General features: G+C 38.7%; 1 protein-coding gene across 2 annotated transcripts; it reads right to left on the bottom strand.

Annotated features, from left to right (window-relative positions):
• Positions 1-44,216: 44,216 nt before the first annotated feature.
• On the bottom strand, positions 44,217-130,740 carry zfpm1 (zinc finger protein, FOG family member 1). Of its 2 annotated transcripts, XM_004913612.4 has the most exons (12): positions 129,974-130,740; positions 87,015-87,155; positions 85,963-86,073; positions 82,281-82,376; positions 57,878-58,017; positions 51,427-51,526; positions 50,441-50,650; positions 50,104-50,328; positions 49,755-49,793; positions 49,308-49,403; positions 48,469-48,618; positions 44,217-48,126 (listed from the first exon to the last, which is right to left on the bottom strand). In XM_004913612.4, the coding sequence occupies exons 1-12, from the start codon at positions 130,095-130,097 to the stop codon at positions 45,875-45,877; spliced, it is 3,684 nt and encodes a 1,227-aa protein (XP_004913669.2). In that variant the 5' UTR covers positions 130,098-130,740; the 3' UTR covers positions 44,217-45,874. The 2 variants fall into 2 exon arrangements, with proteins under 2 accessions (XP_004913669.2, XP_002936146.3); XM_002936100.5 differs by lacking the exon at positions 49,755-49,793 and having other exon boundaries at positions 129,974-130,738.
• Positions 130,741-144,179: the final 13,439 nt, after the last annotated feature.

Genomic DNA, 144,179 nt, shown 5'->3' with positions numbered 1-144,179 from the left:
GACCAAATAAAGATTCTTTTCAAATCTTACCCTAATAGGCCTTCAGACATGGACCCCCAGCCAGTGCTCTGCCCCAACCTCCTTTTTACACATGACTGGAAATGAGGCCAGCCACATCCTGATATTGAAACAAATTTGTTGCCACACTGATTTTTTTTGTGGGAGTCAATACCAATATATACATTTATGACCTTTGACATTAACAGATGAGCTCATTTTTCTGTGTCGCCTTGATAGGTGCCCCATAGCATGAAATCATCACAGCAACATCATTACAGATGTGGAATATGAAGAACTAGGGAAGCCCCTAAGGAAAATTATATGCTTAAAAATTTAATATCCACAACAATGAAATATTGAACAGTAACACTTAATTTTCCTTTTCTGGCTGTCCATAACAGCATTTACTCATGGATTTTTCTGCTTGCAAATATTTTATAGGACACCTTTCCATCAAGAGCATCTTTGTATTTTAGTAGCTAAACAAATAAAAAATTAGGGTGGGCATGCATAAATGATGCCATGGATAGCTATGTTGTATATACATATATATATATATATATGTTTGTTTTTCACTCCAGATGAAGGTTTCTGTGTGAGACCGAAACGTTGAGTAATAAACCTTTCTATTTTTGCATTTACATTTTGCTCACAATTTTTTAAATCCTAGGAGTGCTGTCCTTGTTCCAGTATATATATATATATATATAGTAGAAACTTCTACTATGTTGCAATAATTTTTATACTGCACCCAGGCATACTTTTGATCTGAGTAGATGTGAGTGCCTGCTTTCTACCATCATTTTATGTAATATATATATATGTGTGTGTGTGTGTATTTGTGCATGAAGCCCTCGTCATCTGCCAACTCTCTATAAGAATGTATAGGTCAAATGCATAAATCTCAGTACAAGAAAAAACATGCTCACTGCGTAAGAGGCTTCATTTTGTTGTACCTACATATGAGTTATTTGCTTTGTAAACAGTGTAATTTAGAAATAAAATGTACCATAAAAATCATGACAGTATCCCTTAAAGAGATACTGACACCAGAAAGCAAATCTTTTTTTTTTACATCTATCATAACATTGTCTTTGCAAGAACTTTTTTGCCATAAAAATATTTGCCTGATGTGTTTACTTTACCTGTCTGATCCCCTGTGTTCCTCTATGAGGGGGCAGCCATATTTGTCTGTTAGCATCAGAAGCTATAACTGACAGGTTGGGAAGGGACAGTCAGGTTGGCAAAACAGTCAGGTTTAGGAACTTCAAGTAACAATTACTTACAAAACCAAACCTGTCAGTGAAAAACCGTCAACACGACCTATAGGTAGTGTAACCCTTTCTTGGCTGTAACAAGCCAACAGCATGGCTAGATAGGCCTTGAGCATGGGGTACACGTGACTCAGTCCTTCAGGATGGGCCTTCGCTATGTGGAAGTAACCAAACGGAGCTATGGTGTAGTGCAACTACAACCCACTGTAGCTGTGTGCAGTGCAGAATAACAAATGGGCGCCAGAAGGTTCTTGCAGTTTAACAGTAGAACTGGTTTATTTTCAGCAACAAGCAACTTGCAGGGTTATGCAATATACTCACACATCAGTTAGCATAGCTTTCTCTGAGGACAGCACAGAGAGGGTGCACACCCGCTCCTCCCAACTCCCCTTGAGCCAGGCAGGATCAGTGCCACCGGTTCAGTTGCTCACTCTGTGGAACAGCTAGCTGGATACCACACTCCTCAGGCCCCACGGCAACTTTGGATCAGGGTTCAATCTACCTGCCTCCTAGGTCTAAACCGTGGCCCTACACTAAGGCACAGTGCCTGTCTGGAAGGGTACTCCCACAGCTACTTTCCTCTGAGCCAAACTGCTCGTGCTCTCTTCCCTCACTATCTCACTTTCCTACAAAGTGCTCCACAAAACTTGCTATCTAACTGGTCCTCATTCACGGGGTCCCTGTCCCCGACTTCACCAGAGTGGCTGACCACACTCTGGGGCACATGGCTTTACTGGAGGCCTAGTTCCTTTGCCTCCAGCACAGTGCTCCTTCCCCTGTGAACACAGGCAGCCAAAGAGGCAGACCCACCCCCCTGCTAAACACTATATCAGAGTGCCAAGGGAGTGGTCTCCCTGTGAACCAATAATCACACATCTGAACTCAAAACTGATACAGGGGTCTTTGCCCAGTAACAGCACAAAACCAGGAAGCTGCAGGGTTTAAAGCCATAGGGACTAGTTAACCCTATGGATCCCTACAGTAGCTTTTTATGTATATTCATGTTTTGAAAAGTAGTTTTTTTTGTGTCAGTATCACTTTAAGGGTAATAAATTAACCAACAATACTATAAGGATTTCTCCTTCCTGCTGCTAGTATCAGCAACTGCCATTATTAGACTCTTGGCCTCAAGGTATTAGGAAAGGAATGAATGGCATTGACAGAATGTAACTGATCCCCATATCTAGCACTCTTTAATGAACATGCTTAACAAAAGGCTTACCCACAACCTCAGTTTGGTATCATTTGGTAGCATCACCTAGTTAAATGGGACAGAAGAAAATCAGCAAAACAGCTTATAAGAAACATATATTAAAACACACCCAGTATCCCTTTTAAAAAGGGCAAGTGCCTTGCCATAAAAACCATAAGGCATACAGGTATGGGACCTATTATCCAGAATGCTCGGGACCTGGGGCTTTCTGGATAAGGGATCTTTCCATAATTTGGATCTCTGTGCCTTGAGTCTACTAAAAAATCATTTTAAGATTAATTAAACCCAATACGGATGAATTATACCTTAGTTTGGATCAAGTACAAGATAATGTTTTATTATTACAAATGCAAATGGAATATTTAAGTCCCTAGCTGTGCCATGGCACAGCCAGGATGACATGCCTAAGGTGATGGATCCTTTCAGGGCTCATTAGATAAAGAATATACATAGTATTAACACTGCGCTAATAGCCATATGCCATAGCATAATGCTACCAACACTTTACATCACTATAGCTATAATGTTTATCTTACATCGCTATAGCTATAATGTTTATCTTACATCACTATAGCTATAATGTTTATCTTACATCGCTATAGCTATAATGTTTATCTTACATCGCTATAGCTATAATGTTTATCTTACATCGCTATAGCTATAATGTTTATCTTACATCGCTATAGCTATAATGTTTATCTTACATCCCTATAGCTATAATGTTTATCTTACATCCCTATAGCTATAATGTTTATCTTACATCCCTATAGCTATAATGTTTATCTTACATCCCTATAGCTATAATGTTTATCTTACATCGCTATAGCTATAATGTTTATCTTACATCCCTATAGCTATAATGTTTATCTTACATCGCTATAGCTATAATGTTTACATTACATCACTATAGCTATAATGTTTACATTACATCACTATAGCTATAATGTTTACCTTATATCACTATAGCTATAATGTTTATCTTACATCGCTATAGCTTTAATGTTTACATTACATCACTATAGCTATAATGTTTACCTTACATCCCTATAGCTATAATGTTTATCTTACATCGCTATAGCTATAATGTTTATCTTACATCCCTATAGCTATAATGTTTATCTTACATCGCTATAGCTATAATGTTTACATTACATCGCTATAGCTATAATGTTTACATTACATCGCTATAGCTATAATGTTTACATTACATCACTATAGCTATAATGTTTACATTACATCACTATAGCTATAATGTTTACCTTATATCACTATAGCTATAATGTTTATCTTACATCACTATAGCTTTAACCCTTTAAGTGCCAAGGGACGTAGATTCTACGTCCCAGGTACCAAGGGACCAAAGTGCCATGGGACGTAGAATCTACGTCCAATGGCACTGTCGGGTTTACAAGCGCTGCGCTCGCTTTTAAAGCAGCGCAACGCTTGTAAACCCCTCAGATCCCCCTAGGCAACGAGCAGAGCAGCACATACATACCGATCCGGGTCCCCCAGCCGCACCGATCGCGTCGCCAGCCAATGACAGCAGTGGACACGCGTTGATGACGTGTCCACTGCTGTCCCTTTAAATAGCGCCGCCTACTGTCGGCTCCCTCACTCCTGCTGCGCACTTTGGACAAGATGGAGCTCCCCTGCTGCCTTCCTGCTGGATTGATCGCCCCTGATCGTCTGCCTGCCTTGGGTAAGCTGAACTACAACTCTCTACCACTGTTTATTTTGCTTATTTCTATCTCAACTGTCTAAAAAATTTTTTTTTTTTTTTTTTTGCATTTTTTCTTCTATCTTTGTCATTATTACACTTTTGTACACATACACACTTATTTACAACTTTCCCAAGCACACACAGACACTTACACACACACTTACACTTACACTTTTTTTTTTTTTTTTTTTTTTTTTTTTCTTTCTTTTCTTTTCTTTCTGTCTTTGCTTTCTTTGGCAGTCTTTTTTTTTACTAAAACTTTATTTCTGATCTTGCTCTATAATTATCTGATTTATTTGGTTGCATTTTAGTGTTTTTTTGGCATTTTCATAATTGATTTCTGTTTTTGAATTATTCTATTGCACTGTAACTTTTTGTATTGCTATTGGGTGCTGAATTTGCAGTGACGTTGGTGGATCCAGGGCTCTGACCACCGATTTCATTGCAATTATTGTTCTTCTGTTGGTTTAGGTGGTTTTATTGGATTTTACGGTGTTTTATCTTTGCATTGTTCTTTATTGTGTGTTTAGTGCCCCCAAAAAGGTTGCTTTTGCAGTGACATTGGTGGATCCAGGGCTCTTACCGATTTCATTGCAACTATTGTTCTTTGATTGCTTTTAGTGGTTTTATTCCATTTGATTTCAGTTGTTCTAGAAAGGTCCAGAGGTGCTAAGATTGTTCTGGTAGTTTCTATTGCCAAGGGTTAGGCTGATGCCACACGAGGCGTAGGGCTGATTTTTTCAGCAAGTGGAAAAACGCTTGCCGAAAATTCAGCCCTACGCCTGCTACTTGTTCCTGCACCCGAATGAATGGGATACGCTCGGGTGCAGGCACGTGTAGCCGATATACGCATGAAAACGCGAGACTTTGCATTCTCACGCGTTTTCATGCGTATATCGGCTACATGTGCCTGCACCCGAGCGTATCCCATTCATTCGGGTGCAGGCAAAAAAAAAAGGGGTGCATAGAGTGCAGCCCCAATATTATGCATTTTCAGGTTTGGCGGCCATGTACTTATGTGCAACCAGACATAGGTATCGTTTTATTCAGGGGAACTTGCAGATTGATGGTTAGTAAGTTTTTGGTAGTTGCCATGGAGATTTTGGGGAGAAATCTAGGTTTTTTATCTGGTTTTTCCTTGATTTCTGACCAAAATCTAGGTTTGTATCTGGTTTTTCCTTGATTTCTGACCAAAGCGCTGACTTCTGCAAGGGACTACGGCCACAATTTTCCATGTAGAAAGAGAAGAGTGGCGTCTCTGAATAGCTGAAGGTGTGCACTTTTCGTAAATATATAGATTGTGGGGGTTATCTCACAGGTAGGGGGGGTTAACACTGAAAAACTGCAGGTAGTGCACATAGAGCGCAGCCCCCAAAATTTCAACTGAAATTGCCCTTATGCATTGCCCCTGTTTGGGGGCATTTGGTGGCCACGTCTTTATGTGCACCCATACATATGGGGTATCGTTTTATTCAGGGGAACTTGCAGATTGATGGTTAGTAAGTTTTTGGTAGTTGCCATGGAGATTTTGGGGAGAAATCTAGGTTTGTATCTGGTTTTTCCTTGATTTCTGACCAAAGCGCTAACTTCTGCAAGGGACTGCGGCCACAATTTTCCATGTAGAAAGAGGAGAGTGGCGTCTCTGAATAGCTGAAGGTGTGCACTTTTCAGAAATATATAGTTTGCGGGGGTTATTTCACAGGTATGGGGGTGTTTAGACTAAATAACTGCAGATAGAGCACAGCCCCCCCTTATGCATTGCCCCTGTTTGGGGGCATTTGGTGGCCACGTCTTTATGTGCACCCATACATATGGGGTATCGTTTTATTCAGGGGAACTTGCAAATTGAGGTTTAGTAAGTTTTTGGTAGTTGCCATGGAGATTTTGGGGAGAAATCTAGGTTTTTTATCTGGTTTTTCCTTGATTTCTGACCAAAATCTAGGTTTGTATCTGGTTTTTCCTTGATTTCTGACCAAAGCGCTGACTTCTGCAAGGGACTGCGGCCACAATTTTCCATGTAGAAAGAGAAGAGTGGCGTCTCTGAATAGCTGAAGGTGTGCACTTTTCGTAAATATATAGATTGTGGGGGTTATCTCACAGGTAGGGGGGGTTAACACTGAAAAACTGCAGGTAGTGCACATAGAGCGCAGCCCCCAAAATTTCAACTGAAATTGCCCTTATGCATTGCCCCTGTTTGGGGGCATTTGGTGGCCACGTCTTTATGTGCACCCATACATATGGGGTATCGTTTTATTCAGGGGAACTTGCAGATTGATGGTTAGTAAGTTTTTGGTAGTTGCCATGGAGATTTTGGGGAGAAATCTAGGTTTGTATCTGGTTTTTCCTTGATTTCTGACCAAAGCGCTAACTTCTGCAAGGGACTGCGGCCACAATTTTCCATGTAGAAAGAGGAGAGTGGCATCTCTGAATAGCTGAAGGTGTGCACTTTTCAGAAATATATAGTTTGCGGGGGTTATTTCACAGGTATGGGGGTGTTTAGACTAAATAACTGCAGATAGAGCACAGCCCCCCCTTATGCATTGCCCCTGTTTGGGGGCATTTGGTGGCCACGTCTTTATGTGCACCCATACATATGGGGTATCGTTTTATTCAGGGGAACTTGCAAATTGAGGTTTAGTAAGTTTTTGGTAGTTGCCATGGAGATTTTGGGGAGAAATCTAGGTTTTTATCTGGTTTTTCCTTGATTTCTGACCAAAATCTAGTGTTGTATCTGGTTTTTCCTTGATTTCTGACCAAAGCGCTGACTTCTGCAAGGGACTGCGGCCACAATTTTCCATGTAGAAAGAGAAGAGTGGTGTCTCTGAATAGCTGAAGGTGTGCACTTTTCGTAAATATATAGATTGTGGGGGTATCTCACAGGTAGGGGGGGTTATCACTGAAAAACTGCAGGTAGTGCACATAGAGCGCAGCCCCCAAAATTTCAACTGAAATTCCCCTTATGCATTGCCCCTGTTTTGGGGCATTTGGTGGCCACGTCTTTATGTGCACCCATACATATGGGGTATCGTTTTATTCAGGGGAACTTGCAGATTGATGGTTAGTAAGTTTTTGGTAGTTGCCATGGAGATTTTGGGGAGAAATCTAGGTTTGTATCTGGTTTTTCCTTGATTTCTGACCAAAGCGCTAACTTCTGCAAGGGACTGCGGCCACAATTTTCCATGTAGAAAGAGGAGAGTGGCGTCTCTGAATAGCTGAAGGTGTGCACTTTTCAGAAATATATAGTTTGCGGGGGTTATTTCACAGGTAGGGGGGGTTAACACTGAAAAACTGCAGGTAGTGCACATAGAGCGCAGCCCCCAAAATTTCAACTGAAATTGCCCTTATGCATTGCCCCTGTTTTGGGGCATTTGGTGGCCACGTCTTTATGTGCACCCATACATATGGGGTATCGTTTTATTCAGGGGAACTTGCAAATTGAGGTTTAGTAAGTTTTTGGTAGTTGCCATGGAGATTTTGGGGAGAAATCTAGGTTTTTATCTGGTTTTTCCTTGATTTCTGACCAAAATCTAGGGTTGTATCTGGTTTTTCCTTGATTTCTGACCAAAGCGCTGACTTCTGCAAGGGACTGCGGCCACAATTTTCCATGTAGAAAGAGAAGAGTGGTGTCTCTGAATAGCTGAAGGTGTGCACTTTTCGTAAATATATAGATTGTGGGGGTATCTCACAGGTAGGGGGGGTTATCACTGAAAAACTGCAGGTAGTGCACATAGAGCGCAGCCCCCAAAATTTCAACTGAAATTGCCCTTATGCATTGCCCCTGTTTTGGGGCATTTGGTGGCCACGTCTTTATGTGCACCCATACATATGGGGTATCGTTTTATTCAGGGGAACTTGCAGATTGATGGTTAGTAAGTTTTTGGTAGTTGCCATGGAGATTTTGGGGAGAAATCTAGGTTTGTATCTGGTTTTTCCTTGATTTCTGACCAAAGCGCTAACTTCTGCAAGGGACTGCGGCCACAATTTTCCATGTAGAAAGAGAAGAGTGGTGTCTCTGAATAGCTGAAGGTGTGCACTTTTCGTAAATATATAGATTGTGGGGGTTATCTCACAGGTAGGGGGGGTTAACACTGAAAAACTGCAGGTAGTGCACATAGAGCGCAGCCCCCAAAATTTCAACTGAAATTGCCCTTATGCATTGCCCCTGTTTTGGGGCATTTGGTGGCCACGTCTTTATGTGCACCCATACATATGGGGTATCGTTTTATTCAGGGGAACTTGCAGATTGATGGTTAGTAAGTTTTTGGTAGTTGCCATGGAGATTTTGGGGAGAAATCTAGGTTTGTATCTAGTTTTTCCTTGATTTCTGACCAAAGCGCTGACTTCTGCAAGGGACTGCGGCCACAATTTTCCATGTAGAAAGAGAAGAGTGGTGTCTCTGAATAGCTGAAGGTGTGCACTTTTCAGAAATATATAGTTTGTGGGGGTTATTTCACAGGTAGGGGGGGTTAACACTGAAAAACTGCAGGAAGTGCACATAGAGCGCAGCCCCCACATTTTTAGCTGTAATTGCCCTTGTGCATTGCCCCTGCTTTGGAGTGTTTGGTGCCCATGTATTTATGTGCACCCATACATATGGGGCATCATTTTATTCAGGAGAAGTTTGTCTTTCAAATATGCCTTTGTTAGAAAATTTTTATGAGATTTTTTTTTGTCAAATCCACATTTGATCATGCGTCCAAGTTTACGTTTTAGAAAAAAAAAAAAATGTCATAAAAAGTTCCAAATTTCACAATGCACTGACAAAAGGTATTTGGCTTTTGAGTGAAAACTACATTGCACCTAGAAACCTGAAGGTCTGTAGTTTCTAAAGATACCAAACATGAGGGGATATTTTAGATTTACATATAAGTTATGCTGCATTAACTGTTACAAGCGCTTTTCTGCTTTGTTCTGGTGTGATATTGTACTAAGTATTGCCTTAGTTTGGGGGTTACTTCTGGACAGGAACTGTGGGGTACCACCACATATTTGGGAGTATCAGGGCTTTTACAAACAATAAAAAAAAGTGAGTAAAATTAACTTTTCTATGGAAAAAAACCTCAAAATATACAGAAATTTTTCATAATTTTATTTTTTTTTTACATATTTCACCCAAAATACACATCATATCTCCAGAAAAGTTATAAAATTTGGTATGTATGTCGAAGCCCAATTAGTGACGAAAAAAACGATATATAATTTCCCTAGTTTCGTGGAGGTTTTCCTACCAAAAAACATTGTTAAAGTGAATGAGTACAAAATGCTTAAAAAACGTCTGGCACTGGGGGGAACCGAAATGACGAATTCGGCTGGCACTTAAAGGGTTAATGTTTACATTACATCACTATAGCTATAATGTTTACCTTACATCACTATAGCTATAATGTTTATCTTACATCACTATAGCTATAATGTTTACATTACATCACTATAACTTTAATGTTTACATTACATCACTATAGCTATAATGTTTACCTTATATCACTATAGCTATAATGTTTACATTACATCACTATAGCTATAATGTTTACCTTATATCACTATAGCTATAATGTTTACATCACATCACTATAGCTATAATGTTTACCTTATATCACTATAGCTTCAATGTTTATCTTACATCACTATAGCTATAATGTTTACATTACATCACTATAGCTATAATGTTTACCTTATATCACTATAGCTATAATGTTTATCTTACATCACTATAGCTATAATGTTTACATTACATCACTTTAGCTATAATGTTTACCTTATATCACTATAGCTATAATGTTTACATTACATCACTATAGCTATAATGTTTACCTTATATCACTATAGCTATAATGTTTACATTACATCACTATAGCTATAATGTTTACCTTATATTACTATAGCTATAATGTTTACATCACATCACTATAGCTATAATGTTTACCTTATATCACTATAGCTTCAATGTTTATCTTACATCCCTATAGCTATAATGTTTATCTTACATCCCTATAGCTATAATGTTTATCTTACATCCCTATAGCTATAATGTTTATCTTACATCCCTATAGCTATAATGTTTATCTTACATCGCTATAGCTATAATGTTTACATTACATCACTATAGCTATAATGTTTACATTACATCACTATAGCTATAATGTTTACCTTATATCACTATAGCTATAATGTTTATCTTACATCGCTATAGCTTTAATGTTTACATTACATCACTATAGCTATAATGTTTACCTTACATCCCTATAGCTATAATGTTTATCTTACATCGCTATAGCTATAATGTTTATCTTACATCCCTATAGCTATAATGTTTATCTTACATCGCTATAGCTATAATGTTTACATTACATCGCTATAGCTATTATGTTTACATTACATCACTATAGCTATAATGTTTACATTACATCACTATAGCTATAATGTTTACCTTATATCACTATAGCTATAATGTTTATCTTACATCACTATAGCTTTAATGTTTACATTACATCACTATAGCTATAATGTTTACCTTACATCACTATAGCTATAATGTTTACATTACATCACTATAGCTATAATGTTTACCTTATATCACTATAGCTATAATGTTTACATTACATCACTATAGCTATAATGTTTACCTTATATCACTATAGCTATAATGTTTACCTTACATCACTATAGCTATAATGTTTACATTACATCACTATAGCTATAATGTTTACCTTATATCACTATAGCTATAATGTTTACATTACATCACTATAGCTATAATGTTTACCTTATATCACTATAGCTATAATGTTTATCTTACATCACTATAGCTATAATGTTTACATTACATCACTTTAGCTATAATGTTTACCTTATATCACTATAGCTATAATGTTTACATTACATCACTATAGCTATAATGTTTACCTTATATCACTATAGCTATAATGTTTACATTACATCACTATAGCTATAATGTTTACCTTATATTACTATAGCTATAATGTTTACATCACATCACTATAGCTATAATGTTTACCTTATATCACTATAGCTTCAATGTTTATCTTACATCACTATAGCTATAATGTTTACATTACATCACTATAGCTATAATGTTTACCTTATATCACTATAGCTATAATGTTTATCTTACATCACTATAGCTATAATGTTTACATTACATCACTTTAGCTATAATGTTTACCAAGGTGTGGGAAGCATCAGATTTGTACCGCATGCTGCTTTGAAAATATGACCAAAAACGTTATGTAATACCAACAGAAATATATACATATAAAACTGTCGTTTGTTTCAAGTATTTATACAGAAGGGTAATGGTCAGTCTGGTGCCTCTATTACACCTGAAAAGCCATCCTTGTAAGTAACAGTCCTGAATCTGGATTATTATGTTGGGTTTAGCATAAAAGAAACAAGCTGAGGCTGCTCTCACAAAATAATAGTGCTATACTGGTTCTTCATTTTAAGCTTTGTGTTTCTTCATTTCAAGCACCCACACATCTCCCAAATTCAAAGCACTTTGCAATTATTTGGCCCTTGACAAGACATAAGTACTATATTATAAGAACTATGATAAGAACTGTATAAAATCCAAGGGTCTCGCTGTCACCATATCTGCGTCAGCGAAGATATTGTGCGAAAAGTACAGTTCAGCAGGAAAAAGGCTTAGCATTGTGGGCCTTTACATTTTAAAGCAGAGTTAGCAGACCTGGCAATATGTAGAGTTGTTTCAGCTACTTAATATAGAGGAGTCGGTCATTATTGGCAGGCACTTCAGTCAAAAGTTGTTCCGTTTCAGAGCCCAGAGATTTATTTGAAGTATATAGTAAAAGTGGGAGCACAATCCCAATGCTGACAAAAACCAGGCGAGAAGTGGTATTAAAAGGAAAAAGTATTGAAGTTAAATCTGAGCTGCAATTATTTGTGAACAACACATCCCACAGAAATGACAGGCACTCATTTTTTTTAATCTAGAGCAGCTCAACAACATGTCTGTTTTGGGGAAAATGATGTATTTTGAGTGCAATATTTCACCTCTCAAACACTTGTACTTTTCTGAAGCAATTTTCAGCCCTTGTGGAATTAGCCACTATTTCAGATATGTAGGTATTGATGTACCTGTATTGTGATACAATCCTATTCTGAAAAGGCTTAGAATGCATTCATGTTTGAAATCACGTAGATGTTTCTTTCATTTCAAAAGAGGTTGCTCTGCCTCTACTATATGAAAGAGAAACATCATAGTGATTTGAAAATTTAAAATTGATCACTAAATTACACAAACAGATTTAGAGAATTGTAAATATATAACTGTCTTTTCAGTTCTCCTAAATTTTATTGTAATAACTGCAAAGAGTTAAAAACCATTCTGCATTTTATCTTTAATTACGTGGGATCTTGTTGCCATGGCTACTGTGATTAATATGGGATTTTATTTGCAGCATGAAAAAAATTGGAATCTTGACATGTCATACAATTTATTGTCCCTTCATTATTAAAATCCATATAATGCTATTGTACATTCGATAACTGCACCACACCAGCCTTCTATTCAGGTGTTAAACAAAAAACATGTATAAATGATACATATAAGTGTTTGTACCAACATTCAAGGTGCTGTACATTTCTACATACAGGATTTTCACTTTGAACATGCGATGAAAAGTGGGTCATACTCACAGAATGGATAGATCACAGATACATCAAAATTGCTTGTGTTTCTTGCATCTGGTAAAATCTATACTGTATTAGAGGGATGTAAAACTACTGTGTTGCTGAGGTTAATGTACTCTGGCAACCAAGCACTCCATGAATATGGGAATAGAGTCCCTGCACAGTTTTAGCACATAGTGACCTATTTCTCTGTCAGTCATCAAGTAAATCTGAAGATATGACTATCCAGTTCATGTAGAGGTTAAATCCATCTAGGTTGTCTTGGTTTTTTCAGAACCAGAGTATCTTAAAATCAGGTACAAGTCTAACTGACACACTGGGTTGCACTTATTGTAACTTCTAGTTGGACGTTCTAGAATCGCCCAAGATTTTTCCCATGACCTGGTAATGCTGACCTACAGTTCATTGTATTAGTACAGTGCACTTATTAGCACCAAATGCCCCCTAAGTACATCTTATGATCACCATGTCAATTCAGATAACAACAGAGCTTATCCCAGTATACTGTATCTGCAGTAAGTTATGGATGCAAATTGCGGATGACAAAATAGTCCAAATCTCCCTATGTGCCAATGCTTCTTTTAACTATTTGGCCCCCAGGACCCTAAGATAAATATAATAAATCATGTGAGCATTGTTGAATTGCTTACCAGTTTATTTATTTTAAGAGTAATTAATTAATTCATATGATAAGAAATTTTTGCTACAAAATAGCAGTGATTTGCACTGACAATGGACTAAAGTGTGGAACTGTTAATGCTTTCAGATAACCTATTGTTTCTCCTACTCTCATATAACTGGAGGAGTCCCAAGCCAGACTTGCATTTCTTACTATTGAGTGCTATTCTGATATCTACTGGGAGCTGCTATCTTGCTCCTTCCCATTGTTCTGCTGATCGGCTGCTGGGAGGGGGGTGATATCACTCCAACTTGCAGCTCAGCAGCAAAGTGTGACTGAAGTTTATCAGAGCACAGGTCACATGGCTGTGGCACCCTGGGAAATGAAGAATATGGCTAGCCCCATGTAAAATTTCAAAATTAAATATAAAAAAATCTGTTTGAGTTTTTAAAAAATGGATTTTAATGCAGGATTCTGTTGGAGAAGCTTAATTAACTGATGTGTTTTGGAAAAAAACATGTTTTCCCATGACACTATTCCTTTAAACAAGAAATGCTATCACAAGTAATAGGAATGGTGGGTTTAAATCTGAGAGAAAAGGAAATCTGAAGAGAGCTGATTCTGACCGGACAACAGATATCTCTATAACCCACTTAAATGTTTAATATCTATTCAACATGATAATATAAAATCACACCCTGTGTTTCTAAAAATATTGCATTTTTAGATACACAGGTTATTTTTGCATTGAGGTTATTTTTCTCTTTGAAATGCTTGGCCCCTGGGGTGGATAATTGTCATTGCTTAGGGGCCTGTCCACTGATATGAAAGTTTTGGGACAAAGTCATCCTTTACTGTAAAATGAATTTACAAATTGACATATCAGCTACATTCACATGGGTAATATTTGGTGATACAAAAATTCAAAAAATGACAGGAAACAAAGGGTATAGTTTCAGCAGTTAGTAGAAAAGCTATATTGCATTGTTGGATTTTAAATGTACCTCCATTGCTGGTAAGACTAAAACTTGATTTTCCAAACAGCATAGACTGGTTAGAAGCCACCCTCAATAGACAATGCCAGGCTGCAAAAAAAACAATGGTGGTATCCCCCCCGGAATTTAGTAAAGTGGGTTAGACATTGGTGGAAAGCTGAGGGGGTGGTAATTTATTTTACTTTGTATTATATATATTTTTGTTAATCAGTTTTATTGTTTTAGACTATTTATAAGTGCAGTGACATAATCATTCTTATGTTTTTGTATCATTGTATTGTGGTGCAAATAAAAACTTTGAAAAAAACAAAACACACTCTAATCCATAAAACCAATGGAATCAGGAGAAAGGAGATGTCCCTCAATGTAATCTACATTAATAAATCACACAATGCTCCATGAATTTGTAGATAATATTGTATCAGGAATCATAGACTAGTAAAGGCAAACTACGTTTACATTGGAATCAATATCCAATATTAGTTTAAAAAGAGAAGGGCAAGGCGCATGAATCATGGTGACTGGGTGTTTAGCATTGCTCCTTTGCAGAGATGGGGTCTTGAGGGCACTGTCTGCGGGGAATCTGTATGTTCTCCTCTTGTCAGTGAGGGTTCTCTCTGGGTACTTCATTTTCTTGTCCAAGCACATAAAGGCAGGTTAATTGGTTCCAGATGGAATTGAATGTGCTTCGATTGTAAGCTCCATTGAGGCAAAGAATGTGGAAGAATTTCTGTTAAGCTCCGCAAAAGATGCTTTTACTATATAAATAAAGGATAATAATCATCTGAGCATTGACTTGTTTTACAGGAATAACATTGTCTCTTTGCCACCATTAGAATGCCATAGGATGTGTTTAATACTGTCTTTAAATGTGCTTTAAAGGGGATTTGCACTATTGTTGTATATTTAATATTTTGTTTGTTAAGTCTCTTAAAGTGGTTGTTCAAATTAACTTTTAGTATATGATGTGAACAACAATATTTTGAGACAATTTGCAATCACTTTTTCACTTTTTATTTGTGATTTTTCGGTTATTTAGCTTTTTATTCTGAAGCTCTCCAGCTTGGAATTTCAGCATCTATCTGGTTGCTTGGGTCTTGTTTACCTTAGCAACCAGGCAGTAGTTTGTATCAGAGACTGGAATTTAAATAGGAGAAAGCCGGAAAAAGAAAGATAAATAATAAAAAGTAGCAATAATAATACATTTGTAAGCTTACAGGGAAATTTTCTTTTTCAGCTACTGGGGTCAGTGATCCCCGATTGAAAGCTGGAAAGATGTAGAAGAAGGCAAATAATTTAAAAACTATTTTAAAAAAAGACCATAGGACATTCTATGACATATTAAAACTTTACTTAAAGGTGAGCTTCCCCTTTCAATATATTATTCCTCTCAGACACATCGCAAACCCATAGCGGTATAGAGTGCTTTTTTCAGAAAAAAACTGTTATTAATATACAAACCGGATTCCAAAAAAGTTGGGACACTAAACAAATTGTGAATAAAAACTGCACGCAATGATGTGGAGGTGCCAACTTCTAATCTTTTATTCAGAATAGAACATAAATCACAAAACAAAAGTTTAAACTGAGAAAATGTACCATTTTAAGGGGAAAATATGTTGATTCAGAATTTCATGGTGTCAACAAATCCCAAAAAAGTTGGGACAAGTAGCAATAAGAGGCTGGAAAAGGTAAATTTGAGCATAACGAAGAGCTGGAAGACCAAATAACACTAATTAGGTCAATTGGCAACATGATTGGGTATAAAAAGAGCTTCTCAGAGTAGCAGGGTCTCTCAGAAGCCAAGATGGGTAGAGGATCACCAATTCCCACAATGTTGCGCAGAAAGATAGTGGAGCAATATCAGAAAGGTGTTACCCAGCGAAAAATTGCAAAGATTTTGCATCTATCATCATCAACTGTGCATAACATCATCCGAAGATTCAGAGAATCTGGAACAAGGGTCAAGGGTCAAGGCCGTAAAACCATACTTGATGCCCGTGATCTCCGGGCCCTTAAACAACACTGCACCACAAACAGGAATGCTACCGTAAAGGAAATCACAGAATGGGCTCAGGAATACTTCCAGAAACCATTGTCAGTGAACACAATCCACCGTGCCATCCGCCGTTGCCAGCTGAAACTCTACAGTGCAAAGAAGAAGCCATTTCTAAGCAAGATCCACAAGCTCAGGTGTTTTCATTGGGCCAGGGATCATTTAAAATGGAGTGTGGCAAAATGGAAGACTGTTCTGTGGTCAGACGAGTCACGATTTGAAGTTCTTTTTGGAAATCTGGGACGCCATGTCATCCGGACCAAAGAGGACAAGGACAACCCAAGTTGTTATCAACGCTCAGTTCAGAAGCCTGCATCTTTGATGGTATGGGGTTGCATGAGTGCGTGTGGCATGGGCAGCTTGCATGTCTGGAAAGGCAGCATCAATGCAGAAAAATATATTCAGGTTCTAGAACAACATACGCTCCCATCCAGACGTCATCTCTTTCAGGGAAGACCCTGCATTTTTCAACAAGATAATGCCAGACCACATTCTGCATCAATCACAACATCATGGCTGCGTAGGAGAAGGATCCGGGTACTGAAATGGCCAGTCTGCAGTCCAGATCTTTCACCTATAGAGAACATTTGGCGCATCATAAAGAGGAAGGTGTGACAAAGAAGGCCCAAGACGATTGAACAGTTAGAGGCCTGTATTAGACAAGAATGGGAGAGCATTCCTATTCCTAAACTTGAGAAACTGGTCTCCTCGGTCCCCAGACGTCTGTTGAGTGTTGTAAGAAGAAGGGGAGATGCCACACAGTGGTGAAAATGGCCTTGTCCCAACTTTTTGGGGATTTGTTGACACCATGAAATTCTGAATCAACATATTTTTCCCTTAAAATGGTACATTTTCTCAGTTTAAACTTTTGTTCCGTGATTTATGTTCTATTCTGAATAAAATATTAGAAGTTGGCACCTCCACATCATTGCATTCATTTTTTATTCACAATTTGTTTAGTGTCCCAACTTTTTTGGAATCCGGGTTGTATATATATATATATATATATATATATATATACTGTTATATAAATAAAAGTTAGAAATATACTTTTATTTACATATCACCAACATATCGAGCAGATAATGCTCATCATTCTTATCAGGCTCTGCCCTAATGAGGTTCAGAGTCTAAGGTTGGAATATGAGAGAGAAACCCACACAGACACAATCTCTATGTAAATGTTGCACTGGCAAGAATAAATTGCAAGCCCCAGCATGACAGAGCAGCAATGCTAACCACTGCAACATATGTGGGCCAGTAGCCCATGTCTAATAAATGAGTTTAGCAGGTTACGGATTTAAAATGCCAAATAGCAAACAGTAGGCTGGCTCTGCATATACAAATAAATACCAATAAATACCTATGAATCATATACAGTATGTGGTAACATTTGCTCCAGTTCCACCCTTAGCAACCAATCACCTGCTTGTTCTTATTAGCCTGTCTAAAATGAATACTAAATATCTTTTCTCCCACTGCCTCTGCTCTGAACCAGTAAATGGAAATTTTGCTTGAATTAGTCTCTAATTACTCAGGACCACTCTTAGTAGTGGAATAGAGTAGAATATAACAAACTATGGAGTGTGGAGGGTAAATACTCTATCTGTCGCTGATAGAATATTCAGCAGAGCAACCAATACATGAGTCACTATGCATGCACAAATCATATACAGTATTAAGTATGCAAAGGAAAAATCCATGCATAGAAGAAAAACTGTTGATATTGTGCATATTTTCCATTAGTACAGTCTGATATATTTCCCCATTAAAGTGTTAAATCCAACAACTGGAATAAACTGTTTCAGGCTTCACAGTGTTTTATCGAATTACATGAATTAAATCAATTGCCTAAGGACAAATATCTCAATATTCTTTTTGTTTTTCTCTTGCTTTTGCTGGTTTCCATAACTCAATCCGCTTGAGGCACATAGGTGACCCTATGAACCAGCCAGAAGCTTAAATCCCAGCATGGAGCCACAAATAATAGGGGTTACCTGTATACAAATGTACCGCCTTACTTTTTTGTTGAGACATAAGGCTACCTGCAAGTAGCATCTAATCATAAGGACTAGGCCTGTTGGTGTCACCCTTTTTGAGAAGAATCATATATATATATATATACTGTAGTATGTATGATCTCTGATTGATTTGACCTGTCAGTAGCAGCTTGGTATGAGTGCACACCTCATTTAATACCAGAAGGTTAAGTGTAAAACTGAAACACTGTCCCAAGGATTTTATCTACTATATATTCTATTTTCCAAAATTCTGGGGGGCAAAGCACTGTGAAGTTTAATTCAGCTGGCGTTACACTTTACAGTAACTGACATTATGACTTTGGTGCAAAAAGTATTAATAGTAATTTATCTTGATTAAATAATCAATTTTGTTTGACTGAGCCTTGAGACTATTAGTTCTACCACCGGTTGATTTTTGTTTTTCTTATTTCCCAATGCAGGCTTAAGCTGGCCATACACGCACCGATGTAATCATACAATAAAAGGTTTTGTAATATTTTTTGGACCATTGTGTGGGCTCTGAATTATCGCGGGCTCCAAATTATCGACAATTTTTGTACCATGGTGATCGGTAGTTGATAAGGCAGGTTACTAAATTTCTGTTGGGTGACTATAATATCTGTGCATGTATTGCCTGTCTGACATTATCTTTGTGACATAACTTTTGTACGATTGTTGTCTGGCAATTAATAATGGGTAAAACATTATGAGATTTGTTATTTTTAGGACTTAAATCCTACAATTTCAATCAGAATGTTAGTTTTAGATCATTGCATGAAAATGTATGATTGATAACTGAATGTTCGTCGTACCACAACTAAAATATGAACGTGTATGGACAGCTTTAAGTTACCTTAAGATCCCTTCATTATGTGAAGTTACCAAACAGTTGGATCTTTACCTATTTTGGCCACTAACACCCTGTAAGGGAAAGGAAAAACACATTGTTGTGATTCTTACCAAATGGAATTATTTTAACCTGTGTGTAAAGTTGCTACCCGTGGCTGGCAGCCTCTATTCTCCCCAGCGGATGCAGGGCCCTTACTGAAAGAAGTAGGCATCTTCACACTTTATTAACAGCCTCTTCTCGCAGGGAGGCAGACTTAAGACCAGACAATGGTTGTGGTCAAAGGATGAAAGTAAAATAATGCACAATACTAACGATTCTCTCTCTCACTCTGCTTCTCACACACATCCATCGTTTCTCACCAAAGCCTCCAGGACCCCTGTCCCATCTGGATGCACCAACAAAGTGCTATTCCAGGAGCTCCCTGCTCACTAGGGATCATTACCTCTTCCTCTGTAGTGACCATATGTACAGTGCCCAAACTTCACACATAGGATCTCCTATAACCTGCTCCTAAATGGCCAATTCCCTCTCTGGCAAACAGTTTACCTTAGATGCTCTAGCCCTCTCTACCTTTCACTCCTGAGTGAACTCACTTGCCACTACTATCACTAGCTAGCCTAGGTATCAACCTCCCCAGTAGGTCTGGCCACAAGGTCTTGCTGCTACCTCTCATTTTTCCAGGCCAAAAAGAGGAATTGCCCTCCCCAAGGCAATATTGCCTCCCTTATATATGCTCACAGGTGGATCTAGCTTAATTGCTTGCAAACCTGCATATTGCTTTCATTATTTTCATTGATAAAATAAAAAATATTTATTTCATCCTGTTACAAGCAGGCCATATACACTGGCCAATAAGCTGTTGCCTCAGGCTGGAGAGGCAGGTAGCTTTTATCAGTCCATATGTGACCACCTTTACTTTATACTTTGGCCTCCTTTCCAGGCTTTGTATCTATATCATCCGTCTTTTTTTGTGAAGGGATCTCAGCCCTTTGCATTATTCTCTAAAAGGTCATAAAGGTCTACACTAAGCTGTCTCTGTATTCCTAAACTCCCTACTTTTTCTACCTTAAGGAATTACTCTTCCTGTCAGGTGGGTTACTCATTGCTTTTACTCACAAGAGTGAGTAAAAAAACATATTTATAAAAGGCTACCTGGTAATTGACACTCATTATAGAAGATGTGAAGACAGTTAAGGTCTCAGGGCATCACCAGTTATTGCAAGTGCAGTGATGTGGTAAAGTGACATCCCTACACTGTCCTCATACCTCCTGTGGTGAGTGTCAATTACCAGATAACTAAAAAGTTAATTTTTAGGATATATTTATATTTTTCTATTAGCTTATCGTGTAAATTGATGATTTGGGATATTTGCCTAGAAAACAGCATTAATAATTTAGAAAGAGTTAATATGTCTGTGAAGGGAGAATGAGAGAACCAAATCCAGCTGCACTAATAGACATGCTGGCTAAGGTGAAGAGCCCAGAAATGATATTTCAAGAAGCGCTGACCCTCCACTAATTCCCAATTATCCTTCGGCTGGATCACAGCTGAGCCAGTCAATTGATGGAAATGCGGAGATGGACTATTGAGATGCTCTGATGAACCCCCAGTGCTGAGATTACCGGCTCATCTGTGTCTCAGGAGTGTTTTTTGGTGACTGAAAAAATAATAATATTCTGAAACTCTATTACAGCCTTGGGAATTCTGGGAGTTGTAGATCGCAACAACTGGAGAGCAATAATTTTGACATGCAACAGGGCCAGATTTTTTTCAGAATTAATTATATGGAAGAATGCTGAGAGTTTTAAGACTGCATCTCTCCACTAATGCATTCCTGCAGCAATACAGATTATATATGAAAACTGGGTAAATTTGCACCTGGGCAGTAACTCATGGCAACCAATCAAATATTTGCTTTATTAGTTCTTTTGACAGCTGGCTGAAAAATGCTATGGTAAGGCCTGGACTGGCAATTTATTATTTATTGGGCTGGTGGAGGGCTGTTTGGCCCTCTGTGTACAGGTATGGGACCTGTTATCCAGAATGCTTGGGACCAGGGGTTTTTCGGATAAGGGATCTTTCCATAATTTGGATCTCCATAACCTAAATCTGCTAAAAATCATTTAAATATAGAATAAGCCCAATAGGATAGTTTTGGCTCCAATAAGGATTAATTATATCTTAGTTGGGATTAAGGACAAGGTTCTGTTTTATTATTACAGAGAAAAAGGAAATTGTTTTATAAAATTAAAATTATTTGCTTATAATGGAGTCTATGGGAGATGGCCTTCCTGTAATTTGGAACTTTCTGGATAACAGGTTTTCAGATAAGGGATCACATACCTGTACTTGAAATGCCAGGGCCTGTTTTGAACCCCAGTTCAGGCCTGGCCCAGGTGCAACTCTGAGCTGTGTCAATAAATGACCCTCAAATGATCAGCAGGTAGTATTTTAATGGTCAACCTGTTCAAAAGCAAATATGCTATTGGGCGCTATAGGTTACTGCACCTATGGCTTTAATTGCATATGTATGTTAGTGCACAAAATTTTGCACTTGTTACTCTAAGTTGTGCATAAGCTGCACTTGTGACAATCACCCTGGACTTGGGCATATACTTATACATCCATCACATGCCAACAAATAGTGAGTTCTTGTAAATGGTATGTGTAGAATACAGGGCTTTTTAGCACCTCTGCATGCTGCGCCTAATTCACAGCAATAAATTGACTAATAGGTAGATCATGCTAAGATCAAAAAATATAGGCATAAGCACTTTATTGAAAGGGGAACTATTGCAAAAATACAGATTTAATATAAGTTTCATCATAATGAAATAAGAAGCTTTCTAAATACAATCAATTCAAAACTCTGTTCAGTTCTAGAAATTATAAAGTTTCTCTTTACTGTCTCCCTCTTAGCATCAGTCACTCATTGTCTCTTCAATGTCTCTTCATGCAGTCTCTTCATGCTGCAATCAGATTTCCAAGCAGATGTATTAAAACTTATTCAAATAAATCATTCCAGCACAAACAAAATTCCAGCACAAACAAAATTCCAGCACAAAACAATGCATGTAGTTCGTGTGTGTCCAACCTTTTTTACCCACGAGCCACATTGAAATATAACAAGATGGGAAGCAACATGAAAAAAGTTCCTGTCAGTGCCAAATAAGAGCTGTGATTGGCTATTTAGTAGCCCCTATGTGGACTGGCAGCCTACAGAAGGCTCTGTTTGGCAGTGCACCTATTTTTATTCCAAAATTTACCTCTTAAGCTAGAAATTTAAAAATAAGCACCTGCTTTGAGGCCACTGGGGGCAACGTCCAACTCCAACTCCAGCTCCTGCATGAAGACAGATGTGAAGAGAGGATGGTAAAGAGTAACTTAATTATTACAGAACTGCTATGGAATTTTTAATTGATTTTATTTAGAAACCATTTCAGCTTGATGAAGTTTATATAAAAATGCATTTTCGTGATAGTTTAAGGGGCAGATTTATCAAAATGTGAATCAAAATCTCACTAATGTTCTATGCAATCCTATGGCATTCTTAGAATCATATTTATCAAATGTTGAGTTTGACTCAATGATAATTACGCTTCTAAAAATCCCATAGGAATGAATAGAAGGTGGGTGAGTTTTTATATATGATTCTCTAAATCCTAATCTTAACCTAATGCTCCAAAATAAGCCCTAGAATCTCATTCATTGCCAGGGTCAGACTGCGCCGCCTGGGCAGTGGGAAAAAACCTGGTGGGCCCCGTCTGCCCAGACATGATCCTGTCTGTGATCCCCCGGCCGTCATTGTCCCTTTCCTGATGCGTTGATGACACCGACAGGTTTCGGGGGCCCCTGCGCGGGGGGGTTAGGGGGGAGCGGCAGGAGTTAGGTGGATGCACCTTGGGGGGTGCAGGGCCCCTGGGGCAGTAGTTCCGGTGGGCCATGCACCCCCCAGTCCGACCTTGTTCATTGCTGCTGACTTTTATGCCAAGCAGCAGGTGTCATGTAATTTTTTTACAGTGGAAATAATGTTTTCCTTTACAATTCAGATCAGAACAAGCTGCATTCAAATGCGTTCAATTTTAAACAGCAACTGCCAATTTTATCCAATTTTCATATTGCCGGAAAAATTGGATGAATGCAGAAGACAAAACACAGATGGGCATAAGACATAAGGAATTCCAATTATTAATGTCTGATCACGAGGTGGGAGTTATATTATAAAGCTCCATTCATGTCCAGTTCATATCCTTTTTTTAATATTGTGCAGCAGAGGTCAGAGCATTAATATGCAGGTATCTTTAGCAACAAATAGGTCGCACAAAGCCTGGTGTAAGTAGCTGGAATAATTTTACACTTTGCTACTTTCATTAATGCCCAGCCTGTCACATGATGCAGCCCTGGTTGCCATGGTTCCTATCGATTTTAATGAGGGCTCTATTTTCTGTACATAACAAGGTTCATTCTGATAAAGTTGACAGTTATAGCTGCTCTCTCAACAAAGGAATATAAGTTAACTGTTCTAAGAGTGATAGCATTTGTATAATATCAATAAGCAGAGCTATGGGATAGCTAAACAGTTGTTAAGAGAAACAAGTGCAATATTGGGGTTATACTCTTGACTTATGATAAACCATGCTCTTATATTAGAAGATATACAGCAGTAAAATATTGTTAATACAATGCATGAAATAGAACTGCAAAGAGCTAGCCTCAGGGCATGGTCTGATTGCGGCATTCTACAATTCTCCTCATAATCACACCGAGAGCAAACGATGTTACCTAAATCCACTTTCTGCTAAATCCCATATAATAGCATTAGCTGGGAGCAAAGGCCCAGCCAGAAAACTTCACATGTCAAGTCCAAGAGACACAAATGTTAAAGGAAATTGTAAAAATATTTCCTGAGTGAGATTTCTTTGGAATTTTTAATGGACAGAACTGTTCAAGGGAGTACTGGATATATACAGTAGGGCTCTTCTGGGTTAGGAGCACAACAGTTGCAGAGCCACAGATTTCACTGCAGTCAATTGCACAAATATAGGCATTTGAGGGCCTGTGCCTAAGGCAGCAGCATTAGGTTGGTGGCACTTGGATGCCTATATGGAAATTTGTGAAAAAAAACCCTTATCCAATGCCACCGATCCTTTTCTATGAATTCCAGTGGCAGAGGTGGGGGATAGGGGGCACCTGTTTGACACGCAGGTGGATGTGTCATTATGTGCACAGAAGTGATGTCATGCAGCATGCAATGACGTCACTTCCACCAAAGGGCCCATCAGTGGTCCCAACAGTGCTGGTCCAAAATACAACCTTTTTAATAGCTCTGTAATTGTGTTTGGTGCCACTTCCTCCTGGCGCCTGTTGCAAATTGAACACAGTTGCAGCTATTGATGTACCTCCAAACCAGACAGAAGCTGAAGGGTTCCCACAGCAGCCTGCATTAATCAGTCAAGAATATTGTGCACACAAAGGAAAGTGTTGCACCTGATTCACATTCAAGTGCAAGCCCAAATTTGTCAATTTAATGTATTGGTTGAATCATGGGGAAAAAAATGCTGCATTATGAGTAAAAACAAAGGGCGACTGCATGTGAAATTTGCTGCCTGCACATTGCAGTGCCAAGATAAATGGCCCCTACTTAATTTTATATACATGTAAAATGTTTTCGATAATACATTACAGTAGCTGTGGTGCCTGTACACATCTTTTACCTGTTATCCAAACAAAATCCTGTGTGCAGGTATGCATGCAAACTTTAGAGCAAAAAAAAGAGATTTAGAGCAAATATAATAGCGTGCACTTTCCACCCTTATATAAAAGTGTGCACAGACAGAATATCTATATCATACTATATCATTCCTAGGAATACAGTTCCCTGTGAATGGCACCATTGAGAATGGAAAGATATAAGATAACAACCTTAATTAACGCCTTAAATATATTAATATTAAAAAATTATATGCAGGGCAAATTAGTTATATGAATTTCTGTTGTGTTGCTCATTTCATGTTCTGCATTATTATAAATATATATAAAATCAATGCAGCCCAATAAAAAAGTTAATACCATCAGTCTTCACACATGCAGTCATGAATTAGTTGCCTTTCTTATTTTTGTAACTTGAAAATTCGAATAAACTTGTTTTACTAAACTGAAGTCCACATGAGACATTTTCTTTTTAATGATGCGTGTGTTGACATGGGCAACAATATTTTGCTGTGTGGTAAATTTTTATGTGTCAAATTTTGTTGCCAGTTTCACATAACAATCCACCAATGGCAAAATGAGGAAATTTGCCGCATATCTATTCACTATTCATGGCAAGTGGGTATCTAGTAGTAAGAGTAAAGATCCATTTGGTTCATGAAATATTTCTTGGTTAGATCACCTCCCCTCCTCCCCAAGGTAACATTCTAAAAAATGTTTTGCTACATTAGTTTCAAAATTACGTTCTTAGGGCTCTATCTGTCTTATAAACTGTTTTCCACATTCCTAACAGGAGATGAAGTAGATCACATTGTGTGTTACAATTAATGTAGTGGTTTTTCTTATATCTTTTTCTCATAGTATAAGAGGAGAAAATATCTCCTTCCTTAATAATACACCTACAGGCACCACATTGAAAGGAAGCCTTGAAATTAAGCCACATCTTAGTTTCTACAGAAGAAATATAAATATCACTAGGGGACCAAATGCTCCCAAGAGTGCACGATTTTCTAGGAACAAAAGAACAACCTGTTTGTAAAACACTATCAAGTATGTGATTTGTTTCTAGTATGACCATTTTTTTCTTAATAATTTTCACTCATATTTTGGGTAGGTTTCCTAGACCTTAAAAGGACCGTTAAAGGAGCAGGATTCCACAAATTTCCAGAAATATTTAGATAAGACAACCTTTTTGAAAACGTATTAATAGATGGAACAATTTGTGATGAAAAAGAAGATGAAAAGAAGAAGCAGCAGTGGCAGAAGACTGACAAGCTTCTCTATTTTCATACCTATTGAATAGAGCGGTACGTGGAGTTTAACTGACCCTAGAAAAAGCCCTAATTAGATCTACCATGGGGTAACCTCATCTCAGTAATCTGTCCCAGAGTTCACAAGATTTCATTAATAAATCATTAAAATCAGAACATAAATGTCTGAGATGGTGAGGCAGAGAAATTGGCCAGTAGGAATATTCTGAATAAGGTGATGGGGGTGTGCATTCAAAATCATATTAGCTGTACAGTCTTTCCTCTACATGGAAGTATTGATTGTTTCACCAACTATAGATAATAACTTATCTAAAAAACACAATAGATGTAAAGTGTTTATGAGGAAAAGTCCTCTGTATAATATACCCACCAGGAGCTGTGCCCTATAGGAACAGGACTGAGGTACACCATTAGGGTAATAGTGATATTAGATTACTTAAGGAATATACAAATAACAAAACAAAATAATTTTGTATTGGGCCTTATGTGACATTTAACCTTTTGGTATCCAGTGCACATTAGGTAATAGACATAGTTCATGGGCAGTTTTGTCATGTACTGATTTAGATAGTAGTATCAACATTAGTACAGCAGTTCATTTAATGCAGATTCCTAGTGGAATCCCAATTTACATTAATGCCACTTGATTACTTGTCAGTTTGATTATGTATATCTATAAGAACTGGGAACATGACATGAGCGCCACAGAACAATTTTTTTTCTTTGTATAACTTTAAATATTTATGTTGTTAGGGACAAATAAGGTTTAGCTTTATCATATAGGAGCAGCTATATCCTTATCCTTCAGTTTTGAGTGCGGCAGTACAGTTAAGGTCTATGTCTATATCTTTTATGCAGTAAAAGTAATGGAAATACTTTGTACCTTGTACATTCAGCTTTGTTTTCATGAGCATCACATTAGAGTGAAAATATTGAGCCATGAGCCCACTCTAGTGGCAATGTTTAAAGATACCACAAATTATTTTCTTTTTAATTTTCTGGGGCAAATACATTTGTAAGCCTATATAAGACAAGTTCCAGAGAGCTTAAAACTAGAAGGATACAGAAGTAGATAACAAGGAAAAGGTTAGTTAATTTGTAAATCACATTGATATTCTCTAGTTCAGTAACTAAAAGCCACAGGTGTCATGTCTGCTGCAGACATGACAAATTATATGGTCCTGGAATCATATTTATATCACCCAGAGGATGAAACATAATCAACTCTATGCAAAACAAAAGGCCATTTTTTTATATTTTGTCTGTATTTGTTTCACTTAAGAGAACATGCACTGACACTAGAGGAAAGAAAGTTCAATCAACAGCACAGGAAAAGTTTTTTTTAGTTAAATAGAAATCAGGTTATGTTGTCCTATACCAAAGCATGTAGCAATGCATTAGCCACTGTCAAATGCACTTTAAAGACAAGGAAAAAATTATTGGAGTTGTTATTTTTTTTTTCTTGCAGCCATTTGGGAAAACACTGCACCAGCAACCATTTGCTGGTTGTAACTTCTTCTGTCACAAAACAAAACCAAAATCTCCATATCCGCCCACCAAGCTTTTGTAATGGGTTACTCCCTGTACCTGCCAGAACCTATTAACTCATTACAATTATGTAATGCTTCAAGCTCAATCTGCCAATGTGGAACACAACCATCCAACATCTGTGCATAGCCAAAAAAATTGTTAAAGCCAATGAATGCTGGCCTAATCTTTCAGTCATCTGCTCAAAGACAAACAATACTGAACATGCTGACTGGAGACTACTTGCAACCAGTTTTGTTCTGTGTGTTGTGTAATGAATTCAGGAGGTACTGACTTTGTTCGGAATCTAGATCAACCTCCAACAAGTGTAGCTTATTGTAAGTTGCACTAGGAGACTAGCAAGTTTCCTTACCTACACGCCAGTCCTCAGATATGATCCCAGATGTTGCCCTGTGGGTGTGCATGGCTCTCCCGGTGTTCTAACATCATTTCACTGTGCTCAGTGTAATGCACAGCCGAGCGTTCCTTTTCACCAGGGAACTCACACAGTCCATGTAATCTTGGTGTAAATTATTGGGTGCATGCCCTGTTTGGGAGCACTCTATACAGAGTTTTGTCACTTTTTTACCTTTATTTTTGCCCGTAGCATGGCACACCCTGTAAGACTTTCTATAAACCTCCCAGACTGTCTAAAAATTGATTAGCATCATGCAAAATTAGGGCTCTGGCACACGGGGAGATTGCCTCCCGAGGCAACTTCCGCGATTTCACTGAAATCGCGCAGCCGTGTATGCCATCCTGCCGGCGATTTACATTTTCGCCGGTGGGATGGCATTTTGGGGAGATTAGTCGCCCGTGAACAGGGAGATTTGTCGCGGGCGACTAATCTCCCCGTGTGCCAGAGCCCTTAAGGGGGTGATTTATCAAGGTTCACATTTTTTTCACAGTTTTGTTTTTTTTTCGCTAAAACGCACAATATTTGAATCATGGTTCAAAAGCTTGAATGTCTGATATTTATTATGTGCAAAAACCCCGAAAACTTGAAAGTAAAACTTCGGCATCTAAAAGCTTGTGAGTTTATGTAGAAGTCAACGGGAGTTGTCCTACGCAAAATCATGGCATATTTTTAATTCGACATTTCCAAGTTTTTCAAGTTTTTTTTAAGGTTTGTAAACTTGCAGATTCGAGGTATTCAAGTTTTTTATTCAAACTAGTTTTTCATATTAATAAATAAGCAAATGTTCAAGTTTTTTTAATAAAAAACTCTTCAATTCACAAACTGGAATATTGATAAATAAGCCTGTGTTCAGAAAAGTTTATAAAAAGACTGCTGAAAAAAATCAGGTATTGGTATTTTTATAATCAAGTTGACATAGTCAGATATTGCATGCTTTCCTAAACTTTTTCCCAATTCCCATAATTATAACTGATTTATTGCAGCATTTTGCCTCCATATGAATTCTATTGAATTGAAAATAGTATCTAAAGAAGAAGCAAAGAGAGCAGCAGCGAGCAGATAAAAGGGAATTGTGTATTTCTTTTAAAGGAATAGATGGGGCGGTTCAGCAACTGAAGGATTTCCCCTTGGGAGATTATTCCTTTGATTTCCACCCATGCTTGCCCCACAACAGAATTATATCTCTTCTAAATGGAAAAAAAAAACTGTTGCATAATTTGAATTTATTCTTTAGAATGTTTTCCCTTGCTGTTCTTAGCGACAAGATTAAAAATATTCACTATGAGGGAATTACTGTACTGATTGTGGTGTATTGCTAGCATGCTTTCCTCCGGCTGCTCTCCCATCTCTCACGGCCTCTGATCTTTAAAATGAGCCACTGATAACAGCAGCCTAAAGCAGCATCAAGCCATCTCTATGGGGTATTTCAAAGAACAAACTGAATCTTTTTAAACTCGGAATACATATATTAATATATCATGTAGACTTGTCCTTGTGTTGTGCTCCTGGCAAAAAGAACAATGTTTTTTCCAAACTTTTTGTGCAAATATGAGCATCTCTTTCCATGACTAGGTTGTAACCATACAGCAAATGAAATATTCCCATTTATAAAATCTCCTCCAGTTACAAACACACAACGTTATAACTTAATTGGCTTACCCAATTTACCTGTTTATCTGTACTTCCCTTTGGGGTGCAGTCCTTTTCCCTGGTTATTCGGTATCAGCATTACCTTGCTTCTCCTTACATTTCCGCACCTAGGTCAGACAGTACCATCCAAACCCCAAAGCTTTATTGTTTTTTTTTATCAGTTTGGTGTTGATTTAGTTTATCCTTTCTTGACTTGATATTTTGGATGGTCATGACTTTTTTTTCCTGTTTTTTAGCTCAGCACTACTTAGATGTAAACTGCATTCTATTTTGCCTTTATGTATATAAATATCTCCTAATTCAGCTCCTGTGCCGGATGCATATGTGTCATTTTTAAATTTCAAAAGCTTGCACACTACCATAAAAACATTTTTTCCTTAAACACTACCAAAACTAAACAAGCTCAACTTGTGTGAAGTGGAAAATGGTGCCTCTCCAGCAGCTATATCTATCTATCTATATATATATATATTTGAGAGAGGTCCTGTTGAGGACCGAAACATCGGATTTTTTATGTTCGCAAACTTGCCCGTCGTGAAACCTTTTTTGCTATATACTGATATATATATATATATTAGTTGAAAGAGGAGATTGTGGTTATAGTTGGAATTTATAACCACTGGATGGGAAGCCAGCAAAAATGAGGGCTGGGGCTATTTCTCTCTATATAACCATTAAAGATCATGAGGTTACCATGCTGAAAGGCATCAAAATAGAGGCTTTTAAAGGACAAGGAATTGCATAATCACTTTGGGGTGGCAGTTTGCTAAACATCCCCAGTGATTGTAATGGCTAACCTCTGACAAGTTAGGGCTCTGGTACACGGGGAGATTAGTCGCCCGCGGCAAAACTCCCTGCTCGCGGGCGACGGCGCGATTTCGCGCAAATCGCCGAAAAAGACTCGCGAGGCTTTTTCGGCGATTTCCCAAAATCGCCCCGCCGTGTCTGCCATCCCGCCGGCGACTTACATGTTCGCCGGTGGGATGGCAGGGGGAAGGCAACTCGGGGAGATTAGTCGCCCGCGAGCAGGGAGTTTTGCCGCGGGCGACTAATCTCCCGTGTACCAGAGCCCTTACAGAAACCAAATTGATTAATACAAGAGATTCTCTCAACAGGTTGTTGTGAACAAAAGGCTACATGGGGTCTTTCTATCATCCCTATCTGACCTTTTGGTTACATAATAGTTTGGAGAAGGGATAGGTATTGATAAGCCTGCATAAACGTGAAAGTGCTTGTGTCTGACAGACTGGAGTGACAACTGCAGCATGTAATGAAACCAGGAGCAGATCCAGAAAGAAGACATAATTAGGGAGGGAGCTACTTTAGGCCCAGAGTTATATAGTATTTACAGCTCTCACATGTCTGATCCAAAACTAGCTTAAAGGGTTCCTCTGATCCATATGCTGATTTTGGCCCCTTCAGACCAATTAGGCAGCTTAGCAGCTAGTTTATAGGGGCCCTCTGAAGGGGCTACCAGACAATCAAGCAGATCTTGTAATGTATGGCCAGCTTTATGCAGCAAGTCAATGTTTAGAAAAACAAAAGCAAAACTACTAAAAAGCTTAGCAAAAGCAAAACGAAAAATTTGGATCTAGTCAAAGCCCTAACTTTAACCAAGATCAAAAGTGAAAAGCTCATGTGGATAAGTTTAAAGCCATGGGTTGTCCCTGGTATAGGGCTGCTGGAATTTTTGAACTTCTGAAAAAGAATATGGCTAGAAATGCTGTATTGCCTGTAATCCCCCAATTCTGCTTTAAAAACAGAATGGCTTTGGATAACCCCTAATCCACCATGGTTGTTTTGCCCAGAAATGTCTCTCGTTATCCTGTAACTTGCCCCACTTTTCAGTATGCATCACCTCATCAGATTCAGGGCAATCCTGCAATAGGTATGTATGTTTTAAAAACATATCAAGCAATATTCTGAATTTTCTGTTCCACAAATGCAACATATACCTTAGCTTTATCCCCTAGACAGGTTGGTAGCATAGTAATGAAAGGGTTATGCGTGTCTTCTTAGAGATTCACTTCAACTAATCTTTGAGGATGGTGGGAGCGAAGAAGACACAGGCGGCACTTAATAACGACATTTCTCTGCCACATTCCATCCCTGATTACAAAGCAGCATGCAGCACTGAATAGGCTTTTGTGTGCTGCAGAGTGAGGAGAGAGATAGAATACAAACAGGGAGTAGGGGGGAGATAGCAGGAAGAATGGAGATAGTGGAAATTTAAATTCCATTTTTGCTTGGTTTTTGTTTCTTTGCATATTATTTTCTTATCCGTGGAAAGGTCTCTTCAGCTGTTTCTATATAAACCAGAGCAGGTGGAGCTGAATATACAGTATCCCATTTCATCAAATGGTAGCACATTAGTACTTTGCTGTTATGAAGTCTTCTTGGAGCCCAAGATCAGCTCTATCAGTATCTGATGGCAGTGGGAACAAAACATGCAATTAAGAGTTTTATGCAATACAAGAAGCGTGTCTCGGATAATTCACATAACAAATTGCAGCTTTTTATTACCTATAGTGGTATGTATGGTTACTCAACATAATGAAACATTTTATTTTGAGAATATACAGGAGGAATTCCCAAAAGTGTTGATACTGAAACAAAAAAAAAGTGGAGATGGATTTATCAGATTTTCTGCCTTATTCACAAACCTCCACTTTTGTGAATTTATCTTTTAAACAGACAGTTTAATAGTTTGTCTTTAAAGGACATGTAAACCCCACACACAAAAATTTAATCAGTGAACAGCCTTTTTTAAATCTTTCAATACCTGCCACACTGGTTGTCCAGAAATTAATTAGTAAGGCTGCAGTATCCCCTTAATCACTTAGATTTCCTTCTCCTCTTGAAACCCACTCTGCCCCCTCCCTCAGGAATTTGCTTTGGCTGTTGGCTTGTGGGCATGCTCAGTTGTTCTAAGCTCAGATTACTAAACACACCCCCCAGTCTAGCAGCCAGTGAAGAGATGGCATTGCTGGTTCCCATAGAAACTCAGCTCTAGCTGTCTGCTTCAATTTTTTTCTCCTGAGCTCAGCTTTACCATTACAGTGTTCAAACAAAGCAGAACTTTTATCATACAGTTGTGCCTGTGTGAGCCTGTATTCTTGATGTATACTGAATAAGGGTCTTTGTGTGTGTGTGTGTGTGTGTGTGTGTGTGTGTGTGTGTGTGTGTGTGTGTGTGTGTGTGTGTGTGTGTGTGTGTGTTGTTTGCAGATTTAAATGTAACTGATTATGTATCAAAGGAAAAATGGCCACCAGGTGAAAGCTGCTATTTGCTTTAGGGTAAAATGTGATGGTGCTGGCAAGCGGAGGGGATATATGCAGTACAAATAATGCCATTTGGGTGGGGGAGATGTGCCCAACTGATATACATTGTAGGCAAATGTAGGCTTTACATGTCCTTTAAGATGATATTTTACCAACATTTTTTCTGAATTTGTCTTTAGCTCTTATTAAATCTGTCAGTGTGCCATCAAACCCAGTCCCTATCTACATGAGCCTTGGAGTAAGGTGTTTGCCAGCAGGATTTGGCATTCCATTTGCCAGTCATTTCACTTTCTGTTTCCTGAACGGGGATTTTAGTTTGCCTAGGAAAACTATACATCTTTGTTTTAAGAATGACCTGGGCTTCCTAATTTTTTTTTTCAAAGTGTTTCTGTAGTTTCACTTCTGTAACAAGATATGAAACACCAAAATATAAAGAAATCGCTATTTTGCATAATATAGAGATATATATCACAATTTTTGTTTATGTTTAAAAATACTGATTTAACCGATTTAAAAATGTGCATGTTTCATGAATATGTCAAATATGTATAGTTTTATAGAGATTTCAGACCTGCATGTGTCAAAAACTCAGTACACTACCAAATTTTCAAAGCACCAGCACAGAAATCAGCAGAAATCAGTAGGTTCACCCCAGGAAACCATATTTGGTACCATCTGTCCCCTTGTCCAGGTAAAGTGGTGCAGTCTTCATAAAGTGGTATGGTCCACCCCCATCTGAGTAAAGCGGTACTATTCCCCCCCCCCATTCGTGAAAACTGGTATGGTCTGCCCCCCTCATCTGTGTAAAGTGGTTCGATCCTTCTCCATCTGCATAAACTGGTACAGGCCGCCCCTCATCCGTATTGGTATGGTCTGCCCCCATCTGCATAAAGAGTAAAAGTCCACACCCATCCACGTAAAGTGGTATGGTCTGCCCCAGTCTGAATAAAATTGTATGTTTCCCCCATCTAAGTAAAGTGGTATGGTGCACCCTGACTGCACCATACCACCTCACTTGTGGGGTACAGTGCACCACCCATTTAATGTGACATGGTATGGTCAACCCCCTCTACATGTGAAGCGGAACAGTCCACCCAATCCTTAAAATCACATGACTTTTTGTCACATAAACACAGAAATTGAACATTTGTAACTGCTTGCGGTTCTCTTCAACCCTTCCTTACCCGGATTTGGCCAAATCCTTCACAAAGGGCTCAGGGTTTTGGCTGAAAATAGTGGATTCATTGCATCCCTAATAATTAAAGCAAAGCTGAACTAAGTAAAAATAAACTTTGAAACTTTTAAACTGCATGAATGTGTTCAAGCTAATATTTGACAAAGGCTCTGGACCCTTCCTTTAACATTTATATCTAGATTCAAATCCAAATCTGGCCAGGACATCACAGAGCCAGAAGGTATAGCCAATGAATCTGCAAATTATTCTAATGACTGATACACCTCCCAAGCCAGTTATACTTAGGACCAGCTGGCCCAGTTTCTCCCCCACAGCATGAGCCAGCATACCTAGATAACCCTTTTAGCAAAGAAGAAATTGCAGCAGCAATGAGAAGCCTGTCTCCAAATAAAACAAAACCTACCTGCAGCTTTGTATTGCTTACTAGGGGACAGTGTAAAACCCAGATTAGCAGATTACTTGCAGAAGAGGAGGCTGAGACCCTGTTATCTTCCATCTCACCAATTATAACACAAACCGGACAAGGACCCGGACCTGTGAGACTTCTATCAGCCCATTTCCCTTATAAACACCTGTTAAAACACATGTTAAAACCGTAACAAATGTTCATGCAAACAATCAAAATAAGGTTATAACCTCTTGGAAAGACCCAAACCAATCTTGCTTTTTGTCCAATAAAAGTACTCTTATCAACCTGCAACAACCATTTACCCATCTACAAATATGCAGGCAGTGCTAGCATTGCTATATGCCACAAAAGCCTTTGACTCTGTTGCGTGGATATATCTTTGGAAGGTGAGAAAAATTTGGGTTAGGAGGTGGTCCAGACTAATATACAAATCCACTGTTACACAGGTCTGGGTCAATAATGCCCTGTCCAGAGGTACCAGGCTAGTCTGCCCCCTCTACTCCATGCATGCACACTGTGCCCCATTAGGATACGCCAGTCCTCTAGCATCACAGAATTTTGTTTTGGGTAGAGCTGAAGAAAGTCTATTTAAAGTGATTACATAAGCCTTCTTATAGGATTTAAAGCAAACTAAAAAAAAAATCTTGGGAAAGAAATCTTGTAATGCAAAAAGAAAAAAGTGGTTGTGCTATCCAAAATAGAGTCTATAGTAAAGTTAACTTGGAGTGCGTATTCCTAAAACCGTGGCTTCCGGCTATAGACATATTAAGTGAAAACAAAATACAATGTATTTTGCACTTAAAGAAATCTTGTAACACATGAATAGGTTTTATGGTACCAGCCCAGATGTAGAGCAGCCAGTGCTATGGAACAGCAATTTCAAACCTAAAATATCATAGCTCATAGCTCACCTCCTTTCTTAACTTGGTTGGCAACAACACTGCACATGCCCAGCAATCACTAAGATGCAGTAGGGTTTACTGGCTGAGACAGCAAGGAAAAAAAAAAAAAAACTACGTTTGTTCAAATGTCCAAATTTTAACAGCAGTAAGTAAATTGGCCCTGGTGTTTGTTGTCATGACAGTATTGTTTCTACTTTAATCTTTTTCTCCCTGTAGGTTTCCTCTGGTTTCTTCCAGGTTAACTGGCTCCTGATAAAACTGACCCTAGTGCGTGTGAATGTGATAGGTACCATAGATTGTAAGCTCCACTGGGGCAGGAACTGATGTGAATGATGTATAATCTCTGGAAAGAACTGTGGAATCTATTAGCACTGTATAAAGGCTAATAATGCTAATACAAGTGAAATAAGGAGCAGTGCCAGAGCCTCATCACTTGATGGAAATGACTGGGCTGCCACCTTGTGGCAGTTTTAGTTTCACATCTATTATAGAACGTACTGTTTGTAACTCTATGAAAGAATATGTCCCTTTGCCTATTACTATTGTAGTCCTGATTATATTTATAGTATTATTGACAGTAGCAGTTAGGGCTCTGGTACACGGGGAGATTAGTCGCCCGCGGCAAAACTCCCTGCTCGCGGGCGACTAATCTCCCCGAGTTGCCTTCCCCCTGCCATCCCACCGGCGAATATGTAAGTCGCCGGCGGGATGGCAGACGCGGCGGCGCGATTCTGCGCAAATCGCCAAAAAAGACTCGTGAGGCTTTTTCGGCGATTTCCCGAAATCGCCCCGCCGCGTCTGCCATCCCGCCGGCGACTTACATGTTCGCCGGTGGGATGGCAGGGGGAAGGCAACTCGGGGAGATTAGTCGCCCGCGAGCAGGGAGTTTTGCCGCGGGCGACTAATCTCCCCGTGTACCAGAGCCCTTACAGCCTTGCCTAAGCAGTCATTGTCTTAAATTGAATCAAATAGATAATCAAATAGAGTCAAATGTACCCAGGGAAGGCCAGATTCAGCCTCTAACAGGGATTTGTGCCTACAAAGTGCCTGTGCCCATTTGTTAACCAATGCCCAGCACAAAGAAATATACTATATATGTTAAAGCAATATTCTTTTTTCCATATTACATTAAGTTGCACTAAAGAGCGACTCACTGAACAATGGCTTTGCCCTTCTGACCTTCGAGAGTTTGAAGAAAGTAACCAATACTTATTCAAGAATCCATCTCTGAAGTAGCTAGGCTCAAAGTGCCAACAGTTGGAAAAACACCAGTCCTGATGTAGACCTGAAATGGTAGGACACATTGCAAAACCTTTGTTGCCTGCTTTCTTCTGGTTCAAACCTTTTGCCTGGTAGGGGCAACAAAAGTTAAACATTTAGTGCTCCTGTTAAGAACGCTTTATTGTTAAAAGCATTTAATTTGCCACCTTTTAAGTGGCACAGAATACAAGTCCCAGCAAGTTTTAATCCTGGACAGTTCTTAAAAGCCTTACACATTTCATACCTACTGGCAGTAATTTAAGTTAAAATACTTCTATTTGGCCCATCATGTTGGGGATTTTTGAGTGCCTGCTCGTTTGGGGGGCTTAGGGCAGTGGTACACGGGGAGATTAGTCGCCGTGTGACAAATCTTCATTGTCGCGGGCGACTAATCTCCCTGCAATGCCATCCCACCGGCTGGAATGTAAATCGCATACGCACGGCCGCGATTTGTTTAAGTTGCCTTGAGAGGATACTTTGGGCAATTTAGGCAAATCATCGCGTCGCGTATGCCATCCCATCTGCGACTTATACTCTAGCCGGTGGGATGGCATTGCAGGGAGATTAGTCACCCGCGACAACGAAGATCTGTCACGCATAGACTAATCTCCCCGTGTGTCACTGACCTTAGCATCCAAACCAAATGTCTTTACTGGTGAGTTTCCTACATCTACAGGGGTTTGTTTTCATTTAATATCAAAATGTTAGAGTTGCTGTGATTCAAATTTGCTTTAGTCTGGCATTTTCACCACTGCACACCTGTATTCCCACAAGAGCAGGTAAAAATAACTTTGGGCTTCATGGAGGTCAAGAATATGCCAAGCAGAATCACATGCAGGTTGAGCCTCTAAATTTGTGACCACAGACATCCTTAAACAGTTAAATGAATAAGAAAATGTTGGGGGGACTTCCGGTATGGCGCCTGAGGGAGCGGACGCACAGTGAAGAAGCTCCGTGCGCGCACCCATATCAACTAATTTCTCAGCGAATTTAGACCCCCCTAACCTGTCTCTCCCATGGCGGGGTCCTCACCGAAGCAAAAGAAAAGACCTAAAAACTCGGCACCGCCGAATCCTGCAGTGGAGAACATGAGAGACACGCAGCAGATATCCAAGATGGCTGACGAGATCTCTAAAACCACGCAGTATCAGAAGGCTGCTCTGATTTAAAGGCACAAAGTATCAATTACAAGCAAATGGCACTAGAGGTAGCAAATTTAATTAACCCTACTATAGAAATATCAATTGAAAGGGCAGTTAAAAACCTACAATCAGAAATTAACAAGGTAGTAGAACAAGTTACCTCACACAATGCTTCAATATCAGAAATGGAGGAAAGGATTTCTTCTCTGGAAGACTATTCTTCCTCAGCTAAGTCAAAAATACAATTTCTGGGAAAAAAAATCTCTGACTTAGAAAATAAAACTGAAGACCTTGTAAATAGGTCCAGAAGGAATAATTTGCGCTTGGTAGGCATACCAGAGCATTACAAACAGGACTCTCTCATTAAATTAATATCCCAATGGCTTCCTAAATCTCTGGGCTGCAAAATGATATTACGTCCCTAAAAATAGAAAGAGCCCATAGAGTGGGGCCTTTGAAAGATTTGCCACATCAAAAACTGAGAACAGTCCTGGTAAAGTTTCTTAATTATTTATTATTATTATTATATATAAAACACTAATTCTCCAGACATATAAGAAATCCAGAAACCTCTATTTAGAAAAAGACAAAACCTTTATGTTTCAAGATTTCTCTACTACTCTCTCAAAAAAGAGGCAAAATTTTACAAACGTCTGTCAAATGCTTTTTCACCATGAGGTAAAGTTTGCATTGATATATCCCGCCATTTTAAAAATGTTCCTGTCATCGGGTGTCTATTCTTTTGAGGATTATAAAGAAGCTGAGAGATTTGTACATGACTTTCCTTCACATTTGGGTAAATCCTCTTTTCATGTGACAAAGTCTCTCAACCCAAAAGGGCAATTTACTGCTGAACAGAGAGACACCTCAGGAGCTCACTCCTCTCACATTGCCAGAAAAGCCAGTCCATTTATATAAAAAGGGACCGGAAAAATCATAATTCTCAGCCCAGGTCCAGATCTCCTCTTGACAAAAATATCTCCTCACTTGACCATTCACTGATGGAGACCTAACCTTTGCTATGTTTGGAGACAACATTTAATTCATTTACTGCATGTATTATACAGGTCTATTATATATGCCTGAGGGGGGTACGGTGCAGTGTTTCACTGGTTAGATTCTTTATAAAGAGTTTATTTGGCTTCTAATCCACTAAGGAAAAAAGTGAAGTCATGTGATTTAATTCACTTACTTAAATTGTTATCCTTTGTTATTTACACTTACTTAAATTGTTATTTATTATGTAACGATGTTCTGTCACTATATCTTTTTCCCAATGCTGTTATTTAATTTACTTTTCCTATTAAATTGTTTATGTTATCACCATCTTACTTCTATTATACATAACCAATTATTCAAGGCTAGTCTAATGTCGATGTCTCATGTTATGTATACTGCATTTTTTATCTATGGATAACATCAAAATTATTTCATGGAACGTGAATGGTATTAATTCAGCGATAAAACGCAAAAGAATTTTACAAGATCTAAGAAAAACTTGATACTGATATTGCACTGCTCCAGGAAACACACTTAAATGAAGATGAAAACCAGAAACTATGCTCTTCGCATGGGTTGCTGATAATATTTATTCCCCTGCAATAAACAAAAAAAGGTGGTGTTTCAATTTTATTTAGCAAAAAGTTGAAATTCCAACTTATAAATACATCCAGGGACAATTCTGGTAGGTTTATTCATGCAGAAATTCTCCTTCAAAATCAGTCATGGAATTTCTGCTCAATTTATGCTCCAAACAAGAATAAACCTGACTTCTACCGGGATTTAATTCACAGAATTAATTCTTTGAATTCCTTTAATGTGATAGTGGGAGGTGATTTTATTGAATCACATTTATGGTCCTTGTATAAGTGTGGTACATCCACTAATCCTTCTCACAGCAAATCAAAATTATTTTCTGATCTACTAGATCAAACTTGAAGGATGTCTGGAGAATTTTGAATCCCTCTAGCAAAGAATTCACCTTTAACTCACATTCCCACGGAACGGGGACAAGAATAGATTATATACTCACATCCACCAACCTACTTTCCCATGTTTCGGATGCAACTATTGAGAACTTTACTTACTCAGGTCATACTCTGATCAGCATTAGATTTGCAGCTAATTTTATTTCCAAATCCTACATTCCTTGGAAATTTCCAGTATTCTTAAGCTGGCCATACACGTGGCGATCCGACGATGTTTCGTACGACCATCGGTCGCACGAAACATCGTCAGATCCGCCACACACCATTCAGGGCTGAATCGGCAGGTAAGGAGGTAGAAACAATAGGATTTCTACCTCCTTCTGCCGATTCAGCTCTGAAGGGAGAATTTTGGTCAGGCGCCTTCTATGGCGCCCGATCAAAATTTTCTAACCTGGCCGATCGACGAGCCGACCAATTTCAGCAGCTTCCTGCGACATCGGTCGGCTCGCTGACATACCATACACGCACCGATTATCGTACGAAATGAGGTTTCGTATGATAATATCGGTGCGTGTATGGCCACCTTTAGCCTCCAGGTCTGACTTTCATCAAATGCTCAAAGATAAGTGGAAAATTTTCCTATCAGATAATGCAATTCACTCCAACAATCCAACTCTCTTCTGGGACACATGAAAAGCATTCATCAGAGGAGAAATCACTTCATTCAGATCACAATTCACTAAAAAAATGAACTCAAAAATATTGGATCTCAGTAACAAGCAAAAAGAAGCCTTCATTGCTTTTAAATCAACCCCTTCTCAAGTCAATCGTGAGGAATTTGAAAATTCCATAAAAGAACTCAAATCCTAGTTATCCATTAAAGATTCTATTAGCCAGAGCTACGTAAAATCCAAGTACTTCAACTTGCCCTTTATCACCCTTATTTGACCTATCCTTGGAACCGTTAATTAGAACACTAAAAATTGCTGATTCATTGCCCGGATTATCAATAAATAAAAGTTCAATTAAATGCTTTTGCTGACGATTTACTTCTAATTGTTAAGGACCCTAACAAAAACCGTACCAACATATTTTCCATTATCCAACGTTATGAGGTTATCTCCGGATTTAAAATAAACCTAAACAAATCTGAACTTATGGATGTATATGGTCAAACATCACCTAGGGGCACATTTACTAACCCACGAATCCGAATTGGAAAAATTCCGATTGGAAAACGAACATTTTGCGACTTTTTCGTATTTTTTGCGATTTTTTCGGCGCCTTTACGACTTTTCGGAAATTGTCGCGACTTTTTCGTTACCAATACGATTTGCGCGAAAAAACGCGAGTTTTTCATAGCCATTCTGAAAGTTGCGCAAAATCTGCCGATTTTTTCATAGCGTTAAAACTTAAAAGGCGCAACGTTTCGCGCAAGTTTTAACGCTACGAAAAAATCGCCAGATTTTGCGCAACTTTCGGAATGGCTACGAAAAACTCGCGTTTTTTCACGCAAATCGTATTGGTAACGAAAAAGTCACGACAATTTTCCGAAAAAATCGCAAAATAACGATCATTACGAAAAAAACGCAATTGGACGCATTCGGCCCGTTCGTGGGTTAGTAATTGTGCCCCCTAGTATTCTAAAACAACTAGAAATTGGTAAAAGTCTTTCAAGCATTAAATATCTCGGAATATATTTAGCGGCTGAGCTCCAAAGACTCTATTCCTTAAATTATCTACTTATGATAAAAAATATAATCTCAAGAATATACCACTGAACCTAAAAGGAAAAATAGCTTTCTACAAAATGATGATCTTTCCAAAATGTATTTATACTATTATAAATTTACCTCTCCTTATCAAACACACCGATATCAATAAGCTAAAATCGGCCCTCTTAGAATTCCTCTGGAAGGGCAAAACTCCCAAAATAGCACTTAACAAACTGAACTATCCTAAAGGTGGCCATACACGTGGCGATCTGACGATGTTTCGTACGACCATCGGTCGCACGAAACATCGTAAGATCCGCCACACACCATTCAGGGCTGAATCGGCAGGTAATGAGGTAGAAACAATAGGATTTCTACCTCCTTCTGCCGATTCAGCACTGAAGGGAGAATTTTGGTCAGGCGCCTTCTATGGCGCCCGATCAAAATTTTCAAACTGGTCCGATCGGCGAGTCGTCCGATATCAGCAGCTTCCTGCGATATCGGTCGACTCGCCGACATGCCATACACGCACCGATTATCATACGAAACGAGGTTTCGTACGATAATATCGGTGCGTGTATGGCCACCTTAAGTCTTATGGTGGTCTTGACTTATCTGATTTTAGAACCTTTAATCTATCAGCTTTAACTCGCTATATAGTAATTTTTCGGAAAAGGGTAAATTTACCAGTCTACCTCTGGAACTTTTAACTAATTCTCATGATAACATTTTGGAACAAATACAAAAACCTCTGAAATTTCAACCTGCAGAAACTAAAGAGAATCCTTTATTTAGAGATATGTTTGCCGTTTGGAAACTAATGCATAATTCATATAAATCAAGTTATATCTCAACTCCATACTTTCCCCTAGTGAAGATTTCAACATTATCCAACTCATTCCATCCTCCTATGTCTACTACCTGGAAACTAAAAGGAATACAATATATAAAAGACATTATTTCACCATCTTCCGATAAAATAATGGATTGGTCAGAATTCAGCAGTAAATATCAAATTTCAGAAAAAGAAAAATTACATTATTTCCAAATCTCTCATTGGTTTCATTACCACATCCACCTAGTCTCCTTATCAGCATATAATCCATTGCTTATTACTGCTCTTGATAATCTTATGGCTTCTCAATCCCGAAATAAAATTAGGAGTATACAAACTTCAATATGGTCCAACCCGATTCTTAAAGCTCATCCTCTGGATTTGACTGCAAAAAAATGGTCCACCTATCTTCATACAGAAATTTCCCCAGAAATCTTAACCAAATGTATAAAGCGTTTTGACAAACTCATTCACACAGAAGTCTGGAGGGAGCAAAACTATAGACTTATCCATCTAGCTTATAAAGGTTTTAACTTCGACTTCAAGAAAACAAATTTCCTTAATAAATGTCCCAAATGTAGTACACCGCTTCCAAATATTATTAATCTACTTTGGGATTGCCCTCATATTAATAGTTTTTGGAAAGCCATTGAGAGCCATCTAAAATCTACATTGGACTTTAAATACAATCTGACTTCAAAATCCGCCTTATTAAACTTTTCAGAAGACTCAACGCAAATATCTCACCTACTTCAGCCTGAATTTGGGAACATTTCCTACTCTATAAATTACTTAAACCTTATTTTGGCAGCAGCAAAGAGGATTATTTTCAAGAAGTGGATAGATACTAACCCCCCTTTAATAGCGGAGGTCATTACGGAGTTACAAGTCCTCTGTACAAATGAAGCCATTGCTTTCAAATTTAGTAGCACAAAAAATCGTACAAGATATTTAACTAAATGTAAAAATTCTCATGAGTACCCTTTCTCCCAAGGATAGATCTCATTTGGACTCATTACTTTACAAACCATAGTTCCATGAATACTTACAAACTCTTACTAGCCTGTTTAATTGTAACAAGAACAAATGCTATATGTAGTATAAATCTTAGTCAATTGTATAATTCTAATCTATGTTTTTCCATTATTACCTTTTTCATCCATTGCCAACTGGAAAATTGTTCTGAAATGTTCAATTTACTATTCTACTTATATTTTGTACTTTATTAATCCCGTTTGGGATTTGCTTGTTTTTCAGTTTTTGTTGTACTTGTCTAATCTAATGAATAAATAAAAACAAAATGTTGGTAGTTGCCCATCATGTGACCACCACCATGAAAGGCTATGCCTACTGGAACTGCACTTGGCCCTAGCCATACAAGGCAGCAGCCAAAACCAAACTGTGTGACTGAACCCTGGTATCAGTTATATAGAAAGCGGGCATAAATGTATCAAGAAGAGGTAAAGAAAGAAACTAAAGAGCATAATTAAGTTAATAACTTTTTGGAAAGCAACATGCTAGAATGGTTTATAAAATAAAAAAAAACAAGAAGAACTTGTTATACACAGGTTTTTATTTATGTACAGATTTATACACACTGTTAGTCACCAGAAACGTGTGTTTTGTTTGTGAATCAGTGCTCTTGGTATCTATATTATATATAAATATACTTTTATGGACTATTTTAACACATTTTGTTTTCCAGTTTTGGTCATTATATAATGCCATGTAAAAATACCTTTAAAAACAAAACAAAACAAAAAAAAAAAAAAGACATTAACAACCCTGGGATCAGAAGGTAACTTTATCACTCTCCTGCTCTAAATAGTGCTTTAAACACCTCCTTTCTTTTCAGGCCAGTGCATTTCGTGAATGCTACAGGTATGTGACTGTGAGAGTTCTTTAAGCCCTTGTGTTATTACATAAAACCAGTCACTTGTGAAGCCATTTGCAGTAAAGGAAGCCAACATCAATATCCTGCTGTATGGTTAGCAATACAGCCCTCCTGTCAGTTAAGGTTATAATTCTATTACCTTCTGGTGCTCTCTGTGCTGTTTCCAATACACTAGGACAGTATAATCTGAGCATATCAATTAGTAAGCCTGGCCATATACCTAAATGTCTGGTCTAATATTCTGTTTTGTAATGCTAACAAAGTGACACAGAACCTACAGAGCAGTTCCTTCCACTGTAAAAAAAAAACTTGACAGGTAACAGTAGTTATGGCTTTATTTATGAAAAGGTGGCGTGCAAGTTTCCATGGTTACCTCTTCCTCCCTTTACTTTAGGCCACAATCATTTTTAGCCACTTTATTGTTTTAAGTAAATTTTACACTGTGAATTCTCAAAGTAATACAAGCCCCCTGCTTCTTTAAAATCCCACGGGAACCTGAGAAATCCAAGAATAGATATCCATTAACAGAAGTGTACTTATAAACCAGAGACTACTGGCCAGGAGGCAGAGCTACTTGAATTCATTAAAGTATCCCTATATTAGTACAACGACCTGACAGTAATACCATGAAGTTGCCGTAGGAAAAATCTAACGTTGCTGGAGGAATACCCCATGAATTTGAATATTTTCAAAAGAGCTTACATTATAAAAACACTTTAAATGTTTTTCTTTAAAATTTCTTTTAAATACATCTCAAAAATAACTTACTAGAAAACAGTTATTCCCTTCCCAACCCTGTAACAAAGACACGTATGCCTTCATTTGAATATGTCCTTTGTAACAGGTTTTTTTTTCTCTTTTGTGCTTAACAAATTGAATGCAGGTACAAAATAAACAAATTCAAACTTTTCATTTTGTGTTTTGCAACGAGTGGTGAAGCAGTGCAAATTTTGATGCAACTGGAACATAAACCATTGTCTTTGAGGGGAGGACCAAACTATGTAGAAACCATTGTCCCTCTTTGATGTTTGTTTACTAGTTCCAAAAATTGCCACCCTATGGGCATGAGAACAGAGATCCACTTCAAGAATATGTTTTCTCAGGGTCTTTGAAATAGGCAGGCTTTACTGTACTTCCAAATGACAGAACCAAGGGCCTTTAAAGACAAAGGTCCATTTAACACAGGGCCTTCTATTTTAACATCTATCCAATTAATTGATGCCTACAAAAAGGCATGGACCAAACTGTACTCACTGCAAATTTTCTTAGTTCATTTGCTCACATTATGACCAGCCATTTTATTACAGGTTTAACCTCTGTTATTTCACATGTTCTGCAGCATGGGAGGAGCAATAATATTTTTTGTGAGCGATGAATGTAGACAGACTGCTGAACTTGATGTTACAAAGGCGACAGTACCTGTGGTTCCCATTGGGCACTTGAGAAGTCAAACCAGTTTTGGGAGGCTGCATTGCTTTGTCCCCAGGAAGCAAGACTTGGCTTGGAACCCTGAGTGCATCTTCTCTTCGGCTTTCAGCCATTGGTACAGAATTTAAAGGAAGGGCAGGAGAAGTTGGCATAATAGGTCTGGGAGTGCTTGTCAATACAGGGCTACCATTTGCTGAAGAAGAAGAGGAGGAGGTGGTATCTTTGTAGTTAGAATTCTCCCTCCTTAGACCCGGCAGCTGAAGGGGTGAAGCAGATGGTACTGGTGGACTTGGCAGACTGTTTTCTGATGCACTGCTTGTTTGCCCACGAGCAGGCACCAACACCTCCATAAAAGTAGTTTGTAATCTATGCCCTGCAGTTGGCTTTGCCAGCAAAAGACCATGGACACTTCTAAAATGCTCAAGCAGGTCTCCTCTTATTATCACATTATGAGGACAATAGGGACAAGTGGTTGTTGCAGGTGGGGATGTTTCTGTGACAGATGAAATATGCTTAAGTTGTTTGGGGTCTGAGATAGCAGAGAGTTGCAAAGCAAGAGGTTGGGTGGTCTCACTGACAGATCCTGGGCTCATAGATGCCCTACTTTCCACTTTTACTTTAACTTTAACAGTATCATCTACAAGCTTTCCTGTGGCAGATGAAGGAGATTTAACTTTCTGAAGCTGATGAAGGGCCTTTTGCTGTAGAGGTGCCGTAGGGCAAGAAAACTTTTTATGGGCTAAGTAACTTTCTAAGCTGTTAAAACTAATGCGACATGCAGTGCATTCATGGTAGTCAGCAAGTGGTGCTACAGTGGCTACTGGAGATGGAACTGGTGCTTCTGTCACCAATCGGGGTTTCTTGCTTAGATCTATTGGCCCATCAGCAGCATCTGGGCTAGAACTCGGGGAAGGCACAGCAGGTGCAGGTATTAGACCTGGCATCAGTGCCATAGCTTCTACCCTTCCAAGAGGATGTGGTTGGGGAGGAGTGGATTCTGATGGAACAACACCATGGATTTCATATAACTTACGCCGTTTCCTTGTGCGAGGAGTTGGCTGAGTGGCATATGGAGGCCCAGTCTTGTTTACTCCACTACGACGCAATGGCGGGTCATGTCGTGATGCACAGTAGTAACGTTTGTGCACTACATATGTGTCATGACGGCTAAAACGGATGTTGCATGCCTCACAAACTGTACGGGTTGGGTCTTCATCAGGATCATCTAATGAGCTGGGGCTCTGACTGCCCTCACTCACGTGACCACTTCCTGTTCCTTCACAATCCATGCCAGAGCTCTCCTCTATTTTCACTGCAACAACTGGTGTACTGCTCTCTCCTCCTGCATCTTCTTGTGGTGGGGATGCTTCTTGCTCAGAAGAAGAGAAACCAGATGCTAATGATGTTCTAGCTGGTGAAGCCTTGACTTTACGAGCAGCGCTAGAACTTTCGTCTAAAACATGCCTTCCAGAGCAATACAATCTTTTATGTACGTAGTAGTTGTTAATATTATTGAAGGTTATTTCACACTCAAAACATGTAGCTCCTTTTGGTGCAGAAGACCCTGAAAACCCTGCTGGAGTAACTGCCTGGCCCTGTTTTAGACGACTGTGTACTAACTCAGACATCTTGGCAAGAATCTCAGATGCTTGAGGGACTATAGCTGCAGTAGCCTCATGCCCAAATACATAGTGTGGGATTATTACTGTTCCTCCACCAGTAGCAGCTGCTGTCTCATTTGGAACAGGGCTTGACCCAGGAGTAGGACTAGACATTTCAGTCTTCACCTTTATGGCTGGTGATTGCACTAATGCTACTCCATCTTTTGCCTCACAAATGGTACTTCCTGCTTCACTGATGCTGTGTTGCATCTCTGGCTCCTCTTTTATATTGAGTTTTAGAGGGGCCTCCTCACTACCAGAAGATGACGATGAGATAGGTGACTTGGCATTTCCATTTTCTTGTCCTTCAAGGTTTTGCTTTTCCTTTTGATTCTCAGCTGGGGACTTGACAGAATGAGTGGCAGCCGGTGAAGAATTTGTTGTGTGCAAGAGTGCATGTTGCTGAAGGCTGGGAAGTCCATCTGCCAGAAATCCACACAAGCCACATTTCAGAAGACTGGAAGAGGCTATTTGGCTCACAGCTATAGAGGTAAAAGAGGGAATGAAAATTCAGAAAATTAGTGCCACAAACACAATATGATTTATTAGGCATTAAGACAGGATTAAAAATCAAAGCATCTAAAACAATATATGGAGAAAACGGACTCCATTCTTGCCTTAACAAATTAGCAAGAGTGACTGACTAGAGATTATCAGATAGGGCCATGCTAACGACCCTTTCCCATAACAGTTGTTCTGACCATTTCCAAGGAGCTACCATTTACACTGCTGCCTTAGTCCACAAATATCCGTCTTTCTTTCACCTACTCTGACCCTATTCCTGTCCCTTTAACACTGTGTAATAGGTACATCAAAAACTGTACCTGGGTTTGCTGACTTGACCGCGGCTACTGCTTTTACAACAGGGTACACATCAACCTTGGATCCTGGTTGGCAGACCATGTGATTGGTCACTAGATGACTGTATAGGATATCTCTAGTGGTTGAGATGAACCCACAACCATGGCAGACACCTGTAACAAGAGATAGGTCAATAAGTACCACCAAATAGTATTTTGCTGCTATATAATATGTTCTGCTATATAATATGTTCTCTGTAGGTCTGATCTATCCAGGGAAAACAGGGACACTGAAGCTATTGCATGTTTTGTCCTTGGGAAGTAGATAATTTAATTACTAGTGCACAAGAGATGTATACAGGTAAGCTGTTTATTTGTCTTGCAAGCATGCTGGTACCTTATAAAATTAACCAAGTGAACAGAAATGTGTATAGCATGTACTGGATTCAGGAACTGGATATTTTTATTAATAATTTCCATGGAAATTCATTGCAGCAGTGCTATACAAATTAACACAGTTAGATGTATTGTACCATTTTAGAATGGACTAGAGATCAAAAGGGAGAAAGTTGAACAAATAATTTTCACTTTGTCTGCACTTCTGCATCATTTATAGAATGTATCATTATTTAAAAATACATGTACCTGTAACTAGGGGTTTTGGGAGAAATTAATGTCTATTATGCATAACTGAATTGCACACAATGAATTATTGGAGCTTATTTTAGACAACAGCTACACACACAAAACTGGAATTTCTAATTTAAAGGATAGCATTAACAGAACTGAAAAAAACTGGAATTATTATGCTAATTGAAATGAAAATGCCATTTTTAGTAGTTAATGATTCTTCACTTGCTTACCATTCAGGGTGTCTGTGTGAACTTTAAGATGGCGCTCACAGTTGGCTTTGGTGGTGAAGGCAGACAGACAGATCAGGCACACAAACGGTCTCTCGCCTGGAGAAGATAAGAGTACTTGTTATTTAGTCCTTCCAAGAAGATCTCAACAGCACCACCCTGGGCACCCTCTTATCACCAAAGCAATACTAGCCACATCTACTAATAGAGAGAAGTGTGCTGAGTTGTGATTAAGATGGTGAGATAATGTCCTGTGATGCTATTAATCTGAATGGGACACTTTGAACAAATGGATTTGAGTGTTGTGTAAAAATGAGCATGTCAGATTAAAAAGGACCAGTTAATGCTTGTGTTTTGAGCACAAAACAGACATTTATTAAAGGGCAACTAAGACCATATTAAAAATCAGTTATTATATATGCGCTGCCTCCCAGTGTGACTCTGACTTACCTTGCAGGTTCCTCCAGCATGGCCCTCCTGTTCCAGGCCCTAGGCATAACACATGCACAGTGTGTCACTTCAGGGGCACAACTTTTATGTGCACTGTTATCCTGAGCACTAGAACAGTGCACTTCAATTTTGAACATAACTGGTTAAGAAAGGGCTGTGGAGGAGCTAGGAAGCAGTAAGATGGATATGAAAGGAAAGCTAGGCAGACAAGGTTTTTGCTGTGAGATGCTGATTAAGGATGTGATTAGCAGATATATTGCATGCAAACTTGTGAAGCAGGGTAAACCACTACCTACATGCCAGGCTCCTAATTTGCCAGTAAATTATAAACAAACAGTAAAATACCCACCACTATGACTTCGCATATGAATCTCCAGCGAGCTGGCACTAGGGCAACTCTTTTTGCATTGAGGAAAAGGGCAGATTCTTTCATTGGGGTATGAATCCTTAGGTTTCTCCTCCATGGACGGGGAAGTAGAACTTTGACGACTAGCACAGTAATACATGAGATGTGCCTGAAGGTTTCTCTCACTGCGGTACCAGATTCCACAGTCCTTACAAGGAAACACATCCTCTGGAAAGAACAATACATGACTACATGAGGGGAACTGAGAATCAAGGTAAACAAAGATCACCTTAGTAAACTATAACAATTATAGAAGTAGCATTAATATTATTATACTTACTGTTGACAACAGCTGTGGCAAGAATGGCAGCCATGCCGGCCTGCTGGGGGAGCAGCTGGAACTCTGGTAGAGTAGAAGTACACTGGGAAGTCTCTCCTGGCTCCTCTTTGATAGTGTAGTTGGGAATGGCCTGGGGCTCAGCCATTAAGAAGGCTTGAATCATTTCACCTTGTTCAACTATTTGTGATGTTTTGCACCAGATCTGGTCACCTGCAACACACACAAAAATAGAACTTCTATTGTGTGGAGCATGAATGAATAATAAACTAGACATTATAACCATACCTTTGTCCAGTGTACACACACATTATATATATATATGTATCAATCCAAATGGTGTCCGCACTCCAAGGCTCAATATTCTGTGGGGTGCTAGCCAAAATTATGTATGTATAGAAAATAATCATCTGTGGCCAGCACACCCTTCAATGTTTTATCAAAAAATTTTTTATTGTAGATATATTGTTAAAACCAACGTTTAGGTCCTCATTAGGACCTTTCTCAAGGATAAAAAACAATGTTTTTTATCCTTGAGAAAGGTCCTATGAGGACCGAAACTATTCTATATATATTCTATATATATATATATATATTCTATATATTATATATATATATATGCTGAAGGCCCCTTCTAACCTAGGAAGGTTAAAGTTTTAGTGACATAATTGCAGACTCTGAACTGACTTTAGAACATTTTTCAAAACAAATAATTAAAAAATTAAATGTTGAAAACAAAAATGAGCTAAACATGCATAATAGGTTTGCACGCATTATATGACAGCATTATACATTAGTCTGCATTCTTATCTCTGCACTGGAAATATGCACATTTGATACAGGAATAAGTCCCTACCTCAAACAGAATTCTTGACAGCATACATAGAATCAGAACCTATGCTAGTTAGGATATAGCTCCATCCACATTATAACTGGCCAATATAACTGCCTAAATGAGAGACAGCAGTTTCCATGCGTATATTTCTTACCTTTCCGGTACAGAACAGCATTAGCTTCAGCTTCACAGGAGACTAAAGTCACATACTTCAGCCAGCAATCACCCTCCACATCCAATGAAAGGGAGACATTCTGTGGAAAAGTAAAATCAGTATTATTTCCAACCATGTATATACACACAAACACACAAACCTACATAATTGTGAAAGCAGAGCCACTGAATTAACTCAACACTATCAGAATATGAAGCTATATTATACTGCTAAGCAGCTGATGGATACTACTGACCCCCCCCCGCGCAGTACTCAGCAGATCTGATGGGCACAGTAGGTCGCACTGACCACAGCTTAGGAACATTGTCAAGTAATTCAAATATACAGTGGAGTAATATATAACTAAAATGTTTTGCTTTAGTTTATATGCCTTGTCTTTATTGGAATTAGAAAAAGTCTCGATTACAGAGTTAATTCTGCAAATAGCCACACGGTGGCCCCTTCACTCTCTTGAAAAATCAAAATGCTTTGATAGATTTTTTTTTTCCATAGTATGACTTATCCAGGGAATCAGACTGCTGCTCTGAAATGTCACACTGCTGCACTGTCTGGAACTCATAAGCACAGCAAGTTTCTAACTGTACATTGCACATGGGGAATTGGCCATTTACAAGACCCTTATGTTCCCTAGTGGAACAACAAAGAGAAATGTCTGTGATACAAATGAACAATGAAATAAAAAGAAATTGTTAACAGTGTAGCCTAAGAAAACTGATGTATATTCTACATGTTCTTTAAACAGAAATGATTAATATTCAACAATAAAAGACTTAAGTAATTTGTGTTCTAGTGGATACATTTAGCCAAAGTGAATTTAGCTTCTCATTAAGTTAGCAGGAACCTCCCAAAATATTTTCTACATGAAAATATAAACAATTAAACATCATTATATGTACTATATTAGAGGTGATGCCAATTAAGGTAACGTTAAAAACAAACTCTTTGCAAACTAAGGCAATCTTGGGCCAATGGCACATGGATTGGTTTCGTCTCTAGTGTTTCCACAGCCAGTGGAGAAAACAATCTGTGTGCCGCTGGCCTTATGACTAAAAGATGCCTTATTTAAGGTTTTTTTTTTGGCGAGGCCAAGAAGAAATTCCACCATTTTTCAATTACACAGGTCACCAAAAGTACTTTGTCTGAGGCTGAGGTAACCCTGTCAGAGCAATCATGTCTGTTCCTACTGACTCAAAAGAGACAAACATGCAGGTAAATGAGGCAGCCTATGCAGAATAAACTAAGCCTATAATGGTTATTTATGAACCCCAGTTGCAAGTTCACTAAGGGATGTAAAACTGCTCATTCAGCAAGCACTTACACATCGGGCATACCTGCACCCCGCACAATGTCAGACTGGGGTATCCTGGCCACCCAACCACCACCGCAGTAAAATTCCCAACCCCTGCCTGCCCCATTGCTTAGCACAGCTACTTACTACTGTACCTCCAGGGAACATGTAAAGATGTACTTGCGTTTTACAGTGGAACACATAACCATCTTTAATTTTGTTAAAGTAGTTGTGGACAGGCAGCAGGGCCCAAGAGGACCAAGGGTCAGTCTGGCTCAGATTTTCCCTGGAGTGCCTGACTGACCCTGACTCTGCAACTCACTCTGGATTAAAAATCCAGAGCGAGGTGCAGAGTGCATCACCAGTGAGCACAAGGCAGGCCTATTCTTATCAACTGCCATAGAGTAGACAGTAAGTACAGGGGTCCATGGCATCCTGAGCCTAGCAGCGAGCAGGGGGAGTATGGAGGATGTCTGGGGACAAGCAGTGCTATATTCATGTAGGGAGCTCAGATCATTCTGGACCTGCACATGTAGATGCACACCCACAGGGCAGGTTGCAAAGTGTAAAACATGGTGACTTGCTTGTGTTTTACTGTGTCCTGTGTGTGTATTAAATGAATACTTAATTAAACATGCATAAATAATACATTTGAATCTTCCATGGAAGCAGTGTAAATGCCTCTCCAACTCCTTTCCATGACATGGATGTCCACACATGAAAAGATTATAAACATTTGAACCATACAGAGAAAAGCACTTGGGTGGGGAAAAACAAGCTTTTAAAAAGAAGAAGCTGACCCTATCTACCATCTAAATTAAAGGTGTCTCATTTGGCAGTACCCTCCCTCTTCTGCACAGTCCTGAGATTGCCAGTTAAAGAAAAAGTGGAGAAGGCTGTGATATGCACGGACACACACTGCTATCTTATTTCATCAATTTTTTGTGACCCAATACAACATTCTTTGAGGATTAAACCTTCCCCCCCCCCCAAAGTTTTCTAAACAAAAGCGTCAGGAAACAGCTTCTAGCCCAACATTATGGACAGTAGCCCTGCCTCTAATTCTAACTCTATTTAAATGTGTTATTGTTGAGCCTTCAGACTTGCCGTAGAATCCAAGATGTATTCTGCTTTCCCGTGTCTCTAATGAATATTAATGAGTGCATAGAAAAAAGAAATTAATCTGCCTGATCCGCTGATGGCTGCGTCAGTAACGATATGAAATCTAATTATTCCGTCCAATATTTCTAAGACCCTCAAACTGGGGGGTGATGGCGCTAGTCAGCTTCCAGCTTATCACTCTGATGGGCTGCGTGTTCCCCGCTTGATAAAGAGTTTGGCATTGCTGATGATGCATAAACACATTGCCATGCGGGTTGGCTTTCTAACTCTAAACACTAGAAGCTCACCACCTACTCTAACATCTAGATGCTCAATACACATTCTCAGAAGGAAGCACTACAGTATTTCATACCTGAGCCTAATAAAGGGGTTAAACAATTCTGGTGCTAAAACTTATTTGCTGGAGGAAGGAGCACAGCTGAAATCTGTTTTGTCTTCTTTAAAAGCTTCAGGAAGCTAATAAGGGTGCTTTAACAATATATGGGTTAAAGGTGCTGTACAGTAGGGGTATATACACTGTAATATTTGGATAGTATATAAGCTGCATCTTTAAAACTCCACTCCTCTGTCTCTATGAGAAGATGTGTTGTTTTCCCCTTGAACAAAGAGGTCAGTGTCTCTGTTCTGAACTTTGCCTGATAACCATCAGAAACTCTATCTAGACTGCATCCGCTGTTCAGGCTTATCCTGGGAAGGGGTGCTTTAAATGCGAGTTAAATGCTGGCTGAGCAGTGGAACCAAGGACAAAATGTAGGAGGCAAATGGCCCATATACATACTTTATTATAACTGGGATAGACAGTAGTGCTTTTATTTGTAAAGCAGTGCAAGCAAACCTGTTGGCTGGTCATGACCAACAGCAAAATGATAAGGATCTCCAGAACATAAACTGTTTATACAAAATATATAGCCTTTTTGTAACCATAGCCTACATTAGTGCAGTTCTATCCGACCTAAGAATTTACAAGGTTATGGTAAGGGACAATGTTTTAAAATTTGAAAATGTTTTTTCCTATCACCTAAGTTATTCAGTAATTGCCTGTTCTGAAGAGAAGAATTTAGGGGTTTTGTTTATTAGGGGATCCTCAGCAGGTTCAGTGTTTATTTCTAGTGAGTTTTCCCTTGCAAATTCTATAAAGGACAACATATGTAATCAAAGTTATTCCATGGGCAGACTGGGGTGGAAAAGGACTTATAGAAAGGACTGCAGTGATTTGAAGCCTCAACGGCCAATCTTCACTGTGATTTTATAAACATTGACAATATGCATATTATCTGAACAGGACAGTAGTCATGAGTGAAAATATTACTTCCCAATGGAAAAAGCAACATGTCAGTTCAGATGCTGTCTTATAATCACTGCTGTAAGCTGTACTCCAGATGCTGTTTTAAATAAATTAAACTCAACACTAAATAATTTCAGGCCAGAGCCCCATCCCTATCACCGGCACCAAAGAGGCAAGCACAATAGTGTGAATAACTATGACTTCAGTTTATTTTAGGCGATGTTATAGTGACAGGTTATAGCTTTATAAAATAGTACAATTGTTATATGTATAACTAATGACAGCATGAATGCTGCATAACTTAAATAACAGTTTATTAAGCACACTGTGCAATAAGTCCATCAGTGACAAAAGCAGTGAATGGGTTAATGTGAGCTGATTCTCCCTGAACTATCTGGGAGAGGGGAGGATGTGCGACATTTACTAAAGGGGCGGAAAAGGAGCAGAAGATCTTTTAGCCAAGAGCAAGATAGAAGGAGGAGGAATTAAAAGGGATGTTTAATGTGCTGAAGATGAACCTATTCCATCCTGCCGCTCCTAAGGTTCTACTGATAGCTGGAAGAGAGGGAGGCAGAGATGAGCAGAGCTGCAAAGCATCAAGACACCCGATAAGGGCAGGGTGAGCACTGAAATGCTAGCGAAAATATTTAGACAATAAATGAAGTATCGGGAAGGCAAGCCACTATCTGTGAGGAATCAATCATTTGGCTGTCTTGTGTCTGGACTTGTGGCGCCACAAGATCATAACACCCCCAAACGGGGATGATAAGGGGTTAATCAAGGATTTCATTCCGAAGAGATAATGGGCCCAATCGCTATCACATACCCAGCCTGCACTCGTCTAATATTTCGAGCTTTAACCTTAAAGCAGAGGAGATAATGACTCGACTCTCCCTCCTCTCTCATGTATATAAGATAGGAAGCTTATAGTTACAGCATTTTGCCCCATAATAACTCAGGCCTAAACCTCTTCCCCACTTTTGTGCTACGCAGCCTCTTCCAGAACGACTGGGATTTACCCAGCATGAAAATAATGCTTGGTGCTGGCTGCCATGCATAGAATGGGATAATTATCACTGATATTCATATTTACAAAAGCAGTAAAAATGTACTTTTCTGAACTGAAACTTTTCTGTTTTTTTCACAAGTTTCAATTTTAAAACAGGAAAAGACAAAATATATTTTATCTTATCTTTAATTGCTTCCTCAAGCAAGCCAGCTTATATATATATATATATATATATAAGAACTAATAAACCCCAGCTATTAGTCAGGTATGCATACATTACAATACTTTGCACTGAAACCTAAGAGCATCTCCGTACAACACTGGACCACTGTATTTAGTTAAAGGGGAATAAATGGAAGATGGGGTGTACTTTTTGTATTACAGGGAAACTATACCCTTGGACATTGCAGGCCTGTATAAAAATATATTGCATAAAAATATCCCACATGTTGTGTCAAACATTGCTTTATCTAATAAACCAATTTCATAATAATATACTTTTAAAGTAGTGTGCCACTGGGTTGTCCTTGCTACTGGAGTGCAAAACACATCCCATTTGCAATATATCCTTTTCTCAAACAATGTTTAAATGAATGGTTCCTTCTTTCCTGCAGGACAAACTAGAAATCTGCTCTGTTCCTCTTGCTAGAGCAGCAACATTCCCCAGCAGTCATTGGTAGGTGTCACTGTCACTGCACAGAATTCTGCACAGTAGACAGGGGTACTTGCCAGCCCTCTAGCTAGAGGAGTGGATTGACTTTCTTATTTTAACCTCCAGGAAAAAAGGAGCTATATATTTTTTATGATTTTTCGGTTATTAAGCTATTTGTTCAGCAGCTTTTCATTCTGAAATTTCAGCAGAGATCTGGTTTCTAGGGTCTTGTTTACCTTAGCAACCAAGCAGTGGTTTAAATGAGACACTGAAATCTGAATAGGAGAGGGACTGAATAGAAATATAAGTAATAAAACGTAACTACAATAATAACATTGTAAGATCACAGAGCAATAGTTTTCGCTGCGAGGATCACTGACCCCCATTTGAATGCTGGAAAGATGTTGGAAGTGTTGAAATAATTCAAAAACTATAAAAAATGAACACCAGATACAAAGTTGCTAGAAATGGGACATTTTATAACATGCTAAAAGATACTGCAAAGGTGAACCACCCCTTTAATGAATTGTTTGTGATAACTCATTTAACAGATACTAATCATGCAGAGCAAGAATTGTGAAACTTAATTTTAGGCCACTGACGCATAATCTCTCTAATTTTATGATAAATAAAATTTATAAAGCAAAGAGTTGTTTTCCAGATTTATTGCTCCCCAAATACATGCTGCTAAGGAAATATTTTGCTGACCTGTTTTATTGTTATAGTCAATCAACTGTGATGCTATCAAACCAGAATTTGGCAAGAGAAATTACATGTTAAGTGTGCCCCATATACAGACTAATGGTAATCTACAAATGATGTACATAATTCATTACTTTCCTATACCTACTTACCTCATTGTACAGTTGTAAACGTGTTGCCCCCAGAAAATGATGGCAACATGCCCAAAACTAAAAACTTGAACGGGAACACTGAATAGGCCTTGACCATTTTTATGGCCATGGTACAAGAAGCATTTTATAAAAAGCACTGATTAAAATTTGTACTGTAAGGTATAGGTAAAAAAAACAAACCTATATATGCACATACTAAATATGATTAATATCTATTTACCAAGTCAGTTGGGCCAGGTGAAGAGGAGGAGCCAGTGAAATTCCCTTTGTAGGGTCCCCAAGAGAAACCTTTGTGCAGTTGACTTCGGGCACGAATATGTCCAACTCCATCTGTAGAAGAAATTTCCAATTCAAGCTCATCTAGAGAGTGAAAAAAGATGAGAAATTGAGATGATCTAAGCAAAACTGCCATCTTGTATTAAATGTTACTGTGAGCAAACCACAATTATAACAGAAGGCATTCACAGGATGTTCATCTAAACAGAGTTCCAGAAGCTCACCATTTATTAAAAGTAGCAAAAGGGCAACCATCATATTACAGGGTCTCTTGCTCTCATTTACTTTGTTGCTCCTAAAACATGTAAATAACCATTTTCCTCAGGCAACTGTTCTGACAACCCATTTTTATTGATTGTTACCATGGTAATGGCAGTATAACCAAAATATGGCTTTAATGCACAATGAATAGACCTTACATTTATTGGCATTGGCAGGGTTAAAGAATAAGGTTGATTTTAGTGGCCTGAGGAGTTTTAGAACAATAAGAAGTCATTGTTGGCAGAAGGTTAATGTAAGAGCTGGGAGGTCAGGTCACAAATGTCCAACTGATAAGCTCTCTTGGGCTGACACTTTCCATGTCAAAACATCGATCTATCTTTTCTGTATCAAACCCCAGCAGGGAAAATACACAGACGCTGATAAGGCGGCCTCTACAGGCTGGAAGGACAAACTAACAAACACAGCACAGTAGCTACCCCAGCAGTTATGTTCCCAGGATACTAAAGCAGATAAAAGAGCAACTCTGTGGTTATTCTAAGTGCAAAGATGTAATACAAAGATCGGACTTTGGATCATTAGTGTCTCAAACACTGGCTGCTTGAGACAGTGCCCCTGGCTAAACACAAATCCCTATGTTCATACAACAAAACTGGATAGGGTTCTTCATGATGAAAGATGAAATTTCCTGTCGGGTAAATGATTTAGAGGTTTAGAAAATGGTACAAAAATATGTACAAGTTCTGGTTTACAGAAATTAAGTGGTCTGGCTGCATACACTGAGAAAAAAACCTATGACAGATCCCAAAAGAGAATGTCAGCACCTGCTGGACTGGTACAATAATACATACATTCCCATCTACCTTTTCCCACAAAGAACTTGATGATCGAGCCTGATCTGCTTCCCCATCACATGCGAGCGGATGCAGTGTTCCCTCCCTGGGCACTCCCTTCACCTCTTTGGCAGACTGTTTTTCTCACACTGATCCCAAGCTAACAAAGATAAGGCCTGACCTTGCCGTTATTAATATTAAGAGTACTCAGTGAGCTAATAGTTAAAGGCAATCTTTTTCCCCGATTATCACAGGAGGCAAAGTCCATTTTAAATCCTATCTCTGTATCAATAGTGCTGGTTCCCGTGTCACCACACTCCAGCTAATACAGTCCCCCTTTATCTAATCTCCCATCGCAGGCCAGCATCTGATTGGCTGACGCCAGCCAGCTGGTCTGCGTATTATCAGAATTTTCCCTATCACTGGGATCATTAAGTAAATGTTGCAGGTAACTGGGGCTGTTTGCTTCTGATAAAGCCACTCAGAAATGAAATAATAAATAACAGCTTTAAACTATTAGAGAGGAGGGGCGAGAGGTAAAGAAAAGCAATGGATTACTGAGAAGCGTTCTAATAATGAGACATTGTTTGCACAGAACGCTGACAATACGCACAGCTCCGTACACATGGTGCATGTAGAAGCCACTTCTTGGAAAAACAGATTGCAATCTAAGCTTTGTTGCCTGAGTCACAATGCCCTTAATGCACTATGGAGAACAAGGTCATAAAAACAGTGAAAGAAATCTGAACTGCGGAAAGACCACCAAACTGCTTTCTATTATACCATCACATATTTCAGGGCTCCCTGTCTGCAACAGATATGACCTCAAACTAAGACTTCACAACAGACCCAGCCTTGTTATAGAGGATTAAAAAAACTTCCCAATTTATCTGAGAATAATCCTGTCAATGTCAGACTGGCGATATGCTCCCACATCTCATTGTAGGGGGGCTGTAGGTGATCAGACAGCTACTTTCTTAATTACAGCCTGGCACAGCACATTGGGTCAGTGGGTATGCCATGTAGAGAGGCATCTGATTGGAGAAGTCCCCTGCCACTGGAATTAACTCCTGGTCACCTGGAAGTGCAGTGATGTGTGAATGTCATATTCTAGCGCCTTCTAGCGCATCCTTAAACTCCCTTCCTCAATAAGATACATTAACCAGCTCTGAAAACCTTTTAAGCCCCTTAATTAATCAAATTATCAGATCCATTATATTTTTTTGCATATTTGGTCACTAATATGCCCCCTAGTTGCCACACAATCTGTTTTTTATAACCCTAGGTTAAGTTGCCAGCTTTGGTGTATTAAATAATGCTATATAAAAACATAAAGTGTATTAATGTATTACTAAAGCAGTGTACCCTAGCCAAATGTACTTATTTTAAGATAGGTAGAATAGGGAACTTTGCTAAAAATGTCCATTTAAAGGTGGCCATACATGTAAAGATCCACTTGCCTGGGGCAAAACAATCAAATTATAACGTCTGGAATAGGCGCAATTGGTTCGGGGACTGCATCAATATCTGCCCGGTTTCAGGCCAGGTATCGGTCAGGCACGCCAGTGGTTGTTTCCCCTACACGGCCCGTGAATGGCCACCTTAACTCGACAACATTTGAAAAGTATATTTTTTCCCCCCAAAGTCCCGATTTTTATGTTTAAAAGATAGATAGATATTTAGTAGATTTTAATCTGTTTAGAATTGTGAGGCTTCAAAGGAAATCCTCTGAGCTCATGATCATGAGATATTACTGGCCAAGTGAATGTTTGCATTTTGGCCAACAAAGAACACCTGTGTTTTTGTCTTGCTCAGTTGAGCTACCAGCATGTGTAGCCAAACTATCCAACAATCTGCATATTTGGTTGTTAATATGAACGGTCACATCACTCTTATTGAAGCTAACTTTAAACAAAGATATAAAGAAAATGATCAAGAAATAAAAGTGGGATAATGTAATAAAGTACAAAATATTTTAACCACCTAAAGCAACCAGACAACAGTTACAGGATAAAAACAAACATTTGATTGGCTGTTATGGGTTACTGCATCTGGGCAAACTTAGTACCTTTTATTACACAGTGGCATAACAATCTGGCTTCAACTAAAGATTCAACAACCAGACATAATGGAAAAAGCCTAAGCATTGTAGACAAGATGGTTAAAGCAAGCATATACGCCCTTTTTGACATGAGCTCATTCAGTAAGGCTAAGGGCTCCAGCACACGGGGAGATTAGTCGCCCATGACAAATCTCCCTTGTCACGGGCGACTAATCTCCCCGAACTACCATCCCACCGGCAAAAATGTAAGTCGCCGGTGGGATGGCACACGCTGCACAGGCGATTTCGGCAAATCGCCAGAGCCCTAAAGCAAAAAAAATTTGCAACACTGCTTGAACTTACAAATATAAATGTAAATATACTTGTAAGGCTCATTTCCCAACCTCCCCTTAGGCTCACACTGCACTGCATCTCTTCTCTCACCTTGTTCCATTGTGATTGATTTTGGGACTTGTTTCTTGTTTTATGCATAAACCCAACTGAAAAAGCTCATGTCAAAAAGCGGGGTAAAGTTTCATTTCACCAGGTAAGAAGTCAGTAAAGAGGAGACTCCTTGGTGTTCCATAAGGTTCAGCCAGACCTCAGTGCTATTCTGTTATTTCTTCACTATCAGGTAATTAACCTGGGAGAGGAAAAGAATTGTGGAAGGTAAAAGTCTAATAGCCCAATTACACATGATGAATGACAGGTGGAGAATGAAAGGAGCCTGTTTTACATTAAGAACATTGGGTTGTGAAGTTCTCATAAGAAAATAATATATTCATAGCATGATATGATCACAGATCTACCTTATGATAAACCAATTATCAGCTCTCTGCTGTTAAATTTAAATGCTGTATTTACTACGGTTTCTGCATTGGGCACAACAACTAATCCAAGACCAAACAAAACTTGTCATGTTCCACATTTGCCATGCTAAAATAGGTTTGTTGTAGGAATTTTTAGCTTCAAGAGTTAATTCTTAGAGTTATAGGTCTTTAAAAAATGATTCCTTTGTGGCATTATATGATAAGAGAACCCCTAATAGGAGCAGCGGCTGAATAACAATTCCAGAGCTGCGTTCATAACGCTGCAGAATCACAATCACATGTATTGATTTTTTGACAAGGCACAAACTCGAATCTTGATCAACCATGAACTGTGACCTAAGCTAATAGCTTGGAGATCTTACCTACCTGGAAAGCAAACATGCTTTTATTAGCACCTGATTGTAGGGAAAATGGAAGCCTCAGGGCTAACATAAACTGGAAAATGGTGGCTAGCAAAGGATTGGCTTCCGGGGTCCCTGTAACTGAAGTGGTTACTGAACTTAGTTTTCCAGGGAAAAGCAATTCTGTTACGAGACTAGAAAATATGGTGTTTTGTTTTACTCTGTGAGACAGATCACAGTTCAGTGATCATTAAGGAAATACAATGTTCTGCTACTTGTAACGGTAATAAGGGCACAGACTGTCTGCCAAAAAAGTCTAGCAACCTTCCAGCTGGAACGGGAGTTGCCGTTCGAGAACAGGTTTAGGGCTAACATTTTGACCTAAGTAATGTAAACCCACATTATTCTTTAAAACCAAAGCATGATGGGTATACAGTCTATTTACTTTAGAAAGAACATTGTCTAGTATAGACAAAAATTGTCCAAACTGAGTGTAACTGTAAATGTCAAATCTGTAGTTCCATGCTTCTGTGCTGGTTTGTTTCCCATGAACTCCTTGCTAAGTAGAGTGACTGAATATGGTTCACAGAGAAACAGAGAGCTCACGTATGCAATATGACATGATTTCTGCTGCCTATATATGCTAAGAGGTGCTTGTTTAGCATATTTAGCTACCTATCTGAAGGACCAAACATGGCAGGTCTAAGCATTTGGCCCTGAGCCCTCCCAATGAAACACAAAGTCGAGGGGTGCTGCATTTTCTGACCAACATGATCCCTAAAGGTGTTAAAACATGGCAGATATTGGCTGCTGACTCAACTATTGATTACACTAACAGTTTAAACTATGCCCTCCCTTATCGCCGTATGAATGTCTGAACACATAAAGTCAGATACTTGCTGGACCAGACCGATAATCCCAGTAGTGTAAGACTGCATCACACTGTGGATGTGGCCTGTAGCAGAGATCTGCATGGACCTTCTATAACTGACCCTAGGGATGAATGGACAGAATAGTCTTAATATGCCACTAAATGGGAGAACACATCTGGCAAAGATGTGTAAGAAACAACCCAGCAGCTTATAAAATAGCAGTAAACTTGCATGTGGCAGCCCAATTGTTTAATTGGCTGTTCCCTCTGAAATATCTTACGTTTACTGCTATACCTAGTATGCCAGAAACCTGCCACTGCTTTAAATTAAAGGGCTATTCTTGCATGATGTACTGTAAACAGCAAATCCATTCAAGGCACAACAGGGTCTTGTTCTAGAGACTTAATTGTAGGGTAAAAAAAAAACAGATTATTATGCTTTGCTACAGAGCTTTATGTTTGTGTGACCCAAGCACATAAAAAGTAATTCTGGTATTTGGTGGGGGTTCTGTGAATTCAGCTGGCCAAATGTGAGTACTGCATTTTTTTTGTACGATAATTATTTTCATGTTTACAGAAGTAGAGCTCATACTGTAAAGAAAACTAGCTACCTATAGGTCATCCTGGGTAACACATACAGTATAACATTTACCACTTAATGTAACTCATTCTTTAAATCTGATCCCCCCCACCTCTCTGTTCTAATCGCCCCTAGAGCTGGGGTTAAGGTGGGACAGCACTGCGACCAGTTGATTATTGTAGCCGTTTTATGAACCTGAAATGCTCTACATTAACTGGAGAAGAAAGCTCTTGTGTGCTGCTCAGGAAGCAGTGCAGACAGCTCTGGGCTGGCCTTCCAAGGATAGCAAGCCTCCATTCCCAGGAAACCGGGGCAGGAGAAGGAAGCCGAGTACAGAGTGATTAGCTCCCTGCAAGATATGATGAGCAGCCCTGATATCCTGTGCCGGAAAGGGGGAACCACATCTCTGATGTCACCCTAGCTGCTGATAGCCAGAGGACGGCTGTGAAAAATGGTGCTTCAGATTGCCAGGGTCAGCTGTCAGCAGCTGCCCAGAGGAATAAGAAGGAGTAATCATAGGGAGCTGTCAGAAAAAGGGTCCTACAAATTGCATGGCCTATGAAGTGCAAGGATGCTGTTAGAAGTCAAGTACGTGACCCAGCCAAACTTGGTCAAGTGGCTGTATTAACACTAACATTAATGATGCAGCATGCCATGAGTAAAGCAGATATATGTAAGGTACCATGCAGATCAAAAGCATGTCTAGGTGCACTATCCAAAATACTATCATCCTGTTTAAATTCAGGAATCAACCTTATATTTTAAATTGTTAGACATAACGCCCCAAGTTAATAAAATGTTTCATGAGGTTTATATTCCTTGTGCAGAAAAAAAGTATTTGTATATCCTTATATATTTTATATCTGCCAGTCCCCCAATGGCTTAACAGTTTAATGATAGCAACTGTAGTTTTGCAACATGCTTACATATGCCGATGCACAAAAGGTGGCCATACATGGTAGATCTGCTCTTTTAGGGAGGTCGCCAAACAAGCGAATTGTCTCCCAATATTCCCACCTACAGATGCAAGCAGATGCGGTCCCTGATGCGATGGAGAATCAAATCTGGCAAGCAGAAAAAAAAACTGTTGCCTTTAACACCTTGATTGTTGGTTCACCGATAGGCACAGAATCGTCCTGAACAAACAAAGTTGATTTCGGCACTGAAAAGCTTTAAAGGGACAGTAACACCAAAAAATGAAAGTGTATAAAAGTAATTACTATATAATGTTATGCTGCCCTGCACTGGTACAACTGGTGTGTTTTCCTTAGAAAGACTACTATAGTTTATATAATAAAGCTGCTGTGTAGCCACAGGGGCAGCCATTTACAGGAGAAAAGGCACAGGTTACTTAGCAGATAACAGATAAAACCCCATTATATTCTACAAAGCTTATCTGTTATTGGCTATGTAACCTGTGCCTTTTCTCCTTTTTCCCAGCTTCAATGGCTGCCCCCGTGTTGACATAGCAGCTCATTTATATAAACTATAGTAGCATTTCTGTTGCAAACTTACCAGTTTTACCAGCGCAGGGCAACTGTACATTATATTTTAATTACTTTAAAACACTTTCATTTTTTGTTGTTACTGTTCCTTTAATGCATTTTTACACCAAAATCAGGTCTCTGTATTTGCTGACAGGCCCTATGCCAAATGGATTTGGTGATTTTCCCTGTCTAGTTATACGTTTTGCCACCACTTAGAAATAATGTCCGCTAAAATATGTTTGGAGAGGTGTAAAAAGCAAATAACAAAAAAAGCATTGTAACTACCATTACTACAGCTGGGCTGGCTTATTATACCAAAAAAGGCAAGTTACCTAAACCAACCTCACTGGCATGATAAATCAGTCACATAGCATTTATCTTCAATTTATTTTTACAGGTATGAGACCTAATATCCAGAATGCTTGGGGCCTGGGGTTTTCTGGATAAGGGATCTTTCCATAATTTGGATCTCCATAACTTAAATCTGCTAAAAAATAATTTAAATATTGAACAAACCCAATAGGCTTGTTTGCCTCCAGTAAGGATTAATACAATCTTAGTTGGGATCAAGTACAAGGTACTGTTTTATAATTACAGAGAAAAGGGAATTATTTTTAAAAAATTTGAATTATTTGCTTATAATGGAGTCTATGGATAAGGGATCCCATACCTGTACTTATGTGCCCATCAATTATATTATAACTATAATTAAGCCAGGGCTGCTCTTGCTATAGAAGTCTATGAAGGACAGCTCTTCCAGAACAAGCAGCATGGCAGCTCTCGATCCTTTGTAGAAATGCAAATATATAGAGAATATTACCAGCACACAATAAGTCAGGCCCTTATACGCTACTATAAAGGGAAGATAGATAGAAGATACATTTAACTTACAACCATGGTATTTTTCCATTTAGTTTTGCAACTTTTTTTGGAGTGTTAATCTAAAACAAATATTTCTATCTGCCGTCAAAGCAAGCACTCCCAGATAAAGAGAAAATAACTTAAATTATTTTCCACACCCACACATACCAAAAAAGGCACTTTATCAGCCACATCTCTCCCTCCCCTGTCCATCAGTACATGATGTGCTGCCGTGGTCAACACTACTGCTCTCCTGATAATGAAACCTTGAGGTTTTCACCAAAACTCCAGGCATTTGGAGATTAAGGAGGCAGGAGAGTGGATGAGATAAACTAACAGAAAAAAAAATTTCATCGTGTTTAATGAGATAATTTAGAAATAAACTGAAAGGGAAGGGAATTCAGAAAGAGAAAATAGAATATTGTCCCAGAAGGTCTTAGATGGATTCTTTTAAAGCGGTTTAAAAGTGTCTCAAAGAACTTTGTAACTCTTCCTGTACACTTTCTGCATTTCCCCCTGCCAAGCTGCATGTTTAGGTACATCACCAAACCCAACGGGTCAAGCACCCCCCAGGGTAAAGGTTCTGCCCCAAGCACCCCTAATCCCAACACTAATTTGAACTGGCATAATATTATTATTAAAAGTAGCTTTAGCTAAGTGAAGACTTATAAAGAGAGGCTATTTTGTTCCAAAGCAAAACGATTAATGATTAATTGTCCCCTATGTTTAACTGTCCCCCATATTTTGATTGTAATATAGTTGATACCCAGAATAGCTAACCTATTTAGCCGGTGACCCCAGGATCAAGTTTTTGGTGCTAACCAAGAAAACACTACTGAGCAACCAAAAACAGACTCGGACAATTAAATCAAGAATTTGAATCATGAGCTTAGCCACAGAGACAGCAGTCCATATAACCCAGGGGACCTGGTAGAGATTTTGACAAATGGACCATTTCAATACATGTATTCAGAACAGATTATTAGCGAAGGTGCTAGGGATGGAACATAAAAAAATTGATTTTGTTGTGGGGCTCAGTAACTTCTGCACCACTGCTGGGAACCTCAAGGTCTATAGCCTAAATGCCCAATTGCAGAAACAATCCTGTTCATTTGCAAATGATATAAAGCAAATCAGATAATAGAGAGCTAATTCAAAACTCATCCAGGCATGGTGTCCCCTTTCTACAAACTATCAGTGGTTCAGATTACATTTTCAACAAACTGTACATATTACCAGCCATTTAGGCTTGGGTCACAATCAAGTTCTCAATGAAATCCCAATAAAATTCTCCCATCACTGTTAAAGTGCAGCTACCTAACTTAATATGTGATCTAAAGGCAGACATACATATACTGACCTGCCGATCAGGCCATGGGCCTGAAAGTATTTGGAGTGTGCAAGGGGCCACACACAGTATGGCCTCCTTCCTATTGTTCAGATTGTGTGTAAAGCTGATGCACCATGATCTGGTTAAAAGATACATCAGCAGATGACATCTTCCAACCTGTCTGATTCCCAGACTATCCGATATCCACTGTACGTAGCCCACCATACATGTAACTATAATCGTAAGATATTATTGGTATATTTATGGCCAGCTGAGGGGAAAAAAATACAATCTCGAAGAAAATCATTTAAAGATTTTCTTAAAATAATGAGCAGAGGCACTGAACAGCCATTTTGGCATTGGAAAAGCCACTTTTTCTTACACACTTTGGAAACTTTCAATGCTAAACAAACCATGTGAATGTTGTATTTGTCCAATATGTTTCATGGAAACCTAAAAAGAAAGTCAGAAAAGCCTGGCTCTATTGTAAACATACCAAAGGCTAAACTATGTCCTTTTATCTGAAACATTCAAAGTTTTCCTGCCAATGGAAACTCATTCTATTACATCTTTGCCAGTACTGCAGCAATGAACATCTTATTTCTATGTTCCTTATGCTTGCATGTCTATAGCACAGGGTCAGACAGAAGCCCACTATAAAAGACACCTTATCACAAAGCATAACTACGTATAGCTTAGATATATCTTACCATTCACTAGCAGTAAAAAATATGCATGATGGCATTGTTTATTATCAGGTTTATTATGAGAACTTATTTGTGCTCATCCATGTGAAAGGAACTGTCCTTGTACATTTATCCCTTAAAATAAAGAGCACCATACCTAGAGAAAAAGAAAGCACACAAACACAAGATTTAACCATTACCTGAAAAGTGTGGCTTTAGCATATCCTTTGGTCATTCAAGCATCAGATCTGCTAAACAGATGTTAAACAAGATATATATATTTATCTAAAAACACTTGAAAGTAAGATGGCTTAAAGGGATTTTTATGGGTTTTTTTTATGATTTTTTTATGGTATACTTTTTATTTTGAAATTCAAATAAGTCACTCTACCATTTAAAATTCTACTCTTTAACTAACAAATGTATTTTTTTAGTTGTAATATTTGTGTTTAGGCAGCCCTCTCAGTGCATTGTCATGGCAGAAATAGATACAGGGAACTCAATTTTTTAGAAGCAATCAGTGTAGAATAAGTGCTAAAAAACAAACCCAAATGACCTGGATGTTAATACATATACCAAATATTGACCTTTACACTTCTCAAAATTAATGTTAAAAAATATTTATTTCAGTCCAGTTAGAACTATCTACCCTGTATGGATAGCCTAATGTGTTTCATGCTTACCTAGCACTCAATCATAGGCTCCTATCTCAGTGCATTGTGCCTGAGTCTGAGCTTCTAGAAAAAGTCTGCATTACACAACAGAACTGCTTTCAGATAAGCTATTGGTTCTCCAAGTCAATATCACTCCAACTAGCAGCGCAGCAGTAAAGAAACACTAAAGTTTATCAGAGCACAAGTCACATGGCTGTATGCACCTGGTAAAGTAACAAAATGGCTAGCCTAACACACATTTTTAAAATTAAATATAAAACAATATGTTTGTGTTTCTGAAAAACAGATTTCAATGCAGGATTCTGCTGGAGAAGCTCTATTAACTGATGTGTTTTGAAAAAAACATGTTTTCCCATGAGTTTTCCTTTAAGAAATATTCTGTATGTTATTTCAAATGAGACTGAGAGCTGTAAGAACACCAAAGTAACATAGTCTCTCCCTGCCTGATATCTGGCCAAACATTTTGGCGACTTCGCTAAACGAGAGACAGCTTTACTCATCCACTTACTGGTCCATCTGTGCTGCAGTTAACTGGATTTATAGAAGCAGAACGCTATCCTATTCTGTCTTTCCAGATGGGGAAACGGAATCTAGGTTTTGAATGTAGGGTTTAACCTCAAGCAAACATGTCAGGTTAAAAGCTATGACACGAAAAGGGGCTGCACAAGTTAGACTCTACTGGAACAGATGTATGTATGTGTAACTTTCAACATATTACAGGAGAGTGTGACTGTGATGTGTGTAAGTGTGTGGGGCAGGGAGGGCATTAAAAGAAAGAGTGTGCTCATCAGTTTATGTACTAAATTAAACAGCGCTACATCTGTAAATGCTCCCAAGTTGAGGATTATAGATTATTGTTATCAGCTATTTGCATATCAGAATTTTAAGCAGTCAACCCCCTCCAGCAAACAAGGTCATTACACAGATAAAAATTCAGTTATGTTTTCCCCTTTTTTTATTCACAGCCTCATCTAGACTTGCTGAATACGACATTACACTAACAATCCCACCAAAAAAAAATTTAATTTTAATAGATCAGTGCATTTTACAGCAGAGGTAAAAAATGCAAATGCTTACCTGTGGGAAAATGTAAATTCTCTATCAAATGTATAATCACCCCCAATGCATTTTAAATGAGAGAAAACAAAATGCAAAGCTAATATTAAATTTCCTCTGTAAAATGAGCTTTTATATTTTCTTGCAGATTTGTTTGTACAGTATAAATAAAGTGTATGCATTAATTGTTTATTCTTGGCACTTTACCTATATATACCATAAAGAGAACCTCTCTAAAGAATATGTTCAATCTAGGTAGTAAACATTTAGCAACATGATTCGTGTTTAGATAAAAAGATATAAAAAATACTTTTATTCAAATTTGTCTTTTTTTGTTCCAGTTGCAAACAATGCCAACTGAATTGGGGCAAAAAGAGTGGAAGGATGCTATGTGCACTGTACGTAGTGTGACATGTCAATATAACCTCCTCCCTCAATTATAAGCCAAACCCACTGTTATAATAGGCGTCGTTCACCAACACTTTTTGGTTTTACCCACTTTAAAGAAAAGCCATTTTGCTATTTCCTTTGAATTAACAGTTTGATGGGCAGTATGCATAGATTTACCAAAGCATGTGGCATGTATGGATTGTTGATTATTTTTGGCTGCCAATTCAGCTTCCGCAAACACAAGTCCCTGCCTGTGTATTGTGTGTCATAACACAGCACAACCCTAGCATAGTCTATATAACCCCCTACAAGATTTCATATATATTACCCTCTCACCATTCCCCAATCAGCTACCATTCTCTACATTTTCTCTATTTGTTTCCACTGTTTTTGTCCTCTCCTGTTCTTTGTCCCTATCTTCATCTGTATAGTACTTCTCCATCTCTTCTCTACTTCTTTTCCAGCAATCTTTCCTCCCCTCTTCCCTCATTCTCCCCACTGAGGCAATTATTTCACAGAAATAAAGAAGTGGAGGGATTGCATCCCTTTCTAGTTCCAACACTGGTTATGGCTTTAAAGGAGAAGGAAAGGTATAATTACACAACTGTTCAGCTACAAGGTTGCAATAAAACAATTTGTTTAACCTCACAGTGCAGCTCTCTGCTTTCACTGGACACTCCATTAAAATCAGATTGGCTCAGTAAAATGCAGAGTAAGGTGAAATCAGCACACTTCTTCTCTTCTGTAGAAGTCCCCTGCCCGGCAAGAGCATGCACAACAGACTCTCTTTGCATGCTCCTTTTCTGAGAACACAGAGATCGTTGTACAGAATGCAGCTCTTGGGGAAGTGACGTTGTGGGCAGGGAAAATAGAGCTGCAATGTGCTAGTAATATAGCAAATTCGGGTGCCAATTTCTCAGTAGGAAAGCAAAAAAAATAACGTGTCGCTTTAGGAGAGCAGGACAGGACTTATCAATACAAGTATCTTTCCTTCCACTTTAATTACTTAAAATATAGAAAAAGAGGTTTAGTAAAACAGGAGGTTTCAATAAATTTGGAAATATTTATCTACATATTTGTAGACGGCCATGTTTATTTATGCATTTGCTTTTTTAATGTGTATGGTACTTACTTTCTATACTTTCTATACTACACCCAGTGGAGAGATTACATAAAAGATGGTAAATAACCATTTGACTTGTATACATGGGTGCACTTTTTTAAACATGTTTCCAAAATCCATTCAAAGGGTATTATTTTTATATCAACATTAGCAACTTAGGGTAATGTCACACTAGAGGAATTCCTGGAGTCTTTCCTGTTTTTTTCTGGAAAAGTAGAGGTAGTGGGAATTGTTGCGCAAAAATCAAAACGTTTTTATATGCAGGAGCAATAAAGCATTACAGCAGGCCTGGGTCTACTTTTGCAGTTAAAGCGTTAAATTATATGTATGTATAGCATCTTACACATAAACACTGTTGATCAAATATTGTTCGACAAAGAATAACTTACGATTAGCCCAGGAAAAGGCTCCTTCTGGTACCCTGTAACTGGAGTACCTCTAGCTCAAGTGACCCCGTTGTTTTTGGCTGGAAGTTTGCTCCTCTCCCCTCCTTTTCTCTTCTGGGAGTTTTCTTGAAACATGTTTTGGAGAACAACAGGCTTCATTCTTAAAGGTTTGGAGCTGGGCGAGACATTGGCACTGCCAGCCTGTTTTCAGGCAACATTAGTCATGTAAGCAGGATCTCTGATAAAAACACACAGGGGTGAAAGATTCCAGCTGTGTCGTAAATGGCCTATTTGTGCTTCTGGGTTCCTTTTTCTACTGCCTTTACTCTTGGGCACAGAGGACAGAAAAACTATCATGAGACACTGCCAAATATCTAGCACCCTACAATTAGATCTTGAGATATACCCTGAACTACTGCCCTGGATGCTCACTACCTACTGTCTTTTCGGTAGAGGTGGCCATACACTGGCAGATTGAATCTGCTGGTTTCAGCAGATGTCGACTGGGCAGGTGTTATTATCCCATTGGACTGGGGACCGCATCAGCTCACTGATGTGGTCCTTAGTCCGTGGCTCCTTCTACTTGATAGTGCCTATCTTAAGTGGGCATATCGGGAGAAGATTCACTCAACCTTGCCAAATGAGGGGATCTTAATGTGTATGGCCACCTTAATAAAGCATTTGCATGGTTCTTATGCTTGTCTGTTTGAATAAAAGAGATTATAGAACCAGTAGTGCCTAGATAGGACATTTCACCTGCTATTAAAAACAACAAAAGCCCCGCATTTGATTTTTGCTCCCTTGTTCAAGTCTCACTTGTTGCCCTAGTTATTCCAATAAATGTTTGGATCATATTAACTGCAGTTGTGCCAGATGCTAGCAATTATTTGCTTTGCTGCCCTCTGCAAAGTTACAACAGAATTTTTAATCCGGTGACCACACATGCTCAGCATCCAGCAATGCCAAGCAGAAACTAAATGTTGGGCTGGCTGGAAAAGAAATCTTAAATCTACTAAATACCGTGAAAAAGCACTTTAAAAGAAAACAAACCAAAAAAAACACCTATCAAGTAAAATCTAGTTTAAGTTGAAATTTAGAATACCTGCATAAATGCATATATAACGGCATATTCTGAACTGCTGTATTAAAAGATAATGACAAGTATAATCACTGGCATGGGGTATTTCTGATACCCCAGGCCAGTTTTCTTGTCCACTAAAAAATTCAACCGGCACTTGGTATTTCTGTAGAAGTTCCTAGTCACCATATCCTAACTCCTTCCATTTTCTCTATTCGTTATGGTCTGGGCAGGCACATTAGAGTAAAATCCTGACACAGAAAGTCAGCATTTTACAGATATTAAAAATTTTGTTTCTTAGCCCTACGGCCACCGATACGAATCAAGATCTGAGGGTTGATTCACTAAAGTGCGATAAAACGAGTGCTATTTATAGCATGCGTTAAAAATGTTATTGCGTCTTATTTTTCGTGTCTTAACGCACCATTCACTATTAGACACGATGCTGTTTGCATTATTTCAGTCCCGAAGATTATTTTCGTGCGGTATTTGACACAACGCATGCTAATTAACGCCATATTAGCCATACACACCATTACATTCGTAAAACTACTTTTTTTGAAAATGACCATTTCCCTGCAAATAGGAGGCTACGTCACTCATCAGGGCCAACACAGACTTGAATAAATCACACTGCAAAGTCTCTTATTGTGTTGCCAAAAGCTCATGAACTGTACTTTTCTATAATTACCGCCTGCCTCAAGTAGGTGTTAATTTTCGCATAGACTAATGCGATATTTAGCGCGTCTAAGTATTTGTGAATCATGCGTTAGTATTATTTCTGCGCTAGAATTAACGCAATGTGGTAAAATTAACGCATTCAGTTGCACGCTATTTAATGCACGCGATAATACTTTAGCGAATCGCACGTTTTTTTCACATCAATTTTAACGCAAAAAAGCATGCGATAACCCTCTGATCCAATACAAGTACAAGTCCTTCATAGTCAAACCAAATCTAAACAATAATTATTACACAACTTTGACCCTTTGTATTGTCACATGGCCCAGTTTTCCCAGTGTGCAACATTTTTTAAAAGATTCCTTTGGGATTGAATTACATGTTCCACTGGCCATAGGTCAAAACCCACCACTTTGTGTGCTGTAATTTAAATGGATATTTGACCATCAGTCAGAGCTTAAGAAAAATTTGAGTTGGTGCTACACATACCATCAGCTTTAAACCACCAGAATGTAAGCACTAAAATATGGAGTACAAAAGATTTTTATAGTGCACGATTATTAATGTGAAATAAAAATAACACAAGTAGTATAGACTTATAACAACACATTGTTATAGTCCAGCAACAGATGAACAAGCAAAGTTGGCCATATCCTGGATTCAGAAGGCAGCTCATTTATATATTAAATCATAACACTGTGCATTTTGCCTACTAGTTTAGAATAGAGAATACAATCTATCAGAATATGAATATTAATTAAACTGGAGCACAAAGGCTGATACTGTTTGGCAATTTGTTCTTGACCAAACTGACCTCATATTAATTAGTGTGCAGGTCAAAAGAAATCATTTTGCTTTCTAAAAATCCTTAGATGGCATCTGAAAACTAACTGGCTTGAAAAATCCATTTCAATCCTGTAATAACACTCACATGTGTATACCAATAGCACAGTTCATGAAAAACCTTTGATCTGATTTTTTGTGTGACCACCAAACAACTGGATATTTGCGATCTGCTGCCAGTTCTATGCTCAGGTAAGATAACTGGATCTTACTGTAGTCACTGAAAATCATTGACCATGTTGTACAGGCAGCCATAAACCACTGGATATCCATGCAGTCTGCTGGTGTAGCTGAAAGATGAATTGTCAAGCTTAGCCACAAATGTACATAGACAAAACGCACCAATCAATTTTGTTCAGATAGCGAGCACAAATTTAAAAATACTATTTCCCTGATACTGCATCTATAATTCTGGCTAAAACACAATTACACTCTCTTCAGGACATAAAGTATGAGAAACACAATAAGAGACTTTTTTTTCTAAAACTCAACAGACTATAAGTACATTAGAACAGTTAGGAGCAGCAGGCTTCAATAAATGTAAAAGAAGAGTTAAAGGCTCATTTCTTAGTTGCTGTGGTACCTAATACTCTCTCCCAAATGTCACCCAAGAAGCCATTTTCAGAGATCCTCAGCATGTTTTACAAGCTGTGCAGTGCAAACAGAAGGGATCCAGTGCCTTCTCCTGGACTGAACACTATGGGACTGCGATAGTGATCAGAGACTAAATTATTCAGCACGGGCTCACTGCAAGGCAGGAGTGCAGGGGGAGACAATGGAGGGGGCAGGCTGTTAACATATCTCCAAAAGGGTTTTTGTAAGGCAATCTTCTGCTTGCCAACAAAACCCCTGTTTCCTTCTGCAGGGGAAAACACAGAGCTAGGGTAGGGAAAAACGCTTGCCTAGTGAAGTGTATTAGTGTTCACACTTACACTTTGAATAAAGGCATTCAACAACTTGTGGCAGAGACTTTAGGGTCTTATTTTGGACTGAGAGCTCTTAAAAAAATATCCCATACCTTTTTGACATTAGATTATTTATAAAACTTTTTTTAACTTCCAAAAATACATTATATATATATAAATGTACTGTATTGGCTTTAGCTAGTTCAAATACTACGGGTTTTCTTTTAATCTGCAGTGTTTGTCTGTTAACCTTAAAGTAATACTGACACATAAAAACTACTCTAAAATCTTTACATACATTTAGGGGCAGATTTACGAAGACTTTTCTAAATTTTTTTTATTTTCAAATTCGACTAAATTTTTTCCCCCAATTGTATGATATTTACTAAAAAGTCACAAGGAAAAGTCGCTCCAAGAAAAGTCGTAAAAAACTCAACTTTTTCAAATTGTTGCTATGAAAATCCCAACTTTATCAAGTTGTCGCTGCCACAATTCGAAAAAGTTATTATTGTCGGACAAAACCCAGTAAAATCTCTAATGTTTCGAGGCAAAAGAAAGAACTTTAACTTCAAGCCACAAGCCACTGAGTGCTACATGAACTCGGCAAGTTTAATTTGGAGAATTGGCGATTTTGTGCCGTTTAGACGCATAGTAAATATCGGAAAAGTCACAACATTTTTTCTGTGACTTTTTCGAAAAAAATCCGAAGTTTAAAATAAAAAAGTTTTTCGTAACAGGGCTGCCTTTGTAAGTAATTGTTACTTGAAGTTCCTAAACCTGACTGTCCCTTCTCATCCTGACAGTTATAGCTTCTAATGCTAACGGACTCCTGCTGCACAAATATGGCAGCCCCCTCATTGAGAAACATTGGGGATCAGATTGTCAATACCATGCAAAGATAACATAATTATAATAGATGGTGTCAGTATCTCTTTGAAGTTTTTTGGCTAAAAAGGCAACAAAACATGCACTAGCTTTTCTGTATGTAAAAACTGAAAACCCTTTTGCAGACACAATAAGTGAGAGCTCTGTCCACACCATCTTGGCTGCTTATCCTCACCTCACCTTATCCTCCATTGTCACAGTCTGGCATAGAAAACACATAAGTAACAGCTAAGGATGCTGGGAGGCATAAGAGCTAATTATCACCTTGTAAAGTCTTCTTCCGGAACAGTGATGTCAGCACCTGTCGTTCAAATAAGTGCCCAATACAAGCACAAATTCTGCAAGGCTTTGTCTTTGTTCAACATTAGGTAAAATAAACTATTTCATCGATTCCTGAGATATTTCTTATTGAGCGCCTGCTTTCATTGTTCTGTACTGAAAAGTACATAAGTGCAACACTTTCGTTTTACTATTTACTCTCCTCTTCACCCCTGCACCCCTTCATTCTGGGAGCTGTAGTTCATAGCTTGGGGGTGGGGGAGAGGGGTTAGTGGAGATCACACATCTTTAAGATCAGAGGGCAGTTCAGTCTACTCTTCATTGTTTTTCTTTGTAGCTAGCAACATTTGTTTCCCATTTACTTCTACTTCAAGCATAAATACAAAGGAATATTCAGTTGTTGTTATGCTATTTATTAAGGTCATGTATTTTCCATTGTGGCATCATCCGTTTATCATTGTTTCTCCCCCCCAAAAATCCAAGTATATTTTTAATGGTTAGATTGGAAGCAGGGAAGAGAAATTAAAGTCACAAGCTGTTGCGTTTTACCCTATATTGGGCTTATTTATAAACAATGGGCAAATTGGCACCTGAGCAGTAACCTACAGCAACCAATATGTGATTTCATTTTTCCAGCCAGCTGCAGGTATAACAACAAAAGATGACTTTTGATTGGTTACCATGGCTAACTGCCCAGATACAAATTTGCCCAGTGTTCCTATATATGTCACTATGGGGCACATTTATCAGTACAAGTACGATTTAGTCCGAATACAAAAAATTCATATTGGTTCATACTGTGCTTATTTTCGGTGACTTTTTCATGCTTTGCGCGACTTTTTCGTACATTTGCGACAAAATTTGTGCAACAAAATCGTATTGTCGCGTTGAGTACGAAAGTTCCGGATTCATTCAAGCTTCGGTATCGTGACTTTCCTTGGGCCAGGTTGAAACTGCAGAGTGCCATTGATTCCTATGGGAGGCTTCCAAAATCATGCACAGAAGTGATTGTGACTTTCGGATCGCCAATACGATATTAACGTGACTATTCAGTTTTTTTCGGAAGCATTTTCGTGATATTTGCGATCATCAGAAATTATCGTATATAATCCAAATTTTTCCCATTATGAATGTGCCCCTATGTGTTTAAAAAGTCGAAAACTCGTTTCAGTTAATTCTGATGTATTTTCCCATAATCAGCAACACAAAAGCACGACAAATTCTTTTGCATGAACCATCTCAAAAAATGGAAAATAATTTATTTAAAACAACTGGAAGGCCTATACAACTAATCATTTTGCATTAGAATGTAATATGGCCTCATCAGAATATTATACTATTCAAATATGCATTTTGAAAGAAAAAAAGAGTCTTTAAATTGTTTTTGCTGAATAAAAATGATAATTACTTGCTAAAGTCAAGCATTCTTCTCTTTTAATCATAACCTAGCCAAGTGTGGCACTGTTTCTCTGAATAAGTTTTTATTTGACAAAGGCTTTATAAAAAGTATGGCAGCTCCTATCCATAAGAAAAAATGACAAAAAGCTTTTATGTAAAGGATTAAACATGCAGTTATGTTTGACTAAAGAACTAAAAGCAAAAAAAAAAAAAAATTAAGTGTAGGTGATGTAGATCCAGGGCATCAAACAAATTGAATAGCAGTGAACTATAATTCCTAAAGTACCTACTAGCATTTCACAGCTACTAGCAACAGGGCCACAGGTTTGAGATCCCTTAGGTAAAATTGTTAAATGCTAATTTCTCAAGATAACACAGTGGTAAATTCTATGTCTTCCTTGAAACGTTACTGAACATTGCATCTGCCACTGCTGACGCACAGAGGATACTGCTGATAAAAATAAATAATAATGAAGAAATATTTTGTCTCCATATTTTTTTTCTCTTCTCCCCTTTTCACCAGAGCTGTCCCTGATAAGTGCGAGGTCTGCAGGGAAGCTGATAGAAAGACTATCAGAAGGGTATGTGTGAGCGGAGCACCCTATCACCACTTCATCACAGGCACTGCCATCCACTCCCAGCCACATAGAAATTAATATCACTCCAATTACCAGAATAGAGCCAGGCTGGAGGCAGCCGATAGGGAAATATCTCTTACAGAAAGGATGCAAAGGCTGCAGAAAAAAAGTTTAGGGGCAGTGAGATGTCCGTCTGAAACACATCACAGGAAAGGGGAGTTTAACAAAAATGACTGATTCATTTGGAAATGCTGGGAAAAAACTTTACATGATTATCACTATTGCTGGCAATGCTCTTTGAGATCTTGATCAATAATCAAAAAAGATGCAATGCATATTGCAATTGTATGTATTTTTATGTACACAAAGAAATGCTCACAAACCAGTATACTGTAATATATTTAAAAAAAAGAATGTTTGAGTGGTTACAATGCAGTCCTTATTCATCTTCTTCAGTTCCTGGGTAACTCGCTTATAATGGTTTTGACAATTTGGGCCACTTAAGATAATGGGGCCAATTTACTAATATAAGGGCTCAAAAAAATCAGTACAGTTAGCCACAACAACTAGTGAGACCCAAAGCATGGCATAAAGTATCTATTCATCCTAATACTTCATCTGATACAATTAACTGGGTATCCTTACTATAGTGTGCCCATAGATATATGCCCCCACTAGCAAATGGGGAAACTATCTACAGGATGTCTTTTATCCCTTGTAGTGAAAATATATCAACGCCAGTAGATGTATAGGAGTGGATAGGATCCTTATTTTGGCAGAACCATGTGACAGCAACTGAGTGTATATTGTGCAGATCTTTCTCTTGAGTTATAATGGGTCCACATCCTGTGACAAGCAGGACCCAGGAAGTATCTGTCAGTAAAGGAGACACCACTAGCCGGGGTAGGGCTAAATCTGTTGATTTTCTCATCAAGGGGCTGTGTATTGGATTTACAGTAGTAGCACCCCAGTGTGAAAGGCAGCAGTACAGGTACTCCTGGTGTACAGGCGTAGAGGTGTACATGCAAAAGCTTATAAAAGCACACGGGAAAGCCCTTGAGCAGTCCTATAGGCTGCTAAATTGCACTCTAAAATTCTGTTAATCTGGTTTATAGCTATATTTTGCTAAATTCTTCTTTCTCATGCACATACCCTTTTGCCTGACGCCAAAAAGGAAAATTTATGAGCTGGACTGTGCCAACATTGATCAGACATATGCTGAGCTGCTCCAGTCTAAGGTTACAGTTGTGTTGTAAGCATCAAAATTATTACAATGCATAAATCATAAGTATGTACGTGCTGATTTATTTTAGCTCATTACCAGCCTTTACTGAAAAAAAAAATATCTGCAACAATGCATCTTTCATCAGCAATTAATCAACCCATGTGATTAGCTAATCTATGCATGCACTTACAAATCTAAACAATGAACTTTGTATGTGTCAGTTTAGTAATCTTTAGAGTACAGAGGGGTGCTCCCAGTGACACAGGTAACTAGATGATATTGACTAGGGCAAGGGTATACTATATAGAAGACGTGGCCAAAAGTCCTCACACAGTTAGTGGCAGCTATCTATCCCCGATATTAAAATTTTTTCTGAACTTTGAAAAAAGAATCCGGAACTGAACCTTAGATTTTGAGCATTCTTAAACAAACGTAAGAGAATGATAGAAGATATGAATATACATAGATCATATAAAAGGTTAAAGGGCTCACTTTGATGCCTTTAATGCAATATGGTGGTTCATCTGTTTTATGTTCATTGCTCATGTTACACAAAAAAAACTTTCTTGCCAAAGAAATTTTTTTACATGGATTCTTTTACTTAGTTTACTAATAAAAGTCAGATATTACCCCTATTACTAGGGGTAATATCATTTAGAAGTTTCTTTTTTTTACAAATCATTATATAGCTTACATTTGAATGTGTAATATTTGCTAACTGGTGGGCTACTCTAATCTATTCAGACTGGCTAATGGTAGAAGATGGGTTAAGTTCCTTTCCCTTAAAAGGGCTCTGGCACACGGGGAGATTAGTCGCCCGCGACAAATCTCCCTTGTCACGGGCGACTAATCTCCCCGAACTACCATTCCACCGGAGGAAATGTAAGTCGCCGGTGGGATGGCACACGCTGCGCAGGCGATTTTGGCAAATCGACAAAGTTGCCTCGCAAGGCATTTTCGCTGATTTGCCGAATTCACCTGTGCAGCATGTGCCATCCCACCGGCGACTTACATTTTCGCCGGTGGGATGGCAATCCGGGGAGATTAGTCGCCCGCGAACAGGGAGATTTGTCGCGGGCGACTAATCTCCCCGTGTGCCAGAGCCTTTACAGACAAACTAGGCTACTATACACTAGAGCAGATTAACAACAGCAGACTAGTATGGGCAGTACTCAATGCAATTAATATGGCACTGACAGGCTCTAACTATCATGTGTTTCTTACTGAACACATGCAGCCTATACAGCTTAGGTCAGTATTCTCATGGATCACCCACTGGGTATTTAATCCTCAATAACGTATGGAGCATAGGGATGTACAGCAAACTAAAAATATTTTGTCTAGAATCCCAGCTAGGATACAGCCATCCACTGGTTAAGCCTCAATAGGTCTCCTTCCCAGACATGGGCTTGACTAAGTAGCTGAGTAACACTAGTAGTTGTGTGTAGTTGACTTCCTATACTTCCTGATAAGTCAGTAAGACCCAAATTTTCCCTGTTCGCCACAAAGGGAAATTAACTCCAATTTTTTGGCAAACACAAGTCACTTAAGGCAGAAATAGTTATTAAAATCTGTCTAACTGCACTATAGGAAAAAAATGGGTTAGAAACACTTTATGGAGTAAGCGCAAGAGAAACTGGGAACCAGTTATTAAGGGATATCAAACCAGCAATCTCCTAATTAGTGAACTGCAATTACCAACACCCTAAAATAGTCTTTGTTACCTAACACACAAAACAAAATAGTGAGTCCTTTTACTGTTAGTTATGATTTTCTTTCCAAGGGGACCGAACAAATGCCCTTTCTGCCCAACACTAAAACAAAACGCTCTCTCATGTACAGCATGGTATACTATGGTTGACAAGGGAAATACTTTGAGAATGGTAAATGCATGCAAATGTCTGGCTTAAGGGTCTGTCTCAGTAATTTTACACATATGGTTTATACACAATACAAAAGTGGATGACTAATTATAAGTTTATAGCAAGAGCATTTTTTAATCCCCAACCTACCAAAATGAATGAGAACATATTTACAGTGTGTATTCTGCATCTCTATGCGTACGTGCCACCTATTTCCTATCTTACAGTTTACTTCCTGTTTATGCTATCTCATAAAATTCCAGCACATTCCAGTGTTATTTAGTAACTGCATCCCTCCACGTACATTAGGGTATAAGAAATTGCAGAAGGATCATTATTGTACATTGGCAGTATGGATGAAACTTATAAAGATACACCAGCAGTTGCAGTGTTAACATCTTCAAGGAGACTGCTGGTTCAGTATATTAATACAGCTGCCCAAGGGCTTGTTCTTAGTACAAAGTCTACAGATAATCAGATATATGTGGCCTAGTTTTGCTCATTTTCATCCCAAAAACATACAATTTGTTCAGTTTTTTTTTTAGCCTATAAGGACTCGTTTAATAAAAGAGGGCAAGGTGTATCAGGAAAAACACAAGCAAAGAACAGTCTTTTCCTGCTTCCTCTGTTGACAGGTGAAACGTCTGTACCTCCTGTATTGTATGCAAAGATCTGTACCTGACTGAACTGCTGGCATATTCAACTTGTAGCCATTATGTAAGGGCATCTGATGCCAGGTATTTGCACCTAATGGATGGGAAAATGATGTATATAATATTGTTTATAAATATAATAATTATAATAATAATGTTTTATAAAGTTCTGTGTCAGTCCTGCAACAGCCCATTCTGTTTCCTTGCGTGTCTATCTCACATACTATTTTGTAATTCATGGTCTGAACATACCTGGCCCATTCCATATTTGTGGTTCTTCAACATCTTTAGTACTGGATGGGCTTCTAGGCACCGGAGTGTTTTCTTCATTTTCTGCTAACTCTCCCTCTAATAAAAAAAAGAGATGGAAAACAATGCGGTGTTAAATATATACTTATATATAGTTATAAAAACCTCTGCAGAGATACACCAAAAGATAATGCATTGCTTTAATGGGATTAACATTAAGGGATAATTGAATTTAAATAATTCATTTAAATCCTTCTATGTAAATACATACCATATTATTATGGGTGTAGTGTATAACTTTATCCCCTGGCTCCATTATCAGAAAATATATTTTTCTCCTTTATGTAACCCAGCCATATGGAGGTTGAGGGATAAGCACAGAGAAACATCTTAAGCCTGAGTTGTACATTCAGCAACAGTAGATACTGCATAGGTGGATTCTCAGGCTGCTCACAAAGCCAAAGACCTAACATTTATAATAACCCTGAAAGGCAGAAGAAACAAATGGTATAGACTTCTCACTTCTATCACTTCTATTAGGAAACTAACCCTGCATATTAAGCCCTGAAAGAGTCATGTTGGAAAAGTGTATGAAGGTCCTTTGAAAACCAAGGTGGTTTACAGTACAAAACACACTTCTTATATTATATATATAATTATGTATAGGTATACATATAACATTATGTATATGTGAAACAAATTTTTTTATTTCTTTGAATAAAAAATTATGTATCATACACATAAGTCCTGTGAGTGTGGATCCCTCATCGAACATATATTCAAAGTAGCATAAACAGCCGATGTAACGTTTCGGTCCCCATTGGGACCTTTCTCAGGGACCGAAACGTTACGTCAGCTGTTTATGCTACTTTGAATATATGTTTTCATTTTTCACAAGAAATCCCGGAGTTGATGGTCTTTTTTATACTATTGGAACCCTTTACCGAGCACCCGAGGTATGTTATGTAGCATCCGGGACATGTATTCCTTTCTGTCTGAAAGGAATGCAGTCAGTGACAATTTGACTCATCTAATTTAAAAGTCATAAGGTGTCTTGCCCAAGAGATTTTACAATCCAGGATTGACACGATTTGTTTAGACCTCCAGCTGCTGCAGAACTCTAACTCTCAGAATCCAGTTATGCTGCCAAAATAGCTTGCAATTCCTGGTTAAGATATAAAAAAATCCCCAAACAATGTCAGAGTCTACTCTGGCATTCTGATGGTTAATTCTGCCCCTCAAAAATGTTACCTCGGTTCCCTGTAGCACTGCAAAGGTTAACAAGGTGTCAGGCCACAGCTTTCCACTTTGCTTATTCCTAGCAACTGGCTGATAATAATTTTCCCCATTAACTGCGGTTAAAGATGGAGTGATAAGGCTATCTGCATATGACAGTGCTGCTGATTAGTGCACAAAGTGCATGTTTGCCTACCGTCCTGCAACGATAACCGAAACAGCACAGATCGATACAACCCATAAATGCCAACGTCAGAATTATTAATAGCAGCCGCGGGAGCATGATTATCATCAGATCAATAGGAGTTCAGTGTCACCACCCCGTTCGTTTCCTACTTTAGGCCCAGTAAATATCAACAATGAGGGTTTTAGCACTTTGGGCTGTGCGATAATGAAACAACACTGGAAAACAAAGGTCGATGGTTGAGGCGTGCTGTTGGGCGGCCCCTTGACTGCCGGCAAATACAAAAAAAAGCTAAATCTTGGTTAGTTTGGTTCGTGCTTGGCCCACCAACACGACCAGCCATTTTCTGACATAGAGATATCTTTTTACTATGAGTTAACTATTGTTGAAAACAATAGGGAATGTCCTGTCATGCAAATATGCAAATAAGAACTACAGTCCCCTGCCCCTTTTGTGTAATTTCTCTAGTGGGAATCATTAGTCACACTCTTTCCCAGCTTTGTATCTGAATAGTTCATTCTCAAAGATGGAAAAAGGGGGGGGGGTCATTATCTACTTTATTATCCCTTCTCACTGTAAATCAGATCAGACAGCGGGTCTTTAAAATGTAAAAAAAAAAAACGTAATAAATACTAACATAAACAATTCTAATTAAATAACAATTAAATCATGCACTTCTGGTTTTAGAATAAAATCAAGATCATAAATAATGTGATCACAAAAAAGACTTCCATATAGAATACTTTACTCATGTTTTCGTAAAGGGGCTTCCTAAAAACTATTTTTACCATGATAAAAGAAAACCTAATTCTATGAAACTTTCCAATATTAAGTTATTTGCAAATGTAAAGGTCGCCATAAACATTGCGATGGCAAGGTTGACAAACGAGGTCTCGATATGTCCACCTAAGGTGGGCAATATTGGGCTATTCAATCGTTTGGCCCTACGCCCAAATGTGGGTCAGATAGGCCCGTTGGGGATGCTAATACATGGGCAGATAAGATGCAAAATCAGTCTGAAAGACCTGAATCGCACACTAAAATCTGCATGTGTATGTCCACCTTAAGAGAAAGGTGTTTTTGCACTCACAGTTGTTTGTGACTCTTGAATATAGCAAAAGAAAGTTCTTTTCCAGGTTTATTAATCTGTTTTCTGCTACATCAATAGCACAGTGCATAGTATTAACAGCCAGATGGATACCACTTTCGATAGCTATTGCATTTACAAATAACTTGCAAACCACTGTAAATGTTTATTCAATCTGTATTAGAAAGTTGCAGAGAATTATATTTTCTTTCGACTTTTGAAGGGCAAGGAAAAGGCAAAGTCACTTGGGGGTGCCAAAATGTTAGGCACCCCCAAGTGACTAATTGCTTACCTTGTACCCCGGGCTGGTGCCCCTGTTAGGAGAAAACAGCACCAGCCCGGGGTACCTGTAGCGAGCACTTCCTCCTTCCGGCTTCCTTTTTTGGAACGACTAAGGACAGGCGCATGCGCAGTAGAGTGAAAAGCTGACTTCTCTGTTAAAGTTCGGCTTTTCACTCTACTGCGCATGCGCACGCAGAGATACAGGAAGGAGGAAGCGCTGCAGGTACCCCGGGCTGGTGCTGTTCTGTCTGAACAGGGGCACCAGCCCGGGGTAAAAGGTAGGAGATTAAAGTCACTTGGGGGTGCCTAACATTTTGGCACCCCCAAGTGACTTTGCCTTTCCTTCTCCTTTAAGCATTTGCTCTAATACCAGTTCCCACTTAAAGCAAAGCCTAACAATACACGGATAAATATGGTGTCCTATGCATAACAGCATGCACATATATATTACGAAGTATTTAAAAAAATAAACTGCCATTCGTTCTTATAAGTTTCCTTTTAACTCTTTCTACAAAGGATGGATAATTAGGCTATAATTCCTTTGGAAACAAATTGGGCTGTATTTTTCACATGAGAGATAGCTAACAAGCTTTTTAATCTATAATTAACTCAGTAGAAGTGAAACTGCTGTCACTAGCTTAATATAGTCTATTTGATGCTCAGTTCCAATTTATTTTATTAACTGTAGAATCTCATCCCTTCTGCTCTCCATTGTGGAAATTGGCTTCTGTATCTTGGTACATTAAACCAGACACAAGGGTTACATGCGATACAACTGCTTGAGCCACACTGAATCACACAAGATTCTAATGCTGCTGTGTACATGGGAAGATTTTGCAGTTAAATCACTAGCTCACAAAATAAGCTAAAGGGTTTGCAACAGAGTATCGTGATACCTGAAGGACAGGGAGATGTAAGGACCTGACCAAGCTCGTCAAGGGAAGGTTTTGAGGCCACATCTTCAGTTTCTTGGTCCAAAGACTGAGTCACAGAGTTGCATCTGTTTCCTAGAAGTAAATACAGCAAAACATGTGATAAATATGACTTATTATTCACAAAACAAACAGCTTTTCTTTTACAGAAGTCATGCCAGTTCCCATGTCTGCCTTGATATAAAAAATAGTGATAGGCTTGCTTCAGGCTGCACTAAGTATGAGCATGGTTGTCAACATGGCCAGCCTAAAAGCGATAACAAGCAGGTACAGAGTAAGCTAAGGTGATTTACAGCTGTCCTGTCAGACATCTCTTGTACATGCAGACTGGCACAGCAGATCTATGATATAGCTTAAACAACTGCACAAATTTGACTTAAGGGCTTTGTGTGCCCTTTGAGTTCTTAATATGAAAGTAGTAGTAGTTTGGAACTGTGTAACCAATACTAAGCTTAAAAAAATCACCAACATTTTGCAACACTCTAATAACAATGGAAAGTGAAATGGCTCTATGATTCAGGAAAACCAGGATTCCATTCCTTGGCCAACTCCTTGCAAGTCAGGTCAAGTTGCTAAAGGTGATCACACATGCATGTATTTATTGTCTGATACAACCTAGTCACTTACATGATTTTTTTTTTTTTTTTTAAATATTCTTTATTTTCATATTTCAATGTAAAGGTAGGGGAAACAGAAGACAAAAGGGCTAGGGGGATTTTACATCAAATCTTTACCAATAGAGTGAAATAATGACAAACCTAGACAAGTTATTTTTGGTTAAAAACCACAGACCATTGCATATAGATTTACATTATAAAACCTTCTGTCTAGTCACTAAACATTTATGTAGCAGGTGTAAAATTTAGAAAAAAGAGCTATGGCTCCCAGATTTTCCAGTACGGTATATGTTGCTTAAGTTGTATATAATATATGTATTCTCCTCATGTTTTCTAGCCTCAAGGGAAAATTATTTTAGCAGTATGCAAACTAAGTACCTAAACACCTTATACAATTACCTTCATTGCTATCACTGTTGGCAGGGCTAGAAGAACCACAATCCACTGATCCATCCTGATCAGAGGAGGCTCCATCTTTGTCAGAACAATTGGACTCGTCTATAAGCTTGTCTTCAGTGTCCTCCATGTCACCAAGGGAACCTTCAAAGGCAAAAAGTAAACTATAAGGACCACAGGAACAGAAAAGACAAAACAAAGCTCAACTACAGATTGCATGGTATATTCAAATAACACTGATCCACATTAACTAGGAAAAGAGCTCATCAGACATTATACAGGGGCTTATAAACAAGCAAAACATTTTAACTGATCCTGAGCTGGATTTGTCAGTATGTATTGAGTAAGACCTAGAATCTTACGGACAAGCAGTCTTTCCGTAATTTAGATCTTTATAAGGTTACTAAACACTGAATAATTAAAAAAAAAACATGCATGTACTGCAGTCAACAGGGATGTAGGAAGTTTAGTTACCACCAAGTAAAACACACTTTTTTATAGTGTAGATTAAAATGAATTCTTTAAAGAAAAAAATGTTTGCTTAAATAGGATAAAAATGAGAATCCTGTTTTTCTGGGTCTCCAAATAATATATCCCATGTATTTGCTTAATACAGCTATCAAGATGGATGTAACAGCAATGCAAGCACCACTATACATTTGTGATCAGCAGATGCCATAACAGTCTGATGATTGTCTTGGACAAGCAGTATGGTATTCCAACTACATACAGACATATACAGGTATGAGATCCATTAGCTCTGAATAACAAGCAGGCCATCTCACGGAGTCCATTAAATAAAAAAATGCAAATTTTTAAAAAATAATTTCCTTTTACTTTGTAAAAAGTACATTGTTCTTGATCCCATTTAAGATATAACTAATAATTATTGGAGGCAAAACAATCCTATTTGGTTTAATTAATTGTGAAATAATTTTAGTAGACTTAAGGCATGGAGATCCAAATTATGGAAACAGTAAGTAACTGGGTCCCTGGATAATAGGTCCCATACATGTATATACAAATGAAAATGTAAAGCCAAACAATGTTTTGGATGTAGGGATGTAAAATATAACTAACACATTTAGAGAACCAAGTGATATTACTGTCATACCCCCTACTACATAAAGAAACTATTCTGTGGTATTAAAAAAAAAAAGCTTCCCGCAGACCTCAGAGGCACTCTGACTGCAGGCATGTATATTTACTTAGAAAGAACAAAGGCCCCATAATCTATACATAGCACACAACAATAAGCGTGGCAAAAGGCACCAGCAGACCCGGCACAGGCAATTTTTCTAATTCTGCTAATTTCAGTTCCAGCACAATTAAAGTTGCTGCTGATAATGCTCAGAAACAATCAGGAGCTAACAAATCGCTTTTCTCCTCTTGTAAATTTAACGTCGTTAAGCTAATTTCTTCGTTCACGGCTGCACGGCTTCTGGGTGTCTGATAAAGTTAACCCTCGGCTTTCTGATCACATGATCCATTGGCCTGTTTTCCTAGTGAAGAAGGAGAAACTGAAGCTGGACTGAGGAAGATCAAATGGGCATTTTGTGATTCCCATCTGATAACCAATGGCATAATTAACAGTTAATTTTGGTTAAAAAAGAAAAAAAAACACTGCAAGATAAGGCAAAAAAGCACAATATTTGTCAATCTGTGTATATTCACAGCCCAGCCTATAAAGGTGGCCATACACCTTGAGATTTTTTTCTTCCTAAGGACCAATATCTGTGCGACCCGACAAATTAGTCGAATAATTGCAAGGTTAATGGCCACCGTACAATCTCACATCTAGGGATTTTTCATTGGTCAGAAAAACAATCAGGCGGGTTTAAAAATTGCAGGTGTTAGCAAGTAAATTTCCACTTTGTACAATTGTTTGCAGGACCAAGCAGGTAGTTTTCCTAGCTTCAAGTAGACAATATTGCTTCAAATGGTCATTTTCATTGATGGACAAATCATACTTTTAAACGATTGTTTCAGGATAAGATTGGAGCTACGATAACTAAAAAAAAATCTTTTAAAAATCTTATAAAATGTATATGGGCAGCTTAAAAGCAATAAAGAGTGAGATGTGCTCACTTGGGGTGTACACACTTATCTGCTGCTGTCCTAGATATCTTAGAAATGATATGTAAATGGATTATAAAGCAATGCTCTCATATATATTTTTATATATATAAGTTAAACGGGGCCCTAAACAAATGTTGGACCTCAAATAGGGTCTTGAATCCACAAAGTCATAAAACACAGGGTTACCCACAAAATAAAGATGCTTTTTGCTTCCACAGGAACACATACAAACACCTCTTCAGAAACCAATAAAAACCTTTACCAACTCGTTAAATGCACCAAAGCATGGAAACTAAATACATACACACATAATAAAGAGATACATATTTTTCTCGCTGGGCTCAAATTTCCTATAGGTATTCATTGTTAGAATTCAAAGGGAGCAGGAGAAATGTCTTTTTTTTTTTAATTTTCAATTATTTGAATGCGCTTGAAGAGGTTCAGCACTGCTCTATAAAGCAATACTTTTTCCCTCATTCAGAATTCTCTGTAGAAAACAGCATGCAATAAATACTTGTTAGCAATATTTGTCTATATACATGTGAGTACTATTTATGAAGGGTTACCAAAAAGAGTACTTGAAAAAGAAGCCATATCTGTTTTTCTAATTCTGGCACTACTGGAGACATCAGCATACCTAGAAGTGAAAGGGAGCTAATGTGGTTTCCTCTCATTTCTGTACAGACTGACACCTTCACCTATTGGCCATCCGCATAGGTTGCCAAACCATGTAATACCTGACTTTGGGCTAGTCAGTTGATCAACTTGAAAACTAATGTGCAATTACCAATTGTCCATCAGTGGAGCGGACTACCCATTGTAGATCAACGAGTTGTAATTGCTACTAAGTGCTACTTTTTTTTAAGTAAAACATAGAGGGAAAAGATGTCTGTTTATGCTAGGGATATCTACCTTGTATTGAATCAGTAGCTGGTAAACTACATCTTCCAGAATCCTTTGACAGCAAGATGGTTGATGTTGTCTGTCAATCTTTGACAGTAGGTTGCATATCCCTGATATATAGTGACCCACAGACTGAAGGCGGCCATACATGGGCTGATAAAAGCTGCTACTGAAAAAATATGGCAGCTTACTGGCTCATGTATGGGTCCCTCAGACAGGCCTAACTGACTGATATCTGGCCGAAAATTGGCAAAATGTCGATTGGGCACTGGGGCAAGTATCACATTAACCTACTGATGCGGCCTTCGCCCAAATGGTCTACAATGGTCTGCCAATGTAATTTGATTGTTTGGCCCAAGGGATCAATTTGATATCCCCCACTTCAAGGTAGGTGTATTGTGTAAAGTTTGAGGTCGCCAAAAGAGTAAATCTTTAGTCAGTGTATGGCCACTATTTCATGGCTTCTCTTTTCACCATGCCTAAAGAGATACTGAAACTAGAAATTAAACTTTTGTTACATCTATCACAAAATTGTCTTTGCATGGTTTTTATAATTGTGCCCTAATATATTACCTATCTGACCCCTATGTTCCTTTAATAAAGGGGGCTGCCATTTTTGTGCAGCAGTAACTACAAAGGTGGAGAAAGGACAGTCTTCAAGCAATTACTTGACCTATAAGCAATTTTTAATGTATATTTATATTTTGAAGAGTAGTTTTTTAGTGTCAGTATCACTTTAAGTGTTCCCAAAAGCAGACTAAATCAAACACATTTATGGGAAATGAAAACAATGGTTTTCAAATAAGGAAACTTGCAATCATCTGGCAGGCAGAGAAGAGGTTAAACACCGTTACATAAAGCAATATTTTCTCACCCCTTTTGGAATCCTGTCCAGAAAACAGTATGTTTTAAAAAATGCCTTGGGAGGTTAATGTGAGAGCCCTGGGTAGGAAACAAAGGATCTTTTCAGAGAACTTTAAATTCTCTGCTGATAATAATCTGAGATCAAACGCTTGGCGCTTGGGCCCCAGATCAATGCAATGAATTTAGTCTTCTGGCAGAAGCAAAAAGATTAAAAAAGAAAAATGGTGATATGTGACCCAAATTTCTTCCCATTTTGTTTCTTCGTGTTTGTCGGCTGCTACTGCTGACGTCTTACACCCTGCTTCTGAAATCCTGAATCGGATCCCAGTGCCCGAATGAAACCATTTATCTTTGTAGCACCAATTTGCATTGCATATGGATTCCTCCCTAGCTGACTGCCCCTGGACTTACTGTCCTGAGCACCTAAATCCCTTTAAATACACAATTTTATGTATTCCTCCTTAAAAAATGTTAAGAGGTAGCCACCAAGGAGTCAAGAAACTGTACAAGGGTACAAAGCAGCAGGTTAAATTTTTTATAGAGGTACTGAAACTCACAGGTGACTTCTACATACCGTAATCTGACTAATCTGAATCCTCATGCTTTTAAGTAGATCACAAGACTGTTTCTTTTACAGTTGATAAGCAGCCCTCTATGTTGCCTAACTGTATGGTTTGTATGGTATGTATGTTGCCTTGTTGTATAGGCTAATTGTATGCAATTTAGTCAACTGCATGGATGGTCACAAAATACTGTTGCATTCATCATGGCCTATGGTGTCCTTCAAGATAGGATTACATGTGTTTTTAAACAGGACGCATTCTCATCATGCCAATAAACGCAAGCTGAGAATCCACCCCCAAACTTCAAAAAATGTATTTCATTTTTTATTTTGTTTAAAAAATGTATTATTTTATTTATTACCTTATAATGCTCACGTATGTAGTTTTTCACCAAATTCTGCTTAATGTGCCTGCACTAAGGCTGACCCAATAGTTCTGGGCACAGGCACAACAATCAGCTTTTTAAAAGGTAGGGTGGATTCTCATTGTGTGTTTATCCGCAGGCTGAGAATCCGCTCTGTGTCCCATCAGCCTTATTTGATTGGAAGGGTATGGCAAGATCATTAATGGAAACAATAGTTACTAGTGTAGAGAGGTTTTCTCTGTTTCAGTTCTCCTAGATGTAAGCTGTGCGGAGCAGGGACTTCTGAAATGATTACTATTTCTATGTATTTTTAAATTGCTGTGGATTATGTTAGCACATAATATAAAAAAAAATATATATAATATATATATGTAAAAAATGCTGATGTACACCAGGAAAGTTTCATAAAAAAGATACTTATTTTATTTAGATCTAAATAAAATAAGTATCTTTCTTTGATGAAACTTTCTTGGTGTGCATTAGCATTTTTAAATATATATATTATATATCATTTGCCATAATGATGCAGCCACTGTAATATTTAGAACACTGACACAGCATGGGATACTGATCCCCACTCACTAGCCCACGCTTCCAAGCGCCTGTTCTGCTCACAACAAACACGACTGCAGCTGTTAGGGTGAAATGAGACGCCAAGGCCAGGAGGTTTAGGGGAGGAGGGGGAAAGGAGAAGGGCTATGTCTGAAGCAGTCACTTCTGTGGGATAGCTGGGAGACGGGCATACTTATCACCTCTCGCAGGCATCCTCAGACAGACTGATCTGTCTATTCTTCATTAAGCAAATACGCTGAAATGGAAATGAAAACATAATAGCTATTTGATTTGCAGAGAGATATTTTGCATATTGGTTTGTCGCTGATAGTGGAATTTCATCAACTCCCTTTTTTCATGCTTTAAAAACGGAATTACTAGGCTGCCCAGCAAAATGTGGGGGAGAAAAAATCCCCTTACAGCAGAACTCAAACCATTATGCTACAACGACAATTATTAGCATTATTGCATTCTAACAGGCAAAAACCCCCACCGCTCATCACTTTCTCACAGCCCCTTCTAGATCAGCTCTATTATCAGACATTTAGATTTAAATTTATCCTTGTATAAATAAACTCGCATTATAATAGTAAATATTGCTAATAAAAAATAATTGTGTTTTTTTGTATATTGTTTGTATATACACTGTGTGCATTATGTCTATGAACTTGCCAGATTTTGAATTGTTAAAGACACATCATCATCATCATTACTAATACTAATAACATTTACAGTGTAATTAATAATCTGGCAGACAAACTGACTGCTCCTGGAAATAAAGGGCAACTCTTATATAATACATTTAATACACCATGTTAACTGTAAATGGTCTTCTGGACCAGTGGAAGACTGAATAACAGGTACATCAAAGCAGACTGTTAAAGAACTTTATTGTCCAGATTCTGTACAAAGCCTTCAGTGCACACTTTTACTGCAGTGTGCTACAGATCTCACCTGTACCGCTCAGCTCTTCTAGGTATAGAGGTTAAGGCTAGGGCTTACTGGCAGTGCCAGTCAGAAAGAAAGACCAGCTACACTGCAAAACTGTATTATTACAGCTATTATTATTCATTATTTATATAACATCAACATGTTTGTGCAGTTTTGATAAATAAGGTTGGACTTTGACTACAAAAAACTTGTAGTGAATTGTTGTGAAATGAATGCTGCTGGTAACAGCTACACTTGCTATTTGCTATAATAATCAGCAATATGCAAGTTGATTGTTTTGTTGATGATGAAACATAAGGGCAACTTGACATAAATACAGGTACAGGTATAGGATCACCTATCTGGAAACCCGTTATCCAGAAAGTTCCGAATTACGGAAAGGCTATCTCCCATTGACTCCATTATAAGCAAATAATTCTAATTTTTAAAATTGATTTCCTTTTTCTCTGTAATAATAAAAAAGTACCTTGTACTTGATCCCAGCTAAGATATAATGAATCCTTATTGGATGCAAAACAATCCTATTGGGTTTATTCAATATTTAAATTATTTTTAGCAGACTTATAGTATGGAGATCCATATGGAGATCCAAATTACGGAAAGACCCCTTATCCGGAAAACCCCAGGTCCCGAGCATTCTGGATAACAGGTCCCATACCTGTACCAATACTCTGGGGATAGATGCATGTTACATTCGTAAGGGGAATATGCAGGTTCCACTTTATCTCCTAATATAATGTAGAAGCATCTTTATGGTCACTTGTGAGTTAAAGTTGACAATCATGGCACAACACAATTTTCCCAGTGAACTGTGGGTTAAAGAAGGGGAAAGGAGAGATTGCACAAAGAAAGGGGCCAGCCACGGTTCAAAGGACAAAAGGATTCCAAGCGATTGTCTGTGCGGTTCGCCCAAATTAAAAGCCACATTACCTTCTTTCAACACTGAAATAATAAACCGTTTCTGAAATACTCCCCGTTTATCCAGTAAATTAAAAAAAAGGGGGTGGTTAAATGAGAAAGAAAGAAAATTCCAAGCTGCCAAGTGAAAGACCCTGGAGTATCAGAGCCTAGGCATGCAGACAAGAGCAGGCCGATAAGGAAGGACGATAACAGATAGAAAATAGTAACACATTCGGACTTTCCCACCAGCTTCCAGATCATGGGAGGATGGAACAGAAGAACTGATAGCAACAGCCTTACTCCCATCCCCCTGCCTCCTACTTCGGCTCATTTAGCCACTGCAGCCCCTCTGTATTATCCCTGCACCTTACATACAGCATTATTAACTCACAGCACATAGGATTACCTAGTGATTCGTAGGTGAGCTATTTCACATTAATTTATAATGAGAAAAGGCAAATTCAGGTGCACATATGCTACAACTAGATTTGCACCCTGAGCATTCTTTCTGCAAATTATTACTAAAGGTGGCTATACACAGGCAGATTTAAGATGCAAAGTCGGGCTCTTCAGACTCATTCGGGAGCTTATCTGCCCACGTATGGGGCCTACTGGACTGATATCTGGCCGCAAATCAACCAGATGTCGATAGGGCAGGATTGATTTTCCTTTGGATTGGGGCCGTATTGGTGGTCCTCTCTCCAACAGCTCATATTTTTCATTGTTGCAATCTGATATATTGTGGGAAATATCCACTTGTTTGATGACCTCACTAAATGAGTGGATCTTATAGTAGGGCTAGCTAATTATTATATGTACTTGACACTCAATGCAATTTTTGGTGACACAAAATGAACACACAAGTGCATAAAAGCAAGTTTCTACCCAACTTGATGAAAAAGCCAGATTACATTAAAATGAAGATGGCCAAGGGATGTTAAATAAGCTTTGTGCCTATGGTACATAAGAAGCAGTTCATCTTTGTTTTGTGCTGTTCTGATCATTCTGGCTATCAGTCCAAAACAACTGGAACAATGCAAATGCGCCACACCATGTACTGCATGTTACAGTTCGTTTGTTCCAGGATACTATACAAGGCTACATTATGTATGGTCACCTACAGAGGTCTTACTATTTAAGAGATTAACATTTGTGTATGAGGCAAAGCTAACTGGAAAAATCAAAATACCATTATTGCTATAATTAGTTACTTTCAAGACACTGATATCTATAAAGCAATGGTGGCTTTAAATTCTAGGCACAAAAATCCTTGCTGTAAATCAGTCTTTTCTATGTTCTGTAGCATGTCCTGGTGCAGAATATCCGTGTTGAGATCATCATTAAAATATTACTATGTACAGGTAGTATTTCATCCTACTATTTAGCCCACATAGACTTTATAAAGAATGTATTTATTTATTGTGTATACTTTTATTCTGTAGGGGGATGCTTCCAACAAACTGCTTTCATTGATTAACCTGCCTGAGTTAAAATCCACATTTAACTCCTGGTTTAATCTTCTAGTGATCCTCAGCTCTGCTAAAGTTAATCCAGCTTGCTCCCAGTGTCCCTCTCTCTGAAGATGCCTCTGATATCAGCTTTGTGTGACTGTGTTTTAAATGTGGCACTGATATAGACCAAGAAGGGAAATAATTACAAAACTGACAGGAGCATATACTGCACATTGGGTGAGGGGACTGGGAAGCAATTTTCTGAGGTCAACACAAGGATTTTTTCCTCAGAATATTACTGTGATTTAGAATAGGGAGAAATTTGGTAAAGAAAAGGCTTCTGGGAAAAAATAACAGAGTGATCACCTTAAGGGCAAGGGCATACTAAGCAGATTGTATGCTTTCCTCTGCAGGTGTTTTTAAAGAGCCGAAGAAAAGTAGATCCCCTCTCATGGGCACACCCCCTATAGATCCCTTGACAGGCCCAGTGTCAGTCTGTGTGGAGCATATATTTGCATTTTCATACCAACAATGTGCTCCATGTAGCTTTACAAAGACTTACAGGGGTATGCTCATATGAGCAGACCCGCTTTCCCTCACCACTATATAAAAAAAATGCCTGTGGAGAAAAGCGGGTAATCCACTTACTACAATACTAGCCTTTAGTATTTAGTTTAAACTCAACACAGATCTAAGTTGTTAGACTTGCATATCAAGTCCCCTGCTCAGGCTTATGTATTTTTGGCTTTGTGAAAAAAAATGTACTTTAGTGCACATAAAGAGATATTTGGATTCCAATAAGTACTACATTTTCACACAAAATTTATTGTGCACACCCCAATTTGCAGTGTGCAATAGTTTTAATATGAGTTGCATCGAAATCATGTGAGAAGGTGTAACCAGACACAATGAATTTTATATTAGTAAGTGTCATGTCTAAGCAACTTGATTAAGTAACAGAAACATAAACTGTAAACAACCATAAAATACAGTTGCAAGGGCTACTGTTACACTATTGAAATTTGTTGGCTGCAGATGTAGGTCAAGATGTTCTGCACCTGAGTGGCACAAAAACCTAAACTAATAAAACTATCTATCCATCCAGCTATATTTATGTTATCCTGAACATGTTATTATGTAGGAACATTTACTTCCTGCCTCAAAAGAGTAAAATCTAATTTTGATGCGTGATAATTAAAGGAGTACAAAAAGCTGCCACTGTATATTATTCAGCAATGCCCATCAAAGAGTGGTTCACTTAACTTTTTAGTATGATTTAGAAAGTAATATTCTGAGGCAATTTTCAATTGTTCTTCATTTTTTTAATTACTTAGCATTTTGTTTAGCAGCTCTCCAGATTGGAATTTAAGTAGATATCTGGTTGCTAGGGTACAAATTACCCTAGCAACTAAGCTGTAGTATGAGTGAGAGACTAGAATAGGAATAGGAGAAGCCTGAATAAAAAGATAAGTAAAAAATATATAACAATCAAATTTAGCCTCACAGAGCATCTATTTTTGTCCTTCGGGGTCAAAGCTGCAAAGAGTTTGAAGAAGTCAAATAATTTAAAAACTCTAAAAATTAAAAATGTATACCAATTAAAAGTTACTAAGAACTGGTCATTTAATAACATACTTAAAGCTAATATGCTCATCCCAGCTTCTATATTAGAGAACGGTTTAGCTCCATTAATCAGAGCAGATGGAAGATGTGTCATGTTTAAGTTTATGATAAAAAAAAGTATCCTTAAGACTCCACTTTCTCAGAGGCTTTCACAGCTTGACCCTGAAGAGAAGAGGGGGAGTGAACTCATTGGAATGAAGAGCAAAAGGAGAAAGAGGGAAAAAAAGGCAGGTCCCCCTCCAAAGCCACTTGATAGAAAACAGATAAAGGTCCTTTCTGTGAGTCTCCGCTGAGGTCTTCACGGGCTGTGACCCTGAATTCATCTTCAAATTAAGCACAAGAAGACAGAATTGAGCAGGCAGATGCTTTCTATCAAACCCCTGGGAGCTTAAAGAAGACTTTTCGGCTTGTAAAACAAGGGTCTGATGTTTATCAATCACTTTGCAATTAAGAACCGGGGGATAGCTTATTATCTTAGATAGCTCATTCCCATACTGAGTACATAGGGCAGCATTTTAAAATCCTTACTCTTGAACTGAAGAGTGAATGCAACAGCTCCTTATTTTTATAAACCAGCTATGCACATGTGCCAATATGGGGGCAGATTTCTTTAAACCTATGTATGTATATTTGTATTAATACCGTGACACTATCAAATCATAATAACAATTCTATTTCTGCTTATAAAAACAATATATCACTAAAAGTTCTTAAGGGTCCAAGCCAAAACATTTGTATATATTGATGTTTTAACATCTAAAGCTGGCCATACATGGAGATCCACTCATTTGGCTATGAAGCCAAATTACATTACATTAACATTTTTTTATAAAGCGCCAACATATTCCGCAGCGCTGTACAATAAGTGGGTTACATACATTGGACATACAGAGTAACATATAAAGCAATCAATAACCGATACAAGAGGTGAAGAGGGCCCTGCCCAAAAGAGCTTACAATCTACAAATCAATGGATCAGTTAGTGTGCTCAGTTCCAAAATGGGCAGATCCACATCATACTGGGGGAGTACTGGGACCCAATGGCCAAGAACCATATTAATGTGCTGATGTAGTCTTTACCTAAAGGGATTTTCAGACCTTCATAAAAGATATCCAGCCAATCTGGATGAGACAAGTCATTAACTTTTACCAGTTTGTGTATGGACAGCTTTATATAGAAATTCTTAACCTATGGATCTAGTCACATATATGAAACACTGTTGAGACAATTCAGCAAATAAGCATTTACATACTAACTGCCCTCAGGCTTGGCACTTACTGCACAGGAACAGGGGGACTGAGTAGCCTTAAGGTGGCCATACACGCACCGATAATATCGTACAAAACCTCGTTTCATACGATATTCGGTGCGTGTATGGTATGGCGGCGAGTTGACCGATATCGCAGGAAGCTGCTGATATCGGCCGACTCGCCGATCGGACCAGTTTGAAAATTTTGATCGGGCGCCATAGAAGGCGCCTGACCAAAATCTCCCTTCAGCGCTGAATCGGCAGAAGGAGGTAGAAATCCTATTGTTTCTACCTCCTTACCTGCCCATTCAGCCCTGAATGGTGTGTGGCGGATCTGACGATGTTTTGTGCGACCATCGGTCAGATCACTATGTGTATGGCCAGCTTGAACATCGTCAGATCACTACGTGTATGGCCAGCTTTAAAGCAGTGGCACACTGGGAGATTAGTCGGCCCGTGACAAATCTTCGTTGTTGCAGGCGACTAATCTCCCCGCAATGCCATCCCACCAGCTAGAATGTAAATCACCGGTGGGATGGCATACACGCCGCTGAGATGTCCCGCAGTTGCCAGAAGTTTCCCCCCAAGACAACATTTGGCGGCTGCGGGACATTGCGTATGCCATGCCACTGGCGATTTACATTCTAGCCGATGGGATGGCATTGTGGGGCGACTAATCTCCCCCTGTACCACTGCCTTTAGGGGAGTGGCACTGCGGGGAGATTAGTCGCCCACGGTAACAAAGATTTGTGGCGGGGTGACTAATCTCTGCACTGTGTGAAGACACACAGTGCAACTAGCAGCATCTACTTGTCCGGCTACTAAAACAGACAATGCTGATCATTTCCTAATAATTGTCTCTACGTTTGTTTTAGGAGAGCAATTCTCAGTATTGTCTATAGCAGGGTATTTTCTGGCATTTAGTAGCCATTACAATTTGCTGCTACTAAGTAGCTTTGTGTGTCTTCACCCTAAAGCTGGCCATACACGTGGCGATCCGACAATGTTTCGTACGACCATCGGTCGCACGAAACATCGTCAGATCCGCCACACACCATTCAGGGCTGAATCGGCAGGTAAGGAGGTAGAAACAATAGGATTTCTACCTCCTTCTGCCGATTCAGCTCTGAAGGGAGAATTTTGGTCAGGCGCCTTCTATGGCGCCCGATCAAAATTTTCTAACCTGGCCGATCGACGAGCCGACCGATTTCAGCAGCTTCCTGCGACATCGGTCGGCTCGCTGACATACCATACACGCACCGATTATCGTACGAAACGAGGTTTCGTACGATAATATCGGTGCGTGTATGGCCACCTTAAAGCTTGGGAATGTAAACAATAGGGAAGATAAAGTGATCTCTTCAGAATAATTTGAAGAAGCAATCCTGTGGTGGAGAAAGAGTGGTCCTGTGGTCACTTTAAGACATGAACTAACACATTAAAGCCCAGTAATAACAAAACAATCAAACCATGGGGGCTACCATTTAAGCCCAGGAGGGCTTTTTACACACCTATCGGATGAAAAACTCTATCATATAAAATAGAAGTGTCTTTGCCAAGAAATTAACTTTTAATTTAGGAGCTTGTCAAGCAGATATAGCCTTTGAATGTAAATACAACGCTGTCAATATATTGTGTAATAAGCCCTTTAAGAGAAGCAACATGAATCTACGACTACAATGAGCAACAGACTTTAAGAGAATGCTACCGACTTTGCAAGTCTGTGCCAAGGTAAACAACATGGTAGCTCCCAATAATATAAACAATTATGATAATAATTCACAGGGCAGAAATCCACTGCACACAGTAAGATACATATCTTATTTGGTATGAAAAGCATTCCTCAACTGCACAGCATCATTAGCATAGAAAAAAAAAACAAAACACAAAGCTTTATATTCACTACATTTATCTAAAATATAAGTAAAATATATTGCCATAGACTATTCCTCAATGAGCTTTTTTACTGACATATTTGACAAGACATAGCTTATTATAGTGCACAAAATATTAATTTACTATATTCTTTTTAACGCATATGTGTTACCATAATATTTGTTTTGCAAATGATATACACTCCACTGACTGCCACATAAATGGAGATTTGTTTTTTGTAAGATTCAATTAATTCCCACTTTGTAAAATAATCTGGCTGGCCATATGCCAAATTTAGTATGAGTCTTTGGCCAACATAGAATTGTGCAAACTGCACTTCTCAGCAATCCTGTTGAGTAATCTAACTGATAAATCAGTAAGACAGTGCATGTAAGTGGGTATTAATTAATCCGAAACTGTATGGACCTAAACATTTGCTTAATTATCTGACCAATGGACACACAGGACAAGCCATATAATAAATACTACTGACCATCCTCTTGTTCTGTTAAACTGCACTGATGATCTGAATCTCGACTAGTGTGAATCAAGTTTTGTAAAACCGGACCAATAATCTGGCCAATAAATAATTAACAAATAAATATTAAGATGCTTAACACGATTTTTTTCTATCATGGTCTAGTTATCAAGTACAGTTAACTTATTACAGAAAGAAAAAGCAAATCATTCAAAAATGAGGAAGTTTTTAAATTAGCATTCTAAATTAGATCCCATACCTTTACATAAATGACTGGACTTACTCAACAAGCAGAATATAGATAAAGCTAGCGTTGCCACCCATCTGTTTTTGACCCACACATTACAGTTTATCAAAGGACTGTCTAGCCAATTGCATCTATGTAAATTAATAACCACGCTCAACATCATCATGCCCATCCCCAGCATGACTTCCCTACCTTCAGTTACACCCCCTTCGTTCAGGTTTAGCCACTGGCAAAGGTGGCAGACTTAATTAGCAGGGCTCTAGTATTTCTATTATAATAATAGGAATGCCCTAACTACAGCTCTTGATATTTCAGCTTTTGATAACCCATGCAGCATAACTACCAAACAGCCTTTCACTTTCGGGGGGGGGGGGGGTGGAAGGGACAAATGTACAACACTGAGTGATACAGATTGGTACTGCCACCATTTGGCCCAACTACACTTGCTAAGCCCTATTCTTCTGAACAGCTGCTGCTATGTGGGGTCTCAGTATATAGCAGAATTTACAACAGCCACCTCAACTTGCAACTCAAAGCTATGGAAGCAAAGACTTGTTAAGCACAGTTTTTTGAGTACCATGAGAGAAAACTTCTATATAAAATAATTCCCCTTCACACTTCCTGCCATACCAATATTCTTTAGTCACTCCTTCATGTGTCACTAAAATTACTACTAAAATTACCCTACTTACTTTCAGAACATAATTTAGAAATTTGTGAAACATAAATCTGCTACTGTTGTCTTATAGAAAAGGCTGTATAGTTATTTTAATAAACACAGAGCTGTATAAGAGTATAACAGCATTTATCCACATATTCCACTATTCTCCGTTTGCCAGAACATTAACTCAGTAATAATCATGCCCCCTCCAGCCGCTCCATATTATCTACCAAGAGATCTGGTTACTGCCTCATAAAGCAGAAAGCTAGGTTCGCTTATTATCTTAGAAAGACCACAACTAGGTCCTAATCTCTAGCAGACACAGAGTCAGCTTGGCACAAATGTGTGAGTTATGAGGCTCTCCCTGCTCGCAGAATAAACATGGTATTACTAGAGCCATAAAAGATCATTTCCACCTAAGCACTGCTTAAAACAAACGGGCTTTCTTAACTTTCTTTTATGTTCTCTGCGGCTACCTCTCAGAGGAGAATTAATGGCCTTACACAAGAAAAATGGCTGCAGCTGTACTGATCCTTCCCTGTAGCAATGTATTTAGATCCATAACAATTAGCCCTAGATGTGTCTGATTCCAGACACCGGAAAAAGAGTGTAAACATGGTAACAGGATTCTGTTCAGGAGGCGAAGAACAAGTTGGTTAGATTAATATGTTGTGTCTTCCTCTGCACTTGCCTCTGCACTGCTTTTTAAAGTATTTCAACTAGTGGTGTATCTCTTTATATTTATTATATTGTCCTGGTCATAGGACGCTAGAGTCATTTTCATTATTCTCAATCACTAAATCCATCCCTTATCGTTTTGCCAAAAAATCCACAAAAATGCTGAAAAATTATCAAAACATTTGCAAAACGCTTTGAAGTCAAGATGGCAGATTTTACAAGTGACACATTTAGTCAGTGGGCGGTTTTTGAATCAGCAGTATTTTTGTCTTAACGGCATTTTTGTCTCTGAATTTGTGCCACAGTCTAGTGAGGAAATTAGTTGATGGTGAAATGTGGAATTTCGTTTGCCGAATCCATGCCTGCTGAAAAAATTTGCCCACTGCCCTAAGTTTAATTCTTGGCTCCATGTGCCAGCAAAGTTCATTGTGGAGAGTGATTACTTTAGTATCCCTGCCCTCCTTTAATGTTGGTGACACAGCACAATACTGCTATTGGGCCAAAAACAACCCAAATGTTACTACAGAGTTATTGATTTGTAATAAAGTTACAGGTTACAAAAGTTATAATTTGCTTGCTTTTCTATAATTCTGGGACAAGGAGCAGTGATTATTTACTCTCTATGGGGATAGCCAGACAGTACAGGTGGAAATGTGACCACAGTAACATATCACATCATATGTGGTGCCCACTAGTGACTTCTGTTATTGTGACTTACCACTATCCAGACAATCATTTAGTAAAGGATGAATAACAAGGATACTTGATGACAGCAGTTACATTTACTTTCTTGTAATGCATTAACCTCCCCTACAAGAGCTGATGGGGTTTTATAGCTGTCTGTCTGTACTGAGCTATCAAGTTACTCCATGACAGCCAACATGCAGTATGGACTGATCCATTTAAACAAAAACGACCAAACTGAACAATGCATTGCTAATGGCAGATTTAATTTATTGTTTAAAAAATTACTAAGAAGAGCTACAAGAACTCTTGTACCCCTTAGCACTATTTCACTTGTGTCCCCTGTGACCCCTACTGAGTTTCCTAATAACGAAAAGGATAAAATATCTGAAATGTAACCCAATACATATAACATATTTTAAGAATAAAATGTACTCTAAATTTTAGCAGTTTTTTCTGCAACAGGTGGTAAGAATGAAGGGACTATCCAAACACATTCTGATATGAACACCTCACTGTGGTAAACAATCTGAATAAACTGGTACTTGTGTGTTGCCTTTGTTTGTGAAATGTGTCAATTTTGCTCTAAAATATAGTTAGGGTTGCAACCTTTTCAAGAAAAAAACAGCCTTTCTATATTTTTGCCTTTTTTCCCTATTTTTTCCCATATTTAAAAAGGGAGTAAGATCTCAGCCTGGCAATTATAGGCCTGTAAGTTTGACATCCGTGGTGGGCAAGTTATTTGAAGGCTTGTTAAGGGATCACATTCAAAATTATGTAGTGGAGAATGGCATTATGAGCAGTAATCAGCATGGCTTTATGAAGGACAGGTCATGTCAGACCAATTTAATTGCTTTTTATGATGAGGTAAGTAAGAAGCTGGACAGTGGGGATGCAGTAGATATAATCTATTTGGATTTTGCCAAAGCATTTGATACCGTTCCCCACAAACGACTGCTTTCTAAACTAAGGTCTATTGGTCTTAGTGAAGTCGTTTGCACATGGATAGAAAACTGGCTACAGGATCGGGTACAGAGGGTGGTTGTTAATGGTACATTCTCTACTTGGAATAAGGTCCTCAGTGGGGTCCCTCAGGGTTCTGTACTGGGTCCACTTTTGTTTAATTTGTTCATAAATGACTTAGGGGAGGGTATTATGAGTAATGTATCAGTGTTTGCAGATGACACAAAACTCTGCAGACCAGTCAATTCTATCCAGGATGTGACATCCCTGCAGCAGGATCTTGACCAACTGGCAATCTGGGCAGCTAAGTGGCAGATGAGATTTAATGTGGATAAATGTAAGGTCATGCACCTGGGATGTAAAAATATGCAAGCCCCGTATACCCTTAATGGGACTGCACTAGGCAAATCCATAATGGAGAAGGACCTTGGAGTCCTTGTAGATAATAAACTTGGCTGTAGCAAGCAATGCCAGGCAGCAGCTGCAAGGGCAAACAAGGTTTTGAGCTGTATTAAAAGGGGTATAGATTCACGGGAGGAGGGGGTTATTCTTCCCCTTTACAGAGCGCTGGTAAGGCCCCATCTAGAATATGCTGTTCAGTTTTGGTCTCCAGTGCTCAAACGGGACATTATTGAGTTAGAGAGGGTCCAGAGAAGGACAACTAAGCTGGTAAAGGGTATGGAAAGTCTCAGTTATGAAGAAAGACTGGCCAAGTTGGGTTTGTTTACACTGGAGAAGAGGCGCTTAAGAGGTGACATGATAACTATGTATAAATATATAAAGGGATCATATAATAACCTTTCTAATGTTTTATTTACCAGTAGGTCCTTCCAACGGACACGAGGGCACCCACTTCGTTTAGAAGAAGGGAGGTTCCATTTAAATATTCGGAAAGGATTTTTTACAGTGAAAGCTGTGAAGTTGTGGAATTCCCTCCCCGAATCAGTCGTGCTGGCTGATACATTATATAACTTTAAGAAGGGGCTGGATGGATTCTTAGCAAGTGAGGGAATACAGGGTTATGGGAGATAGCTCTTAGTACTAGTTGATCCAGGGACTGGTCCGATTGCCATCTTGGAGTCAGGAAGGAATTTTTTCCCCTCTGCGGCAAATTAGAGAGGCTTCAGATGGGTTTTTTGCCTTCCTCTGGATCAACTAGTAGTTAGGCAGGTTATATATAGGCATTATGGTTGAACTTGATGGACGTATGTCTTTTTTCAACCCAACTTACTATGTTACTATGTAAAGGAAAACTATATCCCCAGAATGAATATTTAACCAAAAGATAGTTCATATTATGTTAAGTGACCTATTAAAGAATAGATATATCTGTAAATATTGCCCCTTTACATCCCTTCCTTTCATCCAACATTTAGTGTTGGGCTGTGTGCTCCCTCAGAAATCACATGACCAGAAATAATGCAGCTCTAACTGTAACAGGAAGTAGTGTGGGAGTAAAAGGCAGAACTCTGTTCATTAATTGGCTGATGTGGCCTAGCATGTATGTGTGCCTTGGCTTGTCTGTGTGCACTGTGAATCCTATGGTCCAAAGAGGCGCCCTTAATTCTTAAAATGGCAATTTCTATTTAGGAGTACCCAATGGCACATAAGTATACTTTTATAAAAATGGTTTATTCAGATGAAGCAGGGTTTTACATATGAGCTTTTTTATGCAATATATTTTTATAGAGACCTACATTGTTTGGGGGTATAGTTTTCCTTTAATTACATTGGCATCAAGCATCATTTTAACCGGCCAGGTGGCAACCCTAAATATAGTCCATTTTTGCTCCCTATTAGGGAGTTACCTTATAGATTTGAGATGGGTTGCCTTATGTCTATGCTGTAAAAGCCTGATAAAGTTGGGCTTGGCCCAGCTAACACTGGGAAGCACCTATCTCTAATTAGTAACCCTTTTTTTATCCAGATAAGATAAACTCCAGTTGGTTGTCAAGGAGACAGCTGCCCTCTTGCTTTTAATAATTTTCGAGATTAAAATAGTAAATCACTGAGGGTGAGGGGTCGAAGGAGGGACCTATGGGAAGAGGGAAATAACAAGGCACCTCCCTCCTTCGCTCTATCTTTGCAAGATACGTGACCATAAGCCATGCCTGATACAAAGCAGGTGCTGTCATTCACACAAGTAAAGGGGACTTCACAGAATATGTCAGGAAAGAAAGTAAAAGAGAGCAAAGGGGACAGACGGGGAGAAAATAATAGAAATAATAATAGCAATAAGAGAGGTAAAAAGGTGCAAACCAGCTCAGCAGATAAAACTCCAATACTGATAATAGTGTACTAAAAGTAAAGGAGGCTTTGCCTTACAGATGAGTATTTTCTATGCTGTGTATCTGCAATAATTGAATAGATCAGTAAATACCTGTTAATATCTAGCTAATCTCAGGACCTAGCTAATGACTTCTGTCCCTTTTTGCCAGGATCAGTGTCCGATCAAAAGGTTCACTGAAAACCCGCACACTTCGGCGTGGACCTTTTGGCCAGTTAAATAGGTAATTAATTGGTCCCTGAAACAAATAAGCAAAGAAACACAGATCTAATCTTTCCTATCATATTTGGCGGACTCCAAACTACTACATTTTCTGGAGTATTTGCCAAAGAACAGTCCTCTACTATTAAAATTCTTCTACTTTCCAACATTTGAATTTGTTAGAAAATATTAACTGTTTAAAACAAAAGGGAAATACATGTAGAGAATAAAGACATTAAAAGATGACTTTTACCCATGTTGTCTCTCAGTACTGTCATGGCACAAGCTTTTTATTAAAAACTGGAATTAGAAAGAGACAGTAAGCAAGGAGAGAAAAGACTGTTTTTAACAATGAGAAGAGACACCCTGACGGAGTGGGCAGATAGAGAAAGAGCAAAAGAGAGATAAGGAAAGAAATGTTAAGAAATGAGGGAGTCACAGAAAGGCAAGATAGACAGACAGAGGTAGGACGAGAGTGAAGGAGCCTGAGAAAAAACAGTTCCAATGATATCTGGGAGATTGGTTTCAGACGAAAATGCTCTTTCTGCCAAGTCTATATCCCATGTAACTGGTGTGTAGTCACTTAACATTCATCACTGCCTGAACTCTGTAACTTTATCAGCTCCTGAGCATGGCGCCATCTCTAGGCCCGGCCATTCTCAGCTCTCTGATAAAGCAGATAAAACTCTGATAGATTACAGCAGATTGTTACACTTCACGGGACACAATTACTAATACTAATAGTGAGCCCACGTTCGAGAGAGCAGGAGGAGGTGGGCGGAAGGAAGAGATAGAGCGACAGGAGAGAGTGCTGCAAAAAAAAAAGAGTCAGACCAAAATGTTAATACCATGGATAGGAAAAATATCAAAGAGAAGTAAAGAGGTGAAACGTACAAAAACAAGCTGTGAAAATATATCCTAGTAATATTTTACATTTTTGTCTCATGAAGCTTTAGCCAATAGAGAAAAAGAAAACCCTCACAAAAATTTGTCCCATGAGTGTGGAAGGATATTCTGACAGGTTAAAGTCTACTACAATTTGTTCTACCTGTGGGATCCAAGTTTAGGATGTGATAAAATGGTGATACCATCCATATGCCTTCAGAGTGTATGTGTGCCATGGGGTAAGTACAGTAGAAAGGAAGTCCCTGCTCCATAAATATATACACTGGAGAAAATAAATTTTGCTATGTTCTCTTTGTTAGGGGCAGACATATATTACATGGCCTGAGAGATTTTTTGCTTGACCAGCTGGCCTGCATGTTTTGCCATCCTTGTGTTGTGAAATAGTATGACCCAAACATGCTAATCTAAGCGGAAATGAGGGTGACTTACAGCTTCTTACATTTCCACACCTGTTTACACACCATGTATCCATGAAAAAAGGAAAGTTACACAATCAATCATATCTGACAGGAAATGAGGAGAAGTTTCAGCTTTACTCATTTTTTCACATGCTGACACACCATGCACCCCCTAAAAAGATGCACTGACATTTCGATGGGGTTGCAAAATGGTGTGTCAAAATTGCTACCCCCCCCAGGGACACACATGCCGAGACAATCAAGATTAAATCTGGTGACACGAGTTACCCTTTGGATAATATGTTTGCTTGGCCTTAGCATAATGGTCCGTGGGGCAATTTGGTTGAGGAGCTGAATTTATACACCATTATGAAGAAGCAGTAGTCTTTTTTTAAAGAAAAAACATAATAGAAAAAAGTCCAAATTTCTGCTGCATAATACTTACATGCCTTCTTTGCCCACACTATATTTAATCTTCGATGGGCAGAGCTTAATATAAAGTTGCAAAATGGGTGTTTGGACTTTTGATTTTCACGTATTGAGAGATATGGTTTAATCACAGAGAGGAGGGTATATGTCTCCAAAAGGTAATTTGACGTAATAAAGCTGTGTCTGCTGCAGAGTGGAGCCTTTTTATAGACCCTGGGCTGTCCATAGGCTCCATAACCTTTTTTGTATAACCGCTTTTTAAATATAAACTGAGCCACAAATGGTGGTTATTGATACTGTGGACAACACTATCTTTTGCACTGGACCATGACAGCAGTCACTCAAACAACTCATGTATCTTTAGCACTCATTTTACATAAGTAAAATGAGTGGTGGGCACCATTTCTTGATTTGCCACTTCAAATATGTAAATTTATTGTTTATCTTGGCTCTGTTTTCCCTTTAACTGAATACAGAGGCCAAGTATTTAATCCAAAAACATATTCTCATACTAGCCAATCACTAGTAGCACACATAAGGGCCATGGCAGATGGTATGCTTTGTCACCTACAGGAAATCTCCTCTACTCTGGGCCACAAAGTGCCTGGAAATACCTGCTTTCCCACATACATACTGTAGGTACTGCCACGTGTTAAAAACTTTTGTGTGGTTTTCTTGATTAAAAAAAAAATGAAAAACATAAAATAAAAAGAGCAGGTACAAATAAGAACAGAGTAGCTTCCTTCCACATTATTACAGGTTGTATGTGCTTTAACACCTTCATTTTGAAGATAGCAATTAAATTCCTGCCTCCCTTTACTTGAGAGCAAAGAACACTACTGTATATTTTAGAACTATTTAAAATCCAATGATCCATGCATCTAACTATAATTTCTTGTAGCCCATTGTCAGAGCTCAATTAGTCCTTCTTGCCATATCAAGCTCCTGTTGCAATGCCTCAGCCTTCCCAATGTCCAGGGTTATGTGTTAATTGCTAATCACAGAGATTGTGGTTTGGTGCTACTAGGCAACAGCATTAGGTCAATTAGCTTTGTGAAAATCCTGCAAGCAAGATTGTATGGATACACACATCTATGAGATACATACACCATACACTTGTAGGGTCCTCTTTACTTCCTGTAAAAGTATTTGTATGTAATTTGTATTATGATGTGCATGCCCTTCTGTTGCACAGCAATGATGAATATGTTGCTGCTTTGTAAATACAGAATACACTTCTGCTTTGTTGTGGTGAGTACAGATGTGCTCTTAGGCCACGGGCACACCAGGCTGGTACTCGGCCTGTGATAAACGCAGGCCGAGAATCAGCCCCTACGCTCTGATCAGCTCACCCCATGCCTTCATATATAGCCACTGCCTCAGTCCAGGAGAAAGCACACAGAGGGGATTTCTGCACAAAAACTCGCGAATGTTGGTGCCAAAATCTGGTCCATGTCCCTGCACCCAGGTGGCTCCAGGTGCAGGCACAGGGATAAGCCGATGAGTAGCCTTATAAGAAGGCCCACTTTACTTATGATGTATACACCCTTGTATTGAACAGCGTTGCTGAATATGCTTAAGCGTTATAAATAATAATCTAGAATAATGGAGGCGTGCCCAATTTGACAAGAAAGCGGACTTTTTGGCTACTGCTACCATCTGCATTAATTTATTTTTCAAAATTTGTATTTTGTAAGAAATAAAGGAAGACAACAGGACAAAAAACCTCTGCCACAAAAAAAGACCTACCGTTTCTTTAAAATCACTTTGCTTCTTCCCCTGAATGCAGAGGTTAATATGAACAAACATACAATTATATTCAAAAAGAAATAAAGAGCAGCACATCTTTAAAGAAATAACAAAATGAACATTTTCTAAATATGCAATTGTTTGTTCACAAAGTGAGGGGAAAAAAACAACTGCATATTGCTTAATTTATTGTTAACATTTTATCACCAGCTCCATGAATTATCAAAGCCGCTCTATTCTCTGTTCCTGGCATTTTGGTGGAGCAAGATAAGGGTAAAAACAACAGCCGTAGTGGAAGAGTGAGAACAGGCAGATAGATAACATTGATAGAACTCCTACACCAAACAGCCCCATTCTTATCTCAGCTTTTTATCATCCCTTCCCTTTTCCTCCTGTTTTCTTTCTTTCCCCCCCAATAGCCCCATCAGGAATGGACCAGTGCATTAAAGCTGAACTTTACCCTGTTTGTAGAACAGAGGTGCAAATAACATGTAATGATGGCCCTGTGATAAGTTTAAGATTAATTGGAATGGTGTTAGGCTGTCCCAGACTGCCACACTTCCCTGCACTTACTGTATCCTACGACTTTACTTTAGTTTCAGACACGGAAGGGTCCCCCGGCCATATAGCACTGCAGGAGTTAAACATCCCCTTCCAACTAAAACGAAGCAACCCAACAGTAGTTAGGGAGTTAACAGACTGAGCACACTAATCTAATCCGATAAATAATGACAAGCAATATTTTTGTTCAAATGCTTTTCTATTAATACAAAGGTCATATTCATTGCTGACTGAATTCATTTAGCGCAAGAAACATTTAAAATGGCTACCACTAAGGCATTTGTCCCCTCTCCTGAACATTATGTAGTAGAATACACCATCTGAATTTATAGTAGAGCTATGAAGTTTTCAAAGTGTGATCTTGGCTTAGCAAGTTAAGTGTATAGTTGCCTTTCAGCAACAAGTCCTCTGTTTGATTCCAACCTGGGCACTATCTGCAAGACATTTGTAAATTCTACCTGTGTCTATGCAGGTTTCAGTCAGTAACTGGCTCTTCATGAAACTGACCAATGTTTGTATTTTAAGAATTAGTGTGGATTTTGATTTCACTGGGCATGTACAGATTGATTTACAATAACACCCCTACTCTATCACAAGCAGAAAAGGACAAAAAATAGAAAAAATGACAACCTGCAGCACCACTGCAGTACACTTGTGTTAGTAAAATTAAGGTAAAACAAGTGTATTTTAAGGAAGATGCCTATTGCCTGCCCTGTTCGCGACTGCTACTGTCAGGTGCAGAGATTTGTGCCAAATTTAGCAGGCCCAAAGATCTGAGTCTGACTCTAATGAGGCATCCACATGCACACCTTATTAAGTGGACTTCATTTTGGCCAATACTGAAATGTCCACAGCTACACTAGGCTCTTACTATTTCTGTCAACAGGAGGCAACACATAGCAATGAAAACACCAGGTCAGCCATAGCCCTAAGTATCACTTTCAGAAAACAACCAATTAGATTAATATTAGAGGAAAATGTTAGATAAAGGGCATTAGCAAGCTTTTCATAAGGCAGAAGAAACAAAAATGCACGACTATGTAAAGCCATATATACACACAAGCATCTAACAACATACACAACAAACACTGACATAGCACAAGTAAGAATATAACGAAATGCACAAAGAAAAAAGTCCCAATTGTTATAAGTCTCTTGCTGTTATATCATTTCCTGAGGGGAAAAAATGAGAATTGCATAACTTTTTGCCTTATTATTATATGGAACTGTTTGTTTTGTTGTTTTAAAGGGTTTCAGAAAGGAAATGAGATTGTGCTTTAATGCTTTTTGTTTCATACAATGAGACTGTTTTACTGTCCATTTCCCATCCAGCATTTAAAACATTTCCATTCTGTTAAATAATATATGGGGAACAGGGAAAATGGGGAAAATGTCCGTTTTTCTTTTATTTCACTCCCTTTCCTACCTCTCTTTGAAAAACATAATTTATCTGTGTATTATCAAGAAAGCCAGACACTTTAATCAGTGAGCTATGAAGTCAGTATTTCCATTCTTATCTGGTGGAGGAGTGGAAATGGAGAACAGATAGGCAGCTCCCAGGCCGATCACTGGTGGGGAATGTTAATGGGAGAAGCAGCAAGGAGATTGGCTGCAGAGTCCTGCCTATCTCTACTATTATCAACCCGTTATCAATTCAACCATCACAGCTCAGTAATGGGGCCAGTTCAACTTTCTGCTTTATCAGGGAGCCTGATTCAAGCCAGAGGGACACAGGCTGCAAGACAAACGGGAGAGTGAATAAGCATCTGGGCTCACAGTGTATTTAGAAAAGCAATAAGATTATTTCATTCCTGTATGCGTGGATCCTGCGTGTTAACCCCATTTACTGCCTGGGCCGCCAAACCACAGCAAAAACCTGTTTATGTTATAAGAGAAACCACACTGTCCACACCATTGCTGATAGACTCCTAAAATGAGCTAGGGAAGAAGTGATCTTGATTTTGTGTGTTTTTAATGTAAAACTAGGAAAGCTTTAAATATAACAGTTCTGAAACACCAGAGTTCCAATTCAAATAAGAACTTACCCATGACCTTTAACTTATTTGACAGCCTGATTTTAAGTTTTCCCACATTTTAAATTTTACACATTTTTAATGTGGTCCTACCAATATATAACGCATTTCCCTGGTTTTTTATTTTCCAAGATTTTGTATCTTTCTTTCTGTTCCCCTAAAAAACATAAAATGGGAGTTGAGTTGTATAATTCACAATGATCTGATCACCACATCAAAAGGCCACAGGAAAAGAGCTTTTATACAGGTCATGGAAGTCTGAGGTGGCTTCCCCATATTTTCAAGCAAGGAAAGGACAATTTCTAAGTCAATGTTGTGACACAAATTATATATCTAACTATATAAAAAATAACTGAACACATAAGCACAATTTAAAATTACATATGGCTTGTGGCTCAAGTGGTTTTTTTGCCCTATTTATGTGAGCAGGAAATATTCAGAACAGTATACAATTTTGATAAAAATGTAATAGGGTAGGATCAGAAAATAAACTTATTAGGGCCATTTCAGCAATTTTGAAAACACCCCAAACTTGCCCCTGAGTTTATACTCTAATTTAAATCCAGTATTGGTGTTCAAGGCAAATATGACTAAGTCCGGAACACTGCCTCCCCATTTAGAGGCAGCACTGGTTGACATGGGGAGAATAACATGCAGATAATGCTCAGGCCAGGACCCCAGCACTATAAGGCAGAAGTACTACCCATATGAAATTTGTACTGCATTTCAGAGGGAAAAACATGGCATGCAAAGGGCTACACATGACATAAGCCTGTGGTGTAAAACAGAAAACAACAGCCAGGATTCATAGTACAACAAGCAACGGAACACAGCTGATGGTTGTTGTTCATGTAACCATGTCTATTCATGGGCACATCTAGCAAGGAGCTGGGAAATGTTTTTTGGCCTTCCTTTTAGATGTGGGGTTGATAAGACATTTAATATGTTTTGGGGATCTCGGCTCAGAGAGTGTGTGTTTCACGTGTGTAGCTAATTGCCTTATATCTACATAATGAGCACCCAGCAGATGGCAGTACCTGCTACCTCCCCATATGATGATCAGAGGAATCTGCCAAGTTCTGTGTATCAGTACCGATGGATTTTGTTGAATATTTCAGTTCCTTTGCATCTACTTGCACAAATTCATTATTATTAATTAATTAATAATAAACTGACTTCTCTAATTCATACAAAAAGAGAAATATAAACTATCCTTTTATTATGTTCTACCAAAATTGCCACTCCCAGAGGTGAAAACACACAGTAAAGTGAAAGAGGGCTATAGAACATATAATATCTGGCAAAATGCCTTTGAGAAAAAACTTTGAATATGACCAATATATGTATATGACCAAAGAAAGGTTTGTGTTCTTAGTAGATATAGATGTACATAAAAGCCCAGCCAACAGGTTAATTAGGATAAGATTTTGGGTGGATCCTTAAGGTGGCCATATACAGGCCAATAAAACTTGCCTGCCCATTTAAGCAAATGGGTTTGTCCAATGGGCCTGGTAAAAAATCAGGTAGATATTTATCAGGCAGGTTTAAAAAATCCCATTGAGAGACAACCACATCAGGACAATAATGCAGCTGTTGTCCCAAAGGCCTGCATTTACTGTCAGGCCAAAAGATCAGATGAAGACCAAATCATCTGATCAGCCGGATATCGCCCACCTTGGAAACCTCGCCAAATGAACAGATCTTTAACTGTATGGCCAGCTTAAATTGCTATCCTTGATAGTCTTGGCGGATACAAAATTGTTTTATATATTTGTAACTGTGTTATACGGGTGCCTGATCATACGTTGGACCCCAAAGGGAAGGTAGAACTAAAAAAGCCCCAAACCACAGTTCTGTAATGTGTTACATTTTAACAATTTAGAGAGATGGCAATTAGGTTTATTGGCTGCAACTGGAAAGCATCACAGGGGGAATTCATGTGTAATAATTTCTAAAACATAAAACTATAAAAAAGAAAATTGGAAAAAATGAGAAAAGGACAATTAATTAAGGGTTTACTATACTGATTGAAGGGGAACTTCAATCAGTATAGAGCCATATTAAAGGCCTCACTTCTATATTTATTAATATAGAACAGAGCTCACAAACTCATTTCTGAGTCATGGGCACATGTGAACGCTAGACATAAAAAAAAATAAACAAAGAAACAATGAAAGTGGGCCCACAAAAAAAACTTGTGAAAAACACACAAAACAGTTATGGTATTGTAAATCATTTGTCGTGAAATACGATACACAAATATAGCAGCCACTGCAACAAAGAACAGATACAATTTCAGGCACCAAAAATGCAATAAATCAATTCCCATTAATACAAATATAAAGGCAAAGATTAGGAGGGTGGGTCAGTTCACTCAAATCTTCATCTAACACAGTTTACATACATTCACAAGGCTGACATTTTTATACAAAAAATTTCATTTTAAACAAAGTATTTTTCCCCTTTAGACCCTATTTCCAGAGAGAGCCATAGCTATGGCTGTTATTTAAGCACAGGTTCCCAGAAAATGAAAAAGTCAATAACAAATCATGATTAATAAATGCCCTCATTATGCTAAATTTACTACTTGCAGATCAGGCTGCTGAGAATCCTCCAGATCTTCCTCTCTGCCCCACACCCATAAGCCCCCAAAGCGCAAGTGAGAGGTCGGCATTAATCATAGTCAGGCAGTAACCCAGCTCAGTAGAGCCCTTGTGTCTTTGCTTTTCTGGCTGTTTGTTATTGTAGTTGAATCCTTCTCCAGCCTGCTTGCCGAAGATAAGGGCTCTTTATCAGCCTTAAAGATCTTTATCAGCACACAGATCAGCCCATACAACTTATCTGAAATTCACATCTACTCAAGAGCTGAGCAGAGAGGAAAAACAGGCCAGCCAACTCCTGAGCTCAGACCCGACGTTATGTTTCCTTTTTCTTTGTTTTGTTGGTTCTGAATGTTCAGTCTCATTTAGCAACAATGTTTTGGGAATACAATAAATGTCACTGATATCTCCATCAATTAGGTCTAGAAAGTTATTTGTAAATAACTATTCTACAACAAAGGGCTATACGCTGCATTTCTTCTAGATCCACCAGCAGGTGAGCTGTCTTTAGAGCATTTAGTAGAACATGTCTTTCCCACAAATATGACTATTTTATGTCTTGTTAGTGTTTCACACCTCACCACAAAGGTTTTGATACTGCACACTATTTAAATAGATCCTAAAGTTATCAGTTAATGTAAATTGCTATTAAAAGAAGTGCCTGTATGGCTGTTATTCTCTACACGCCTGGCTCTGACTCCTGATACAAAGCAGCAGAAGCCATGATGAAAAAACCTGGAGAACTGACTTCTGCTACACTGTTCCAATAGTTAGATCTAGAGAACAGAAAGGGATAATAGCAGTTACATTTACAAATAACTTTAATTACCCAATTACCCAATTACCTTTCTTTCATTGTGCAAACAAATACTGTTTATGGTTGGAGAAAATCTTTAGCATTGCAGGAAATGCACAGAATACAGGTAAATGGGCTAACATGCTTGTTTGATATCACTGCCTTGTCAGCCACTGAGATCTAGAACAAAACTACATAAAAGACTGCGAAGGAAGTAGGAAGTTGTATACAATAGAGATGTAAAGATACTAACTCACTTTATATTTAAATAATACAAAAAAAATTGAAACGTTTTATCTGTATCAATGACAGATAAAAATGCACATTACTTTTGAGCCCTGGTACAGGGAACGGTTAAAGAGGCCACACTCTGAAATGGGGCAATTAGTTGCTGTGACTGGGTTTTAAAAAAGACGGCGACTAATCACCCTGTCTATCTTCACCCTTAAGTGGGAAAGCAGGCAGTGTTGCATGGCAAATTTAACCTTGGCATCTGTAAAGTACATGTAGTAATATGATTTAAACCAACTAAGGTGAGAAACAATGAAAGCCCCATTTATGATCGCAAGTGTAAAGTGCAAAATAAAAAGGATGCAAAATTGATGCCCGCTGATACCATTCACAATGGTAACTGTCCCATACCCGCTTATAACAATTTGTGGCAGTGCCAATATTTTAGCTCATCCTGTTCTCATGAATGAATTGACCCAAGAAAACCCTGGAGCTATTGCTAGCCTGGATTTGGTGGTAATTCCAGGGTCTTTTAAGCAATTTGTATCAATAGCTGAATTCTGCATGCTGTAATTAATTAATCCTGTTCCAACACAAATTCTAAGCAAACTGTGTTCATCACACCTTGCAAGCGTTTACAATGTTTACAACTTAAGGTGCCCATACACAGTCCAATAAAAGCTGTTGAATGACTGGCAGCTTATTGGCCAATGTATTCGCGGCAATCCAATGGGCCTACCCAACCAATATCTGTCCAAAAATCAGGCGCTGACCTGTGCATTGATGCGGTCCTCAATCAGACAGCCTGCATAGCACCAATTATAATCAGACCATTTTGTCCAAAAGCCAAACGGTCAGATTAACCCAAAATAGCCCACCTCAAGTTGGGCATAATGGGGAAAGATCTGCTCATTTGGTGAGCTCACTAAATGAGCAGATCTTTTAATGCATGGCCACATTCTGGGGGATAAAGGATGCACTGCGGGGAAAAAATAGCAATTTGCATCCCTAAACTGCGCTTTGCACAATGCATGCATTTTTAAACAAAGCTTAGTATGTTGGGTACTTAAAGTAAAACATAGCTTTTACTGCACAGTGGAGAAACTGTGCCTTACTATCACCAGCTTCCTAAAAACTTTAAAAAGCAGCTATTGGCCAATACAGCAAGGCATACCTACCCATATGAAAACTTGCACCTGGACTGCAACCCATAGCAATCAATCAGTGATAAGCTTTATTCACCCAGTAGCAGACAGAAAAATGAAAGTAATAATCTGATTGGTTAACATGTTTACTATCCAGGTGCAAAGGTGCCCGGTGTTGGAAAAGGAGTTTGAGTGTGTTTCTTACCATAACAGTTTGTACCTTGATTACAGTGTACCTTTGTGTGGTGTTGAAAGAAACTCTACTTCTGGGATACTACACTATGATGAACTCTTCTTCATTTTATCTCTACCACTCTGTGAATTTAAGCAATACCACTAAGACAGTTAGTAACCAACCAAGAAAGTTGTTATATTAGAATGCTAACAAGGTCCAGCAGGTAGTTGACGATTCAGTGCATGTATGTATTTCTTTACCATTTTTTGGAAAAAGCTGCAAAAAACGGGCAGAGCAGGTTGACAAGACATTTTGTAACTGTATTTGTAAAGGACAAGAAAAATTAAAATCGCCCGAGTGACTTAACCCCAGGCAGAGCAGGATATCCACCAGAACTTAAACTATTAGTAACTAAACATGTTCCTGTTTCTGAATTGATTATTCAAAAAACAGATATCCAAATTAAAGGAAGATCATCTTCCATAGGGGGCCATTTACTAACTATCAGATTTTTTTTTCCCTCCGATTCGCATTTTTAGTGCTAAAAGTTGCAACTTTTTCCATATTCACTATGTGTCCGTCAATTTGGCAGTGAAAACTTGTATAGAAGTCAATGGCAGATATCTCTTCCCTTTCCTGGATTTTTGATGCTGTTTTTTGTGCAACGATTTCAAAAAATTTGAGTTTTCCAGGCAACAGTTTAAATTTTAAGTAAAATGCTAGACATTCGTGGAAATGAGTTTAGTCGAATATTTATTTTTCCTCTGTTATAATAAAATGAAAATTTGTATTTGATCCTAACTAAGCTGCATAAATCAATATTGATGGCAAATCAGTCCTACTGGGTTTCTTTGCCATTTTAAACATCTGTTATAAAGGGAAAGGACAAGGAAAGTGTTCTACCCCTAGGTCAGTGCTAGGGGCACCAGGCCACATACACTCATGCGCCATATCCAATTTTACTCTACTGCTTACAACACCTGGGAAAAGGGGAATAACTGGCAAGTCAAACTTGCTTTTTGACTCTATTTGCAAACTTTTCTATTAAAGTAGTTCTAAGACATTTTTTTCTTTTTCTTGCTTTTCACTCCACCCAATGATAAGATAATCAGATGTAAGTACACCCCCACAACTTCTACAATGATGAGAGATAAGGCACAAACAATGAAAATTCATATCACCAGATCTGATCAGATTCCCTTGTATGTCATAGACCTTAGAACTTTGCATTTTCCGTTGCCATATAGGCGTCTTATGGGCATGGCATTACAGCCATAGTAATGTGGCCAGCCATACCATAGCAGAGCATAGCTTTTCCTAGAGACGTTGTACGAAGAAATCCCAAAAATGTATGCCAGTGTATTCCTCCTTTAGTAAGCACAATTCTGAAAAAAAAATTATTGGGTTTAGCAACTCTTTAAGTAAATCCATGGCATACCAGAAGAGTACTATGCCAGCAGCGAGACACCCATCACTGCTCAGACTGCCTGTCATTAGAGTAAATGTCAATTACCTATCTGTGTAAAACAGCCACAGAGATGACAAGTGTTTCTGTCACCGCAAAAATTCCAGAAAACCAAATTCATGATAAGTTTTCTCCAGTTCAGCCTTAGAAAAAACGATATATAAGCCACATTCAATTATTATAAATATGAACAAAACTTTCTAATTAGGGCATTTATTACTGTAAGGTATATGGTATACAATCATTTTAACCATGTTCTTGATGGTAGCTTTAAGCTTAGCAAACATACTGTACACCAGTCGCCAAAATTGGAACTGCCAGCCACACATTTACCTTGTTATCACCTAACAACACAAATGCAGCAATATGCTCTGCAAGACCAGCTTTTAAATCAAACATGTAACATGAGAAGTGGTCACAATAGCTACTAAGTCACCTGCGAGGCCCCATATTAAGGACAATGGTACTAGCCCCATAACACTGCATGCAGACATTATAACTACTCTAGTTTATGCCAGGGTATTGCAGGTTTTAAAGCAAACTTAATTAATAGAAATATTATTATATATATTTCCCTTGACCTCTCTTTACTTGCTGTGCTTTTTGAGTTCCAGATGGTCACCAAAAATAATCAGGGTGAAACACCCAATACCAAGTAGGTTCTCTCAATTTGGTCTTGGCCAAGTGTTCACCAGCATGTCTCCATCTACAAAGCAAGACATTTCTTCCCATAATGCAGTAGCATTAACAGTTTTATTGTAATTCAGTGTTTATGCTCACTGCATACTAAGAACTGCTCTAGGAGTCTTTGGGGACTGATGTATCCCAAATAAATGAATATTTGCTAGAGAATATGAAGAGAATTGCAAAGGTCATTGAATTTGCACCAACAGTAGAAAACACAATGAAGCAGTAAGCAATATTCACCTGTGATGTACCACCTTTAAAAGTGCTAAGCCACAGAGACAGTGGGTAGAATCCTTTGTGTTGTCAGGCCACTCTGTCCCACAAACACTGGCTTGCCCATAAACTCAGATGCCAGATCTAAGTATGAGAAGAATATTATAACCTTTTTGCCACAAAAAATATGTTGATGATATAATCAAGGGAATGCCTCTTGACCCCAAACTGGTAAGACATGAGGCTAAAGATAGCATTAAATAAAACTATTTCTCATAAACATATCTGCAAACTTCTGACCTTTAATATGAGCACTACAATGGTCAATCACATACGCCGGTATTGCAATGTCAAATTTTTTGTTGCACATAAATCAGACAAAAGATGGCTGTCTGAGGATGCTGGGAGATAGATTTTATAGCAGCTGAGGGACATTTTAACTTTCTTTCCCTTTCAATATTCACAATTAATGCTTACATTACATTTCTATGTAGATCAGAGAAGTGCTCAGTGTTCGATCTAGTGTTCTTATCTGCTTTACCAAATTGCATTATAAAATAAATTTGCCTTTAATCAGAGTTACAGCCCAGAGCCTTAGCCACCACACCATCCCTTCTAGATCTAGATATACTCAGAGAAGACATTCCAACAATCTGAACATGGACCTCTTTTAACAGGGAGGTTGGTTCTGAGCATGGATAATCTTATGACATATTTAAGATCCCCAAAGCTCAGTACAGGTATGGGACCTGTTATCCAGAATGCTCAGGACCTAGGGTCTTTCCGTAATTTGGATCTCCATAACTTAAGTCTGCTAAAAATCATTTAACTATTTAATAAACCCAATAGGCTTGTTTTGCCTCCAATAAGGATTAATTATATCTTAGTTGGGATCAAGTACGAGCTACTGTTTTAGAATTACAAAGAAAACTTTTTAAAAATTGGAATTATTTGCTTATAATGGAGTCTATGGGAGATGGCCTTTCCGTAATTCAGAACTTTCTGGATAACGGGTTTCCAAATAAGGGATCCCATACCTGTACTTAACATTTCAGAGACTTTCTGCTGATGTTAGTAAAAAGTTCTGATAAATTGTACAATATTGAATAACTGCAATCAAATTTTATCCTAAGCAAGCAGTGATAAAGTGGTACAAAAAGATTGGTTTAAAGTGATTAGTAGCGTTTTCTGTCTCTTTATCCACTGTTGGTGGTAGCAAAATTCAGTACTTGCATCTTGCTTGCATCACAGGTCTTTTAGGGCAATGACACTTTGGGAGATTTGTTGCTCCTTTTTAAAAATTCACTACCAGAGGTGACAAAACTTCCCAAAAATGCCTTGTCCTTCACTAACATTGTATGCTCTGTGAAACCAGGCATTTTTCCGTGAATAAGCTGGTTTACCACAAGTAATGTAATGTTAGTTAAGGGCAAGGCATTTTCGGGGAGATTAGTCACCACGGTAGCAAATTTCTAACGTGAATGACAATTTTCTATGTGTCTTTGCCCTTAGGTACCCCTTTAATGATTATAATCACTAACCTTAGTGATTAAGCCTTGCCCTGTCCTTAAAGAACAAGTAAACCTTTTTTTCTATTTCTAAAATGACACTAAATAGAACCAAGAAAAGCATACCTTTCTCCCTGCATTCAGTCTCGTGTAGATTCTGTATAACAAGCAGCTCAACTTCAGCTCCCTCAGCTACTTCCTAGTTTAGCAGGAAGCTCCATCCCCTTTTCTTTGCAGAGTTTTCCTTCTTTCTTTTTGACTGTGAAGCTGGTTGAAGAGGTGCCTACTGCACATGCCTGATTGATTTCCATTGGAGCAGAGGCAGCAGACATACTCAGTAAGTACCTCTTCAACAATCTTCACAGTCAAGGAGTGAATGAAAGCTCAGCAAAGAAAAGGTGGTGGAGCTTCACACAGGAATTAGCTAAGAAAGTTGAACTTAAACTGCTTTCAATAGCAGTTATACTTTCAAATAACTTTTAAAGCACTGGAAAAAACATCAAAACACACTGGAAAGTTTCTTTTTTTTTTAATTTATCTAAATTATATATTTATGGCTTAAGGTCTTCTCCTTAAGGTCCATAAAAGCCACTCTGATAAAAATGACAATTGTCAAAATAAGAAGAAAGAAACATAAATATTAAGGGAATACTTTTGTTGTGCTTTAAAAAGCCTCATCACTTATTTTTAAAGGAGGTCAAAATAAAAAAAAAATACATATTGGGGTGGGGTTTAAGGTGCAGAGACCATTACATAAAGCCTGTAATGACTTGCAGTGATCAATGAATGGGTTAAGGAACTCTAGCTCTGGAAGCCTCTCCCTGCACATGGTACCTGTCAGAGCAGCCAAGGCAGGCTGTAACATGGGTTGCTTTGCTTCCTGCTGTAAGTAGGATCCTCTATTTATCACACCAAAAATCAGTATTAGGTTTCAGCAGCAGAGGCTTTCAGAACAGCAGGCTCCATGCTTGCTCTGCCAATCGCACAATCCTTGTACCTGAAAACTCTGCAGTCCTAGAGGAACTTATTAGGGTGACTTGTGGGCGACTTATCTCCCCAATATGACATTCCACCGATGAAAATGTAAATCACCGGTGGGATGGCATACATGGCGGCGCGATTTGTGGAAATCGCCGAAGTTGCCTTGAGAGGAAGGTGGATGGAAAATACATATTATATGGTAACAACAAACTGATTCTAGTCAAAAAGTGAGGCATTATGGGAATTATTCCAAACAGTATTAATGTATCCAAAAATATATAATATACAGATAGAGAACCTGTGACCCACCCCTGTAATTGCAAAAAGACAATGGAAGTTATAGTTGTACAACAGCTAATGGACCTCACTTCATAGCTCCTTAAAACATCCCTAAAGGTCTCTGATGCCACCGATCCTGACAACAAAAAAGGAGAGAAGCAGGATCGAAGTGAAAAGGGGTAACAAATGTAAAGGAAATGGACAGAGGGAAAGGTCAGGATTTATGTGAAGAGAGAAGCACAAATAAAGGAAGAGTGCAGGGAAACTGAGCAAGGAACCAGACTCAGATTTATCAGTTTAATAATCACTCCTGGAAAAGCCCAGACAGGTAGATAGAACTTCAGGATTGCAATTACTTCCCCAGTCAGATAAACCACTTTTATCAGGCAGTTATTTCTGACATCCCTAAATCGGTTTGTTATCTGCAGCCTAGATCTAAACAGGCAAACAAATGTATAGGCTGCAATTCAACCAATGGGAGAAAGTTCCAGAAGTCTGTCACCCCCACTGCCCCAACGTACCTCCATTAAACCTATGGGAGCTTTCACTAATGTTCAGTTACTTTTTCAACTCTTTATTAAGGGTAAATTATACATTAGTATAACATGAAACTGAGTTCCTTCTGGTCTTGTATGAGTGTGATGGCCTCTGACTGCATGTTTGTTTTCTATATACATATTTCAGGATATTATCAGAAAATAAATATAAAATATACCCTGCTGCCGCAAAGCAATATCTAGTGAAGCAGAGATAAGATCAGAGCAGCTGCAAGATCTCAAAAGAAATACTTTGCAACACACGTGATCCTTTTAATACAATGAATGTGAGAGTCACAGCAGATAAGATCAGCATTCAAGCCTGTCCCGACACACTGATTCTATCAGGATGTGACTGCATAATGGAATATTTTAAGCTTATCTGGCTGCTGATCAGAGCTTGCTGTTATCCTGTGCAGCATCTGGGTGGGAGCGGGGCTTCAGAAGATGCAGAGACAGCTCCTCACCTTTCACATCAGCCCTTCCCCCTATCAAAATAATCTGCATAATAGCAGCCTGCGTAATGAGCTCCTGGAGTCCAGGCAGCCTCCATCTCCACAACGTATCTGTGCTCTGAAGATAAGGTTACATGTGACTGTATGTATATGCAATAATCCAGGAGGTCGGAGGCTACCAGCTCAATTTTCCTGTGTCCAAAGGAAATGTTTTGCTTTTTTTTCTCCCTTCCAATCAGGAAGAAATTACAAACAGCCAGCCAAAAATTTGTTCAGCGTACACCACAATATGAGATAGAATTGGGGGTGCTGTTAAGTCTGAATTGTAGTAGATTTTGTTCTGTCATATGATTACCAAAATTTCCCCTATAGCTACATATATTTATGTACCTAGCTATACAGTCTGCTCAATCTGCTTCTGGATTTGCCACTATATAACAAAAGGGGTTCAGGTCCACTAAATTATCTGCCTTATTATGACCACTTGCCTAAAATGAGAAGAGGGCAAAACACAAACACTTTATTTTGTCAAGTTAATAGGCACAAACCTCATAGCCAAAGTCTTCAAGGCTCTAGTCTCATTTTTAGTCTAGACTGAGTACTAACAGCACCAATCCTGGTGCTTTGGATCCCAAACAATTTATCATATGCTCTGACAGATCTGACAATCTTTCATATGCTCAGACTGTGTCCTATTATCTTGGTGTTTAACAGGTGGGTAGCAGATACAGATGATATTTACTTAATTGTGCTCAGTAGCATGGGTTGCAGGTAGGAAAAAAAGAGGTCAGCAAGGCTTTCCTCAGTCTGACGCAGTTACTGGGCCAATCAAGCAGTGGCATCATTTGGATTGTATGCCAGGGATTATTGCCTAGGTTCAGAGTTTCCTAGTATAGGTAAATGAACCTAAAAAAGTCCAAGCACTGAATATTTAAAAGAGGACAAATTCATATTTCTTGCATTAAGGTGACCACACACAGTTAGGGGTATATTTATTATAGTGTGAAACCAACATCACCGGTGACACTGCCCACAGCAATCAGTCAGATCTTTGCTTTTGTTTTGTAACTTGTAGGTGAATGTTAAAATTTAATGGCTGATTTGTTGCTATGGGCAACATCACCAGGGATTTTGGCTTACAAACTATATAATAAATATGCCCCCCAAAGTTTGATCTGACTAATTTACCAATGAGTCAAATAGTACAAAACACTGATGTATTTATTTCATGTACTAAACATGTATATCTGTACCAAAGATCTACCCATCAAAAAAGGTATATAAGCAGTTTACATCTTTAGCCCAACCAATCCAAACCAAATAGGATGAGGAATGGGCAATTGAACAAGTTTCCAATGCCGAATGGAAGGGCATGAAGGTCAATTTTAGTCAAACTGCCACCCATGGACACATGGCTATTGGCATATAGCTTCCTACTGTTACAGTCTAAAAAAATATGCTACCAAATAAGGATTTTAAAGCTTCCGAAAAGCACAATACTCAAAGCAATACGCAATCCAAACCACAGCGCTCAAACTAATGTGCAAGGTATGTTATAGTAACAAATGGGAATTCAGTAAAACACAAGCTCTCATATGTAAAAAGATGCACTAAGTTTGCCAAGGAGCAGTAACCCATTGACAATCAATAAGATGTTTGCTTTGAAACAGGTGACAAGTAAATGCTACCTGCTGATTGGTTTTATGGGTTACTGCTCCTGGGCAAACTTACTGACTTTTATTACATAACCCCCAAGAAGGACTACAATGTCTTACCAGGGTATTGCTTAATGCCAGTCTAGTATTACACCTTCAGAATTAAAGTCTGGGAACTATGACCACTGCTTCTTTGGAAAATATGAATTTGAATTAACTTAACATGAATGAGGCATTACAGTAGCTCCCACACAATTAGATAAAAATGGACAGATTATTTGAGGCTCTAGATCAGTAATCCCCAACAAGTGGTTCATGAACAACATGTTTCAAAGCAACCCCTTGGATGTTGCTCCCAATGGTCTCAAAGTAGGCGCTCATTTTTTAATTTCTGGCTTGGAGACAAGTGTTGATTGCATAAAACCCAATGTAAAGCCAAACAGAGCCTTCTGTAGGCTGCCAGTCCACATAGGGGCTACAAAATAGCCAATCATCAGCTCTTATTTGCACCTCCAGGAACTTTTTACAGGCTTGTGTTGCTCCCCAACACTTTTTCCATTTGAATGTGGCTCACAGGTATAAAAGGTTGGGGATCCCTGCTCTAGACTATAAGATTCCATGGGCAGGGCCCTACAACCTCATGCCACAATTTATGCATTTATTTATGCATGCCATCATTTGTAATTGGTTTTGTTGTTTTTTAATCAGTCATTCTGCATGCATTCTCCCCTATTCCCCAATACCACACTGTAGATGATGTTGGCATTTTATAAATCCTATAATAATAATAATAATGATGTTTTCCCAAGAACAACAAAGAAACGGTAAACAAATAAAATACATTTTTGGTAACCCCAACCTTTCTTTAGCAGCAGCACCCTAACCCTACTGTCTCCCTAAGAATATGTAATTGTAACTGTGCATCTATTCTGTTGTATAGGTAAACTGTTATATCTAATATTTGTAAGCCTTGTAAGGTTGTTCACCTTTACCATAACTTCTAGTTTGTTATAAAGAATGCTATTCTGAGACAATTTGCAGTTGGGCTTTATTTTGTATTATTTGTGATTTTTGAATTATTTAGCTTTTGTTCAGCAGCTCTCCAGTTTGGAATTTCAGCAGCTATCTGGTTGCTAGGGTCCAATATAACCTAGCAACCAGGCAGTGATTTGAAAGAAAGACAGGAATATAAATAGGAGAGGGCATGAATAGAAAGATAAGTAATAAAAAGTAACAATAGCAAGAAAATTGTAGCCTCACAGAGCAATAGGTTTTTGGATTCTGGGGTCAGTGACCCCTCTTTGAAAGCAGGAAAGAGTCAGAACAAGAAGGCAAATAATTCATAACTATACAAAATAAGAAAATGAAGACCAATCAAAAAAGCAACTAAGAATAGGTCATTCTATAACATACTAAAAGTTAACCTGAAGGTGAACCACCCCTTTGACAATGTAAAGCACTGTGGGAATGATAGAACTATGTAAATAATAACTTACTGACACATAATATTCCACAGATAAGGATGATGGTTAGCCAATGACAATTTTTGGAAAAAGAATACACATGTATACATATGTTGCCACTATAAAAATTATGAATAAATAAAATGAGACATAAAGGGGAATCAAACCTATTTATGAGTAAGTTTTATATTATATGTTTCTTATATAGACAGAAAAGCAAGAAAGCATTAGTATTACCGTGTGCACAGACTATTTATTATCTATATATATCCGTACAAAGAACTTGCCGTATACAAGCACTGCTATGGAGAAGTGGAGATTACCTCTGTTGTGGTAAGCAATATGGTAACTCCTGCACCTAGGAAGAATTGCAAATACACAAATAGGATAACATAACATAATCTGTTATCCCTATGTCAATAAATTGATAAAAGCGAATTATAATTTAATTTTTAAACTTTGTTTAAAAATCATATTTAACATATTTACATAAAAAAGCAATATAAACTAGCTATATGATTTGTAAGATTGTACAGCGCTGCGTACCCTTGTGGTGCTTTATAAATAAAGTTATACATACATACATACATACATATGATTTAGTACCTAAAGGGAAAGTGCACCTTTAAAACAAACTTATAGATCTATTCTGTGCAGTTTCTTTTATGATGTATGCCCATAATCTCTAAGAATAAATGTTTGAGGGACAAATAATGTTTGTGTCATAAAGTCATATAAGCAGACTAAGGGCCATAACTATTGCTTGGAGGCCTGAACATGTCCAGCTGGAGAGGTCTGTTATAGAAGGACCTATACTAAGTAACTTTTCAATTGATCTTTATTACTTATTTTGTACTAGCTTTCCTAGTCTGGCCCTTTCAAGTCTACAGCTGAAAATGCTGTCAAAAGATTGAAGAAACTTCTATGCAAGGCTTCCATTTCATTGTTTACTTTTTTAGTATGAATCTTTTTTTTTTCCAACAGTAAATTACCAGAATTCTTATTTCCCTGGCCAAACTCACAGGGTGCTGAAATAAAATAAACATGTGCCATAAGCAAAGACACACTGGACGATTAGTCGCCCGACTTTTTAAAAATTTGCAGCAACAAATCTGTGTATCAAAAATTAGCTGGTGTTTAGTCACAGCGACTTGTATTTTAACCTATGACAGAAAAGTCACTGCGATTAGTCGCCGCAATGGACTTTCTAAAAAGTGGTTGATACTAAATGGGGGCCATACACATAGGCTTTGTTTGAATGTGCATCTACTGAAATACATACTTAATGAATCAAAATGCATATATTGTAATTTATATTGTATTTATTTTTTTACAAAAATTAGTGGGGGGGTTTTGTAGTTAAATATTTCTCACATTTTAAACTTGAACTTGTGCCAAATTAATGTGCTACACTGTAAAAAATGCATTTGACTTTACTAATACCCCACAATATTTGTGGAACCAACTGTATTAAGTAGATCATACACTGTAGTTCCTTTCAAACCTGCATCTCAGAGGTGCATCAAATGCACAGACAAAAAAATGTCTATGTGCAAGGGCTTTTAGGACTCATATAGCCAGTTGGCATGCAACTAATCACTCTGGCAGAGGTATCAGCACCACAAATGCATATAACATGTAAACCAATTCAATCATTTTATAGTCAGTTCTCTTGAACTTGATTTAACGTATATGTACCAAGTGGGTTTGGCATTCAGTATATGGCTGCTCATCTAAAGTGGCCTCAGTCAAATTTGCAGCTTCCTTCCTAATTGACAAAGTAAATAATCTACACTTAATTCTATCATTTCATTTTAAGTCTCTGATCCACCATAATAAGCAGAATGAAAGGCATATCCATTTACTGCAGAAAGGAAACTGTACAACAAAAAGAATACTTATGTAATGACGGTCAACATTATATTTTACTATTGCTTGTCTTAAATGTCCATTTGGTAAATGACACTATATGACTATATACGTTTTGCTTGAAAAGTGTCAATTGAAACCAAAATGCATGCATTATTCCAATAGAAAGCATGCTTTTACTCTACAGCAAAACTTGCAGTGGATGAAATTCTTGAAGGCAGAGTTAACTATGAGCCCTCTCCTTGAATATGTACACCTATAGACCAATTATACTTTATTATATTTTTTTTCGTCACACGCCTGGTTGGTAAACTCACTAGGGAAAAGAGTTCCTGTTGACTTCTCAGAGGTGTGATTTGCTTGTTGTATATAATACTAAACTTGTGTACTTTAACTGGAACATGTCCACTTGTTTAAAACCACTACAATGACTCATGGTATTAGCTGCCATTGATAATATTCTCTTATATTTGCTTATAGGCCGCATTTGCAGCCAGAGCCTCGGGTAATAAGGCGGCCAAGGTACACCTGACAGTGGAACTGCAACAAAACAAATGACTTAACATTTTTAGTGTGTTGACCAGTCACATTGACTACATTTATGAAATTGACATTGCTATGTAGGGATAGATCAACAGTAGAGAAAAAAAACACATCTCCTGATTTCTCTCCAGATTTCCATAATGATTTCCTGAGATGAATTTTTTTATTACGCATAAGACGTCTAACTTTTTTTTTCCTGTGGCCCCAAATGGTCAGAGTGTTTACCACTGCAGATTGTGCTACCCAGTCATCTGACACACATACAGCTACTAATATCACCTGACAGACCTCTAGCCCCTTGCTTCCCCCTGCTTCTATGTACTTCAGACCAGTTGAGGTCAGTATTTAGTTTGATAAGAAAATAATAATTCAAGTAAAACTACCTGTATTGTACCAGCAAAGGCTATGACACATGGTGCTACTTATAGCGACTACAAAACGCCACAGAAAATGGCTACAAAACTGCCATAGACAATACTAAAAATTGTCTCTACTAAAACACATGTAAAGACAATCTTGTGTATTTTGTAGTCTTACAAGTAGCTCCCTGTGTCATGACGCTTAATGCCACATGTGATTGGCATAATGTCACTTAAAAACCTTTTAATTGTCTATGTTTGTTCCAGGGAGTGATGTTTTCTGGCAAGAGAGGTTGGAGTTTCTGAGAGAGCCAATGAATAAAGTCATACACACCAACACACATACACTTACGTTTGATCTGTCTGGGATTGCTCTGTTTCCTTCTGGACATCTCTGTGCGCTGGGCAGTCAGGGTGGCCAGGCAGGGGGTGGGGCTGGCAGGCAAGGCAGGTTCAAGCTGCCCACATGCCCACATCGGTCGTCAGCCCTGGGGGTACACAGGAGGGCACACAGGGATCAAGCAAGACGATGGGTTCACATAGGGTATGGAGAAGTGTGGATGTGATGCGACGAGGTGCCCAGCAGGGAGAGATCTATACCCGTGCAGCCGGTGCCCTGAGTGTGATGCGCTGCCCCAGGCTGCCGGAATGAGGAGAAGCCAGAGACTGCTCGGGCTGATAACTGTTACGAAGGAGTCCGGGCGGCTACTGCTTAGAATGAGTCCCCACCCTGTGCGCTCCAAGTCGGCTATTCCTGAGGGTGCAGGCAGGTGATATCTGGGCTTTCCCTAGTACTGCGTAAATAACGGTAACAAGGCTGAGAGCAAGTAAATCCAGTTCTGTGTCGGTACCAGACAATGGCAGCGACCCACAAGCTGTGCGTTGGTTCAGTGCTGCTCTCACTCAAACCTCAGAGTGCCGGGATCGCTGCTACTTTCTCAATGGACCGTGAATATGGACCAAACCCGCCAGAGCGCAACATTCCAACCAGGGCGTGGCCAACTGGGGAGGGGGCGGGGTATCGTCGGAGATACCAGACTTTCGGATTTACCTCGCCTCCGCTGTAGTTTAGGTACGGAAGCCCGTGAGGGACCCACCGTCATTGAAATTTCCCGAAAGTTGGTTTTGACAAGCACTCAGTGAAACACGCGTTTGCTAAATCCGCACGAAGCAATTTGCATTAGCTCCACCCTCTTTATTCTTGGCAACTCCCCCCAAGACACACGCCCAGAGTAGTGAGACTGAATTGGGATTCTTGTGTGTTGTAAATGGGCAGTTTGTTGTAAATAACAGAAATTGATGGCGTAGCTCTTTGCTTACATACTCACATGCTAGCGGGTTGTATATACGAATAAGATGCCAATAACTTAAATAGGTTTACTGTAGATTTGTGGGTGAGTGGTGCTGGTCTGTCATCCTGTCTTTTCTGTGGTGAATAACTGAGTTCTTAGGTTGGCCTAAGAGTCAGGATTTTTAAAGTGGTTTGTTTAAAATCGTATTGTAAAAAAAAAATACTAACATTTTCTAGAGCTGTGCATTGATAGGTATTTTAAATGTACAGCAGACGTCATTGTGCTGTGATGGGATAATTCCTATTGTGCAGACAGTAAATTACGTTTTTTAAGCGCCCAGATCACAAGGCTTTTATAAAGAGAATGCATAGCATTTGCACTCTACCTAAGCTGATCAGAAAACCCTACACTACACTGATGAGCCTCAAGAAAGGCGAAACCGGTCTGTAGTTGGGAATCTGATCAGCTATTGTCCTGGCTTCAGCTTCAAACCCAGTGGGTGAGCTGTAGCCTATAGGATAAACCCATGTAAATGGGATTTTCTTTTAAGAGTCTGGAATTCATTCCCAGAATTCCTTTTGTTTGCAAGATTAGTACAGGTACCAAAACTTGTGTCCATTCAGTCAGAGCACCCAGAACACTACAGTAAGCCCTGCAGTTATGGTTGCTACAGGTATCTCTGAGTTGGAGCAAAGAACCCTGCAACATAAACGATGCTGAAGTCACTTAATACAGGCACAGAGAGCATAGACAACAGAAGATATTTTAGCCACAGGCCCCTGCTCCCCGCTTAGTTCTGTAGTCCATGACAGAGAGCAATTCGGGCTCAAGGGCTCAACTGCACTGTCAAGTGGCACTGAACTCAGACTCTAAGGTCTCTGGCACACGGGGAGATTAGTCGCTCCCGCGGCAAAACTCCCTGTTCGCGGGCGACTAATCTCCCCGAGTTGCCTTCCCGCGCAAATCGCGAGTCTTTTTCGGCGATTTCCCGAAATCGCCCCGCCGCATCTGCCATCCCACCGGCGACTTACATTGTCGCCGATGGGATGGCAGGGGAAGGCAACTCGGGGAGATTAGTCGCCCGCGAACAGGGAGTTTTGCCGCGGGCGACTAATCTCCCCGTGTGCCAGAGCCCTAAATCAGGGGTGTCAAACTCAATTGCACAGGGGGCCAAAATTCAAAACACACTTTAGGTTGCGGGCCGAACAGGATAAACATTTATTGAACACACTAAAATTCAGTTGTCTTTGCTCTTATATCATTTTATCAGAGCTGGACACCTGGCATCTTTTTTTGGTAACAAGTTTGTTTATGTACCTGAGCCAGCAGCTATATTATTGCCCCATGTACCTGTGCCAGCAGCTATATTATTGCCCCATGTACCTGTGCCAGCAGTCATATTATTGCCCCATGTACCTGTGCCAGCAGCCATATTATTGCCCCATGTACCTGTGCCAGCAGCCATATTATTGCCCCATCTACCTGTGCCAGCAGCTATATTATTGCCCCATGTACCTGTGCCAGCAGCTATATTATTGCCCCATGTACTTGTGCCAGCAGCCATATTATTGCCCCATGTACCTGTGCCAGCAGCCATATTATTGCCCCATGTACCTGTGCCAGCAGCCATATTGCCCCGTGTACCTGTGCCAGCAGCCATATTATTGCCCCATGTACCTGTGGCAGCAGCCATATTGCCCCATGTACCTGTGCCAGCAGCCATATTATTGCCCCATGTACCTGTGCCAGCAGCCATATTATTGCCCCATGTACCTGTGCCAGCAGCCATATTATTGCCCCATGTACCTGTGCCAGCAGCCATATTGCCCCGTGTACCTGTGCCAGCAGCCATATTATTGCCCAATGTACCTGTGCCAGCAGCCATATTGCCCTGTGTACCTGTGCCAGCAGCCATATTGCCCCATGTACCTGTGCCAGCAGCCATATTGCCCTGTGTACCTGTGCCAGCAGCCATATTGCCCCATATACCTGTGCAAGCAGCCATCATATTGCCCCCCATCTGTCCCTGTGGCAGCAGCAGCCAACACTATATATTACCCAATTTGGCCCCAGTTTGTACCTATGCCAGCAGGCAGCAGCAGCCAAAAAATCATATATTGGCCCCAAATCATCTCTACCTGTGCCAGCAGCAAGCGCCAGAACTTCCCGGTTTCTTATATTTTCTCTCCACATTTTGTGACGCGCCAGCTCTCTCTGTCTCTCCCGTTTGAATGACAGCGTATGCGCGCGCCAACCCCTACTGCACATGTGTCACAGCGCCAGTGCGATTAGAAGAGAGCTGCATTATGGGATATGTAGTTTATTGTGTGGCGCTTCATATTGCCGGGCCATTAAAAACAATAATAATAAAATGATCTTGCGAGTTTGACACATATGCCCTAAATTGTACCTAACAGTTACAAGAAGCCTTTGTGCCTAAGAAACTCCGACTGTATAAAAATGATAAATTACTAGCGTGCCACCAAAATTCCATATTTCCTCTGTGGCTCTGGATGTGAATTCTGAATTCTGTGACCTCTTCCACATCACCACACTTAAGGGGTATATTTATCATGCTGTGTAAAAAGTGGAGTGAAGCATTACTGGTGATGTTGCCCAGGGCAACCAATCAGCGATTACATTTCAACAGTTCAAAAACCAAAGCAAAGCATCTGATTGACTGCTATGAGCAACATCACCTCTAATGTTTTACTCCACTTTTTACACAGCATGATAAATATACCCCTAAATATAGTTTTTCAAAGCCCAACAGTTAGAGTGCCCTCTACAGTTGTAGCATTGATCTGCATCTAATTGCTACTCCAAAAACAATAATACAGATAGCACTTTCTAAATAGGGCTTTAGTGCTCAAAACATTTAGCCCCCCCCCCCCCCCAATCTTTGGGAATAAGATATTTTTTACTTTAAATTGCTTATCAGTCAGTGTCCCACTTGGATCTTACTCCAGAAGTACCCCCGAACAGGTTACTAGTAATGGCAGCTGTTGCTGACTGCAACCTCCTTTCTGTTACTACTCATATATACAAGTTAATACATTACTTTTCTCATGTGGTATATACTGTGGCACAGCATATAATAAGATTGCCTTTCATACACTCAGTATATTCAAGATAGTATCTCCTTTAAGATTATATCAGTTTCATGAAATGTGATTGTATAAGCTGATTCATCACCTTTTTTTCTAACATACATATTTCTCTGCTTGATGATTCATCATTACAGAGCCAGGGTTTGATGTGATATCTCTCAGCAGATAACATTGCTTGGTGAATATAGCAACAGTCCTACCGTGGATGAAATGAATAAAAGATTATATTTCTATAACATAAATATATTGTGTGCTGCATATTCCTTGTTTATTTGCTTACATATCAGTGGTATCTTCTATATTGCTATCCTGTCTGATTAGGTTAGGGAAATCTCCATGGACACTGAAACAGCACCTCAAGTCAAAACCTCTTATATGGAAATTTGACAGCACATTTTACAATGTAAAATGCAGAAAATTAATATTCTATGAACCCTATAATGTGCCTTCCTACTTTAGGGTAAAGAACAGAGAGCTACTTAGTCACAACTTCTAAATGCCAAAAAATACCTGGCCGTAGAAAATACTTGGAATTGCCTCTGCTAAAACACGCTTAGAGACAATTATTGGTAAATGATCAGCATTGTCTATTTTTGTAGCCACGACAAGTAGCTGCTACTAGTAGCTCCATGTGTTTTCGCCCTTATAGGTTATCGTGAAGGGGAACTATATGACTGAATGGTTTTCCTTATACATTGACATTTATACCTTTTTATAATACAGATTTGCAATAATTACTTTATATTTGCTGCCCAGCCCCTCCTCTCTCTGGCTAGCTGCTAAATTAATTTTTCTTTTTCTACAGAAGAGAAGCACAGCTGGCACTTCATAGCTGAAACTTTATCTTAGCTCTATATGACAGACTAATTTAAACAGTCTAGGTACATTGCAGGTACACAGAGCAGGGTGAAGGTCAGCCTGAAAACGTGTTTTTTGGGGCAAACCTCCACTCCGCTTCATGTACCTGTGGAAGGTGTATTTTCCAGAGCAGATAAATGAAGCTGCGGAAGGGAGTAAGTAGATCCAGTGTGTCAAGCTTAAGCCCATTGGCACACAGTGCAATGTTTGCCCCCCTTCTCCCAGCTCATGTTTTTTTTTGCAGGCTAAGAGAAGAGGAGCAAACATTGCTCACTGTGGCAATGGCCTTAAACTTGCCACACTGGAGATAAGGGCTAGGTGGTAAAATACAATTTTGTGCAAAGTGATTAGAAAGGTGGTAGTGTTTTATAGCGACACATATGGATGCACAATGTGTACTGATCTAATTTTATAGATCACTTAACAGGATTCGTGGGCCCTGATCTGTTTTTGAGATTCATTTCTTACCCCACAACCAATTTTAATTGACCAAATTAATAATTTTAAGGGGATGCAACCACAGATGATCATACAAGTGAGTTAGAAACTGACCTGTTGGTAAGAAAAATCAACTTATATGTTCAGATCAAAGTTTTTTTACTTTCACAAAAGGCACTCATTTTGCCCAGGTGCAGTGAGCTATAGCAACCAATAATAAGTTTTCTTTTCAATAGGTGACTAGTACATGCTACCTGCTGATTGGTTGCTAAAGGTAATTAGGATCACCAGCCGTATGTTTGGAATGAATTATTATTATTATATAGACACTGGCTATAATCATTGATATATATTGTTATTACTAAAGTTTGGTAGACGTCATATTCAGTACATGAAAATAATGACAGATGCAAAAGTATTTGCCCTTGTTTTACATACCAAAGGTATTCGCCTTCTTTTATGGCAACTAGAAAAAGTACCAGAATTTTACTCTGGCAAAGCATTCCGTGAGCACATTATAATTCAACATAAAAGTACAGTGTGTCAATCAACGGATGTAGTTCAGAAAGATATGAAAAAGCAATAAAGATTAGTTTTACTGTAAGTAGTGCAATTAGAAATGACGACACCAACCTCAAAAACTGTGAAATTGCTAAAAAAAAAAAAAAAAAGATTCACATTACTTTGGTAGTAATAAGCTGGCAATATCTAAAAATTGCTTTGGTCTAATGAAGTTGAGAAACATGTAACATCAATTTTTGTAAAAGGGAACTCTGGCTTCCAAATCAAAATTTTGCTAAAGAGCCCCACATGCCACAGAAACCCCTAATATACCTATCACTGTAATATTTTCCTTTAAAAAAGTATGAATAAATACCATTTTGCTATGTTGAAATTCTGGCAGGGGAGAAGGGACTAAAACACAAATGTTACAAATTGTAACAACTTCTCCACAGACAGCATGCAAGAACTGCATAACCCACAATACACTGCACTTACTGGCATCACGTGTGCAGGGAATTGTTGGGTTTGGAGGATGCAGGCTGAGGACAGTCAACTACTGTTACATTTTCTTGAGTCTCAAAGTTGTCAGCCAGATCAGCAGAAGAACAGGGAGCCAGGCTTAGGTAACTGTTCCAAACCATATTATTACATTAAAAATCATGAAAAGGCTGCATATTTTTCAATTGGTGTATGTTGCAAAGTTTCTTAAAATTATGTTTTGTGTTTGGATGGAATTCCCCTTTAACATTCTAATGCTAGCAATGCATGGGCCAGTTTCTAACCTAGTTCTTCCTATCCAAAAGGATGGCAGAGCAGCACTTGAAGGGGTAGAGTTGCTGGAATCCAATGCAGGTAAGTAGCAGAGGAAAGAGTAAGTGCTACGTTCATTGCTAAAAATTATGCCTTGCAGGTTTTTGAGTCTTTACTGAGTTAGGATGGGTTAATAAATAGGTCTTTAAACAATTGCCTGTCTATTTACAACAGACATCTCATAATTTGCATTAAAATTAAAAGCTACACCAGATGGGGCATTTTGTCTGACACTATTCAGCTGTTAGCACTCCTAATACTAATTCATGGAAAGCACACTATTGGATATATATGAAGTGCTGATGGACAGGCCTCAATACTACATCATTCAAATAAACATTTTGATGAACCTGACATTATTATCTCTCACATGCTGTGTAGAATAGCATATTTTCTCAGTAGAGTTCTTTTACATTCCATGACATCTTTCCTTGCTGCAAATCTCCCCTCCTTTCATTACATGTTAATTCTTCTTCCCCTACTTCCATTAGTGTTTGGTTTTTATTTCTGTCTGCTGTCATTGCCAGCTGCTTATTGCTCTCTGCTATCTTTACCTGCTGCACATTGCCATCTGCTGGCCCCTCCCAGATGTCATCTGTCCTTTTATTTTTGATTGCTACCCTTGTTAACATAATGCATTCTTTTTCCATTCCTTTTTGTTCTTTTTTTGTTATACTAATCCTTTTATGACCCCTGTATCCTTAGTAACTTTTGCTTTTCAGTGTTCAGTTTTTCCTTCCCCCCTTGTCTGCTCTTAAATATAATAGTAATTTATGTTACAACAACTTAATTTACAAAAAAGATGACTAAGAGGAGCTGTTTTGTAAATGAGTTTAGTAACCCAAATATTAACACAAACCAGAGGCCTAATTAGAAAAGATTGGGCCTACATATAAATCTTTTTAGGGCCACCCAAATCTTGCAGAGCAACAATACATCATAGGGATCTTTATATTCCTTCTGTTGCAGCCTTTGGCTCTGCTGCCCTATTGTTAAAATCCACTGGAAATATATTACAGTCACTGTCAGGTGTAGTCTTTGTAACCTGCCCACAAAAACATCACAAGTGACCATGTAAGAGTTTTCTGTATAAAATCAAATTTGAATATGTTTTAGAAAATGTTGCTTTAAGGCAGTTTGTCAAAGTCTAATAACTTAGTAGTTTTAAATTAGAGTTTACTCAGATGTTACCTCAACCATATTGTAAGATAATTGATAATAGTGAATTGAAACCGAAAGATGCACAAAAAAGTTATAGTCACAAAGGCCACTATACATTGTATATATATTTTAAATGTGCAATTTTTAATAACTTCCAAAGGGCCTGTGTTAGAATATGAATAATAAATAAAGCAGAACAATCACATTTTTAAAAGTAAAGTTTACATTGTACATACAATATGATGGATTATGGGATTGGAGCAATCTTTCTTCCTGTATTAAAGATGAAGTAAATACTTTTTTTAAAGAAATAGCTAAAATCTAAAGTTAATGAGCACAAATAATCATTGGTTTATGTTGAAATGTAACTATATATCCAGAGAAGAATTCTTTTAAAGAGGGATCTTCATGGAGCCCCTTTCTAAGGGGAAGACATGCTTTAATAAGTAATAAATAATTAGTCTTTTTGTTGTATAGGTGTTCCTAAATCCCCTTTAGAAGGTCATGGAAGCAGGAATGAGGGGGGCTGCCCTAGAAAGTTTATTAAAGGAAGTGACTACCCTTTGTGGCTTTTTAATAGGCAGATATGATGACACCAAGGGGCACATTTACTAATCCACGAATCCGAATGGGAAAAATTCGGATTGGAAGAACATTTTGCGACTTTTTCGTATTTTTTTCGATTTTTTCGTCGCCGTTATGGCTTTTTCGTAAATTATTGCACTTTTTCGTAGCCGTTACGACTTGCGCGAATTGTCACGACTTTTTCGTAGCCGTTACGATTTGCTCGTATATTGTCGCGACTTTTTCGTATTGAGCGCTCGTAAACGGCGGGCACAACCTTCAGACTTTGCATGATTTTGGAAGCCTCCCATAGGACTCAATGGCACTCTGCAGCTCCAACCTGGCCCAAGGAAATTCACGATACTGAAGCTTGAATGAATCCGAAACTTTCGTACTCGGCGCGACGGCTACGAAAAGTCGCGACAATTCACGCAAGTCGTAACGCTACAAAAAAGTCGCGACAATTTACGAAAAAGTCGTAACGGCTATGAAAAAGTCGCGACAATTTACGAAAAAAACGCAAAATACTGATCATTACGAAAAAAATGCATTCGGACACTTTTCGGACGTTCGTGGATTAGTAAATGTGCCCCCAAGTGTATGAGGACCGATAAATCATATAATATCCCAGGTGAAAGTTATCTGGTGCTGTTTAAATAGATTGCTGATATTGCAAGTAAAGAGCTTATGAATGACTGCATTTGTGACCATGAATAAAATCTGTTCCTTAGTTTACCTGCAAGATCTGTGTTGTTTTCCAGTTTATATACACTGTAGCCAAAGTGTCTCCCTATGACATTTGTGTGTAGTACAAAGGGTTAATTTGGCCATTCTACAAGAAAAAAGCATAATTTCTCTAGCACACTATGTTACAGGTTGTTAGTTTGTTAAGACAAGAAAAGGGATTCTACAGACTTGAATTAAAATACTATAGAATAATAGTGACACAAGTCTTTACACATAGTTTGCATCAGAAGCATGATCAAATGAGTCCACACTGTCAAACACATTAAAAAAAACAGTCACTTTAGCCACTGTGGTAAAAAGGCAATAGCCCATGTAGAGATAGACAGATAGAGGCCAATGTACTCTTTCAAATCCAGGTATTGCGTTCTTTCAGAACCTACCTACTGATAAAATAATGCGCTAAGATGATCTTTAAGGCCACAAAAAATATTTGTTTCTAGTTCAATAATCCCATTGTGCAGTTTAATACAAAAGTTAAAAAAAAAACTGTTCACAAATTACCAGTAATATGATTTTTTTCCCCACTGATTAAACCAATTAATTTTAAACTAATTAAAATACACACAAGCCTGCTCGCTAACATATATATTTCTATAAACAACATATTTACAGCATTGGTTATCCACACAGCTTTGTTTTTCCTGGTAATGGCATATCTGCATGGGTATTGTTCCAACAGAAGGAAATAAATGCAGTGTTCTTTAGAGAAATAAGTTCCAAGTCTGCAGTGCTGAGATAATACTAGAGCAACCGCAGCTCCTATTGTCCACAGGCTGACACCCCTCATACAGTTCTGCACACACAGATGAGAGTCAATTAGTCAGTTCTGATATTATTAGAGAGCTAAGTGGAGCTCGTAGCTAAGGAATGTTATGGTCGGCTGGTGCAAAGACAAGCAGATGGCTTATTCCCTTTTAGAGAACAAGGAATGGAAGACAGAGAGGCAGCTTTTTCACTGGTGGTGAAAAAAATAAGAAGATAAGGAAAAATTATTCAACAAATAATATACTCAGGCAGGACCTTCATTCATTAACCCCTGTATAACTATATAGTAAATATTAGGAATAATATACCACCTATTAAAATACTTGTCACAGAGATATTCAATGACTACATAAAAGGTACATCGTTTTTTTACAGAGAACAAAAGTCTAGTTTATACTACACATACTACATGGGACTAGACTGTACTGGGACTAGAAACGTTGCTTTATCCGAGGTCGAGCCATATGTTTCCAATAAAGGCTTTTTTTTACGATATAAAGGTGCTTTATGCTACTGATGTGTGGGTTGGCCCAATACCCGCGGGGCGGGGAGGGCACTGGTCTATAAATGGAGGGAGCCAGGTCGGGTAGGGTTCAGGTTGAGAGAGGGCGGGTTAGGGTCGGGTGCTTGTCAAGATTTTCTTGATCCGCACATCACTAATGTATGCTATAGGAATGGACTGTGGCCATTGAAGATACGTGCACCTGCTACTGTCATTGAGTGAGATACTGGAGCTGATTATATTAAATTAACTAGTCTGTGCCACCCTGCCTGCATTCCCAGCCCATCCACTTCCTTTGCATTCCCTTCTCCCTGCCTACAGCAAGGAAAGTGGCTGGGGAGAGGTGATTTATTTTCAGCTATAAAGGAAGCAGACCACTTCATGTTCTCTTTTCTGCGATCTCCCAGACCAACATGTTCCGGGTCAGTGGTCACAGAGGATAGTACCTGACCCTGGCATTGCATACCCTGTGCTCCTTTGACTGACTAACACCATCCTCTTTTGGATGCTAGCACTGGGGAGCAACACATGCATGAAAAAAAGGTCCTAAGGATTAACCAGTAAGGGCGGTGATTGGATATTTGGTAGCTCAGTGTAGACTGGCAGCCTACAGGAGGCTCTGTTTGGTAGTACACATGGTTTCTATGCCTCCAAAACTTGCCTCTATGTCAGAAATTCAAAAATAAGCCCCTGCTTTGAGGTCACTGGGATCAACATCAAATGGGTTGGTGGGCAACATGTTGCTCGGGGGCCACTGGTGGGGATCGCTGCATTAGTATAATAGCCCCTATTTTCCCCCTATTTGGATTACATAGCAGAAGCTCTGTTAATATTATAGTGAGGCCTGTGTCATTTGTATTAGATTTTCTGTGGCTTTATTATCTTACTACAGAATAAAATTATATATACAGTTTTGGAATATATTATGTAAAATGCTTGGGAACCAGAGTTTTCTGGGGTTTGTAACATAATTTAGTCACTATAGCATTAGTCTACTAAAAACATTGAAACATTAGGGCAATGACACATGAGAAGATTAGTTGACCCACTAATACAACTTACACTAATACAAAATACAGACCAGCGTCCATCAAGTTCAACCCTTCCAAGTGAACCCAGCACACACAACCTATACTTACCAATCTATACTATCACATACATAAACTATATATACAAACATTAATACTAACTGTAGATATTAGTATCACAATATCCTTGGATATTCTGCTTGTTCAAAAACTCATCCAGGCCCCTCTTAAAGGCATTAATAGAATCTGCCATTACCACATCACTAGGAAGGGCATTCCACAACCTCACTGCCCTCACAGTGAAAAACCACCTTCGCTGCTTCAAATGGAAGCTCTGTTCCTCTAATCTAAAGGGGTGACCTCTGGTGCGTTGATTGTTTTTATAGGAAAAAAGAACACCCCCTATCTGCCTATATTCCCCTCTAATGTACTTGTACAGAGTAATCATGTCCCCTCGCAAGTGCCTCTTTTCCAGAGAAAACAACCCAAACCTCGACAGTCTAACCTCATAGCTTAAATCTTCCATCCGCTTTACCAGTTTAGTTGCAGTCTCTGCACTCTCTCCAGCTCATTAATATCCTTCTTAAGGACTGGAGCCCAAAACTGCACCGCATACTCAAGGTGAGGCCTTACCAGGGACCTATAAATGGCAAAATTATTTTTTCATCCCTTGAGTCAATGCCTTTTTTTTATACAAGACAGCACTTTATTTGCTTTAGTAGCCACAAAATGACTGCCTGGAATTAGACAACTTGTTATCTACAAAAACCCCTAGATCCTTCTCCATTAAGGATACCCCCAACTAACTACCATTCAGTAGATAGTTTGCGTTTATATTATTTCTACCAAAGTGCATAACTTTGCACTTGTCCACATTGAACCTCATTTTCCAGTTTGCTGCCAAGTTTTCCAATTTTGTCAAATCGCTCTGCAAAGTGGCAGCATCCTGCACAATTTAGTGTCGTCAGCAAAAATAGAAACAGTACTTTCTATGCCCACCTCCAGGTCATTAATAAACAAGTTAAAAAGCAAAGGACCAAGAACTGACCCCTGCGGTACTCCACTAACAACACTGGTCCAATTAGAAAATGTTCCATTTACCACCACTCTTTGTAATCTATCCTTCAGCCAGTTCTCTATCCAATCACATAAGTTCTAGGCCAATACCCTTCAATTTGATCATCAACCTTCTGTGAGGTACTATATCAAACGCTTTAGCAAAGTCCAAGTAGATGACATCGACTGCCATTCCAGCATCGAGGTTCCTGCTCACCTCCTCATAAAAGGCGACTAAATTAGTCTGGAAAGATCTGTTACGCATAAATCCATGCTGGCACAAACTTACAGTATTGTGAACTGCAATGTACCCTATCCCTTATTTACCCCTTCCAAAAGCTTTCCTACTACTGATGTCAGACTAACAGGCCTATAGTTTTCAGGCTGAGAACGGGATCCCTTTTTAAATAACGGCACTACATTAGCAATCCGCCAGTCTCTCAGCACCATGCCAGACCTCAACGAATCCTGAAAAATTAAGTGAAGAGGCTTGGCAATCACTGTGCTCAGCTCATTTAATACCCTGGGATGAATCCCATCTGGTCCTGGAGCTTTGTTTACCTTTACATGTTCAAGTCTCTTTTGAATTTCCTTCTGAGTGACCCATGCGTCAGAAGCTAAATTACTAGAGCTAGGCATATTAAAAGGGAAGCCTTCATTAGCTGGCTCCTCAGATGTATAGACAGATGAAAAATAAGAGTTCAAAATTTCTGCTTTTTCCCTGTTCTCATCAACCAACTTACCCCCCGTGATAATAAGGTTCCCACCCCTTCTTGCTTCATTTTTTTACTATTCACATAATTAAAAAATAATTTTGGATTCTTTTTACTCCTATCTGCAATATCCCTTTCCATCTCTATTTTAGCTTGCATGATAGTTTTTTTGCATGCTTTATTTGCTTCCTTGTACCTGATGAAAGTTTCCACTGTCCCAGCTAAATTGAATGCTTTAAAAGCACGTTTTTTCTTACCAACGTCGACACTTACACTTTTATTCAGCCATAAAGGTTTTGCTTTGCGATGTCTCTCCTTGCTTACAAGGGGAATATACTGTGGTGTATACCTGCAAAGCAATATTTTAATGATGTTCCATTTTCCTTCTGTGTCTAACCCTATGAAAAGCCTTTTCCAGTTGACACATTGCAGAGATGCCCTTATACTGGCAAAGTCTGCACGTCTAAAATCGAGTGTTTTAGTTAATCCCTTATAGAGCTGTCTCTGCAGCATTATCTCAAAGGAGACCATGTTGTGATCACTGTTCCCCAAATGCCCACACAAATGTTAGAGATGAGTTCAGTATTATTAGATATTACTTGGTCCAAAATAGAGTCATTCCTAGTAGGTTCTTGAATCGCCTGAAATAAAAAGTTATCATTGAGCATATTTACAAACCTACTAGCTTTTTCTGACTTAGCCACCCCATTACTCCAGTCAATGTCTGGATAATTAAAGTCCCCCATAATAACAACTTGACCCAGTTGTGAAGCCTTTTGCAACAGTAGCTGGGTCCCATCCCCCATCTATACGGGGTGGTTTATAGCATACACCAATGATCATTTTCTTTGTAACCTGCAGCCCAGCTGAAATTTCTACCCAAAGAGATTCAACGTTTTCATTGGTAATGTCTTTATTACATAGCTTTAAATCTGACTTTACATAAAGACAAACCCCTCCACCCTTTTTAATCTCTCTGTCCCTCCTAAAAAGTGGATAACCATTTAAAT

This window comes from Xenopus tropicalis, chromosome 4 (assembly GCF_000004195.4).
Source record: "Xenopus tropicalis strain Nigerian chromosome 4, UCB_Xtro_10.0, whole genome shotgun sequence".
In the NCBI taxonomy this organism is placed as follows: domain Eukaryota; kingdom Metazoa; phylum Chordata; class Amphibia; order Anura; family Pipidae; genus Xenopus; species Xenopus tropicalis.
This window is presented reverse-complemented; position numbering and strand designations above follow the sequence as displayed.

Bases quoted from the DNA above. Each gene is read 5' to 3' on its own strand.
- zfpm1 (XM_004913612.4), bottom strand. From the start codon at position 130,097: ATGTGGGCATGTGGGCAGCTTGAACCTGCCTTGCCTGCCAGCCCCACC. The intron at 50,329-50,440 runs GTAAGTATAATA...TGTTCTTTCCAG, and splicing joins TGCCACAGCTGTTGTCAACA to AGGATGTGTTTCCTTGTAAG. The intron at 49,794-50,103 runs GTGGGTATTTTA...TGTTATGCCTAG, and splicing joins TCATATGCGAAGTCATAGTG to GGCCTGGAACAGGAGGGCCA.